This window comes from Eublepharis macularius, chromosome 4, assembly GCF_028583425.1.
Source record: "Eublepharis macularius isolate TG4126 chromosome 4, MPM_Emac_v1.0, whole genome shotgun sequence".
Taxonomy (NCBI): Eukaryota; Metazoa; Chordata; class Lepidosauria; order Squamata; family Eublepharidae; genus Eublepharis; species Eublepharis macularius.
This window is the reverse complement of record NC_072793.1, coordinates 181,020,889-181,147,460: the sequence shown is the minus strand read 5'-3', so window position 1 is coordinate 181,147,460 and position 126,572 is coordinate 181,020,889. Positions and strand designations below refer to the sequence as shown.

The following is a 126,572-nucleotide window of genomic DNA, read 5'->3' as shown; positions in this document are numbered from 1 at the left end:
GTAGTCTTACAGCCTTGCATCGTAAACAGTCCCCTTTGTTCTAATCTAAAACCTTCCATTGCGGGCTAATTTATTCCCATCCTCACTGCTTGAAACAAGTCAATTCCTTCATGTTATTCTATGTTCCAAATTTCAATTCCCAAAGCAATTTGTCACAAGCAAAAAATGAAAAGACCTCCCCTGCAATCTGCAAAAAGATTATTTCAACCGCAGCTTGACTGATGGTGTATCTCCTTCAGCACACAAAGTGTTCAAACGAGGGTTGCCAGGTGGCCAGTTCTGCATCAGTTTGGTATTTGTGCTGGCTGTTTGCAAATAAATTGAGCAAAGACTGACTATATAGAAGTTCAGTATTGTTCTCATTAATTGATAAAGAGAATGCCTCTATTTACGTGCACAAAAAACAATAATAAACTTGGGGTTATTTTCCTGAACTAAGGATCTCTGATTACCAAACCTGACCTCATATCCTGGATGGAGAAAGGTGAAGAGCCATTTGTTGTGTTGTGTAAAGAAGAGGAGGGACTGAAAGATATTTTTCAGCCATTTTACCACGGCTGTCAGGCAGCGATCTAAGATTTCTACTGCATCCCGTGGAGACCTGGATAGTGAGATATAGAGTTGGGTGCTGTCTGCATATCGATAACATCCAACTCCATAGCTGTGAATGAGTTCCTTTTATGTAGAGGTTGAATAACATGGGAGATAGGATTGCACCCTGCGGGAACCCCACAAGATAGTTCCCATTCTGGAGATAGCTGATCTCCGACAGCAACCCTTTGAGTCAGTTCCATGAGAAACGATTTAAACCAGGCCAGAGCACATCCTTTGATGCCCACTTCTGTTTCTAAACCCCTCAACAGGATGGCATGATCTACTGTGTCAAAGGCTGCAGATAGATCCAGGAGGAGCAATATTCAGACTGAGATCACCCACTAATGCTACTAGTGCTGTCTCTGTCCCATGCCCTGGTCTGAAACCTGACTGGAAAGGGTCCAGAGTGCTAGAATTATCCAAGAAGGTCTGGAGAGACGATGAAACCGCAAGCGACTAACAGACTAACAGTATCTGGACGATAGAGAGGGGAAAATCAGAGAAGGGAGAATGGCAGCGCAAGGGAAGGACACATTGCCAGCTGTGTTAGTTGATAGCACATAATCCAGTGCACAAAGCAGAAAGTGGGCTAAGTTTCCAGGGAGAACCTGCCAGCCTGTCCTCGTAGCTGGAAGGGCAACATTATAAGAAGCGACAGAAAAGGAAATCAAGACTCAATCAAAGAAGCGACATCCTCCAGTTTGCAAGATCTTAGTAAATTTGTTAACAATAGGCTGTTTGGAAGTCTTTCATTCATAGGGTTGCCACAGGTTGGAGACAACATGAGGGCACATCACACATACACAGAAGGACTGTAAAGAGGGACATCCAGCACTGAATTTATTTAAGCGCAAGGTAGTCTCTCACCTCCTATATGGAGCTGAAGTGTGGGGTTGGAAGGAAGATATTCTAACCAGTCTTGAGGTAATCCAAAACCAATTCTTGAGACGGATTTTGGCTTTACCCAAAGGCACTCCTGATACTCTGATGAGGGCCGAAACAGGACTCCCCTCCCTTAGGATGCAGGTACACCTTGCAGTTGTAAATACTGGGAAAGGATCAAATTTTTCCAGTTATGACTCCTTAAGCTAACGTCTAGGAGGGAAACTGCTCTGTGCTTTTAGATGATGCAAACAGCTCTTTAGGCAGGGCATTCTCATATCCCTATGGAACATTGCATCTGAATTTGTGGATTACCTACAGTGGAGAACCTTTCCCACTACCTACTTTATTGTCCATTATATTGTGTATATATTGTCCATTATATAGTGTACCCGGAGCTAAATTCTTGGCCAGAATCCTATCAGTCACAAACACATATTCTGAAATGGAGAAGATTGAGTTTTTGTTATCTGATATTGATAATCTTGTGTCTTATACTCAGTTTGCACTCGCAGCCAAAAAGATAAGATCTAAGGTGGTACTAAATTAGGCTGTTTTGTGATTCCTGGGATAGTTTGGCATACTGTACTGTTTTAATTCATTTTAATTAACCGCTACAAACGGTGATAATGGATTTAACTGTTTATTAGTTGATGTTTGGTAAATTGTGATGGCCTATGGCTATAGACAATAAACTCTTTGGAACTTTGGTAAAGAGGGACATTTCCAAGAAATTGAGCCTCATGCTGGACTTCATCACTTCAGGCCTGTGTGGTGGCACCTGGGAGTGGATTAAACTAAGCAGAATTGACTTCTAAATAAATTTGCTTCGGGTTGGGTAGTAAATAACAATTTTTTTTTGTTGTAGTGAAGAAATTCAGAACATTTTTTAAAGGGGGGTTTAGACAAAAAAATAGTGGAATATGGAAGCATTCTCATCCCTTTTATCTCTGTGCTAATAAAACACAAGACTGAATGCGATCTTTGCGAGCCTTTGAAAGGCTCTGTACAGGCTTCATTGTTCAGTCTTTAGAACAGGGGTAGGGAACCCTGGACACTTGTGCCTAAGAGCAGCACACCCGAGCGTTTGGCTTATGTTGGCTTGCTCTCTGGGCTTTTTTGCACACTCACATTTTTCCTGACTTTCTTAGCACGGGATCCCCAAACACTGGAAGATCACCATGCACCGGTCTTTCCCCCCTCCTGGGATGCAACATTAGTACCTTGTCCACAGATGTGCATGTGTTATTCTAAGAACACATTTTATCCACCCACAACAGCACCAAGGCTCATTTTGAGGGGGAACACACAGGAACGCAATTCCGGCAGTTCCCCCAAAGAGGTCTCATGACAGGTGGCCCCGCCCACCCGACTTTCAGCCATCTTGGGCCCGTTTTGGCCTGGATTGGGGCTGAAACAGCCCGGATCAGGTCTTTGACGGGTAGTGGATCACTCTCCAGCACAGCAGCAGCCCGACCCTGACCATTTTGGGCCCCTTTTCAGCCCCTTTTTGCCATTTTGGGCCCAATTTCGGCCCTGAATGGCCAGGATTGGGTTCCTAAACAGCCAGGATAGGTGATGTCGGGTGTGTGTGGCATATGCAAATCAGCCATGCTACTGACACACTTCCGGTGATGTCAAAGGGCATGGCATATGCTAATGAGTTATGCTAATGAGTTCCTCCAGCTCTTTTTCTATGAAATGACCCCCTGAACAGCACTAATTATAAAATGATCACATGATTATAAAGAAGTACCTTTTTCTATAGTTGTTCATTTTTCTGAACATTTCAGCTTCTAAATCTGTGACTTCCTTTTTAGTAAGCAATATTTTGCCCTGATTTGTTACTGCGTTTTGCTGATCGTGATAAAACAATACTGAATTATTGATGTTACATCAGCGCTATAGGACAGGCTAATTTTTCAACCGGTGCATGTTTTAGAGTTCTTCTCAGTAACCTAAAAATTAAAGACATTTTACTCAATGGGGCTTACTCCCAGGAAAGTGTTCTTAATATTGCATTCCACCAAGCTGGACAATAACATATTTGACTGTTGAAATCTGAATTAAGTACAAACAAGAACAATTTTTAATAGAGGAATACAAGAAAGAGGTCCAGGAGTCCTCACAGGAGAAGGGAGTTTCCTTCCTCTCTCCAGCCCTTGCCGTCTCTTCTGCTCCGGATCTCTTTGCCGGATCTCCCACATCAACCCCTTCTGATTTTCCGTACTTTCACCTTTTCCAGCCCTTTCCTGTCAGACACCTTTTTCAAACGCCCTGGATTGAACTACAGACTTTTGACAGGCAAAACAGGAGCTCTGCCACTGGCCAAGGGCCTCTCCTTGGCTCTTCTCTTATCCCCAGTCCTGCCTCTGCTCTCCTCCCATCCACATTAGTCACACAAGCCAAACACTGCGGGAGAGGCACTGCATATCAGAATAGAAAAGCTGAAGAATACGGGAGCAGCTGCAGAGTTCTTTTCTCTATAATTTTTCTGTTAATTCTTCTGCTTGTAAAAGGAGGGGGGTGACTTTCCTTGCTGGGGGCAAATATTTGGGGGGGATCTCTTGAGAACATCTAGACTGATCCGCTGAGTACCCTCCCAGCTTGGTCCTACCAACATTAGAAAGTAACAGGTCCAAAACCCTGGAAAATTCCTTATAGCAAATTCTGCAGTACTCAGGCAACCTGGCACATTGGACCAATAAGAAGAAAATGGAGCAAGGGGCATTAGAGTCGCTTATTAGATCTCATGTTTCACAGTATGCTTTGTCAGGGGATATAAGAGGATAAAATTAAAATGAATAAAATACATTAATTCAAATAACTCACAATGCATTCAAATTATTAAGGGGACATTGCTGTTTCAAAGATTATTTAAGGTCAGTTTACGGTCAGACATTCAAAACACTCTTCAAGCCCAATTCTGATCATGGCATAGAAGACCCCGCACAGGGCAATTGCCCACCCCTCCCTCCAGCAGCGCAAGGCGGCGACCCCAGTGGTTGAGATCTTAAGCTCTCTCAGCCACTTTAATTCGGGGCCGCAAGGGCACCTGGGAAATGTAGTTCCCAGGGGAGGACCAAGAGAAGGACAAGACCAGGAGAGTCGGACAGAAAAACCCTCCTTTCCCAAGCTGGTCTCTCCTGCATGGAGCCCTCCTAGGAGGCTTCTCGGCCCACCGAGGCAGGAGAGCCGGGAAACCTCCCCTTCCCTCCCCATTGGGCTTCTTTATGGCGTTTGGGCTCTGGGAGAAACTACAACGCCCAGAAGGCCCCGCGCGCACAGAGAGGCCCGCCCGCCTTTCCCAGGCCTCGATGGGGCTGCAGAGGAGCTTTGGCGGCAATGGCGGTTCAACGCGGCTGGCTTCTCTCTCGGCCTCTCCAGGCGGAGGGAGACTTCGGCTTCTTCGTGTCTGCAGGGGAGGTGGGTTCAGGGCGGCGTGCACGGATCTGGGGCGAGGGGCGGGGGGAAAGCACGTGTGAACGGGATGGAGGGGGAAGAGGAGGTTGGGCTGAACCCTGGCTGCAGTTGCCCCCCTCCTAAATGGCCTTTACCACGAGGGAAGGCTTAACCAGGTCAGTAAATGAGGCAGACTCGGGTCCGGGGAAGCAAGAATGAAATTGCCTTGGAAAGGAAACGTCCCAGGTATTACAGATTTCCAGGGCACAAATGAACGTCGGCCCAACAAGTGGGGGGGGGGAGGGGGGAGGCGGCGGGTGCTGCCCCTCTTGGCAATGCAGGAGCCTCTTGACTGACCCCCCCCCTCTGCCTTTGGCTCTCTGCAATTTTAAACTTTTAACAGAATGAACAAGTTAAAGAGGAAACGGCCCAGGTGGCATCTGTGTGAGGAGGGGTGTGTGTGTTTTTGCACACGTGGGTGTGTTCCATGCTTGCGACCTGGGTGGATTTTGTCCTTAACAGCTCCATGGGCCCCTGGTCTGATCCAAAGGGGGCCCTTGTCTGTTCTCCCCGCACATTTTAAGGGGCTCCCTTGGCCTGCACCGTGCACAAGCGAAACCAAAAGAGGTGTTTGGCCAGATTTGGCGGTAAGAATTTTCAGCACGTTCCGTGCCTTCCTCTGGAGTGTGATTCCCATGAGCCTTGCCGTAGGTCCGCAATATATTTAACTGGACTCAACCAACAGAAGCCCAGTTCTGGGCAACATTCTGAGTTTGTATTTCTTGGAGACTTTCACTATCTCAGTATATGCCAGAGGCTGAAAAAAAAAGAATAATTCCATTTTTCTTGCCATCTGTTTGATGTTTGGTATTCACTTGATCAAATAGCTGGCTGGTGGGATTCTGCTTTCTTTCTTGAATGCTCAGGAATGGGAATCGATGATCAAGGGGGCAACATTTTCCTCTTTCAGAGCTCCCAGATGTCCTTGGAGGAGGTGGCCGTGTTCTTCACGGAGGAGGAATGGGCTCTCCTGGATCCGGGCCAAAGAAAACTCTACTGGGAAGTGATGCAGCAAAACTACGAGACCCTGGTGTCTCTGGGTAAGGAGCCTCTCCCTTTTATCCCAACTACAGAAGGGGAAAGAGGGGAGGAGGGGCTGCATTTTTCTTTGACCCAACTTTCACTGGCCACTGAGAAAAGATTGGAACTCTTGCTCGTGGGGATATTACAGTCCCTGAAAAAGAAAACATTCAATACATTCAGGCTGCAGAGAAATCTGTTGATGAAGAGGGCTCTGATCAGGAGAAATGGATGATGTCAAATTAGGTTCATGCTAGTAAATCCCTGCAGTTCATATTTCAACGGCCAACCACAGCCCTCCTGCGTTGCTCTATGGGTCCTCTGCTTATAAAAAGCACTGGGCTCCCAGGCTGGCTTTCACTTTCGGTGGGCAGTGGAGTGGGGCAGAGCTGTTGCCTGCTACTTGCTAGCCTTTCGGGGAGAGACAGAGTATAACTCAGCTTGGATTTTTGGGATAGGGATCTATCTTCTCTGGGGTTTCCATGACAAGCGGCAGAGTGCAGCCTGCCGGGGAGGGGGGGACACACTTTGAAGGGAGGGAGGTTCCTTCTCTTCCCCTTTCCAGCCAGATGGAGGAGGGGGTGAGACTTCGAAGCAAAGGAGCTTCAAAGGAGAGACTTTGAAGCAAAGTAGGTTCCCAGTGTTGCTGGCAAGCTGCGCCAGGAACCTGCTTAGCTTCAAAGTCACCCTCTTTCCACACGGAGGGGGGGACACTTTGAAGTGAAGCAGGTTCCCGGCATGGTGGCCAGCCGTGGTGGGAACCTACTTCAAAGTCTACCCCTTCCGAAACAGCTGGAGTGGGGGGACTTTGAAGCGAAACAGGTTCCCGTGCCTTTGGGAACTTTGCAAGCCACTCTGGGAATGTGGTGGCTGGAATGGAAGGAGCTTCCCTTTTTGGCCTCCTCTGCTGCTACATGGCCCTGAAGAGCAGCAGAGAAGGCCGAAGCTGCCTCCTCTGGCCCTTCCTGCCCCTCAAATGGCTGCCATGATGGCCATTTGAGGGGTAGGAAGGGCTTTTTTGGCCGCCTCTGATGCTGAGCTGCCCATAGGGCAGCGGAAAATGCTGGAGCCACTGTTGCTGGGACACCACAAAAGCAGAACGAAGGTAAGTGGGGTGGGGGTTGTGAAGTGTTAAAGGGCCCTGCTACTTGCAAGTGGCAGAACAGGGTCCTTTAAACTATCAGCTGTCTGGCGGCAGGGGGAATCCAGGAGAAAACCCAGACCCCTGAATCATTTGGAATGCTCTGAATCTTTACAAAGCATTCCAAAGTGATTCAAATATCCGAATCCGAACTGGCTTGCCTCTTCGGGTTTTGGATATTTCCGAATGTTTTTCCCGTTTCGGGTAAACCTGAATATTTTCGGGATGCATACCCCTAGTTAAAACCTGTTATAGCCACAAACAGCCCAGCCTATTATTGAGAGAAACCAACTCTGGAAGGGAGGCAATACTGTGATTGCCTAGCAACAGCCAAAGAGGGCATTTATTTTAAAAAAAACTGCTAACAAAACCTGTTGTGGGGAAAAATACAACGGGATCTATGTCAGTCTATGAATGTCAAATTACTATGAATTCATCTCTCACCCCTTGCTGCAAGAAATCCAAGGTCTCTTGATTCAAAGGATTTTATTGAAAGATAATATTCCGAGTACAGGTGTCCATAGATGATCCAAAAGCTAGAGAAGCTGCTGGCTGAACAAGAAGCTTTGTTGAGAATGACGTGTTAGTTACATGTTGCAATATATCAAACCTGCATTTCCATCCTCCCCCCACAGGCCCAGCTAAAGCAGAGGGACTGGAATGTGAAAGTAGCTCCTCCAAGGTCTGTGGCCAGCCTTGCTTGCTAAGGCCGTCCTACAACACAGCTGCTTCTGTTCTGCAAACAGACAACACTGGAAAACTACAGTAGTGAGCAAACACTGAGAAAACAATATGGCAGTGCTATGGATAGCAGACCTGACAATCTAGAAAGGGGAGGACGGGCCAGGTAAAGAAGGGGGGCATTGCCATCTCTTCCGTGCCTGTTTCCAGCTGGGTGAAGGTGAGGGGGGGCATTGCTGCCTGCTCCGTGCCTGATTCCAGTGAGTTTATGGGGGTGGGGGGGGCTGACTACCACCTACACCAGGTGGAAATGTTCACTCCCCTTTCACCCAACTGTGATCAGGTTCAGAGCAGTCGGCAGTGCTGCTCCCTTCACCCTCCCGGGATCAGGAGTGGAGCAGATGGCAATGGCAGCTCTCCCGCACCAGGATCAAGTGTGCAGCAAGCGGCAATGCTGGCTTGCCCTTCACTCGGCCAGGGTCACTAACAGAGGGGTGGCCATGCCTGCCCCCTGCCTCCATCCAGCCAGGATCAGTGATGGAGGAAAAGGGCCTGTCTGCCCTCCCTTTTCTAGAACCCATTGTATTTTTTCCCGCGACGGACGTTGTTGATAGTGATTACATATTCCTGCAGTTATTTCAGGCCCTCGGGTCTCAATATAAAAAGTACTATACACATTTTACTTGATAATAGATATTTTTACCCTTTAGATTTCTTCCTTTTTCTTATTTCATTTCTGTCTCTCTTTTTCAGCTGCAGATATGAGGGAAATGGCAAGTGAGAAGGAACAAGAAGGGGCAATTGTGTGGGGAAATGAAGATCTGGAGGGAGAAGCCAAACCAGGGGATCAAGTCGAACCAAAGAAGCAGCAGAGAAGCAAAAAGGAAGCAAAACAGAAGCAGAGGAAGAAATTGCTTTCCTATCAGAGTGGAAAGATAACCGAGGTCCCAGGCCATGATGAAATGCAGAAGAGAAAGAAAAAGCATAAGGGTCCGAGGAAAGCCAGAGCATTGAGAAGTACACTCAGACTTAAAATATATCTGAACATTTCAACGTCCTGGAAAACATATAAACGCTCGGAATGTGGAAAGACCTTTTCTCAGAGTAAAAAGCTGACTAAGAATCAGAAGATGCCCACAGGGGAGAAGCCATATAAATGTTTGGAGTGTGGGAAGAGCTTCTCTTATAAATGTAACCTAACTAGCCATCAAAAGCTTCACACAGGGGAGAAGCCATATAAATGTTTGGAATGTGGGAAGAGCTTCTCTTATAAAGGTACCCTAACTAGACATCAAAAGCTTCACACAGGGGAGAAGCCATATAAATGCTTGGAGTGTGGGAAGAACTTCTCTCGAAATAGCAATCTAACTAGACATCAAAAGGTCCACACAGGAGAGAAGCCATATAAATGCTTGGAATGTGGGAAGAGCTTTTCGCAAAGGCGTGACTTCACTAAGCATCACAGGATTCACACAGGGGAGAAGCCATATAAATGCTTGGAGTGTGGGAAGAGCTTCTCTCGAAATAGCAATCTAACTAGACATCAAAAGGTCCACACAGGGGAGAAGCCATATAAGTGCCTGGAATGTGGGAAGAGCTTTTCGCAAAGGCGTGACCTCAATAACCATCACAGGATTCACACAGGAGAGCCATATAAATGCTTGGAGTGTGGGAAGATCTTCTCTCAGAACGGCTTCCTAACTATCCATCAAAAGGTTCACACTGGGGAGAAGCCATATAAATGCTTGGAATGTGGAAAGAACTTCTCTATGAATTACTCCCTAACTAGCCATCAAAAGCTTCACACAAGGGAGAAGCCGTATAAATGCTTGGAGTGTGGGAAGAACTTCTCTTGAAATAGCAATCTAACTAGACATCAAAAGGTCCACACAGGGGAGAAGCCATATAAGTGCTTGGAATGTGGGAAGAGCTTCTCTTGGAATGTCAACCTAACTAGACATCAAAAGGTTCACACAGGAGGGAGAAGCCATAGAAATGTTTGGAGTGTGGGAAGAGTTTCTTTTTGAATAGCCACCTAACTAGCCATTGAAAGGTTCACATGGGGAAGAAACCATTTAAATGCTTAGGAGTTTGGGAAGAGCTGTTCGCATAGTGGTGACCTCACTAAACATTACAGGATTCACACAGGAGAACCCATATAAATGCTCGGAGTGTGGGCAGCTCTTCTCTCAGAAAGGCTCCCTAACTTGCCATCAAAAGTTCACATGGGGGAGAAACCATATAAATGCTTGGAGTATGGGAAGAGCTGTTCTCAGTCTGACAGCCTAAATAGACATCAAAAAGTTCACACAGAGCAGGACCCATATAAATACTTAGGACATGGGAAGAGCTTCAATGATTGCAGCCACCTTACCATACAACTTGATAAGCACACTGGAGAATAGCCATTCCACCATCATTTAATTTTGCCTTCTATGTTCCATGAAGTGTGTGATGGAAGCTTTCTTTGACAAGGATCATCTCTCTGCTTACTTCCTTTTTCTCCATCTCTCCTCTATTCTTTTCACATCAAACAAACTTATATACAACCCCTGGTGAGCAAAACATGCATATTTTTCTCCTCTTTTTTTTAAAAAATTTTTATTGGTGAGTATACTTGTCAAATTTAATACATACATTCCCTCAATATCTAATTTACCCTATCCCCCACCCTTTTCCTCCCCCCTCCCTGTCGACTTCCAACAGCTTTCCAACCCTTAACCCCTCTTTTTACTTAATAAAGTCCCTTACTCTAAGCACATTCTAAATTTTTTTTCAGATATTCTATCATATATATCAAATATCCTATCAATATAGTATACTTCTATCAATTATACTATCAAATATTCTGTCAATATAATATACATCTATCGGTTATACTATCAATATAGTATACATCTTATACCCCTCAATATAGCAGACCAGTATAATATAATATAATATATAACAAAAATCTTAGTTTAAACATACTCTATTTCTTTTAGACATATATTCTATCAAATGTACTACTGTCAGTATAATATGTATTAAAACCCCTACTGTGTGCCCTGCCACCAATGTGGCACAGCACCCAACACCATATTACACAGTCATTATATAATATACAATCTGATCCACTAACATAATATATCATATATAGTATATATAGTATACCCCATTAGTACATTTATTTAACTATACCCTTGTTCATATACTCTGAAAAAAGAATTCCCCTAACCCTTATACTAGCTTAGATTATAGTTACATTTCCCCTATATGGTAAGATTCCCCCCCCTCTCTCTTATCCTTATTTTTCTTTAAAAATTCTCAAACTGCCACAATTCTCCTTTTACATCCCATTTTTTCTCCAAAAATTGTTTCAATTTCCCCCAATCAGTAATATATTGCCCTAGATCAAGATCTTTTAAGTTTCATTGTCATTTTGTCCATTTCTGCCATGTACAACAATTTATAAATCCAGTCTTCTACAGTTGGTATTTCTTGTGTCTTCCATTTCTGCGCATACAAAAGTCTTGCCGCAACAGTCATATAAAATAACAATGTTCTATACTGCACTGGAACAGTCTCCATCCCAAGGTTCAGTAGCAACAGTTCTGGATTCTTATTAATTTGGATTTGCAAAATCTCATTAATTGCTTCAATTATTTCTCCCCAGTACTGCTTGGCTACTTCACAGGTCCACCACATGTGATATAGTGAACCTTCATGCTTTCTGCATTTCCAGCATTTATCTGACACATTGGTATTTCCAAGCGCAATTTTCTTTGGTGTTAGATACCATCTGTAGATCATTTTATACACATTCTCTTTGACGTTCGTACACGTTGAAATCTTCAATGTATTTTTCCATAGATGCTCCCACGCCTCCATCGTTATCTCTTTATGAAAATTTATTGCCTACTTCACCATCTGGACTTTTACTGTTTCGTCCTCTGTATACCATTTGAGAAGTAATTTATAAATTTTGGATATTTCTTGCCTTCTTGTAGTAACACTTCCTCCAACTCCGATTTTTCCAATCTTATACCCCCTCTTAGGCAGTCCGCATTATAAAGATCTCTGATCTGTCTGTACTGAAACCATCCATAGCAAGGAGACAATTCTTCTTCTGTCTTTATTCTCAGCTTTTAATATTGTATTTGTGTAATCTCCTTGTACGTTAAACATTGCTGTTCATTATCAACAGTTCTCGGATCTATTACTTCATACGGAACCACCCATGAAGGAATTCCATCCTCCATGTACGCTTTGTATTTCTTCCAGACCGTGAAGAGGCTTCTTCGAATATAATGGTGCAAAAACATAGAGTCCGCTTTTACTTTGTCATACCACATGTATGCATGCCATCCAAATAATTTTTTATGTCCTTCCAAGGCCAGAAGCTTACGGTTTTTTAACATTATCCAGTCTTTCAGCCATACCAGACATATCGCTTCATGGTATAACCTTATGTTGGGCAGTTGCAAACCACCTCTTTCCTTCGCATCTTGTAGTACCTTCATTTTCACTCGAGGTTTCTTGCCTGCCCACACAAAGTCTGAGATTTTCCTTTGCCATTTATCAAATTGTTTGGAGTCTCGAATGATTGGAATAGTTTGCAACAAGAACATTACTCGTGGTAAAACATTCATTTTTACTGCTGCTATTCTTCCCAACCAGGATAGGTTCAGTTTGTTCCATTTTATTAAATCTCTCTCTATTTGTATCCATAGTTTCTCATAATTATTTTTAAACAGATCTATATTTTTCGCAGTCAGTTCAATGCCCAAATATTTTACTTTATTAGTTACCTCACAGTTTGTTATCTCCATTAGCTCTTGCTGCTTCTGCTTAATCATGTTCTTGCATAAAATCTTTGACTTTTTATTTACATAAAATCCAGCCAGGTCTCCAAACTGTTTTATTTTCTCTATTACCTTTGGCATATTTTCAATTGGGTCCTCTACTATTAACATTATATCATCCGCAAAGGCCCTGACCTTGTAGGAGAACTCTTTTATTTTCATGCCTCGAATTGTATCATCCTCTCTTATTTGAATCATCAGTATTTCCAAGATCAAGATGAATAACAATGGTGACAAAGGGCACCCCTGTCTTGTTCCTTTACTTATTTTCAATTTTTTAGTCAAGTCCTCATTCACTATAATTGCTGCACTTTGGTCTCTGTAGATTTCCTTAACCGCTTGCATGAACCTTTCTCCCATTTGCAGCTTTTCCATAGTGGCAAACATAAAGTCCCAGTTCAGATTGTCAAATGCTTTTTCCGCGTCCACGAAGAAAAAACCAACCTCTCTGTCACAGTGCTTGTCATAGTATTCAATAGCGTTTATCACTGTCCTCAAATTATCTTTAATTTGTCTGTTAGGTAAAAATCCCGCCTGTTCCTCAGCAATGAACTCCGACATCCATCCTTTCAATCTCTCTGCCAACACCTTTACAAATATTTTATAATCATTATTCAACAAGGAGATTGGTCTATAATTCTTAACATTCGTCAAATCTTGACCCTCCTTCGGAATCAGTGATATGTTGGCTTCATTCCATGAATCAGGAACTCTTTGGTCTTGCATTGCTCCGTTCATTGCCTCTTTCAGGAAGGGCACCAGTTCATTAACCATCACTTTGTAAAACTTTGCGGTTAGGCCATCTGCTCCTGGTGCCTTCCCTAATTTGGTTGATTGTATAGTGTCTCTTATTTCTTCTTCTGTCACTTCCTTATTTAGTTTCTCTTTCCATTTTTTGGGGCTTGTCGGAATTTTCATCTTCTCTAAATATTCCGCTATTGAACTCTTGCTCACTTCTCTTTTTTGGTACAGTTTTGCATAGAATTTAAAGAAGGCTCTACTAATGGCAGCTTGATCCATCAACACCTTATCGTCTTCCAGAATTTTACTTATAATTTTCTTCTCCTTCCTTTTTTTCAGTTGCCACGCCAAATATTTCCCGGGCTTGTTAGCACCTTCAAACGACCTCTGGTTCATCTTCTTAAGATTCCATTCTAGTTCTTTGTTGTCCATTGCTGTCAATTGCTCCTGCAAAATTTTAATGTCCTGATATATTTTCTTTTTCCCCGGTCTTTTCTTTAGCTGTATCTCTTTGGCTTTTATTTTATCCAAAATTTCAGATCTCTTTTCCTCCTTTTTCCTCCTGCTCCTTGCATTCAAGTCCATTAGTACGCCTCTTATCACTGCTTTATAAGTGTCCCATACCTTGTTAGTCGGCACTTCTTTATTCAAATTGTATTGTATAAAAAATTTGGTCTCTCTTCGTAGCAACGCAATGTTTTCTTCTATTAGTAACAAATCTTCGTTTATTCTCCATCCTTTCCTTTTGAGATTTTTCCCAAATCTCCACATAATTGGATTGTGATCTGAGCCTACCTTAGGCATTATCTCCACATCTCTTGTCCATAATACCAAGTCTTTGGAGGCCCAGATCATGTCAATTCTTGATAGTGTCAAATGTCTCACAGAGTAAAATGTGTATTGTCTATTTTTAGGATATTGTCTCCTCCATAGATCCTCTAGGTTTTCTTGTTCCTTAAGCTCAAAAAAAGTCTTTGGCAATAGTCCTCTTTTTTTGTTAGCTGCTTTAGACTGCTTATCATCTTCCAAGTTTGTAACTCCATTGAAGTCACTTGCCAAGATTATGTGATCATAGGACAGGTCATCTAATTGTTTCTCTAAGTCCTTTAAAAAATTCTCTTTTGCACCATTTGGTGCATAAATCCCAATCAACAATATCTTCTTAGAATTCCATATAATTTCCACTGCTACATATCTGGCTTCAACGTTGTTTAACACTAGTCTGGGCTGCAATTCGTCTTTTATATATAGTACAACACCTCTCTTTTTCTTTTTAGAAGCAGCAACAAATTCTTTTCCCAGTTTAGCAAATTTCAAATATTTTACATCTTGCTTTCTAATGTGTGTCTCCTGCAGACAGACTATGTTACTTTTTTGTTTTAACAGCCAGTGGAAAGTAGCTCTACGTTTACAAGGTGAATTTAGTCCATTAACATTCCAAGATATGATTTTACACTCCATGATCACTTTCTTGTGGTTTTGGGTAAGTCCTTTTCATTTTCCCTAATAAAAGTCTCCATCTCCTGACCAGATCTGATGCTCTTTCTTACTCCACCAAACTCAAATGTCAGTCCTTCTGGTATTTCCCATCTGTATCTGATTTTCAGCTCCTTTAACATCTGAACCAGTTCTCTGTATTTTTTCCGCTCCAACAACACCGATCTGGGCAACTCTTTCATGATTCTCACCTCTTTTCCATCGACTTCTAATGGATCCTGAAATTGTTTGCTCACAATTAATTCTCTTGTGTTTCTGGTCGTGAATTGCACAATCATGTCCCTTGGTAGTTTCCTCTGGGCTGCGAATCTGGAATTAATTCTGTACACCACGTCCAGAAGAGCTGCAATCTCTTCCTCCTCCTTCCCCAGGTAGCCTGCCAAAATCTCTGTAATCTGATCTCTGGGTGTTTTTCCCTCCACTTCTGGGATCGCACGAAACCTTAGTTGCTTTTCCATCTGTTTACATTCCGCAACGGCCATTCTTCCTCTCATTCCCCTCATCTCGGTCTTGTGCACGTCTGCCATCGTCTCTACCGTTTCCTCAACTGCATTAACCCTTTGCTGTGTAACTTGTAGGTCATTCTGTATTTTATCCATACCTTTCGTCAGTTCTGCCATTTCTAATTTAAGTGTCTCTTTAAAGTCTTTTAGTTCTTTTGCCATCTCTAACATCATGTCTTTAAGCTCTTTATTCTCCTCTGAAACTTTTTTGTCCAAGTTATCCATCGCGGTTTGCCACTCTTTCTTCGACATCGTGGGGCTTGCTCTGTTCCGCTCCCACGAGTCTGCCTGTTTCCTTAACTCCGTGGCGCTGATTTATTACTTTCTGGTATTTTTAAAAGTCCAAATCGAGTTTATTTTGGCTAGACGCTATTTCAAAGTGTTCAAAATGTCGGGCGTTTTTTCTCTATGGTTTTATGCTGAAGTATTCGCCCTTCTTCAAAGATGGCCTACTTCCGTTTTAATTGAAGTCTTCCCTTGCCCTATTCCAAAATGGCGCTGCCCTTCTTCCGGCGTTCAAACATGAACCCTTCTCACCAGTCTCTTTATGGTTTTGATGTACTTCCTGTTCCCCTACGTTACACAGCAGTTCTCGCGATTTTTTAAGCTTTCTCACAGTCCATTATCTCTTCCCGGCTGCAGGTATGTAAACAATAGTCCAATTTCCGCGCTAACTTCTTTTGCAAAATTACTTTTCCAAAATTTTCCTTGCCGGAATCTTCCCCCTTACGTTCCCAATCTGTAGCAGTTCTTAGATCCACTTTAACCACTTAATTCTTTTTAAAATCTGTCCCGTACTGAGAGATAGCAATCTTTACCTTCTTAGGCGTTTTTCTTGGGTTGTAATCACTGCTTCTTTTATTCAATTAAGTCCAAAGCCCCTTGCTGTTTCACTGAAGCTTGGGCATGAAGGTCTTATGCCAAAAAATTGACTCCGAAGCCACTGCAGAGATCTAGGCAACCTTTCTTCGGGTGGGACCTCAAGGGTGGGTGGGAGTTCGTTGCGTGGAACCCCCTCCTCACCCAAGATCAACGCGCCCTCAGGTGCACGAGCATACTCGCCTGTTCTCCGCCTGAGAACAGGTGGCTGCGGGCTATTGTTCGCCCCCCCAGCCTGCCAAACAGCAGCACGGACAGCTCAGCTCTTAGAGCTGCGTTAGACCTCCATGGATCCCAAACTGGAAGCGCTCTCCTCTCTTAAGGTGCCTTATATTAATGGCCTATTCACCCAGAAGGTGATATTGATTAATGCTTTATAATTCTTCTTCCAAAATTATGAGGGTTGAAATTGATTAATGAGATTTGTGACTTGTGCTATGTAATAAGAAATCTAAGATCTTTCATATCTGATAATATAAAAATATGATCTGTCTTGCATTTAGCTGATTCTTCAGTTTTTCGGTCATGACTTTCCACGAAGCAGAGAGTGATGCGATGTTGCAGTTGCAAGATAAGCTTCATCAATTTTTAGAATTTGAAAAAGGAGAAGTCAGCAGGTTATGAAGAGCTAGTTCTAGCCAATAAAGGATCATGTATCTACCCCTGTCCATTGCTTTCAATCAGTTGTCAAAAGATAAAAGGAACATCTGAGTTTTTATATAACCAGTTCTCAAACTACATTAAAGTTCATACACAGTTCACTGGAATACCCATATAGAATATAAGATACTCTATTATTATTGGGTATATTTGTCCTTAGGCTACATTACAGGAAGAGATGCTAACCACTTCTTGTAAATCTTGTGTGGTGCTGTGCAAATAAAGGACCAATGTTGAATTGTGTCAGCAGATTGGTGTGATTTCTGGTGAGGGGGGGGGATACAAAAAATGGAAAATTATTCTCTCCCCAGCCTCCCCAGTTCACTGTTGCTCCATGTGGCTCAGAAGACACCTGGTCCTGTTACACGCACATACACCTTTTTGTGAGAAAACCAATGTGTGTTCACTTTAAAAGAAACGGAGGGCCAGAATACGTGCAGTTTTTCAAGTAATGTGTAACATCATGTATGTAACATGAGAATTACTCTCACAACATCCCCATAAAGAAGTTAAACTGAGAGAAAGCAATCCCAATTACTTGTATTTCAAGACGGGGGAAAGTTCAGTCACCCCATAGTTTGTGTAGTTTTACAACTTTCTGCCATAAACAGTCCCCTTAGTTTCTTCTAATCTAAAACCCTCCATTGCGGACTAATTCTTTCCCATCTTCGCTCTTGAAACAATTCCTTCATGTTGTTCTAAGCCCAGGCAGTGTGCACAGGGACACACTGAACCTTCTCCCCCACTTCCAGCACAGGGCAATGTCCTGAGGGATTCTGAAGAGCCTGGCCCATAAATATTTGCCTGCAATATCACGTACCAATGTAGAACCCGGCATCTTGCAGGGGCAATCCTGGCTTTCCCGGTGTATTTTAACCCCTAACCAGCATTCACTTCTCAACAGGAGACTTCATGTTGTTTGGAGCACAAGATGAATGGAGAGCAAAGTAACTCCTCGGTCTAGGTTTTCTTTTTGAATTTGCACTCGCCTCTTATTTTCCTTCCATTCCTCCTTTTTTCCTATCTTTAATTCCTCAAAAAAAAAAGTTCCGGAGCTAAAGACTTTGTGAGACCCCTGCTCTTTTATTTTTCTGGAAGAAGGGAGGGAGGAGGAGGAGGAAGATTTTAAACCCAAATTCCAGTTATGTCCAAGGGGAACATTGTGGGTCCAACACATCAAGCAGATAAACCACACTGCCTTCAGCAGCACCACAATTCCATCCTCCCTGTCTCTGTGCCAATCATTGTCCCACTGCTGTTCTGCATGTAATTTGGCTACTTGGGGCTCGGTCTGCACCATCTAGCATGTCTGAGGATCAGAATCCTGTCACAGAACTTTGAAAGTGTGTCCCGACACCAACCCTTTGAATTCTTGCCTTCTTTAGTTCATTCCCTCAATTTAGGCTCTGGTTTGCGTGTGTTTGTGTGGTTGTTGTTCATGCCAGTTGCTCTTTCTTATAGGAGATAATGTGTGGGAGTCAGCAACTGAACATGGAAGTGACTCAAAGAGAGAACAACTGTACTCAGACATAGAAGAGAAGATTGAATATTGTGATGCATCGAGGATGGGACAAAACAGTTTAGCACAAGACACTGACATTTTCATCCCTTTTTATTGAATTCTGGCTTGAACGACTGCTTTGTTTGTAATTGTTGTCATCCACCTTGAGGTCAAAGTAAATTATCAATTTATTTTTACTTCTTGGATATAGATTAGAAGGTTCTCATTTTGTCCCCCTCAATGCAGGGAAGTCTGCCCAGCTGTTAGGGGGGCTGCACGTGTCCTCTACAGGGAGAGCGCAGGACGTATCCCACAGCCTTGCTCCAGTTCAGCTCTTTTAACCTTTCTTGTGGTTCAACAAGACCCCCTCATGGAACATCCTACTAGCACACAGCTTCCAGTCACAACCTAGTGCACCCCACATAAATGCCTGCAGAGAAGACAGCTGTGGAGGGAGGGCTAGAGAATAAGAAATTAAAATGAGTTCATCAGCTGATCCTATATGCCTGTCTCCAGCTCTTTCTGTTGCACAGACGTTCTCCGCTTCAGAGGCCTCAATGCTGGTAAAAGACTGACAAAAGGAAACTGATTGGAAAAGAGTAATTTTTCTCTCTCCCCACCACAGAGCTTCCCAGAGCTTCTTCATACAAAGGGCTTGGCCAAAGTTGGAACAAAAGTTTCACCATCGCACACCTCTGCTAGAATGTCACACCTGAAAAGGAAAATAGACTTTGACAGCCAAAAAGCTAGATCAGGAGTCTACAACAGGGTGCCTGTGGGTGCTACGGCACTGCCAACATTTTTCCTGGCACCCACCAAGTGTCTTTAGAAAGTGAGCATGGGTAGGTGGGGCTCTTGCCAAGCTGAATTTCTAACTGACCGCTAGACATCCAATTGGCGGAGCTTCATTGTTTTGACATTAGCTGCCACCATGTTGGTTTCACTGCCTCTCTCCTCTTTCCTATTGTCATTTTTCAAAAATCATATACTCCAATTGTCCCCTGTGTTTGGGCTTCCTGTGCGTGCGTGTCCCTTGCCCATGCTTGGCCTTTTGTGGTTGCACCCACCACCCAGTGTCAGAATTCCAAAAATGCCCACCACAGGTTCAAATGAGTTGGGGACCCCTGGGCAAGGGAGTCTTCCTCTTCAGGCATACAAATCAGGACAGATCCTAGAAGGGGATGGACTCTCAAAAGAGGGGAGATTATAAATTCTCTGGTCAGGAGAAAGATTGCTTAGTTCTTATTTCTTCACAAGTGACAAAGGATGAGGGACTCTTGACCCAAGTGGTAATGGAAATTTCGAGTCAGAACTCTGAAGAAGAAAGCTTAACTTTCAAAGGTTTATATCCTGAAAATCATTAAGGTGCCACTGAACTCAAATCTTGTAGCCTATTCTAGTTAAAGGTCATTCAGGCTAAGTATATAGAGGAGTGTGTGTGTTGTTGTTATGTGTTACAGATTTTCTTTTTAAAAAGGATCAAAATAGCAGGCAAAACAAATTGTACAAACCCTGAAATTGTGTCAATATTCCCCTTCAGAGGGTGGTCTGAGAGGGCGGGAGAGCCAACGGGGACTCCGCCTTTCGCTGCAGGAGAGAGGGGTTGGCCTTTGCATTATGCAGGGTCTTTTATGCCATGCTCAGAACAGGGCTTCACAAGTGATGCAGGACAGGCAAGAAGGGTGAAAAATGTCCCCTCCTTTCCAAAACAAAACTTCGGACCAGTTGCCAATTCAGAGGTCTTCTGGATGGTAACGCTCACTGGAATCATACTCCAAAGGAAGGCACAAAATGGACTGAAGATTCTTACCACCAAATCTGGCCAAACACCTCTTTTGGTTTAACTTGTGCACTGCGCAGGGAGAACAAGGGACTCCTCTTCATTTATAGGATTTTTTTTACACCTCTAATCCTTTCCTGTCTAATTGTCTCTATTCAAAACCTCCGATACCAAAATAAAAAGCGGTGACAATGGACATCCTTGATTTGTTCCTTTTTGAATCTCACATGGTTTAGCTAATTCTCCATTAACAATAATTTTAGCAATCTGTGTAGCGTATATTGATTTCACCCATTTTATAAAGTACTCTCCAAAATTCCTTCATCTTTCCTCCTGCTGGCCAGTTGAGAGGCAGTGTGGGGGGCAGAGGGTGGGGGAAAGGGCAGGGGATTCCCTGCCTCCACTGAGAGCCAAGCTACAAGTGACGCCTTACACAGGTTGGACACTTGTCAGCTTCCTTTAAGTTTTGATGGGAAATGTAGGCGTCCTGGCTTTACAGCTTGGCTCTCCATTACAGCCCGCAAGACCAGGATGCCTACATTTCCCATCAAAACTTGAGGGAAGCTGACAAGTGTCCAACCTGTGTCAGGCGTCACTTGTAGCTTAGCTCTGAGTGACTGGCAACCCTAGGGGGCTGTCAGGTCTGTTACCCACAGTCCCTCCATACTGTCACACATTCTAGATAGATGTTGCAATAGCCTCATGCACCTGTTCTGTAAAGAAAGGGTTTAAGGGAAAGATCCAACTGGGCAATAACATTTGACCTGTAAAATCTGAATTAAGTACAAACAAGAACAATTTTAATAGAGGAATATAAAAAAGAAGTCCGTAAGTAGACATGGGCACGAACCACATTATGAACGTAAAAAACCCATGAACTGCCCGATCGTCCGTTCGTGATCCGCCAGTTCGTGAGCGTCCACGGCCAACAAACCAGCGTTCATAAGAGGCCCAGTTCGGTGCATTCTTCCACGGTTAATGAATCCAGAGAGTCAGACACCATCAATCAATTCCCTTGGAAACAGAGCTGGGGGAATGCCTGAACTCTGTCTGCACTCTTTCTGTCGCCCTGGAAACTTGAATAAAATCCCAGCTTACCTTGATCGGCAGGTCTTCCTTCCAACCCTAGAGCTGCAAAGTGGTTGCAACCTGGGAGAAGACACCTGGGGGAGGGAAGGGGGAGGGTGGTGTTCTGTAGCCAGGGCACTCCAATCTCATCCCTGCAAACCCTGATAGGCAGCTCTGACAGCCAACCACAAACCTCCTGTGTTGGTCTATGGGGCCTGTGCTTATAAATAGCAGTGGGCTCCTAGGCTGGGTTTCATTTTCAGTGAGCAGTGGAGTGTGACAGAGCTGTTGCTTGCTACTTGCTAGCCTTTGGGGAGAGAGAGTATAATTGAGCTTGGATTTTAGGGACAGGGATCTATCTCCTCTGGTTCCAGGGCTGCTGCCAGGCTCTGGGGCCAAGCTCACTGGACACCTTGACTGAGGCCTCACTATTATTACTACTAGTGCCTGAACTGGTGGTCAGGCTTGTGGGTGTGCTGAGCTAGGGCTCTAGCCTCAGCTGTCAGACTATGGATGTCAGGTTCTAGATTCCAAATGCCCCTGGTTCCAGGGCTGCTGCCAGGCCCTGGGACCAAGCTCAGTGGGCACCTGGGCTGAGGGCTTACATTATTATCACTGCCTGAACTGATAGTCAGGCTTGTGGGTGTGCTGGGCTAGGGCTCTAGTCCCTCCCTCCCTCTGGTGCCAGGGCTGCTGCCTGGCTCTGGGGCCAAGCTCAGTGGGCTCTACTGCTGAGGGCTCATAGAGTCATCTCCTTTTCTGTCCTCCTTAATTCTAGTTTCGTGGCACAATGAGTCTTCCTGTTGTGTTGGCCGCTAAGGGTGGTCGTGGGGTGAAGTGCAATGGCAGTCCTCCTGGTTTACTTGTGGAAAGCAGTAGTGGGTGTGGCTCGGGGGCAGCAGAGAGTCCTCCTACTCCCTCCAATTCACCTGTGGGGGCTGTGGAGGAGGCCAAAAGAGGTCTTTCCAAAGGGGGGAGAGAATCTCTCTCAACATTTTGAGGAGGGAGTGGGTGATGGATCCCTGGAGGAATGGTTTGTGTTTTATGAAAGATCCCTCCTGTCCCTATCCCAAATTCTCAGTGGTGTCCCCACCTGCAGTCCACCCCTCACCCCGTTGTCCATGGCCAGCTCCACAGTGCAGCCTGTAACCGTTCATCCTCCTTCCCCTGGGACAGTTAGCTGTCCATGTTTCAACACCTCCGTATGGAGGCACTTTCAGGTCCTTCCTAATGACTCCCGTGTGGTGTGGTGCCGTGCCTGTGATGTCCTGGTGTGCAGGGGCAAAAACCCAAAGCACCTGCCTTCGACTGCCCTGATTCAGCACCTGAAGACCCACCACTTGAGCCTGTCTCCCTCCTCACCCAGTGAAACATCCATTGGAGGGGAGCGATCAGTTCTTCTGAATGGGGATCAGTGGGAGAGTCACTTTGCCCTGAGGGTGATGCTGGTGGGAGCAGAGCGCTCCAGCAAGCCATGCTCACGGAGGTTGTCCCCTCGGGGTCTGGGACAGCGCCACTTAGAACCTCGAAGTTGATGGCTCAGGAGGCGGGCCTTCATGTCTTGGCAGAGACAGTTGACCTACATGGCTTGCCCATATCCATCATGGAGTGCGTGGGGTTCCGCAGGCTACTAAAACATTTTGCCCCTTGGTTCTTCATGCCATCGCCGAGCACCCTTGCCCGTCGAGTTCTGTGGGTATCTCGAATGAGGGCTGGCATGTTTGGGTCAGGTTTAGCCAGGCCCACTCCCACTGCTAACAGGCTTCTGAGGCCTTGCTAGGCCTTCCTGGCCCAGCCAGATCATCATGACACCTCCTTTCTGCGAAGACAGAAAAGTGGGTGATGCTGGCAGCAGCCTCCTTTGGGCACTTGCGCAACAGGTCAGGAGCCGTTGCACATATAGTTAAGTTGCACAGTGCCCCTATCCATTGCAAACACTGTGCCCTCTGAGCAGGGGGGAATGGGTCCCTTGACTCATATCCTTCCCACAAAGGTAGGAAGGTGGCCGATGACAGCTGCTGCTGTCCCATTTCTGTCTCCCTCTCTGGAACCACTCTGACCCGTCCAAGCAATGTCTCCTGTCCTGCTCATCCCCTTCTTTCCACAAAGGCAGGACGGCAGGTCATGTCAGCTGCCGCTTCACGAGGGACTATCCTGTTACTACTCCCTCTTTGGTCACGATGGACAGCTCGGCTGCGATTGCGCAGCCGATTGTATTGTATAGGGATATAGTCGGTTGCACAGAGTGGCGATGGGACTGACTGGATCAGCTCTGTCAACGGGACTGACTGGATCCCTTTCAGCTGGGTGGGAATGTGTCCCGCAACTCCCGTCCTTTCCGCAAAGGCAGGAAGGTGGGTGATGCTGGCTGCAGCCAGAGAAATCCTCAGGAGGACCCTCGAGTGAGGCCCCATGGTTGCTGGGAGAGCTTGCCACTTCCCCTCCAAATGACATGCAAACGCTACAAATAGATTCAGAGTTGGGCACATGGGAGGCACTGCTGGCAAGTGGCCAGGCCCCCCACCCCCTGAGGGGAGGAGGCTTGTCACCACCTCTCCGTGCCCACCAGGCCCGGCAGCTTCTGTCATCACCCACCTTCCGACCTGTACCAGGAATAAACTCATGCTCCTCTGAAGCCTGGCAGGTGGGCACATGGGGGATGCTGCTGGCAAGCAGCCAGACCCCCTGTCCCCTGAGGGGAGGCAGCATGCCACCGCCTCCCCATGCCCACAAGGCACGGCAGCCACTGTCATCACCCACCTTCCAGCCTGCGCCAGGAATAAACCCAAGCTCCTCTGAGGCCTGGTGGGCAGGCACATGGGGGGGGGCTGCCAGGGGGTGGCCATACCCCCACCCCCTAGAGGGGAGGCAGCCCACCTTCGAGTACACCCCTTGTACACTGGGCCAATGTCAACTGGTGGCTCTAATTGTATCAAGTGGGAGTTTCCTGGGGGCCTCGGATTGGAGAGGGTATAACTTCAAGATCCCTATTGCAATCTTGACCAAACTTGGGTGCTGGCTGGAGGAGAGCCTGCTAAACACTCCCTGTGAATCTGGGCTCTCTAAGTCCAACGGGGGCCATTTTGATGCCCACAAACCACGAACCTCGAACCGTTTCGTCAGTGGGAAAAGTTCATTTTGGTTCATTAGTTTGAGTTCGGCAGCAGCACCAAACCACAAACCACCGGTTCGTTAAATGTTTTTGGTTCATGCCCATGTCTATCCGTAAGTCCTCACAGGCAAAGGGAGTTTCCTTCCTCCAGCCCCTGCTGTTTCCCGACTCCATCTCTCTTTTCCTGGCCTCCCTTCCACATCTGCTCCCCACCTCTTATTTTCCATACTTTCACCTTTATTTATTTATTTATGTCATTTATAGTCCGCCTTTCTCACTGAAACTCAAGGCAGATTATATAGTGTGAGATTAGTACAATCAGTATCAAGGGCAACAAAACCACAGGCTGTTATGCTTGGGAGGGGGGTGGGGAGTGACTTTCCTTTCTGGGGGCCCTCTAAGACCAATTTTTTCTGGGATCTCTTGAGAATATCTGGACTGATCAGCTGAGTGCCCTTCCAGCTCAGTCCTATCAAAATTAGAAAGTAACAGGGGCAAATCACTGGAAAATTCCTTATAGCAAATTCTGTAGTGCTCAGGCAGCCTGGCACATTGCACCAATAAGAAGAAAATGGAGCAAGGGGCATTAGAGAGTTGCTTATTTGATCTTCTCGTGTTTCATAGTATGCTTTGTCAGGGGATCTAACAGGATCCCCTGACAAGCCCTGTGGTGCAGAGTGGTGTGCTGCAGCCCTAGCTCTGCTCACAACCTGAGTTCGATCCTGGCAGAAGCTGGGTTCAAGTAGCCAACTCAAGGTTGACTCAGCCTTCCATCCTTCCGAGGTCAGTAAAATGAGTACCCAGTTTCCTGGGGGTAAAGTGTAGATGACTGGGGAAGGTAATGGAAAACAACCCCATAAAAATGGGGGGGGGAATAAAGAAATTTTACTCATATTTAATGCAATTGAAAAGGGAAGATGAGGTAATAAAAGACTGCAGGATAAAGTGGGCACAAAATCTGGGGTACAATATTAGAACAATGGTCACAGATATGGAAGATAAATATTAAAAGAACAGTCAGCCACATTTAAAGAAAATTTGTACAAAATGTACTATAGGTGGTATGTGACACTGGAAAAACTGGCCAAAATGTATCTGGATATGTCCAATATATGCTGGAAATGTAAAGACAAAATAGGCATGTTTTACCACATTTGGTGGTCATGTGAAAAGGTGACAAAATATTGGAAAATGATACATGAGCTACTACAAGTATTAGGCGTGACCATACCTTTCAAATCTGAACTGTTCTTATTAAATATTATGCCAGAGGGGATACAGAAGAAAAAGGGGTATTTGATACTGCATATAATCATGGCAGCAAGAATAATATATGCTAGATACTGGAAGAAGATAGATATACCAACAAAAGGAGAACTGATAGAAAAAGTCTTAGAAACAGCAGAGATGGACGTTTTAACAGAATTGATTTTTTAAAAAAGTAGGCATGATCTGCAGGAAAGATGGACACCTTTCTATAGATGGATCGAATCAAAAATATGGAATGAGAATATAAACATGAGAACAGGACCAGAGCAAATTAAAACAGAAGGAAAGAGAGGAAGAGGAAAGGCGGGAGGAGAGTGGAAGAAAGAGCAGGAAGGGAAAGAAACATAGAAGAGGGAAGGGGGGAAACGAAGGGAAAGAAAAAGGGGTGGAGAAAATAAATAAAAAAGAGAGAAAATGTTTGCCAGAACTAAGCAGAGTTGTCTTACAGGAGAATTAGGTTCAGAATAATGAAAAGAAGCTACAAAGAGGAATGAATTGTAGAGATGGAAAACGAATATAATACATAAGTATGCAATTTTGTTTTATAGTATCTCGCTTGATACTCTCCTGCTATCCTGTGGTATTATGTGTATATATCTTTATTTTAAAATTAACACAAAACATATATGAAGAAAATGAGTACCCAGTTTCCTGGGGGTAAAATGTAGATGACTGGGGAAAGCAATGTCCCCCCACCCCCATCATAAAAAGTCTGCCAAGAAAACGTTATGATACTACATCCCCCACGGGTCAGTAATGACTCTGCGATTACCTTTACATATCAGGAGAAAAATAAAAGGAATAAAAATACATTAATACAAATAACACCGAAGTATTCAAATCAATCAGGTGACATTGCTAGTTTAAAGATTATTTTAGGTCAGTTTCCAGACAGACATTCAGATCAGTTTCCAAGCCCAATTCTGATCATGGCACAGAAGACCCTCCGCAATACAAAAGCCAACCCCTCCCTCCTGCAGCCAAAGGCGGAGTCTCCAGTGGCTGACTTCTCCCCCCCCCCCAGCTACTTTAATTCGTGGGTTGCAAGGGCACCTGGGAATTGTAGTTCCCAGGGGCGGACCAAGGGAGATACATTTTCGGCCGAAAAACCCGCATTCCCTGCTGCCTGCCGTCTCACCTCTGCTGGTCTCTCCTGCAGCGGGCTGTCCTAGGAGGCTTTTCGACCCAGCGGGGCAGCAGAGCCGGGAAACCTGCCCTTCCCACCCCCTTGGGCTTCCTCATGGCGCTTAGGCTCTAGGTGTGCACGAACTACAACGCCCAGAAGGCCCCGCGCGCACAAAGAGGCCGCCCGCCTTTCCCAGGCATCGAAGGGGGCAGAGGAGGCGCTTTGGGGGGAATGGAGGTCGAGGACGGCGGGCTTCTCTCTCGGCCTCCCCGAGAGGAGGGAGACTTCGGCTTCTGCGCGTCTGCAGAGGAAGTGAGCTCAGGGCGACATGCACGGATCTGGGGCGAGGGGAGGGAAGGCACGTGTGGATGGGATGGAGGGGGAAGAGGGGCTGGGCGGGGGAGGATCCTTGACTGTGCAAGTCTTTCTTCCAAATCTCTTTTCCTCAGAGGGATGGTACAGATGCATGATACAGAGACTGGTCAAATACAGAAGAGCAGGAGAGAGAAGAGGCAATTAGGGGGAGGAAGGGGGAGGGAGCAATCAAAACATTCCTTTGCTAGTATATGTAAACATCTCCTTTTATCCAGAGGAGTTAGCCGTGTTAGTCTGTAGTAGCAAAATCAAAGAGTCCAGTAGCACCTTTAAGACTAACCAATTTTATTGTAGCATAAGCTTTTGAGAATCAAGTTTCTCGTATCTGCCCAGTTTTGATCAGGCATCTGATGAAGAGAACTTGATTCTCGAAAGCTTATGCTACAATAAAATTGGTTAGTCTTAAAGGTGCTACTGGACTCTTTTTTATTTTATTTGCATAGAGTCCGTTGTAATACATTACAGCACAAAAAAATTTGAAAAGCAAATGGATTTTCTATAAAGGTCTCTGGGCTCAGATAGACTCTCCTGGAACTGGAGGGACAGTCCCAGGGAGTAGCAGAAGGGCTCTGGTACTGGAATGGCAGACTGGCGGGTGCGATAATGATTCCTGGCAATAAACTCTATGCTCTGGGGCTGGAATGGGAACGAGAATCTCTAGGGAACTTGCTCAGGGGCCTGTCATTCCAGTCCCAGGGCGCTTCCGCCCCCTGAGAGGAACGACAGCCCCTGGGAGTAGCAGAGGCCCCCATTTCAGGGGGCTTTTGTTTCATTCAGCCCATCGGCTACTCTGAGGGGCAGTCATTGCACTCTGGCATTCCAGTCCCAGAACAGTCTGAATCCAGAGACCTTTGTGGAAGACGTTCCACATTTTCTTTGCAACTTTTTTGTATTTTAATGTATTTCAAAGGAGCCTATGCAAGTAAATTGGCATTCTTGGCCCCCGTTACAACCAAGTCTCTCCCCTTATTTCTGATGGGCAAGCCTGTCATTCCTGTTAGTACAGCCCTCCAGGGGTTTAGATTTCCATGTAACAAACGGGGGATCATGAGCCCAAGAACTAGCTAGTGAGGGGTGCTCTCCCTCTTGGCAATGCAGGAGCCCCTTGACTGCGCATCCTGTCCACTTTGGCTCTCTGCAAGGCTAAACCTTTTGCAACAATTAAAAATGTGAAAGAGAAAATGGCCTGGGTGGGATCTGTGTGAGGAGGGGATGTGTTTTGGCACCCTTGACTGTGTTCCATGCTGCTGGCCTGGGTGGATCTTATTCTTAAGTGCTGTGGGGGGGGGGGCTGGTCTGATCCAAGGGGGCGCCTTGTCTGTTCTCCCAGCCTCTGTGGCTCCCTGCGCTTGAAAAATATTAAGGGGCTCTCTGGCCCTGGACAGTGCACAAGCTAAGCCATAATAGGCCTTTGGCTAGATTTGACAGTCAGAATTTTCAGCACATTCTGTGCCTTCCTCTCGACTGTAATTCCACTGAGCATTACCGCCCAGAGGACCTCTGAATTGGCACCGGGGCTACAGGTTTGTTTTGGGAAGAAAGGAATTTTTTTCACCCTCGTTTTTCCTGTATTCACCTTCCTGGCTTTTAGGGGCTGCTGCAAAATAGCAGAGGGACATTTTGGAGAGAACCTGGGCTAGGATTGTCCCTTTCCCTTTGGTTTTGGCAGTGCAGCTCCCGCAGGGATCCTGATGTTGGTGGTCCACTTTAACTTGCCTAGTTCTCATTTTCATGTTATAGATTGGAACACCCCCCACCTACCACAGTTTAGTAATTTTTTTGCAGTATATTGATCTTTTCCCTTAACCCTTTCTTTCGTTTGAAAGCCAAAATCTGTCCAGATGATGCAATAGCTCCCCTGTTGTTCAAGGCTGTGCTGTAGGAGCAGCAGCCGTTCCACAATGTATCTGGAAAGCCCTCCAAAGCAGCAGGTTTATGCATGGTGCCCTGGATCTCTCACCTGGCAAGTCCTAAAGAGTCTGGGGTCAATAGGCCATGGGCTGTTGTGGGAGGCATTGAATGAAAGACATGATGACCTTATGTAGGCCACTTTATGTTTACAGAGCTGGATGCAAGCTTTAGACTAACACAGAAAACCTCTACAGACAAAAATATTTCAAGTGGAAACATTCTGTGCAAATACAGTTTCCATGTATTTCTGGGGCAAAATGTGCAAGGTAGCGCAGTAGATAGCTACACAATCAGTTAGGGCTTCTTTAAATATTTAATTGGCCTCAACCAACAGAAGCCCAGTTCTGTGCAACATTCTGAATTTGTATTTCTTGGAGACTTTCATTATCTTATACATGTCAGAGACTGAAGTACAGGAAAATGCCATTTGTTTGATGTTTGTTTGATGTTTGGCATTGATTTGATCAAAGGACTGGCTGGTGCGATTCTGCTTTCTTTCTTGAGTGCTCAGGAATGGAAATAGATGATCAAGGGGGCAACATTTTCCTCTTTCAGAGCTCCCAGATGTCCTTTGAGGAGGTAGCTGTGTTCTTCACAGAGGAAGAATGGGCTCTCCTGGATCCATGGCAAAGAAAACTCTACTGGGAAGTGATGCAGGAAAACTATGAGACGGTGGTGTCTCTGGGTAAGGAGCCTTTCCCTCTTATCCTAACCACAGAATAGAAAGGAGGGGGCTGCATCTTCCTTTGCTTTGCCCCTCTTTGATTTCAGGACTCACTTTCGTTTGCCATTGCCAAATGCTGGCAGCACCTGCCATACTCCTGAGGGCTGGGGGGCTGAGCCTGGATGCTATGATCACCTGTACAGTTATGCTGTGCTCTAAGCTGTTTCTTCACCCTCACAGGATATGAATTTGTTTGTTCCTGAACTTATCTCTCCTAAGTTGTGCTTGCTCTTAGCCTCTGAGACAGGAGCCTACATAACCTTGAAATCCTGTGCGTCATCCCTTGCTGAAATGTTTTCCAGCAGAATTATCCAGCCTCTAGGGAAGGGGGAAATGGTAACCTGTGAATGATATATGATCTTGACACTTCCTTGTACCTCATTCCTGACAAAGAATCCAGTAAGATCATGATTCTAGCAACTTTTCAAGTAAAGCTTTACTAACCACAGTGGAGTCTTTTGGAACGTCACTTCGCAGATCCTTACAGCTACAGAGGAAAGATTGGATCTCCTGCTAGTGGGGATATTACCTTCTCTGAAAAAGAAAGCGTTCAATAAATTCAGGCTATAGAGGAATCTGTTGCTGAACAGGGCTGTGATCAGGAGAGATGGATGATATGGAATTAGGTTCATGATAGCAAATCCCTGAAGCTCGTATTTCCTTCTCTGGTCTTTGTATTTTGACATGGATTGGCTCTACAGGAGTCCTCTTGTCCTGTGATTGAAACTGATGGGAGGAGGACGGAACTGGTCTTGCTGATTCGACAAGTGCAGAGGAGGGGCCCTTGCTCTGTGGCAGAGCTCCTGTTTGGCTTGTTGAAACCCATGTTCAACCCATGCCAGTTGGAAAGGGATTTAGAGAGGAGGGTCTTTGGCTGCAGGGCTGGGAAAGGCCCCTGGCTGGGGCCCTCTGCAGGCACCCCCGTTGGAGTGGAATCTGCTTGGCTTGATGGAAAGTTCCAGGCAAAGTTGTGGCATGGGGGGAAATGTTTGTAGCAAGGAAGGTGGGGTGCAAGGGAAGAGAAGCCAGGCAAGAGACACTGCTCAAGGATCCAAGTGATGAATGGGGGATTTTTGAGGCAGAACTGCTTCCCCTTGTAACGTTTCTCCTGTTCCTTGTCCAGCTGAGAGCAGTGGGTGCCAAGCCAACCTTGGGCCAGCCCCATATTTACATTCTCCTGGAGTGTCAAGTATTCTCAGGTCATTTAGTGATTCCAAGATGAATGGGGAGGGCAATCGGAGTCCCTTCTCTCTTCTGCAGTTCTGGGAATCTCTCTCAGGTGGTTTGAAAGAACAATTTGTCCTTTGGTCTTCTTCCCCCACCCCACCTGCCCTTGACAGGAACACTCCTACCTTTATTCTCCTGGAATCAGAAAGTGAGACTTCCACATAATCAGTTGAAATATCTGGAAAATTGACTCCCACTTCCTGCAATGTCTCCTTTTTTAAGAACGTAAGAGGAGCCCAGCAGGATCAATCCAGCTGTCTATCTAGTCCAGCATCCTGTGATTCACGGTGACCAATTAGATGGCCTGGAGGATTAACAACCTGGGAACAGCGGCCAAGGCCTTCCTGTGACGGTGCCTCTTGGCTTTGGAATTTAATGCCTTTGAATACGGAGCTCCGCTTCAGTCACCATAGAGAGGAACCACTTATGTATTTCCTCCAGATCTGACCTGCTTACTGCAGTCCACACCAACAAAGAAGAAAAGGGGTAGAAGCCCCCACAAACTCAATCCAAACAAGCAGGAGAATAAACGGAGGAGTCAAGTTACAACCTAAAATGTAAAATATATTCCAGGAAGATATTTATTATGGACTAGCAACAAAGCCTGTTGTGGGGAAGAATACAACGGGCTCTAGAAAGGGGAGGGCAGGCAGGCATTCCCTCCTCCTCTGTCACTGATCTCAGCTGGTGCAGGAGGGGGGCAGGCATTGCCACCTGCTTCCATTCTGATCCCAGCCTGGGCTTTCCACCAAGGCACCTTTTATGGAGGGACACTGTGCTTTACCCGGGCTTTCCTCCACGACAATGCCCTATGGTGGTGCACCAGGGTATGAAGTGAGTTGTCTGGAATACGCTTACTCAGTTTTATAGTAAGATAGTGAGTTTAACATGTCTTCTCCTCTGGTTAGGATGGTAAGGTTTATCTGAGTTTCCCGTAGATACTTTGCATGCCATCATGTATTTTTTTTCAAGCAAAGACGGCTCTTCTTTGTAGCATTCCTGTTTTGATGGCTAGCATAGATGTTTACAGATGGGCAACTACAAGGAATTGGGTGGGCATCTCATTTTGTTCTCCCTTCTTACTTCCTCTTTCCCTTCCCTGAAAGCCTCCATACCCTTCCTCCTTTTCCTGTTTACTTTCCTCCTTCTCCCCCATCAGCGAACCTACTTTTATCTGTCCTCACCTTCGTCTCCAGTTTTTGCTGCTTCCATCACCTTCTCACCCTCTCTGGAAGAACTCAGGTTGAATTTTAATGGCCTGGGTCCATTTGCACAGGGTTGAACCTGCAATGGTAGCCTGTGGGTGGGGGGCTCATTTTCCACTATATCCCCTTCTTCACCCCAGTTTTCTCTTTCCCTTCTGGCAACCTTTTTATTTCCAAATTTTCTTGCTTCCGTCTCACCTACCTGCTAAGCTACCTGTATCTGCCCACTTGTGGTCAACTTTCCCTCCTTATTTCCTCCAGGCACAGTTATGATGTACCACTGGTAGAAAGGCCAAAATAGAGCTGGAAAGATGATTTTGCCACCTCCCCCTGTTAGTAGCCAACTTTGGTCCCGATGTCCTTTTGTTATAAATGCATGCTGCCTGGCAAGCCAGGAATATGGTTGCCTACTCCCGGTCCGGAGTTAGAAAAGTACTGAACTGTTGGGACCTTGGGAAAGGCTAGCTGGTTGGTGTAGCAGTTAAGAGCAGCAGAAATCTAATCTGGAGAATGGATTTGATTCCCCAGTCCTCCACTTGGAAGCCAGCTGGATAACCTTGGGTCAGTCACAGCTCTCTCAGGGCTGTCTCACCCCACCCACCTCACAGGGTGATTGTTGTGAGCATAAAAGTAACAATTTGTAAACCACTCTGTGTGGGCATTAAGTTGTCTTGAAGGATGTTTTATAAATTGAATGTTATCATTATTATTATTAGAGCTACCAGCTGTGGACCCCTTGAGATGTGTCTTACCTCTGGCGATAGCCTTTATTGTGATGGGGGAAAGGTGCCATCCTTCAAAATGACTGTTTTCCAGCCTGGGCTGTGCATGCTCTTAGATCCGACACACACCCTCAGACTAGACGCCTACTTGGAGGCATTTGAAAGAATGGCAGAGGCCGTTTAGTGGGCCCCAAAACAATGGGTTTTCATCCTTGGGCCCTATGTGATGGGTGAAGCCCAGGCGGACCTCAAGGCCCTCCTGAAGGAAGACGGAGGCAATTACCAGTAGCTCAAAGCCGCCATTTTGGAATGCCGTGAGGTGACCCCAGGCTCCTACCGGGCGAAGTTCTGGGCAGTTCTGTATAGGAGGACCGACTAACCTCATGCCCTTATGACCAATCTGTGCGATACGGCTTTCCAATGGCTGAGACCAGTGACAACTGGTGAAAAGAAGATAGTGGACCAAGTAGTGCTGGAAAAACTCTCAAACATTCTCCCATCCCAAGCCTGCAGCAAGCCCGTGGACCTCCCAGAGGCAACCACCCTCCTGGAATATTTCATGGTGGCTGAGGCCTGTGACCCCTAGAGGGACCCACTGGTGGCAAGGTGAGAGTCCAGCAGTGGCAGTAGAGTGACAGTGGAACCAACCAAGAGCAGTCGAGCCCACCTGAATCCCAGAGGCTTCACTAACTCAGAACCACCACCCCGCACCGAGGGGCCAGATGTTGACCACACGGGGGTTCTACGGTCCCTAACTGCTCCCCTTGACACTGCGGGAAGCTCCAGCAGTGGCTGGGTGAGAAGGAGGGGAATGGGATCCTTGCTTTAAATGCGGGTAGTGGGGCCGTTACATTTGAGATTGCCCGATGATGGAGTGTGATGCAGAATGGGAAGAAGTCATTCACTCCTCTGCCTGGGCCCCCAAGCCCCCACTTGCTGATCATAGTGGAAGTGGTCAGTTAACAGATATCAGCACTCCTTGACTGCAACAGTTCTGTATCCCTGATTAGGACCAGACTGCTGCCCGATGGACTCCTGGTGATATGCAAGGCCACCATGGCCTGCTTCCACGGCCACGTCAAAGAGTACCTGGTGGTCCAAGTCCCTATGTGCTATCAAGGGCACCGGTGATAGGTCAAACTGGCCAGAATAGCAGGCCTTCCTTACCCGGTGCTACTGGGAGGGGACGTGCCAGGCTTCGTCCAGTTCCTGAGATCCTCCTCTGCCCCGGTGGAAGCCTTACCAATGGAAAAAACACCTGGAAGAACCAGCTCGGCCATCAGTTGCAGCCACCACAAGAGGGTTGGTCAGTTTGAGGGAATGGCCAGCTGATTCTGGCTTCCACCAAGCCAAGGAGATGGACAGATGGAATCCTTGAGGGATGTCCAGGATTGGCAGAGGGCCAGCTGGTACCCCAGGGTTTTACAGGAGGGGGCATATGTGGTATCAGGTCACTGAAACACTGGGGGTCAAAACACACTAGCTTCTAATGCCTTGGGAGTTTAGGGAGAAAGTCCCATCCCTGGCACATCAAGGCGCCAAGGGCACCATGGCTGGGTGTTGTCCTGATTTTTTTTTGGCCTTTGGTTGATCGAGATGTTAGAGATCTGCTGAGCCTGCCCCACGTGCCAAAACGCTACTGGCCATCCAACACCCTGGACACCCCTTGCCCCACTAATAGTCATCCATACACCCTTTGAGCAGGTGGCAATGGACATCATTGGGCCACTCCCAAGGATGGCACAGGGCTGCTGCTATCTGCTTGTACCAATGGACTAAGCCTCCTACTATTCTGAAGCCTTCTCCCTCTGCAGTATGCAGGCCTCAGGGGTAACCAGGGCTTTTTGCACAAGAATCAGGGGTAACTCATCCGCTTTTTTGCACAAGAGGAGCTACCCAAGGAGATCTTAATAGATTGTGGCATGTCCTTCACCACCAGTGTCACCTGCCAGCTCTGCCACACCTTGGGCATCTGCCAGGTCTGCACTGCACCATACCACCTCCAAATGGATGGTCTTATTGAGCAATTTAATCAAACCCTTAAGATGATACTGAGGGAGTTGGCACACAACAAGCTGGTGCAGTGGGATCTGTACATAGACCCCTTGCTATTCACCATATGTGAAACGCCTCAGGCCTCCATCAGATTTGTGCCGTTTGAGTTCATCTACGGCTGGAGACCTAGAGCCATACTGGACATCGTTGAAGGCTAGTGGGACCACCACCACCCCCATGCCCCCAGGGCTGCCAGCCCCTGATTCTGCACAGACTACCGGGGGATCAGTAAACTGCCCCACCATGCCCCGAGCAGAGGTCTTCATAGACCAACTGGGAGTCACCTGTTATCTCTCTGCGTTAGACCTCACAAAGGGGTACTGGCAGGTACCAATGGCTCCCGAAGACAAAGAAAAACCTGCTTTTGCCGCCACCCCCCCCCTTGGGGGCTGTTTCAGTTTCAAGTCATGCCATTCGGCCTAAATGCTGCCACTTTCCAGCATTTGGTTGACCAGACCCTGGCGCAGTGCCAGGGCTTTGCCACAGCCTATATCGATGACATCCTCATCTATAGTGCTGTCTGAGAATCACATCTCAACCATCTCAGAAAAGTTTTGCAGCCTCTATGAGCAAATGGACTGAGGGCCAACCCATGCAGAAGCCACGTATGATTCCAGGAGCTTAAATATCTGGGCTTTCTGGTCAGACATGGCATACTCCACCCACTGCCGGAAAAGATAGCCACTCTGGAAACTTGCCGTCTCTGCACAACCATGCAGCAGCCACGCAGCAGCTCTGGTGATTCCTGGTTCTGATCGGTTATTACAGAAAGTTTATTGAACGCTTTGCAAGCTGCACCAGTACCCTGATGCACAGCTTGCACAAGGACCAACCACATCAAATGGACCTTGGTCCACCACTAGGTTTTTCACAGTCTGCACACCGCCCTCTCCCAATCCTCAGTCTTGCGCAATCTGAATTTCACCAAGCCGTTCCTAGTACAGACAAATGCGTCTAACAGTGGCCTAGGGGCTGTGCTGCTGCAAGACTTTGAGCAGCCCATCTTCTTCCTCAGCCAGAAATTGCAACTGTCAGTCCTTGGCAGTTAGATCCCCAAGTTATCCACTGCTAACACTCAGGTATATGAGTTAAAGTAACTTTATTAGAGATCCATCAGAATCAAGGTGCTCAGACAGCAGTATTGGCAGAAGTGACATAAATGGGGATGGTAGGGTTAGTTATAGGAAAGATTCCCGCCCTCAGGACAGGGGCCGTTAGAGTTCTGGTGTGAAGAAGCCGGGTGGGGAAGGTGGGGTTAGCTAGATAGAGAAAAGTATGAAATCATCTTAGTTCCCAAGGATGATACATCTTGAGCCATCTGCAGCCAGTACTCAAGGACACACACATACTCCAGTCAGCTGTAAAAGCTAAAGTAAACACCTGCAAGGTAAGCTAAGCTATACACATATCCTCAGAAGGTCAGTACAAAACACAGAATACATTCATGGCAGATATGTTAGCATACATATCTGACAACAATTCGCTGAACAAAAATACACCACCACGGAGAAGGCGGCCTTGGTGATGAAGTGGGAAATCAGTGTTTTGCAACACTAACTCACAAAAAAAACTTACATGCTGGTCACTGATCACGCCTTCCCCTCCTCTAGATGTCCCCATGAATGACCATAATGCACGTATTTTATGTTGGTACGTTTCCCTTCTGCCTTTCAGTTTTTCAACACGCCACCGGCCAGGACACCACACCAACGCGGATTTTATGTCATGGTTATTCAAAGAGGACAGCCCAAACAATGCAGTGCCAAGGGGTGTGTGTGTCCTGAGTCAACCTCCTAGCTCAACACGGACTTGGCCAGACCCTCCCCAGAGCATGCTGGCACCCACCTGAAGACTGGGCCAGCCCAGGCAGCCGCAGGCAGAATGATGGCACTGGCAGGGACTCGTTCCCTCTCCAGAGACCAAGAAGCCAGCTGCTGCTGATAAGACCTCCGGAAAAACGGCAGCGGCTGGTAGTGCGGGCAGCAGCATCAGGTGGAAAAGGAAGGAGCCACGATGAACTCGGGGGGCCGCCACCACACCAGGGCTGCAGCCAAGAGGTTGTGCTCCACCCAGAAGGCCGCTATGGGCATGGACGGTGCATGTCCTGGGGCGGATGGCAAGCCACAGCAGTCAAGCAGCTGCTACCCCAGAACAGTGTCTCTGGAGGGCACAGGGGTGGGCCAGGCCCACTAAAACAATGGGAGGGCTGACCTAGGGGCTGGGCTGGGCAGTAGGGTCGACAAGCCACACCTGAGGAAAGGAGGGTGTACGCCCCAGGCTAGGCAAGGGGCTGAGTGGGGGAGGAGGATGTGGCCACCACTGGCCCAGGTGTTGGGGCTTTCTCTGGGAATGAGTGGTTGGGAGATGGGGTGGAGCCTGAAAACCATTCACTTGCAGACCAAACTAGCTGTGCTAAGGTACAGAAGCAGGCCAAATAATCTTTTCAGATCTGCTGGCAGTCTTACTGTAAAGGTGCTAACAAAAGAAACACTTTGAGGGAGTAGTGACAGAGCATCTGCTTTCTTGTGCAAAGTCTGCAACCTTGACAGAAGGGATCAGGTTTGTGCTATGGAGAATGACATGTATGCCCCTGAAGAAATGGAAAAACTGAAACAAGCTGAGCATTTTCTGCCGGCCGCTTGTAGGGCGGTGAGGAAGAAGACCCTTGTGGGTCCCACTCCTACGTGTTTTCTTCTCCAATTAAAGGCAATTGGGACATAAACTGCAAACGAGGGAGTAAGATTGCTTACCTTGTTACTGTTGAGGCTCCCTTTGAATGATTTGCGCATTGGGAAATGACTCTTGAAGAAAGACATCCGACAAATTGATTTCACAAGACTTTATTGGTGTACATGGCTGGACTCTATCTGTATATATGGACTATAGATATATGAATATGGTCTACTAATTATTGAATACACAGGTGATTGGTGACATTGAGAGTTAATGTATGTCATGAATGGGAATTCATCTTTTATGAGTGTATTTTGAAATTATATCACTTTGGAGAGTGTTTGTATACAATTGATTGGGTATTATATTTTGTCCTGGGGGTCTTGTGCTGCCACGCACTCTGATCTAAGGTCTTCAGGACAGTAGCCCTCAGGGTGCCTCTGAGCACACAGGGGGACGAGCCAAGGAGGCATCCTCAGTCATGAAATGAGCACCCACACTCAGGTGTGGCCAATGTGCCATGTGCTACAAGAGGAGGGACCCAGGGAATATCATGACACTCATTTTACTTGCTAACGATATTTTTACCTTTTTTATTTCTTCCTTTTTCTTATTTGAATTCTCTGTCTCTTTTACAGCTGCAGATGTGCGGGAGATGGCAAGCACAAAAGAACAAGGAAGGGCAATTATGGGGAAGAATGAAGATCTGGAGGAAGAAGGAAAACCAGAGGGCCAGGTGGTACCAAAGAAGCAGCAGAGAAGCAAAAGTGAAGCAAAACAGAAGCAGAGGAAAAAATTGCTTGCCCATCAGAGCAGGAAGATACCCGAGGACCAAGCCCAGGGTGAAATGCAGAAGAGAAAGAGAAGGCATAAGGGTTCCATGAACGACAAAGCCATGAGACGCAAACTCAGAGTTAAAATATATCAGAACATTTCTACGTGCTTTAAAAGATATAAAGTCACAGAAAGTGGAAATACCTTTTTTCAGAATTGCAAGCTTGCTAAAAAACAGAGTATGCACACAGAGAAGCTTTATAAATGCTTAGAGTGTGGGAAGAGCTTCTCTCTGAATAGCCACCTAACTAGACATCAGAAAGTTCATATAGGAGAGAAGCCATATAAATGCTTGGAGTGTGGGAAGGGTTTCTCTTGGAATAGCTACCTAACTAGACATCAAAAGGTTCACATGCTGGAGAAACCACATAAATGCTTAGAGTGTGGGAAGAGCTTCTCTCAGAATGACACCCTAACTAGACATCAAATGGTTCACACGGGGGAGAAGCCATATAAATGTTTGGAATGTGGGAAGGGTTTCTCTTGGAATTTCGCCTTAACTAGCCATCAAAAAGTTCACACAGGGGAGAAGCCATATAAATGCTTGGAGTGTGGGAAGAGCTTTTCTCGGAAAGACCACCTAACTAGCCATCAAAAAGTTCACACAGGAGAGAAGCCATATAAATGCTTGGAGTGTGGGAAGGGCTTCTCACAGAATTATGCCCTAACTAACCATCAAAAGATTCACACAGGGGAGAAGCCATATAAATGCTTTGAATGTGGGAAAAGGTTCTCTCGGAATGACAACCTCACATGCCATCAAAAGGTTCACACGGTGGAGAAGCCATATAAATGCTTGGAGTGTGGGAAGAGCTTCTCTCTGAATAGCTACCTAACTAAACATCAAAAGGTTCACACTGGGAAGCAGCCATATAAATGTTTGGAGCAAGAGAAGAGCTTCTCTTGGAATGGCCACCTAACTAGCAATCAAAACATTCATATGGAGGAGAAGCCATATAAATGTTTGGAGTGTGGGAAGAGCTTCTCTCAGAAAGGTACCCTAAATATCCATCAAAAGTTTCACACAGGTGCGAACCCATATAAATGCCAGCAGTGTGGGAAGAGCTTTTCTCTGAATACTGACCTAACTAGACATCAAAGGGTTCACACTGGGGAGAAGCCATATAAATGCTTGGAGTGTGGGAAGGGCTTTTCTCGGAGTGACCACCTAACTATCCATCAAAAGGTTCACACAGGGGAGAAGCCATATAAATGTTTGGAGTGTGGCAAGAGCTTCTCACAGAGTGGTGAACTCACTAACCACCACAGGATTCACACAGGGGAGAAGCCATATAAATGTTTAGAGTGTGGAAAGAGCTTCTCTCTGAATAGACTCCTAACTAGTCATCAAAAAGTACACACGGGGGAGAAGCCGTATAAATGCTTGGAGTGTGGGAGGAGCTTCTCTCGGAAATATGACCTCACTAGCCATCAAAAGATTCACATAGGGGAGAAGCCATATAAATGCTTGGAGTGTGGAAAGAGCTTCTTGCATAGCAGTGCCCTCACTAAGCATCATAGGATTCACACAGGGGAGAAGCCATATAATTGCTTGGAATGTGGAAAAAGCTTCTCTCGGAATGATGTCCTAACTAGCCATCAAAAAGTTCACACAGGGGAGAAGCCATATAAATGCCTGGAGTGTGGAAAGAGCTTCTCTCGGAATGGTGTCTTAACTAACCATCAAAAGATTCACAATGGAGAGAATCCATATAAATGCTTGGAATGTGGGAAGAGCTTCTCATGTAGTGGTGATCTCACTAGCCATCACAAGATTCATACACAGGAGAAGCCATATAAATGTTTGCAATGCGGGAAGAGCTTCTTTCATAGTGGTGACCTCACTAAGCATCACAGAATTCACACAGGGGAGAAGCCATATAAATGTTTGGAGTGTGGGAAGAGTTTCACTCAGACTAACCACCTAACTAGACATGAAAAAGTTCACACACGGAGAACCCATATTAATACGTAGAACATGGGAAGAGTAGCAGCCGTACCTTACAACGCAATATGCACGCTGGGGAATAACCATCCTATCTTTTTACTTTGCTGCCTTTGTTCTGTGAAGTGTTTTATGGTAGCTTACCTTGATGAAGATCATATGTCTGCCTAATTCCCTCCTTATTCTCCATCTCCATCCTTTCTATTAACATCAAACAAACATAGACTATCCCCAGCAAGGAAAAACATGCATATTTTTATAATATAATAATAATTATAATAATGTTTGATTTATATACCGCCCTTTAGGAAGACTTATCACCCACTCAGAATGGTTTATGAAGTATGTTACTATTATCCCACAAGAAGAAACACCCTGTGAGGTAGATGGGGCTGAGAGGGATCCTAGAAGCTGTGACTGAACCAAGGTCTCTCAGCTGGCTTCAAGTGGAAGGGTGGGGAATCAAACCCAGTTCTCCAGGTTAGAGTCCCATGCTCTTAACCACTACACCAAACTGGCTCTCTCTTCTCTCTTAAAGCTCCTCATTTTAATGGATCATTTGCCAAGGTAGTATGATTGATTAATGGTTCATATTTCCTCTTCCAAAATGATGAATACTGAAATTTTCCAGTAGCTAGAATATTATGGCTATCTACTAAGAAATCTCAGATCTTTCATATGTGACAACATCAAAATATGATTGGTCTTGGATTTAGCTGATTCTTCAGCTTTTCAATCATGTGACTTTCTGCAAAGCTAAGAGTAGTGCTACATTGCAGGTCCAAGATAAGCTTCATAAATCTGAGAAGATGTTAAGTGAGCAGTTTTTTATTAGGCAGTTCTAGCACATAAAGGATCATTTTATCTACCACTGTCCACTGCTTCCAATCAGTTGTCAAAAGATAAAAGGGACATCTGAGTTGTTACATAACCTGCTATCAAACTATATTAAATTCATACACAGTTCACTAGAATATATATAGTTATAGAATATAATTATCATTGAGTATATTGTTTCTTAGGTTACATTGCAGGAACACCGATGCTAACCACTTGTAAACCTTGTGTGGTGTTACGCAAATAAAGGACTGATGTTGAACTGTCTGAACAGATTGGTGTGATTTCTGAGGGGTGGGTAGGAAAGCTGGGAATACAGTCTCTCCCCAGTTCACTGTTGCTCCATCTGGCCCAGAAGATACCTAATTCTGCCACACAGGCATATGCCTCTTCATCAGAAAAACAACAGGCATTCACTTTACAAGTGAAAATGAGGACCAGAACACATGCAGTCAAGTAATGTGTAACGTCATGTATGTAACATGAGAATTACTCTCACAACATCCCCATAAAGAAGTTAAACTGAGAGAAAGCAATCCCAATTACTTGTATTTTAGGAAAGGGAGAGAAGTTCATTCTCCCAGCACTATGCCCAGTTTAAAAACCCTCTGCCTTATACAGTCCCCTTAGTATGTTCTAATCTGAAAACCCCCACTCTGGGTTGATTCTTTCCCATCTTCAGCGCTTGAAACAATTCAATTCCTTCATGTTGTTGTATGTTCCAAACTTCAATTCCCAAAGCAACTTGTCACAAGCAAAGAATAAAAAGATCTCTCTTGCAATCTGAAAATATATTGTTTCAGCTGCAGCTTGACTGAAGGAGCCTCATTCTCTCTCCTTCAGCATACAAAGTTTTCACACGAGGGTTGCCAGATGGCCGGTTCTGAATCAGACAGTCAGGTATTTGTGCTTGTCTGGGAATAAATTGAGCAAAGACTGGCCATATTAAAACTTTAGTATTTTTCTCATTAACAGATTTGTTCTATTTATGTGCGCAAAGAACAATAGCAAACTTATGGGGCTATTATCCTGATTTAAGGACCTCTGATTGCCAAACCTGACCTCATATCCTGGATGGAGGAAGGTGAAGAGCTGCTTGTCATGTTCTCTGCTGAAGGAGAAGGATTGGAAGGTAGATTCCCAGGTCTGTAGCTGGACCGTGTGTTGCTTGTGGTTCCTTCTATGGACTGCTAGATTTCTGTGGTCTTCTTAAACTTCAGAATTTCTTGTATGGATTATGAAGGCTAAAACGGTGCCTGTAGAACACAAAAATAGGCAACTTCCTTCTACTTACTCCAATCTATTTTTTTCTGAATAGAGCCAAGTTTCATCCAGGCAGCGGCTCTCTGGGAAGGTCCATTTATCCCTGAGATCTCTTGAATTGGAGGTGCCAGGGACTGAACCAGGAACTTCGCGCTTTGAAAATATGTGCCGTACCTCAGAGATATGACACAAAGCATGTCCATGAATACATTTTAACCTCGTCCCCCACTTCCAGCACAGGGCAATGTCGTAAGGGATTCTGAAGGGCCTCCGGCTCATAAATGTTTGCCTACAGTAGCACATACCAAAGTAAAATCCAGCATCCTACAGAAGCATTCCTGACTTTCCCAGTGTATTTTAATCCTTAAGCAGCATTAACTTCTTCTGATAAACAGGTGACTGTTGCTTGGAGCAGCCAGTCAAGAAGCTGATTGAGTCCTCCAAGCAAGGTGCAAAGTGATGTTAGTAGAGGAGGTCTGCACAGCAGTTACCTTAAGATAGGGGGTAGGGAACACACACACAGCATTTGCCAGTCCTGTTAGAGGAGCAGAAAAATAGGATAAGAATTTCCCATGGAAAACAGTGATTCACACCTATTCAGTATAGATACCATAATTTATAAGTGCAAAAGTGCTCAATTGTAAAATCTAATAAATACTCATTCATAAATAACAATAAATACTATACATCACAAAAAAATCTCTCAGCGAGCCAGTTTGGTGTATAAATATTTGCCTATAGTAGAGCATGCTAATGTAAAATCCAGCATCTTGCAGAGGCAATCCTGGCTTTCCCAATGTATTTTAACCCCTGACCAGCATTCACTTCTCAACAGGCGACTTCGTGTTGTTTGGAGCACAAGATGAATGGAGAGCAAAGTCATTCCCGAGTCTGGGTTCTCTTAGAATTTACAGTAGGCCCCTTATTTTTCCTTCCCATCCTCCTTTCTTCCTATCTTTAATTCCTCAAAAATAAATCTTTGTGGGATGCCTGTGTAACCCTTGCCCGCTAGAGGGAGATAGGCAGTTGGAGTATTCCTTATAAAGAAAAAAAGGCGCAATTTTCCCTGAGAGACTGTAGGGCCTGAAGCTGCAGGGAGAAGCACTCTTTCCTCAGAAACACTCCTGTCTATGAACTCTGTATTAATGTTATAGGACTCCTGTGAAGAACAGAAGGCATCTCAACGTAGAGCACAGCTACAAGTTGCTGCAATTCAAGGGACTGTCCACCATACAGAAATCAGAAAGACTTGAGACCTGGGTCTGCTTGAGTAAAACAGGCCTGTTTTGTTACATGATTGTCGTTATATATGCTTTATTATTGTATTGTTCCAAATAAGATGTTTTTTCCTCAAGTTTGTTCATTGTAATCTTTTATAAATGCAGGTGTCACAAGGTGGGATCACACTGTCATAGACATGAACTCTCCCAGTTCTCAAATTAGATAAATGTATTTATTTGATATTGCCCTTGAACAAAACGGGTTACTCCTGCTTTTTTATTGTTCTGAAACAAGGGAGAGAGGAGGCTGAAGATTTTAAACCCAAATTCCAGTTACGTCCAAGGGGAACATTGTGGGTCCAACACATCAAGCAGAAAACCCACACAGTCTTTAGCAGCACCACAATTCCATCCTCCAGCACTGACCTGGGAAGGGCAAAGTATCAACCAATCAGTGGACTGATGACTAACTTTGAGGCCTGTGGCTACATTCTTGGGGAGCTCCTCTGACTCCCAGTTCAGGCCAAGAAGGGTCTCTGTGCCAATCACTATCCCTCGGGAGTTTCATTATGCATTTAATTTGGCAACTTGGGGCTCTGTCTACACTATCAAGCATGTCTGAGGACCAGAATCCCGTCACAGAGCTTTGAAAGTGTGTCCCGACACCAACTCTAGGAATTCTTGCCTTCTTTAGTTCATTCCCTCAATTTAGGCTCTGGTTTGAGTGTGTGTGTGTATGTTTATTGTTCATGCCAGGTTACTCTTTCTTTCAGACGATAATATGTGGGAGTCAGCAACTGAACATGCAAGTGACACAGAAAGAACAACTGTATTCAGACATGGAAGATAACTTTGAATATCGTGATGCATTGATGATGGGGGAGGGAAAAAACAGCATATGGGAGGGGAAATCATGATGTTTTAAAAGATGAAAAATCTCAAGAAATTCCAACCCTTCAAAAAAATCACCAAAATAAGAATTGGAACGAGAGAACCTAACCCAGGAAAAATATTAAAATGCCTGGAATGTGGAAACATGTTCATCATCATCATCATCATTAGGAGCAGAGCAGGTGGCAGTGCCCACCCCTGCCTTAACCCAGCTGGTATTAGGAGCGGAGCAGGCGGCAATGCCCATCCAATGCCTTAACCCAGCTGGTATCAGCGGAACAGGTGGTACTGCCCACCGCTACCTTAACCCAGCTGATATTAGGAGTGGGACAGGTAGCAATACCCCCCCCCCTTCAGCCATCTGGGATCAGGAGCGGAGCAAGTGGCAATGCCCACCCACCCCCCATCTTCACCCAGCTGAAACATTTAGTCTGTTCCAAATTACTTCCAGTCTATTTTATGGAGTGGTCTGCAATTCTAGCATTATGAAAAAGGGAGCAGCCTTATTGGATTTTTGAAAGGATTACAAGATTGAGCACTGAAAACGATATGCAAATGCTAAATATTGTTATTTATTAAAGATCTACAAATGACAAGTTCAGTAAAAAAAAAAGTCCCCCTTGCCTGCTTTCCCAACCCTTCTGTGCTGCAGCTTTCCTTAATACTATTAATTACACCTGGCTTCTTTACATAGACTTGAAGTTGGAATACAGTCAGAGCTTCTTTAGCCACTTTTCCCAGGGATATCTGGCACTGGAAAAAGCATAGCCTTTCTTGGCAACTGCTTAGCCTATGTGTGGAGAACCAGTGTGGTGTAGTTAGTTAGCATGCTGAACGAGGGCCCAGGAGACCCAGGTTCGAATCCCTGCTCTGCCCTGAAGGCTTGCTGGGTGACCTTGGGCCAGTCCTAACCTATCTCACAGGGGTGTTGAGAGGATTAAATGGAACAGGGTGTTAATGGGGATATACTGGGGATTGACTTTGGGACATACCACTGTACTCAGGTCAGACCCTTCCATGATCACTAATTCAGAGTTAGGGGTGTGTGCCTGGGGCAAGAGTTTGCCATATGGGATCTCTATGTACTTTGGGCTGGGGGAGTGACCGGAAGGTAAAATATCAGATGGCCACAAAGCCTATTTCAGAGAGTGTGTGTCAGCAAACACTACGGTTGCCATCTGGCCTGGAGGGAAATGCCCTGTCTCTTAATGGGATCTTACATCCTTCCATGCAATGAAAGCCTTCCCCTCTCCATTTCTTCTATTAAAAGGGCAGGACATTTTCCTCCAGGCCTCTTGGCAACCATAGCAAATGCCCATCGGTAACTGAGTTAAATGTTTGACGGAGACCTGGAGATGATGCCAGCACTGATCAGAGAACTTGTATAATCATTAGCGTTTTATTTATTCATTTTAAGAAATGTTATGTCACCTCTTCAGGGAAGCTGCCCGAGAGAGTTTACGAAAGAGAACATAATAAAAGCATAAAACCATAGAAGTTGTTAATTAAACCCTCAATCAGAACACAAATACATACATGCCTAAGCAGCTTAAGATATGTATACTGTGCTTTTCTATCAAGCGACCTCAGGGGTAGCTTACAACAAATATTTCAGTCAAGCAAGCCTTTATTGGCATATATACAATATAAAATTTTAAATACAGAGACTCCATACAAAATGAGATTAAAATACAGATAGGAGCAGGGCAACAGTGCAGCAAAACCAGTGCAGAATATTACTTGTCAGGGCACTGTAGAGAAACTTAGCTACTATTTCAGTTATTTCTCCATCTGGGTTGTCAAGCAGGAACTGAACCTGAAAATCATCAGAAAACTCTGAAAGTTGGGCTAATATATGATGTAGAAGATCCCAGCGTGGCGCCAGATAAAAAGGGCACTGGAGAAGAACGTGGGAAACAGTTTCAACACATGGTTGTTGTGGGTTTTCCGGGCTGTATTGCCGTGGTCTTGGCATTGTAGTTCCTGATGTTTCGCCAGCAGCTGTGGCTGGCATCTTCAGAGGTGTAGCACCAAAGGACAGAGATGTCTCAGTGTCACAGCCCGGAAAACCCACAACAACCATCGTTCTCTGGCCGTGAAAGCCTTCGACAATACAGTTTCAACACAGTCCATCAAACAAGGACAACACCTGCTATAATAAGGAATCCCATGGAATCTGCCAGATAAAATGGCTGAAGGAAGAACATTAAATCTGGCCAGAGAAAAGGCTCTACATAAATTGGGAGCCAGGAGTTGGTAAAGGTATACTACTGGGAAACTTACATTAGGGAAAATCCCCAGTTTAGGGGAGAACAAGTTCTAGTAGCAGAACTATAGAGAGTTTGTAACTCTAATCCCAAAAGACTGGATTTTAATTGGACCTGCTGACCACAGTTGATACAGTAATTGAACTGGAGATCCTTTGGCTGTCTTTGGGTCCAACTTTAGATTACTTCAGTCTGGTCTCCCAGGAGGATGTTGACAGGATCCTGCAGCTGGTGAGGTCCATTACGTGCTCTTTGGACCACTGCCCTTCGTGGCTGGTTAAGGCCAGCGGGGATGGGCTGAGGCCCCCACTGGAAACAATTATCAACTTATCATTGAGCTTCAGGGTTTTTCCAGGGGTGTTAAAGGAAGTCATGGTGAAGCCTCTTTTGAAAAAAAAAAAAACCTTTGGACCCCACCGATTTGTCCAGTTACCAACTAGGCTCGAACCTCCCATTTCTAGGTAAGGTGATTGAACGGGCAGTGGTGGAGCAGCTGCAGGCTTTCCTGGAAGATGCATCAATCCTGTACCCGTTCCAGTCTGGCTTCCGTTCAGGTCATGGGACTGAGACAGTGTTGGTTGCCCTCACAGACGATCTCCTTAGACAGCTGGATTGGGTTGGCGCTGCTGGTGTTGTTAGATCTTTCAGCAGTGTTGGACATGGCCGACTATGAACTGTGGCAAAGCCCGCCAACCCCTTCACGGAATGGGATCAGGCATTAAGGAGTTGGCAATGCCCATCCCTGCCCCCAACCCGCTGGAATCAGAAGCAGAGCAGGTAGCAATGCCTGCCTCCTGCCTTCATCCAGCTGGGATCAGGCATGGAGAAGGTGGCAATGCCCACCATCCACCTTCACCCAGCTGGGATCAGGAACGGAGGAGGAGGCAATGCCTGCTCCCTGTCTTCACCTGGCCAGGACCAGGCACGGAACAAGGGCAATGCCTGCCCCTACCTTCATCCAGCTGGGATCAGGAGCAGAGCAGGTGGTAATGGCCGCCCCCATCTTCACCAAGACAGGATCAGGCACAGAGCAGGGGGCAATGCCTGCCCCTCTTCACCCAGCTGGGATCAGGAGCAGAGCAGGTGGCAATGCCTGCCTCCTGCCTTCATCCAGCTGGGATCAGGCATGGAGAAGGTGGCAACGCCCACCATCCACCTTCACCCAGCTGGGATCAGGAACGGAGGAGGAGGCAATGCCTGCTCCCTGTCTTCACCTGGCCAGGACCAGGCACGGAACAAGGGCAATGCCTGCCCCTACCTTCATCCAGCTGGGATCAGGAGCAGAGCAGGTGGTAATGGCCGCCCCCATCTTCACCAGGACAGGATCAGGCACAAAGCAGGGGGCAATGCCTGCACCTCTTCACCCAGCTGGGATCAGGAGCAGAGCAGGTGGCAATGCCTGCCTCCTGCCTTCATCCAGCTGGGATCAGGCATGGAGAAGGTGGCAATGCCCACCATCCACCTTCACCCAGCTGGGATCAGGAGCAGAGCAGATGGCAATGCCCCCCCTTTATCCAGCCTGGATCAGGAGCAGAAACAACAACAAGGGCACTTACAGGTAAAAGTCACACAAACCAACAGATGTCACTGTATTTCTAGCAATAATCAACTATCTATATAATGCTTTTATAGAGAAATTTTTCTTATATACACGATAAAGTGCTAGTGCCTGAAGAATAAGCGCAAATTGCTACGTATGTTACAAAGTCGGCCACAGCATTAATCAATATCAAATTCTTGCCGGGAGGTATTAAATTCAATAGCAAGCAATACAGTTATTCAACCATTAACATATGCTCATTCACTGTCAAAATTCAACAATATACAGAATAAATATCCGGTAGTCTACAATAAATATCAAGTCATGAATAAATAGACCAATCAATGTATTTACATAAAGTATCAAAATTTCGTGAATGAATAAGCCAGTGCTTATGGTTATACAGTATTTACAATCCTAATGAATAACAGTATGTAAGCTAGGCTGCTTTGTGTTGCAATTTGCTGTTCCTGGGAAAAGTGGCAGTGATGTCCCGTGGAGATAATCTTCCACAGTACTGTATTCTAGCTTATGTCTCTAAGACCTCCAGTGAGTTGGCAATGCTGCTTCTTAATCTTACACCTTTAGCCACCGCAGGTGTGTCAATCTTATTCTTTTTGCAGGTGAGTATCACCTCAAGCCGTCCTGCTCCACACCCCAGGAACAGCAGGTGGGGTGACCCAGTCTAATGGGGATGCTTCAATCAATCCCAACAGGACGCAAGGTAATTTCCTGTTTTGTTGCCACTTTCTCTGGAGATGACTGTCATATCTGGCTTGTGTCCAGCTATATTTTCTACTGAGTTCGTTCCCTCAATCAATGAGCTCATTTCTCTATAAAAAGCATTATATAGATGGTTGATTATTGCTAGAATTACAGGGACATCTGTTTGTTTGTGTGGATCAGGAGCAGAGCAGGAGGCAATGCCTGCCTCTGCCTTCACCTGGCCAGGATCAGGCAAAGAGCAGGAGGCAAAACCCACCCCTCCTTTACCCAGCCAGCATCTAGCACGGAGTAGGCGGCAATGCCTGCCCCCCTTCACCTGGCAGGAGTCAGGTGCAGAGCAATTTGCAACGTTGGCCCCATTTCACCCTTCCTGGATCAGGCATGGAGCACACGACAATGTCCGCCTCCCTTCACCCAGTCAGAATCAGGTGCAGAGTAGGAGGCAATGCCTGCTCCCCCTTTACCTGGCTGCCATCAGGAGTAGAGCAGTTGGCAATGGCCACTCACCCCTTATCCAGCCAGGATTAGATGCAGAGCACGATTTAATGCCCTCCCCCTCTTCATCCTACCGAGGTCAGTCATGGAGCAGGAGGCAATGCCTGCCTCTCTTCACCTAGCCGGGATCAGCCATGGAGGAGGAGGCAATGCCCACCTGCCCACCCTCCCCTTTCTAGAGCCTGTTGTGTTTTCCCCCACAATGGGCTTTGTTGCTAGTAAAAAATAACTGTAATCAAAAATAAGAACTGTCTTCCAAAGGACTCCTGTGAAAGATAGATGTCTCCCCCCCCCCCCGGCACTTTCCCTGTTATTCCTCTTCTCTATTTGACTTGGCCCCTCTGTTGATAGTAGCAACAGAGAATCCTCACGGGAGGGAAAGAACCAATAAGTACAATTGAATCACACTAAACGCGCATTGCTGTACCTCATTTCAATGTAATTTCTAAACACAGGGTATAACCAAGAAATAGCAAAGTCTTTTTATGCTGACACTCATGCGATATAAAGGTTCTGATGTACAGGGCAATGTAAATAAAGTCCGGAAAAATCCAAACGTAAAAGTCTCATGCGTCTTCTTTCACACGTTCGAAAAGAGAAAAAACCTTTTATGTTGTGCGTATGTGCTTCTTCCTTGAGATTTTATGTATATCATACATGGATGAAAGCATCCAGCAGCTACACGCTCAGCTGACAGCTCGCTGGGCGCCGAGGCAGGCAGCAGCGCCAAAGGGTGCTCCGGGGGGGGGGCTGCATGTGGCACCCCCTCAAACTTTTGTGCCTGAGGCAGCTGTCCCCTGACTCCCCCCATGTTATGCCTCTGGACAAGGGTCCCATTCATGCAGCCTCTATTGCCAGCCAGACACCCCTCACATAATGTGGCCTGCAGAGCTTCCCTGCTATGTTCCCTTCTGTACAACAAGATGTCTCCCCTCCACAGCCTCCCTTTGCTCACCTACCCATCCTCTCCCAAGGTCCCTCTGATAGTCTCGTGCTCAGGGCCTGATCTCATAAACATGGACTGCCCCCCACCCACCTGAGGGAAGCTACACCCAAAGCCATTTGGACCAGGCAAGAACGCCAGTCAGTCAATGGCCTCAGTCTGCAGAAGGGCAATTCGATGACCGTGGAGGGAAGCAAGACTGGGCCAGAGGAAAAGGGCCTGGGTCCGGGAGAAGTTCTCCTGCCCCAAACCCCTCTGGACCCCACAAGAGGCCCCTTCAGCCCTACCACAGCTGGGCATTGTGAGGACCTAGCAACTCTCTCTGGGGCCAAAGGAACCTTTTGATTCCACTCCTGAAGCCTGCTATACACCCAGTACAATGTGGGATGGAGGTTGGAGAGGGAATTTTCTGACAGCTCCTCACAGGTGGATGATTGAAAACGGGCAATTTTTGACACAAGAAAAGCCTCTTTGGTGGGTTTTCCCACAGTATACTGTGACAGAGGATGAAACTGGATAAAAATTCAAATAAATTCAAATACATTAATACAAGTAACACAGAATCCATTCAAATAAGTAAGGTGACTTTGGTCTTTCAAAATAGTGAAGAGCCCAGTAGCACCATTAAGACTAACCAACTTTATTGTAGCATAAGCTTTCGAGAATCACAGCTCTCTGAGAGATGAAGAGAGCTGTGATTCTCGAAAGCTTACGCTACAATAAAGTTAGTTAGTCTTAAAGGTGCTACTGGACTCTTTACTATTTTGCAACTACAGACTAACACGGCTAACTCCTCTGGATCTATTGCTCTTTCAAATATTATTTAAAATCAGTTTACAGACAGACATCCAAAACGCTCCTCAAGCCCAGTTCTGAGCATGGCACAGAAGACACCGCATAATGTTAAGCCAACCCCTCCCCATCCTGCAGCCAAAGGCGAAATCCCCAGAGGCGGAGCTCTCCCGCCCTCTCAGCCCCTGTAATTCGAGGGGGGGGTGTCGGAAGGGAACCTGGGAAGTGTAGTTCCCAGGGCCAAGCGAAGGACAAATCCTGCCGCCTGCCGTCTCTCCCCGGCTGTTTCGCCTTCAGCGGGCCCTCCTAGGAGGCTTCCCCACCCAGCGAGGCCGGAGAGCCGGGAAACCTCCCCTTCCCACCCCCTTGGGCTTCTTTACGGCGTTCGGGCTCTGGGTGCGCAGGAACTACAACGACCAGAAGGCCCCGCGCGCGCACAGAGAGGCCCGCCCGCCTTTCCCAGGCGTCGAGGGGGCGGTGGAGGCGCTTTGGGCGGAATGGAGGTCGAGGGTGGATCGCTTCTCTCTCGGCCTCCCCGGGAGGAGAAAGACTTCGGCTTCTGCACGTCTGCAGGGGAGGTGAGTTCAGGGCGGCATGCACGGATCTGGGGCGAGGGGAGAGAAAACACGTGTGAACGGGATGGAGGGGAAGGGGGGCCGGATCCTGGCTGCGCAGGTCCCTCTCCTAAATCCTTTTTCTAGGAGGGAAGAGGGGTGATCTAGGTCAGTAAATGCCGTTGAGGCAAGGAATTGCTTTGGAAAGGACATATTTCGGGTATTATCTATTTCAAGGGATCAAATTGATCAGCAGCCCAAGAACTGGCAGTGGGGGTGGGGGCGTCTCTCCCTGTTAGTAATGCAGGAGCCCCTTGACTGAGCGCCCGTCCGCCTTTGGCTCTTTGCAGTTCTAAGCCTTTTGCTAGGATTAACACGTGAAAGAGAAAACGGCTGGGTGGCGTTTGCGTGAGTTGGGGCTGTGGTTTTGCACCCTAGACTGCATTCCATGTTGCCCGCCTGGGTGAATCCTTTTCTTAGCCGCTGCAGGGGCCCCTGGTCTGATCCAAGGTGTGGGGGCCCTTGGCTGTTCTTCCCTGTGGCTCCCTCTGCTTGAAGAACTTTAAGGGTGGTTGTTGTGGGTTTTCCGGGCTGTATTGCCGTGGTCTTGGCATTGTAGTTCCTGACGTTTCGCCAGCAGCTGTGGCTGGCATCTTCAGAGGTGTAGCACCAAAAGACAGAGATCTCTCAGTGTCACAGTGTGGAAAAGATGTTGGCAGGCCATTTGTATCTACTCAGGAGGGGTGGGGTTGAGCTGAGTCATCCTGTAAGAGTTTCCCAGGGTGTGGAATGCTAATGGGGGGAGGCTTCACTGTATCCTGAGGAGGTTCTTTTGCATATGGATTGGTGCTTGATGTGCTAATCTTCTCTGCAGGGCTATTGTCAGGTGTGGAGTGTTTTGTTAGCCTGGTGTTTTTCAGAACTGGAAACCATGCTCTGTTCATTCTTAAGGTTTCTTCTTTCCTGTTGAAGTTTTGCTTATGCTTGTGAATTTCAATGGCTTCCCTGTGCAGTCTGACAAAGTAGTTGGAAGTGTTGTCCAGTATTTTGGTGTCCTGGAATAAGATACTGTGCCGTGTTTGAGTTAGGCTATGTTCAGCCACTGCTGATTTTTCAGGCTGTCCAAGTCTGCAGTGTCTCTCATGTTCTTTTATTCTTGTCTGGATGCTACGCTTTGTGGTCCCGATGTAAACTTGTCCACAGCTGCAGTGTACATGGTATACTCCTGCAGAGGTGAGGGGGTCTCTACTGTCTTTTGGTGATCGTAGCATCTGTTGTATTTTTCGGGTGGGTCTGAATACTGCTTGACGGTTATGCTTTTTCATAAGCTTTCCCATCTGATCAGTAATTCCTTTGATATATGGCAAAAACACTTTTCCTGTAGTAGACTGTTTTTCCTTGGTTGTTTGATTAAGGGTCTCTCTAGCACAGTGCACAAGCTAAACCAAAAGAGGCGTTTGGCCACATGTGATCTCTTCACGCAGGTAACCCTTGCCAGGCTAGCTATAGAAATTTCAATGCATTCAATGCATTGAGCAGGGAGCATGAGCCGAAGCTGGGGGAGGCGAGCATTCCGCAGCTACACTAGTTGGAGGACACAAGAGGATATACTATCCTATGAACTGCCTCTTGGATGGTTTCAACCACTGATCAATGCTGCTTGCAAAAATATCCTGTGATTGTAGCCCTAGACTGTTGTCTGAGTTGAGACCCAATATATAGCTCCAGAGTGTAATCCTGAGCATCTTACTTACTACTTACTTGCTTGGTAGAAAATGTCTGGCAAATATACTATTCAAGTGCAATTGGGAGCTGGTAGATATGGGAGCAGGACTTATGAAGGTCTCAGCATCTAGCAGGAATGCTCACTGCTTATCCAACCTCTCTAGGATTCCACCTGCTAACAATGGGGCCACGTCCACCCTCACTACGCTAATTCTATGCAATGCCAGGTCTGTTAGGAACAAGGTTGCATGCGTTGCTGGGATGCTGCAGGAAGAGAAAATTGACGTGGCTTGCCTATTAGAGACACAGTTGCAGGAAAATGATAAGGTGTGTCTGTCCCAACTAACTTCTCCTGGTTCTGTGGTCCTACACCAACCTCGCTATAGTAGCCAGGAAGGAGGGGTTGCTGTAATCCTCTGTGAGTCCTTCAACTTCCGTAGCTCTCCAGTACAAGCTGGTATTGACTGCATGATCCTGTCTTTGGGAAATTAAAGATAGATTGGATATCGTGCTTATGTATAAACCAACCAGCTGCCCCATAAGTACCCTTTCTGACTTGGCAGAGCTGCTAGCAGGCATGGTGTTAGAGACCCCTAGACTTACTGTTCTGGGAGACTTCAACAGCCATGCTGAGTGTTCAAAGTCAGGCCGGCTCAGGAATTTATAGCTTCCCTGGCAACCCTGGGCCTTTCTCAAATAGTGTCAGGCCCTACACATGAAAGAGGCCACACACTAGACTTAATATTTTGCACTGAGCCTTTAAGGGAGAATCTTGATTCAACATTAGAGATTCAGCCTGAACAATGGTCAAGCTATCATCTGCTGAAGGCAAAAGTGAATATAGCCCCAACACATCACAAAATGGGGGGGGGCGCATTAAAATGATTCACCCACAAAGGCTTATGGACCCTTCTAGATTCCAAAACATCTTGGAGGATTTTAGAATTCCAGACACTTGACCCATGGTAGCTGCTAAAGGAGCGTGGAACGTGAAGCTCCTTGAAGCTATTGACTCCATTGCTCCTTGTCAACCACTCCAGCCTTTGGGACGGAAGCCAGCCCTACGGTAGACCACAGAGCTGGCTGATTTAAAGAGGGCTGCAAGACGTCTAGAAAGATGCTAGCGAAAAACTCACACGGAAGCAGATAAGCATGCTACAGAACCCACAGGAGGACCTATGAATTGAAAATGAAAGTGGTAAAGAAGTGTTATTTTTCAGCGATCGTCCTAATTGTTTAAGATATCCAGACACCTCCTAACTCCTAAATCTGAATCTTTACAGTCCCAAGAACAGACAGTTAGCCGTGCTAAGTTTTTCGCTGTTAAAATAGCATGAATACACTCTGATCTAGATTCAAGCTGCAATGCAAATGAGATGGGAAAATTCTTAATACACCATCTAGCTTACATTTGGACTGCCTTGAACTAATTACAATGACAGATCTTAACAGGATCTTGATGTCTATGAAAGCCACTACTTGTGCATTCAATCCTTGCCCACCTTGGCTGTCAACATCAAGTAAGGACAACATAAGTGAACCACTGAGATCTATTGTAAATCAATCGCTAACTCAGGGCAGCTTTCCCCATGAGCTCAAACAGGCTGCTATCCGTCCACTATTTAAAAAACCATCTCTAGATAAAACTGATGTGGCCAATTATCACCCAGTCTCTAATCTGCCCTTTCTGGGTAAAGTGATTGAGAGAGCAGTAGCTGACCAACTCCAGACCTTCCTGGATAACTCTAGCACCATGGACCCCTTCCAGTCTGGATTCAGACCAGGGCATGGGACAGAGACAGCACTTGTAGCATTAGTAGATTAACTCCGTCTGGATATAGACAAAGGCCATGCCTCCTTATTGTTGCTCCTGGATCTATCTGCAGCCTTTGCCACAGTAGACCATGCCATTCTATTGAGGCATTTAGAAACAGAAGTGGGCATCAAAGGATGTGCCCTGGACTTGTTTAAACCGTTTCTCATGGAACAGACTCAAAGGGTTGCCGTTGGAGGTCAGCTATCTCCAGAATGGGAACTATCTTGTGGGGTTCCGCAGGGCGCAATCCTATCTCCCATGTTATTCAACCTTTATGTAAAACCTTTAGGATAATTCATTTGCATCTATGGAGTTGGATGTCACCAATATGCAGATGACACCCAACTCTATGTCTCGCTATCTGGGTCCCCACAGGATGCAGTGGAAATCTTAGATGCTTCCTGACAGCTGTGGTGAAATGGTTGCAAAACAGCAAATTGAAACTGAACCCAGACAAGATGGAAGTGATGCTTGTTGGGAAGGCAGAGATCTTGAAGGACATTGTATTCCCCACTTTCAGTGGAGTTCGTCTGACCCTTGCAGACTCAGTTAAGAGCCTTGGGGTTATACTGGATCCAGCACTACGACTAGAAAAACAAGTTAAGGCAGCTGCAAAAAAATTATTTCTACACTCTCGCTCTAGCCTAGAAGATGGAGTCTCATCTCGACACGGCCAGCCTGGCCACCTGAATCCATGCCATGGTAACATCAGGGCTTGACTATTGTAATGTATTATACATAGGCCTCCCATCTAGGATACTCCAGTTAGTGCAAAATGCTGCAGCTTGACTGTTAGCAGGAGCAAGAAGGAGCATGAACATCACTCCCATCCTACAGTCACTCCATTGGCTACCTATCAGTTACCGTGCTCAGTTTAAGGTATTAGTTATTACACACAAAGCTCTTCATGGCCTTATTCCAGCTTAACTATGGGACAGCCTCCCTCCCTATGTTCCTCCACGGCAGCTTCACTCATCTGAACAGGGTCTCCTCCAGGTGCCAGGCCGCATATGGGCGAAATCATCATCAGCCCATACACGGGCTTTCTCTGTGGTGGCCCCTACTCTGTGGAGCGGCCTGCCTGAGGAGGTCAGGAGAGCCCCCACTCTCTTGACTTCCCACAAACAATGCAAAACAGAATTATTCAACAGGCTTTTTACTCAAATGGGAGGGCTGTATTGTAGGGAGGGGGTTTCAGATGCTTTGCTAATGAGTTAGGGACCATAGACTTCACCTCTATGTTGCCTTACATATTATCTGTTGTTTTAAATATGCACTCCTATGTACTACCTGTGCTTATGTTTGCTTTATGTTTTCTAATGTGAATCCTAGAACTGATTATAGTTTCAGTATTTTCTTCTACATATCGGGTTCTTGCTAATGCTGTTTTTTAAACTTGTATCTATTTACCTAATGGCATTGTTTACGGAAATGTCTTTGATACTGTATGGAAATATACTTGATACTGATCGTACTAATCCCATACTGTGTAATCCGCCTTGAGTCTCACTGAGAAAGGCGGACTATAAATGTGGTGGACTATAAATGTAGCGATTAAGAGTGCGGGACTCTAATCTGGAGAACTGGGTTTGATTCCTCACTCCTCCACTTGAAGCCAGCTGGGTGACCTAGGGTCAGTCACAGCTTCTAGCTCTCTCAGCTCTACCCACCTCACAGGGTGTTTTGTTGTGGGGATAATAATGTACATTGTAAACCGCTCTGAGTGGGTGTTATCCTGAAGGGCGGTATATAAACCGAATGTTGTTGTTATATTAAATATCAATATAAATAATAATGTTATTAATATAAATATTATTATTATTAAATAAATAAATTCTGTGCCTTCCTTTGGAATTTAATTCCAATGGGTTTCATTGTCTAGGAGACCTGTGAATTGGGAACAGGTCCGAACTTCTGTTTTTGAAAGGAGGGGATGTTTCCCACCCTCCCTGCTTGTCCTGCCTCTGCCTTCCTGGCCTTTAGGGAAAAAAACATCCTTTCCATTTAAAAAAAAACAGAGGGACGTTCTGGAGAGAACCTGGGCTGGGATGATCCCCTCCCTTTGTGTTTCTGGCAGTGCAGCTCCCACAGGGATCCTGAACTTGGTGGCCAATTTTAACTTTCCTCGTCTTCATTTTCTTTTTTTTTTTAATGTATTTTTTATTTTATTAAACAAAAAGGAGTGCAGAAAAGAAAGTGAAAAAAGAGGACAAGGAAAACATATAAAACTGTGTGCGACAAGGATTATTCGAATACAGAGTTTAGAAATCATAACCTTTATAGCTATTAGACTAGTAATTGGAATAATAATTAAGCTTTAAGTAAATGATTTTTTAAATAGACAACACATGCAAAATCCTACCCTCTTTCTACTCTCTATTTTAGCAAAAGTAAAGGAAAAAAACATTATTAACAGTAACACTGCTCATTACTTGATGTACCTGATTGTCATAACCTTTAAGAATTCTAGTCTTCATTTTCTTGTAGATTGGAACAGCTTCCCCCTAAATTTGGTGATTTTCCTGCAATATATTGAACTTTCCCTTAAACCCTTTCTTTTGTTTGAAAGCCAAAATCTTTCAATATGACGCAGCCGCTTCCTTGTTGTTCAGGGCTGTGTTGTACATGCAGGATTCAATCCATAAGGCAGACATACCGGGACACATCTCCAAGGCTGCAGGTTTGCTCATGGCTCTCGATGCCTACGCATCTCCCCTGCCAACCCCCAAGGTTCACTGGCTGGGGTCAGTAGGACACAGATTTGTTGGCGGCGGGGATTGAATGAAAGCCACAACGACCTTCTGTAGACCAATTTATGTATACAGAGCTGGATGCAAGATTCAGAATAAAAAACCTCTACAGCCAACAATATTTAAAGCAGAAACTTTCTGTGCAAATACAGTTTCCATGTATTTCCATGGGGCACAAGGTGCAAGATAGCGCAGTAGGTGGCTACACAATCAGTTACGGTTTCTTTAAATATTTAATTGGACTCGGCCATCAGAAGCCCAGTTCTGTGCAATATTCTGAGTTTGTATTTCTTGGAGACTTTCAGTATCATACATGTCAGGCTGAAAAACAGGATAATGCCATTTTTCTTGCCATCTGTTTGATGTTTGGTATTGATTTGATCAACTGGCTGGCTGGTGGGATTCTGCTTTCTTTCTTGAATGCTCAGGAATGGGAATCGATGATCAAGTGGGCAACATTTTCCTCTTTCAGAGCTCCCAGATGTCCTTTGAGGAGGTGGCCGTGTTCTTCACGGAGGAGGAATGGGCTCTCCTGGATCCAGGCCAAAGAAAACTCTACTGGGAAGTGATGCAGGAAAACTACGAGACCGTGGTGTCTCTGGGTAAGGAGCCTTTCCCTTTTATCTGAACTACAGAAGGGAAAAGAGGGGAGTAGGGGCTGCATTTTTCTTTGGCCCCCTTTGATGTCAGGACTCATTTTCATTTACCACAAAGGAAAAAATGACCTCCCACACCTGGGGGTCTTACAGCCCCTGAAAATGAAAGCATGAGATGCATTTCATTAGCAAATCTATTGATGAAGAGGGCTTTGATCAGGAGAGATGGCTGATATCCGGTTAGGTTCATCATAGCAAATCCTTGCAGCTCTTGTTTCATTGTCTGTTCTTTCTAATTTTTTTTAAACATTTTTATTGGATAGGTTAAAAAACATAATCACTTCAATATCTCTTTCTCCTACAAAATACATATTTCATCCCAACCCACCCTTCCCCTCCCTTCTGACCTCCAACAGCACCTATACCCTTTAGTTCACATAATATTCCCTCTAGTTCTATTATTTCTCATGCTCTTCTAAGGTAAAGTTACAGTCAGTATAAAATTCCACAGATTACATAATGCTCGTCAAAAGTTGTCCATGAACCATAGTTGGTCCTTTACATCCCAATTCTTTTCCAAATAATCTTTAAATTTTTTCCAGTCCATCAAAAAATTATTTAAACTTTGTTCTCTTGTCTTTCTAATTAGTTTGACAATTCCACCATGTGCAGAAGTTTTTGTATCTATTCATCAACTTCTGGTATCTTATCTTGCTTCCAATATTGCACATACAACAGTCTTGCAGCTATAATCATGTACCATAATAGTGTTCTATCTTTCATATTTACAGTTTCCATACTGAGTCCTAACAAAACCATTTCAGGATTTTTCTGCAAATTACACTTCAAAACTTTTAATATTTCAACATAAATAGAAGACCAAAATTGTTTCGCCTTGTCACAAGTCCACCACATATGGTGAAAAGAACCTTCATGTTCCTGACATTTCCAACATTTATTTGACATAACATTATTCATATTTGCCAATTTTTTTCGGCGTTAGAATTCTTCGAAGAAGAAAAAATAGAATTCTTTCTATTTTGACATGGATTGGCTCTCCCACAGTCCTTTGGTTGTGTGACCGAGGTTGATGGGGGGAGGAAGGCCCTGTCACTGGAGATGAGACAAGCAGAGGCGGGGCCCTTGCTCCGTGGCAGAGCTCCTGCTTTGCTTGTGGAAAGTCACTGGTTCCATCCATGCTAATTGGAAAAGGGTTTAGAGAGGAGGGTCTTTGGCTGCAGGGCTGGGAAAGGCCCCTTGCTGAGGCCCTCCACAGGCACCACCCATTGGAGTGGAATCTGCTTGGCTTGATGGACAGTTTCAGTCAAAGTCGTGGTGGAGGGGAAAATGAGTCTCTCGTGTGATCCTTCTATTGCCTCACAAAGAGTTGGAGGAAGGAAGGGGGAGTGCGGGGGAAGAGAAGCCAGGGCAGGAGATGCTGCCGTCAGCTTCCAAATCATGAATGGAAATTTTTGAGTCAAAGCTGCTTCCCCTTGTAACATTTCTCCTGTTTCTTGTCCAGCTGACAGCAGCGGGCCCCAAGCCAAGCGTGGACCAGGCCCATATTCACTTTCTCACGGAGCGTCAAGTTTAGTGGTTCCAAAATGGATAGGGAGGGCAGTTGGACTCCCTTGTCTCCTCCCTTCTGCATTTCAGGAAATCTCTCAGAGGTGGTTTGGAAGAACAATGTGAATGTTGGCCTTCCTCTCCCCCCCTCCATCCCACCTACAGCAGATAGTTAGACACTGTGTTGTTTGGATTGCAAACAACACAGGCATGTTGTTGAGATAATCTGGGTCCAGATGTTCTGATTCCCTTCTTTTTTGGCATTTCTACGCCCACCATCATCCAACACGTAACGGTCAAATGCCTAGCCTTATTTCCTACATAGCTCCAGAAAGACAGACACAGCCTTTCCTCAATATTGACCAGACCCCAACTACTCAGCAGCCTTGGAGCTTGCTGCATTTACAGTATCATCTTTTAAGGGCTCTGGAGGCTACACTGCCACGTGGTGTTTGGCTGTAGTTTTCTCCTGTAATGCCTTTTATGTGTAACTAAAAACAAAGCCTGTTGTGGGGAAAAATACATTGGGCTCTAGAAAGGGGAGAGCAGGCAGGCATTCCCTCCTCCTCCGTCACTGATCCTGGCCAGTGAAGAAAGGGGGTGGACATTGCCACCTGCTCCACACTGGATCTCAGCAACGTGAACTGATGGTGGGCTTTGCTACCTCCTGCACGCCTGATACAGGTCGGGTAAAGTGGGGCAGGCATTGACACCTGTTCTGCTCCTGATCCCAGCCAGGTGTAGAGGAAATGGGCATTGTCATCTCATCTGTACCTGATTATCGCTGGATGTAGAGGGGCAGGCATTGCTGCCTGCTCCAAGCCTGATCCTAGCTGGGTGAAGGGGGTGCCAGCATTGCCATCTTCTCTGCTCCTTATTCCAGCAGGTTGAAGGGGGGCGGAGATTGCTACCTCCTTGGTGCTTGATTCCGACAGAGTGGAGATGGGGTAGGCATTGCTGCCTGCTCAGTGCCTTATTCCAGTAGGCTGAAGGGGGAAGGCATTGCCACCTGCTCCACTTCTTATCCTGGCTTGGTGAAGGGGAATTGTCTCCTGCTCTGTGTGTGATCCCACCCAGGTGAAGGCGCTGGGTGGGCAATGGCACCTGCTCCTCTCCTGATCCCTGATGGGAGAAGGGGGTTGGCATTGCCATCTGCTCTACTCCTGATCCCACCTGGATGAAGGGGGGTTGGCATGGCACCCTGCTCCACTCCTAATACCAGCTGAGTTAAGGCAAAGTCAGGCATTGCCACCTGCTCTGCTCTTGATCCCATCTGGCTTAAGGGGGTGGGCATTGCTACCTGCTCCGCTCCTAATACCAGCTGGGTAAAGGCAGGGGTTGGGGGGTGGACATTGCCACCAGCTCCACTTCTAATGCCAGTTGTGATAATGCAGGGGTGGGCATTGCCATATGCTTTGCTCCTAATACCAGCTGGGTTAAGGTGGGGGTGGGCATTGCCACCTACTCCACACCTAATTCCAGTTGGCTGAAGCGGGGGTGGGCATTGCCACCTGCTCAGCTCCTAAAACCAGCTGGGTTAATGTGGGGGAGGGCATTACCACCTGCTTCACTCCTAATACCAGCTGGGTTAAGGGGGGTGGGCATTGCCATCTGTTACGCTCTTAATATCCATTGTGTTAAGGTGGGGGGTGGGCATTGCCACCTGCTCCACTCCTAATACCAGCTAGGTTAAGGTGGGGGGCAGGCATGGCCACCTGCTCCACTCCTAATACCAGCTGGGTTGAGGCAGGGATGGGAATTGCCGCCTGCTTTGCTCCTAATACCAGCTGGCTTAAGGGGGGCAGGCATTGCCACCTGCTCCGCTCCTATTTCTGGCTGTGTTAAGATGGGAGGTGGGCATTGCAACTTCTTCCACTCCTAATACCGGCTGGGTTAAGGTGGAGAGCAGGCATAGCCACCTGCTCTGCACCTGATCCCAGCTGGGGGATGGGGGAAGGGCATTGCCATCTGTTCTGCTCCTAATACCAGCTGGGTTAAGGTGGAGGTGGGCATTGCCACCTATTAGGCTCCAAATATCCACTGTGTTAAGGTGGAGGATGGGCATGGCTACCTGCTCTGCTCCTAATACCAGCTGGGTTAAGGCGGGCAGGCATTGCCACCTGTTCTGCTCCTAATACCAGCTGGTATTAGGTGGGAGTGGGCATTGCCACCTCTTCCACTCCTATTACTGTCTATGTTAAGGTGGAGAATGGACATAACTACCTGCTCTGCTCCTGATCCCAGCTAGGTGAAGGAGGAGGACATTGCTTCTTGCTCTGCTTCTAATATCAACTGGGTTAAGGTGGGGGACTGACATTAGCACCTGCTCCACTCTTAATAACAGCTAGGTTAAGCCAGAGAGTGGGCATTACTACCTGCTCCGCTCCTGATCCCAGCTGGCTGAAGGGGGGTGGGTATTGCCACCTTCTCTGCTCCTAATATATGCTGGGTTAATGCAGGGGGCAGCCATTGCCACCTGTTCCGCTCCTGTTCCCAGCTTGGACTTCCCACCACAGTATGCAACCAAGTGTGGAGCTGGCGGCAATGCCCACCACCCCTTCAGCCAGCTGGGATCAGGAGCAGAGCAGGTGGCAATGCCCACTCACCACCTTAACCCAGCTGGTATTAGGAGTGGAGAAGGTGCCCACCACTCCTTCAGCCAGCTGGCATCAGAAGCAGGGCAGGTGGCAATGCCTGCCCCCAGCCTAAAGCTAGCTGGTATTAGGAGAGGAGCAAGTGGCAATGCCCACACCTGACTTATCCCAGCTTGTATTAGGAGCAGAGCAGGTGACAATGCCCACCATCCCTTCAGCTCCTGGGATCAGGAGCACAGCAGGTGACAATGCCCACACCCCCTTCACCCAGCTGTGAGCTGGAGTGGACATGTAGCAAAGCCCACCACCCTCCTTTGACAGTTGGAATCAGGCACAGAGCAGACTGCAATGCCTGCCCACCCCCCTTAACCCAGCTGGAATCAGGAGCAAGTGGCAATGCCCGCCCCCCCATCTTAACCCAGTTGGTATTAAGAGCAGAGCAGGTGGCAGTGCCTGCCTCCCCCTCACCCAGCTGAGATTAGTAGTGGAGCAGGTGGTAATGCCCACTCCCTTCACCCAGCTGGAATCAGAGCAGGTGGCAGTGCCTGCCCCCCTTCATCCAGCCATAATCAGGCGTGGAACAGGAGGCAATGCCCGTTTCCCCTTCATCTGGCTGGTATCAGAAGTGGAGCAGGTGGCAATGCCCCCCCCTTTACCTGGCCTGTAACAGGCATGGAACAGGTAGCAAAGCCCGCCACCCTTACACATGGCCGAGATCAGGCATAGAGCAAGTGGCAATGCCTGTCTGGGTTTGCCCCAGACACCGCTGTGCTGGGCGCCGGCGTGCCTGGCTCTGACTCCCGGGGGGTGTCAGGGATACTTCAGGACCCTGCTCTGTGGAAGGAGAGGCGGTATACATCACTCTGACTCACCCTCAGTCCACTCGCCGGCCTGCTCAACCTGATCCAGCCATTCCTCCTCCATCAACCCTTCTCCTTGCATCCTCACACTCTCTTGCTTCTCAACATACCTACTCCACTCCATCACTCCTACACAACCCACCACGAGCCCTCAACCGAGCCTGCTTTTGTAGTGTTTTCCCTAGCTTCATGGCCTGACGTATGCCAGCTGGGTATATCCTCTGGTGTTCCCACTCTGGCCTCTCCTGGCCCTTCTGCCTTTCCCTGCAGGGCGGGGCTGGGAGTCACCCAGCTGAGGAGTCTCCCAGGTGTTCCTCCCCTCGTTCCCAGTCCTCCCTGCCCTTCCACAGGGTGGGCTGGATGGGCCTTTCCAGGTGTTTCGTCTTGGCCATCTCTGCCTTTGCTCGTAAGGTGCCGCCCTGGTAGGGGCCTGTGCTGCTTGACTACTGGGACTGGGCGTGGCTGCACTTCCCTGGCTTGCCTCCCCCACTGGCTCTTCCTCTCCTGCACTTGCTGCTGGCTGTAGCTTTGTTGCCTTCCCGGGGTCCTCTGGGTGCCCTGAGTCTGCTATCGGGGTGCTGTCGCTCCTCAGGTAAGGGGGCTGGGGCAAGTCCGGAGTGTCAGGACTGCTCAACTCTGGACAATGCCCACTCCCTCCTTCACCAGTTATGATCAATGATAGAGGAGGAGGAGGGCATGCCTGCCTCTCCACCCTCCCCTTTCTGGAGCCCATTGTATTTTTTACCACAGTGGGCTTTGTTACTAGTTAGTTATTAAGTTAAACTTACACAGATAGTGAGTTTTACCATTGTTAAACTTTCCACTCTGCCCCACGGCGCAGAGTGGCAAGCTGCAGTACTGCAGCCCAAGCTCTGCTCACGACCTGAGTTCGATCCTGGCAGAAGCCAGGTTCAGGTAGCCGGCTCAAGGTTGACTCAGCCTTCCATGCTTTTGAGGTTGGTAAAATGAGTGCCCAGTTTCCTGGGGGTAAAGTGTAGATGACTGGGGAAGGCAATGGCAAACCACCCCGTAAAAAGTCTGCCAAGAAAATGTTGTGATGCGACATCCCCCCATGGGTCAGTAATGATGCAATACTTGCAAGGGGAACTACCTTACCTTTTTAACCTTTAGTCTCCTCTGGTTTCTCATAGACTTTATTTAGGATCATCACTTTTTTCAAAGTTGGTTCCTTCTTTATAGCATTTATGTGTTGATGGCTAACACAGTGTTTACAGATGGGCAACTACATGGAATTGGGTGGGCATCTCATTTTGTTCTCCCCACTAGTTCCTCTTTCCCTTCCCTGAAAGACTTCATACCCTTCCTCCTTTTCCTGATTACTTCCCTCCTTCCCACCCATCAGCCAATCTACCTTTATCTGTCCCCACCTCCATCTTCAGCTTTCCCTCCTTCCATCTCCCTCTCACCCATTCTAGAAAAACTGCAGTTCAGTTGCATGGCTGGTGGCCAGCACGTGGTCCATTTGCACAGGGTTGAATTTGCAATGATTTCTTGGGGGAGGGTACCATGTTTTCCACTATATCTCCTTCACCACTATTTCCTCTTTCCCTCCTTTGGAAACCCCCTAATTTCCAACTTTTCTTGCTTCCTTCTCACCTTCTCCCCCACCTGCTAAGCCACCTGTACCTCCTTACCTGTGGTCAGCTTTCCCTCCTTTCTTTCCCCAGAGAGAGTTATGATGTACCAGCTTGGCTCTTGGAAAGATCAAAATAGAGCTGGGAAGATGATTCTGCCACCTCCCTCTGCCTTTTATTGAGAGAACAACAATATGCAAAAAGAGAGAGTAACGGTATAGACCACAATATCACCAAAATCACCGTTACCAATTAACTAATCAATTGTAAAAAAACTTTTAGAACACGTTATGTGCAAAATTACAAAATTTACTCACACAATATGAGTATCAGCAAGTCATTCTAGCCACTTCTGTTAGGACAACTATAACAGTGTGTATATTGTCATTCCAATAAGCATCTTCAACAACTATAACAGTGTGTATATTGTCATTCCAATAAGCATCTTCAAAGGGGTGGTGTAACATTCAAACCCAGCCCCTGTTGTTTGCAGAAACATCCAAGCTTATCAAAGGGCTACAAAGCCTCTGTTATAACAGTGTGTATATTGTCATTCCAATAAGCATCCTCAAAGGGGTGGTGTAACATTCAAACCAAGCCCCTGTTGTTTGCAGAAACATCCAAGCTTATCAAAGGGCTACAATAGCCTCTGTACAATATCATACAGTTTCCTGCAGAACTCAATATGTACAAAGCACAAAATTGTTGCCCAAGTCGACTTTTAACACAAAATTAACTTAAATTCAAAATGACATTTTTCAGAATTGTAACTGAACGGGTCAGCCAGCAAGAGGTCCCGTTCCGGTATCTCCTTCTTCAGAGCAGTTACAAATACAGCACGTCAAACAGCATTTTTCTCCTAATTACAGCTCGCTCACCGGCGATTGAGAGAAACCAAGTCTGGAAGGCAGGTGATACTGTTGATAAGTTTATAAGGTCCTCAATCCAGTGAGTTACAGGAAATGAGTGTTTTATCTTTTCAATGCTGTAGTATAATTCCCTTAGCAACTGCAAGGACCCAGAGGGTTCATTTCTGTTGACCATCAGTTAGGTGCCATAATACAAGCAAGTAGTCTAAAAATACATAAACATCCTCAAAAATATTCTCCTACGAAGTTAATTTGAGTAATGACTCCCTCTTGGAAGGAACAAATAACTGGATGTGCCCAGAGCATATGATTAAGGGACGCGTTTTGTAAGCAGAGAGCCTCATGGTGCAAGGGAGTCCCGTGGCTCAGAGTGGAAAGCTGCAGTACTGCAGATAAAGCTCTGTTCACGACCTGAGTTTGATCCTGGCGAAAGCCAGGTTCAAATTCCCAGATTAAAGTTGATTCAGCCTTCCATCCTTTCGAGGTTGGTAAAATGAGTACCCAGTTTCCTGGAGGTAAAGTGAAGATGACTGGGGAAGGCAATGACAAACTACCCCACCAAAAGTCTGCCAAGAAAATGTCGTGATGCGATGTCCCCCCATGGGTTAATAATGACTTGGTGCTTGCCCAGGGGGTTACCTTTACCTTAACTTGTAAATTACATCACCAAAAATTGGATACAGTACTGAATTCTTTACTAAGAACATACAGTGGTGTTCAGTATACCCTCAGTCTAACTCTTTGCTGAATAAGTCACACCTTAAGACCAAAGATCTATGACCCACTGCTTTCGCAAAATTGGACAATCTAGCTCACGAGATTGTCATTTCTCCATGGCCAAGGACCAAGGGTGACGCTTGGGGACCGGGTGTCACTGCATTACTCTTTTGTATGTGAACTAAATTATTCCATTTACCTCTTTGACTCTGCATATCATATTTATCAGTCTGTTTAGTGATTCCATTATTTTTTTCCTTTTCTGGAAAAAAAATGTTTCAATAAAATTCAAGTTTAAGAAAAAAAACAGGTAGTACATTTCTCATTCTGTCATCACCTGTTTCCTAAATGAACAACAGAAAATACATTCACCTTTCCACAACAAAAGCAATGAATTCTCTTCCCTCCTTTTCTGTTGATCTTCCACCTGCCCAAGTCATCCTGGCTCGTGGTGAGATATTGCTGTGGTTAGTTCAAGCCCCCGACTCTCAGTGGAAATGTCCTATTCATACTGATTTTACTTGCTAACACTGTTTTTACCTTTTCTTAATTCCTCGTTTTTCTTATTTGATTTCTGTCTCTTGCAGCTGCAGATGTGAGGGAGATGGCAAATGAGAAGGAACCAGAAAGGGCAATTGTGGAAAGAGATGAAGATCTGGAGGAAGATTCAAAACTGGAGGGTCAAGTGGTACCAAAGAAGCAGCAGAGAAGTAAAAGGAAAGCAAAAGAGAAGTGGAGGAAGAAATTGATTGTCCATCAGAGCAGGAAGATAGCTGAGGTGCCAGGCCATGATGAAATGTGGAAGAGAAAGAGAAGGCATAAGGGTCCCATGAACATCAAAGTGTTGAGATACAAACTCAGAGTTAAAATATGTCAGAAAATTACAACTTGCTGGAAAACATATAAATGCCCGAAGTGTGGAAAGACCTTCTTTCAGAATTGCAAGCTGATTAAACATCAGAGGATGCACATGGGGAAGAAGCCGTATAAATACTTGGAGTTTGGGAAGAGCTTCCTTCACAGTGCTGACCTCACTAAACATCACAGGATTCAAACAGGAGAGAAGCCATATAAATGCTTGGAGTGTGGGAAGGGCTTCTCTCAGAATGGCCACCTAACTAGCCATCAAAAGGTTCACACTGGGGAAAGGCCTTATAAATGCTTGGAGTGTGGGAAGAGCTTCTCTATGTATCAGCACCTAACTAACCATCAAAATGTTCACACAGGGGAAAAGCCGTATAAATGCTTGGAGTGTGGGAAGAGCTTCTCTCAGAATGGCAACCTAACTAGTCATCAAAAGATTCACACGGGGGAGAAGCCATATAAATGCTTGGAATGTGGAATGAGCTTTTCTCAGAAGAGCAACCTCACTAAGCATCACAGGATTCACACAGGGGAGAAGCCATATAAATGCTTGGAGTGTGGAAAGAGCTTCTCTCAGAATGGCCACCTAACCAGCCATCAAAAGGTTCACGGAGGGGAGAAGCCGTATAAATGCTTGGAGTGTGGGAAGAACTTCTCTCTGAAGGGCAACCTAACTAGCCATCAAAAGGTTCACATAGAGGAGAAGCCATATAAATGCTTGGATTGTGGGAAGAGCTTCTCTTGGAATTGCACCCTAACTAGACATCAAACAGTTCACACAGAGGAAAAACCTTATAAATGCTTGGAATGTAGGAAGAGCTTCTCTATGAGATACCACCTAACTAGACATCAAAAGGTTCACACAGCAGAGAATCCATATAAATGCTTGGAGTGTGGAAAGAGTTTCTCTCACAAAAGCGTCCTTACTAAACATCACAGGATTCACACAGGGGAGAAGCCATATAAATGCTTGGAGTGTGGGAAGAGTTTCTCTTGGAATGATGCCCTAACTAGCCATCAAAAGGTTCACACAGGGGAGAAGCCATATACATGCTTGAAGTGTGGGAAGAGTTTCTCTCGGAAGGCCAACCTAATTCGCCATCAAAAGATTCACACAGGCTTTTAAAAAGCTTGGAGTGTGGGAAGACCTCTCTGAAGGGCCATCTATCTATCAAAAGATTCACATGGGAGAAGCTATATAAATGCTTGAAGTGTGGGAAGATCTTCTCTTGGAATTGCATCCTAATGAGACAGTCTGGGATTCATCAGATAGCAGATAACTGGTATGGTTTGATTCTGACCGGCCTGAAAATGCCTTTGTTAGTGGTAAAATATATTTGGGACATGCAATCTGGTACCAAGAGCATCTAAAAAAAACATGCTCCATGGTTTTGATTTCCCCTACGTCACTCTGACAAAATTTCTGCACCAGATGGATCTCTTTATACCGACCCTCTAGCACTGCGGAAGGGAGTGCTGAGCATCTCGTTAATGTATAAACTTTCTTGAATTTTTGATCATCAATCTGGGTTAGATAGGCAAGGGTAGCCAGTGGAATCTCAGGTCGGGTATCTAGCCAGGTCAGCCTGTCTGTCTATATCAATTGATCTTTGTTTCAGCACAAGCTTAACTTGATCCTGATTCATAACCAAAATAGCTTGGGGCGGGGGGACCCAGAAGATGTAATTTATTATGGACTGCTCTCTGCCATTTAGATTGGAAACTATGAGTCCATCTGTGAGAATTGAAAACAATGCTGAGCCGCTATCTGAGTGAAGTGAGGGTAATTCTGGTTTCAGTCATTATTGAGGCTGTTTCCAGGTGAATCAGGATGTTTGGGGACCCCTATTGGGACTTGGAGGGCAGCTCTTAGAAATTTAGACTGGACCCTCTCCATTTGTGGGGGGGGAGTAGAAAGGTGCCATAGAGCATTTGAGATACTACTTTCGCCTGGAATAGCTTCTGGGCTGCTGGAACGAAATTAGCCCCTTTGTATGTAGGAATTTGAGTATAGTGTTTGCAGGTCTTTCTCCTTGTACCACCACAGATTTACTGTGGGTGCTCCTTGCCCCAGAGGTTTGTAGGACCATACCCAAATACCTAAAGCTGGTTACCTGCTCAAGGGCATGTCCATTCATGATCCAAGATCTCTTTTTGGTATTTCCCAAAACGACCTAGGTCTTGAGATAAGTTTATTTCTAGGTGGTTCTTATTACAAAATTCTGCAAACTTTGAGAAAGCTCTCCTGAGGCCTATCAGGGTTCTGGCTAACAGGAAAGCATCTTCCACATAAATGAGGATAGAGATGTGCCGTTGCTGGATTTTAGGGGGTGTAAGTCAGATGAACCAAGATGGGCCACTACATCATTTACGTAAAAGTTAAATAGCATTGGTGCTAGCAAATATCCTTGTCTGACTCCTTTGTGGGTGCTGATTGGTTCAGAGAGACAGCCTCTCACGTTGTACCTGACTCTTAAAAGGGTCTTGTCATGAAGGGCCCTGATTTAGTAAGAGCAGTCTTCTATTAATTGTTGAAAATTCTAATGTGGCCCCACAACTGAGATCTTGAAATAGAATCGAAGGCCACCTTCAGGTCCACAAAGGTAACAAAGAGTGAAACAGCCATTGGTAGTATATTTTTCTATAAGATGTTGTATTGTGATACAGTGGTCCAAGGCTGATCTCTGTTCTCTAAATCCGGCCTGTTCTAATGCAATCACATTCTCTTGTGTTAGCCAAAGGGTAAACTTCTCTAAGAGATGCCAAGTGTACAGCATGTTACATATATTTAATAGGCTAATGCTGAGTTGTCTTCCTTTTTAAAAATTGGCACCACGATGGCTGTCCCCCATTCAGAAGGGATACATCCCCTGGAATCCATAAGAGTAAATAGCTGCTAAAAAGGGTGCCTACCAATCAATGTTTTCTTTAAAAAAAATCCAGGTGGGATCCCACCAGATCCAGGTGCCATGCCCTTTTTTAATTGGCAATATACGATTTGATTTCCTCAGGAGAAACTGGAGGCCACTGGGGTAGGCCCTCAAAGTCATCTGGGACAACCAGTGTGGTGGGTGAGTAGTATCTTTGTATAGATGAAAAAAAGGACTTCCAATTACTAGGAGAAATTGGGAGTGTCTGAGTAGTGCATGATAGATTGTTTGCTATCAGAAATTAATTGCCAAAACAATGTTGAATTTCTTTGCTTGGCGACTGAAATCAGATCTGCCTACAATTGTTTGATATAGAGATGGCCAACTAACTGGCTAAAGTGATAGGACATTGTATCATGCCTGTGATATATTTTATTTATTTTATGCCATTTATAGTCCGCCTTTCTCACTGAGACTCAAGGCGGATTACAGAGTGTGAGATTAGTACAACCAGTATCAAGAACATTTCCATACACAGTATCAAGGACATTTCGATAAACAATTCCATAGGATAAATAAATACAAGTTTAGAAAGACATAGCATTAGAAAGGATCTAATACAGAGTTGAAGAATTTCTGAAACAGAATATAAATTCTAGGACTGACAGACAAAACGAAACACAGGTAGTATAAAGGCATACATATTTAAAGCAACAGGTAATATGTAAGGCAACATAGTCGTGAAATCTTGATCTCTCATTAGCAAAGCATCTGAAGAGGGGGGGGTCAGTTGCATGTCAGCCTCCATATTAACAGGCACACTGGCTTCCTAACGAGGAGACCTTCACTTAGCCAACAGGAGAGGTTTTAGGATCAGATTCTCAAACGTTACGAGTAATATATTCTCCTTAGTGGGAGGGGTTCAACCTGCATAAGGTCAATACTACCCAGTCCAATCTTGTTGTTAGGCCGAGAGATTGTTAAGTAGCAGCCCAACTCTCCGATTTAGCAAAGTTAACTGGGATTTTAGCTATTTTCAAAACTACCTTTCTCATATTGTCGAAGGCTTTCACAGCCGGAGAATGATGGAGAAATCGGAGAGTTGTGGATTTTCCGGGCTGCATAGCCATGGTCTTGGCATTGTAGTTCCTGACGTTTCGCCAGCAGCTGTGGCTGGCATCTTCAGAGGTGTACAGGATGACTCAGCTCAACCCCACCCCTCCTGAGTAGATATAAATGACCTGCCAACATCTTTTCCACACTGTGACACTGAGAGATCTCTGTCTTTTGTTGCTACACCTCGGAAGATGCCAGCCACAGCTGCTGGCGAAACGTCAGGAGTTACAATGCCAAGACCACGGCTGTACAGCCTGGAAAATCCACAACAACCATACCTTACTCATCATTGGCACTCTCCTGCATCCCACTTGGCTTATTGTATAATTATCATCAGGTTGGACGCACTCCGGCTAGCAAGTGACAGGTGCCCTTCAGAAGCGTGTTGCTATGTTGACTCATGTGTTGCTTTAGCAAGTTCTTCCACAGTCTGGAGTTGAGTAAGTATTTTATTTAAATACTCCTGGATCTTTATTACCATTTATGCTGTTAATAAACATCGATCCCCTATTATCTTGAGTAGTTCAGCCTTAGAGAGCCCTTTGTAGAGCTCGTCAGCATTGGCGGTACTCAGCAGGGAGTTATCAGCAGCTAAACATACATTGCTCTGGTCTGGCGACGTTGTTGCAGCCTGCAACGGCACAGGTGAGTCTAATTGAAAACATGATCTGCGTCTCTCCCTGCTGTTCAAGCTGAGCTGGGAATGAGATGATCAAGTGCACGAACTATGTTGTTTGCAAATAAGTAATTTTCAGTTGCTTCAGGTTTTTAGGGGAAGGAGAATTGGAGGGGTCATAATTCGAACTGCCCCTGCAGTGTTTCCTGTTTCTTTGTGTCATACCTCCCTGCCGAAATCCAACACTCCAAAATCGCATAGTTAGCAAGAGATTAGACAATTATTTTCACGCTCTGTAGTTTTCCCAGGCAGAGTTAAACTTGGTCCAATTATGGAGTGTTAAAATGGAAAAGGCATCTTGGCAAGCTTGGTGTCTCGTATCTGCTTTCTCTCCCAAGTGTCTGATCCACTCTGACAGGCCAAGCAATAAATTACTGTAACTGTCCAGCTTGCAAAAACCAATTAAGACCATGGAAGTATGTGCAAAAGGTTTGGATTTCTATTTGGCAGTCCTTGTACTTAGATTATCAAAAGACCAGACTTTTCTGGACTCCTTCATTCAGCAGGAGGTAATTAGCTTTTCTCCGGCTGCTTCTTCTGGAAGAAAAAGGAAAATAAAAGTGCCTGGCCAGCTTTTCAAGTTAACAATTACTTTAGCAAGATAACAGGTTCCAAGATAGCAGTTCACAAGCCAGAAAAGCTGTTTAAAAGTTGGTTGTTGTGGGTTTTCCGGGCTGTATTGCCGTGGTCTTGGCACAATGCCAAGACCACGGCAATACAGCCCGGAAAACCCACAACAACCAGCGTTCTCCAGCCGTGAAAGCCTTCGACAATACATGTTTAAAAGTTGTTAAAAACTTCTAAAACTCTACTATAGTCGAAGCTCCTGAGCAGCCTCCTGCCCCTTCCGGAAGCCACTTGTCAAAAAGGGAACATAGATGTTGTTACATAACCTGCTATCAAGCAACATTAAAGTTCATACACAGTTCACCAGAATACAGACACAGAATATAATATGCTGTAGTTGTCATTATTGAGGATTTTGGTTCTTAGGATATGTGTTAGGAAGGGTGATGCTAACCACTTCTTGTTAACCTTGTGTGGTGGTGTACAAATAAAGAGCTGATGTTACATTGTCTGAGCATGTTGGTGTGATTTCTAGGGGGGAGCAGGAAAAATGGAAAACCATTCTCTCTCCAGCCTACTAAAGTCCCTGTTGCACAAAGTGGTCCAGGAGGTATTTAGTCCTTTGTGAGAAAACCATCGTGCATTCACCTTACAAATAAAACTGAGGACCAGACCACATGTTTTTTTTAATTTTCTTTATGAATGTTTCTGAAGGGTTACATCTTACCCTACTGAAGTGAATATTACATCTAATTCACAACGAAGAATATACAAGTATCTCAACTATATGACGGATATTTTAGATAAGATAAATTCAAATGACACAGCCGTATACAAATGCTAGAAAATGTAGTTATTCAAATCTATAAGTTAACATGAGATGATATATGTAGACAGTATAAGCATTTTTAACAATATTAATGCGATTATATTAACCTAACTAGAATATGAGGTTTCATAATTTTATTAAATCCCTTCATCTTCTTTTCCCCACCCATTCCCACTAAAGAGGTTATATTTACTAACAAATATAATTCAGATAAACGTTATTTTTAACTCTTCCCCCTTTAACCCACACCCTCCCCCCTCAACACATAAATATTAACTAGTAGTATTCGCACACCCTTCCTCTATGTTAAACACAAAAATATCAACTCTTAGTATACCCATAAGAAAAAGAGAGTCTGGATAAACAGCCACCTGGACCTTGTGAGATTGTATCTCACATCACTGGAACAAGTTCCAATACAGAAAAGTTGTTAAAAATCTGGGAGGCAAGAGAAAATGAACCCTCCTCCCGTTTCTCCCCGCACCTCAAACAACTAGATACTTTAAAACATTGGAAGTCTAAGCCATAACTTCTTCAGTGGAAATTCTAAGAAATCCTGACATATGTAATAGTAGATTTTCATTTTATTGTGTAAATGAACAGCAGCTCCGTCAGGCATGTCGAACTGGTATTTTGGTGGAGTCAAGGTCTGTGTTGTCTTTCTTTTCTGTGACAATTTGCTAGGGTTTGTTAGTCAAGGAATGTGAATGTCTCGCAACCAAGTTAGACCTGATTCTTGATCTTCTACATAATAGATTTTATCAGGGCTCATTTTGACGGGGAACGCACAGGAGCGCAGTTCCGGTAGTTCCCCAAAGAGGTCACCTGTCAGGTGGCCCTGCCTACCTGACTCTCAGCCATTTTGGGCCCGTTTCAGCCTGGATTGAGGCTGAAATGGTCTGGATCGGGCCTCTGACAGCTCAGCAGTGGCCCGATTCTGACCATTTTGGGCCCCTTTTTGGCCATTTTCAGCCCTTTTGCCATTTTGGGCCCAATTTGCCATTTTGGGCCCTGAATGGCCAGGATAAGGTCCAAAACCACCAGGATAGGTGATGTCAGGGGGTGTGGTGTATGCAAATCAGTTGTGCTAATGACACATTTCTGGTGATATCAAGGGGCGTGGCATATGCTAATGAATTATGCTAATGAGTTCCCCTAGCTTTTTTTCTACAAAATAACCCCTGGATTTTATCATATTTTACTTGTAAGCTTGTTAAACTTGTCCATTTCTAAGTCACATTTGCTTGCCTTAGTACTTCTGTGATTATTTGAAGATCTTGGTGTTTCTTCAGTGCTTCTGATGGCAAATCAGGGAAAATAAAGACTGGTTCACCCTGAAAGGAAAACGAGCCTTGAGATCTGGCTGTTTTAAATATTATCTTTCTGGTTCTCAAGCCAGAGAAAACTGTCAGAATGTCTCTGAGGCCCCTTTGTTTTGGATGCTTGAGTGACCCTAGACGATATGCTTTAGAAATCAAAAGGGCCACTCAGAGCGGAACTACAAGTGACAAAAGGCACAGGTTGGACACTTGTCAGCTTCCCTCAAGTTTTGATGGGAAATGTAGGCATCCTGGTCTTGCAGCTTGGCTCTCCGACTGCCGTCCAACGGACTTTTCAACTGTCACTTGTCCAACATTCCGCCAAGCTGCCTACATTTCCCATCAAAACTTGAGGGAAGCTGACAAGTGTCCAACCTGTGCCTTTTGTCACTGGTAGTTCCGCTCTCAGTCTTCCAATTGTAGTTCCTGAGCAAACCAGTTAGAAAGGAACATTGTTAATTCAGTGTTATTAGTTGCTCACTCATTGAAACTTTAAAATTTTATGTGTTGTTGAGCTGAAACTTCTAGGTTCAGAACTCTCTTGTGGAGGCAGGCATTTTCTTTTTCAAGAAAGCAGAGCTCTTCTTGTAAAGCCATTCCAAGCTTCAATGCACTCTCTGCCTTTTGGTCAGCTGTTATGAGTTTTTAAGTTCAGCAAATTGCTCAAATAAGGGATTAATAAGAGCTTTCATATTTTCTATTAATCTCTGTTCCATATTTGTAAGAAAATAAGTTAGCATAGAGTCAGTGGGAGGGGTAGTCTGCAATCCTACCCTACTTCCCTTGGTTACCATTTTGTCTGTGTTGTTGATTTGGATCAGTGTTGCTGTAGATGGTGAAAAAAGTTCTGTAGTTGTTTTGAAGCTTTTGGTTTAAGATTTATTTCTGTCAGGACCTTGCTTGCCCCTAATTTACTGCTTTTAAAAGAAGTTTTGGCTAGAAACAACAGGTCCGGGAATAAACCGTTAACCAGCAGATAAATTGTATAATATTCTTTTTTAAGTAAGTGCAAGGTGCAAAAGTGCAAAAAGTGTCTCCCTGCTTTTTTTGTCCTTTAAAAGAAGTTTTGGCATTAGATAAAGAGGCAAGGGGATCAAGGGAGGTCAGAGCTCATTCCTCAGGTGTCCTCCTTCCCCGCCGTTGATGTCACCCCCCCACCCCACCACATGCAGTTTTAAGGGAATGTGTAGCATCCTGTATGTTATCTCAGAATTACTCTCACAACACCAACCCTGTAAAGAAATTAAACAGAGAGAGACTAATCCCAAACACTTGTATTTTGGGAAAAGGAGAACAGTTCAATTTCCCCATACGATGTGTAGTTTTATAACCCTCTTCCATACACAGTACCCTTAGTTTGTTTTAGTCTAAAAAGCCCACCCTCAGCTCCTGAAACTAACGGTGTAAGAAGGACCTATGATTCCCAAATCTTACCCCATACCTTGGCTGGTGGAAGACAAGCAGCTGTTCGTCATGTTACTCCGATGAAGAGGCAGGATTGGCACGTATCTTCCCAGGTTTGTAGCTGGACCGAATTGAGTGGACTTTAATCTCTGGCAAGGTTGTTTCCCAGCCCTGTTATTCCTGATATCCCTTGAATTAGAGGGGCCAGGGACTGAACCAAGAACCTGGTGCTTTGAAAACATGTGCTGTACCGCAGAGATGTGACCGAAAGCAAGTCCGGGCAGTGTGCACATGAATACATTTAACCTCCTCCGCTTCCAGCACAGGGCAATGTTGTAAATGATTCTGGCCTGACCCATAGATATTTCTTTACAGTAGAACATACCAATGTAAAATCCAACATCTTGCAGAGGCAAATTCTGGCTTTCCCAGTGTATTTTAACCCCTAAACAGCCTTCACCTCTTCTGATTAACAGGCGGCTGTTTGTTGTTTGGAGCAGCCAAAAGTTATAATAGGGAGAGAACCCCAAGAAGACCACAGACAATTCAATCATATAATAATATTTTTTTATCAAAGTGCAAGTGCTCAAGTGTTAGAATCCAATAGTGCAATTTTACATACAATATTAATTAATCTCAATAAGTCAATGTCCAATGCAAAGTGAGTCCATATATCCGGTAAATGCTGAGTTCCATTTAATATTGGTGTGTTATTTCCTGTGTTTTTTTTTAATGTAGTAATCCAAATGACACCGCAGAGAACTTTCACCCAAACCCGTGTGTCTCCAGCAGGACAGATGAGACCCAAGCAGTTGGCAACGGGTCTACCAGCTATGAAAATTTACCCATTTCGAAAATCTTTGTCACCAGCCAAAATCTATAAAATATTACATTCATCATACTGTCTGCTGTACATTCACAAATCTATATACTTTTAAAAATCAATATATATAGTAAAGATTTTAAAAAATTATTTATTGTAGTACTCATTCACATAAGACAATATATTGCAACAAATTCAATCCCTAATGCGTCTGTTCCCATACATGGGTTACAATAGGGAGAGGACCCTATTTTAGTTAGGAAGGCATCCAACAGGTATAGTCAATAAATAAGGTGCACTACGAGTATATAAGGAAGACATCCACTAGGCATGCCTTCCTAATTTGGACATTGTATGATTAATATGTTCACTGTTAGTTGATATGTTTTGACTGGAGCTTTTCACCTCTTTATATTGACTATAGCTTGACTATTTTTCCTACTGGTAGTTTATTGGCTACTCTCCCGCTTGTGTGTTATTTGCCTTCTAAGCTTGTTTCTAGTGAGCAGGTACCTCTCAGTATTGTCTAAAGGAGAAAATAGACTGGGACATCAAAACAGCTATATCAGGAGTTTACAACATGGTGCCCGAGGGTGCCATGGCACCGCCAACATCTTTCCTGGCACTCACCAAGTTTCTTTGGAAAGTGGGCATGGCTAGGTGGGTGCCCAGCAGAGCTTCTGAATGACCCCTGGAGAGCCAATTGGCTGAGATTCATTGGTTTGGCAGCAGCTGCCACCAGTGTGTTGGTTTTGTAGGAAGTGGATTTAATGCCTCTCTCCTCTTTCCTATTGTATTTTTTTTAAAAAAAATACTCCCAATTGTCTCCTGAATTTGAGCTTCCTCAAATGTGTGCGTGTCCCTTGCCATCCTGGCCCTTCTGTGCTTGTGCCTTCTGCCCAGTGTCAGAATTCCAAAGGTGCCCACAGCCGCAAATGGGTTGAGGACCTCTGGGCAGGAGAGTATTTTCTTCCTCTTCTGGCATGCAAATCAGGACAGACCCCAGAGAGGGGTGGACTCTCAAAGGAGGGGAGATTATAAATATTCCAGACAGGAGGAAGAAGCTTCCTTAGTTCTTATTTCTTGGGCCACAAAGGATGAGGGACTCTCTCTTGCCCCAAGTGGTAATGGAAATTTCGAGTGTCAAAGCTCTGTAGAAGGGAGCTTAACTCTCAAAAGTTTACATCCTGAAAATCTTTTAAGGTGCCACTGAACTCAAATCTTGCTAGCCTATTCTGGTTAAACATCATTCGGGCTAAGTATAGAGTTCAGAGGAGTTTGTCTTATTATTATTAGTGTTACAGAATTAAGACAAACGGGGCAAAGCAAATTGTACAATCCCTGACATTACCTTAATATTTCCCTTTAGAGGAGGAGATGAGTTTGTTTCTCCTTTTAACTCTCATATTGAAAGCAGTGATCTATCTATCTTCATCTTCCTGGCTTCTGTGTAACCCCCTCATTGGGCCTGAGGGGACACAGGCCAGTCGCCGAAAAGATGCCCCAAATTACTGAAGAGCAGAAAAGACTCTTCTTTTTCTGCACAGACCACATTTCCAGTCAAGAAGTGTCCCAGGCAGGGATCCCATTCACGCAGCCCTGGCCTCACCCCAGCAGGGACCCCACTGTCAACCAGGACCCCCATATTGTGGCCTGCATAGCTCCCCTGCTCCGTCCCCTTCTGTAGAGCAAGACTTCTCCCTTCCACAGCCCTCCTTTGCTCCCCTACCCATCTTCTCCCAAGGGAAGGAGGCTGTCTAAAGGAGTCCCACTGATACTTTTGTTCTCAGGGCCCAATAAACATGGACTCCTGCCACCGCCTGAGGGAAGCGGCACACAAAGCCATCTGGACCAGGCAAGAAAGTCAGTCAGTCAATGACCTCCATCTGCAGAAGAAAAGTGCGAAGGAAAGTGAGGGAGGGCAACTGGAAGACCTTGGAGGGAAGCAAGACTGGGCCAGAGGAAAAGGGCCTGGGTCCGGGCGAAGTTCTGCCCCAAACCCCACTGAAGCTGATGGGGCAGCACAAGAGGCCCCTCCAGCCGTGCCACAGCTGGGCTTTGTGAGGGCCCAGCAACTGTCTCTGGGGTCCAAAGGCACCTTTCCATTTTGGGATGACTGAAATGCCACTCCTGAAGTCTCCTGTACCCCCAGACCTATGTCTTGGGGGGCTGGGGGAGGGGATTTCCTGACAGCTCCCTTCAGGTGGATGATCCAAACAGGCAATATCAGATACAAGAAAAGCTTCTTCCTTTTTTTAAAAAAAGGTGTTTCACAGTATGCTCCGTCAGGGGATCTAACAATATAATTAAAATGAATAATAATACATTAGTACAAACAATACACAATGCATTCAAATCAATAAAGTGCCATTGTTGTTTCAAAGATTATTTGAGGTCAGTTTACAGACAGACGTTCAGATCATTTTCCAAGCCCAGTTCTGAACATGGCATAGAAGAGCATGTGTTATACAAAGGCCAACTTCTCCCCCTGCAGCCAAAGCTGGAGCCCACAGTGGCGGAGCCCTCCCACCCTCTCAGTCCCTTTAAATGGGGGGGACCCAGGGCACCTGGGAAGTGTAGTTCCCAGCGGGAGGACCAAGGGAAGGACAAATCCTGAAGACTCAGGCAGAAAACGCTCCTTCCCCGCGCCTGCCGAGTCTCTTCGGCTGGTCTCTCCGGCAGCCGGCTGTCCTAGGAGGCTTCTCCACCCAGCGAGGCAGGAGAGCCAGGAAACCTTGGCCTCTGGGTGCGCAGGAACTACAACGCCCAGAAGGCCCCGCGCGCACAGAGAGGCCAGCCCGCCTTTCTCCGGCATAGAGGGGGCAGAGGAGGAGGACATTTGTGCGGAATGGAGGTCGAGGGAGGCTCGCTTATCTCCCGGCCTCTCCGGGAGGCGGGAGACTTCGGCTTCTGCGCGTCTGCAGGGGAGGCGAGTTCGGGGCGGCATGCACGGATCTGGGGCCGAGGGGGACAGAAAGCACATGTGAACGGGATGGAGCGGGGCGAGGGGCTGGAGGGGGGGCTAAACCCTGCCCTAAATCCAGGCCAGGAGGAAAGTGGGCAGTGATCCAGGTCAGTAAATGAGGGAACCTCGGGACCGGGAAGCAGTGATGGAATTGCTTTGGAAAGGAATTCCAGGTATTATAGATTTCCAGGTAACAAACGGATCATCAGCTCAGCAGCTGGCTGGGGTAGGGGGTGCTCTCCCTCTTGGCAATGCAGGAGCCACTTGACTGAGGGCCAAGCTACAAGTGACGAATGACACTTGAACGCAAGTGTATTTCTCCCTGTTCACTTTCGCTCAACTCAATCCACTTGCCGTTCAAGTGTCATCACTTATAGCTTGGCCCTGAGCAACTGTCTGCCTTTGGCTCTCTGCAATTCTAAACCTTTTGCTAGAATTAAAATGTTAGAGGTAACGGCCTGTTTGACATCTGTGTGGGGAAGGGGGGTGTTTTAGCACCCCTGTCTGTTTTCCATGCTTCCGGCCTGGGTGGATCCTATTCTTAGCAGCTGTAGAGCCCCTGGTGTGATCCAAGAGGGGTCCTTGTCTGTTCTCCCCACACTTGAAAAATATTAAGGGGCTGCCGGGCTCTCCACGGTGCACAAGCTAAACTAAAAAAGATGTTTGGCCAGATTTTGTGCCTTCCTCTGAGGTATGCTTCTAATGAGATCATTGTCCAGAAGACATCTGAACTGGCAACTGGTCCAAAGGTTTGTTTTGGAAAGGAGGGGACATTTCCACCCTCCCTGCCTGTCCTGTCTCTGCCTTCCTGGCTTTTAAGGAGTAAACCCTCCCACTGGGAAAGAGCAGAGGGACCTCAAACCCCCCCCCCATTTAGTGAATTTTCTGCCATCTGATGGTTGTTGTGGGTTTTCCGGGCTGTATTGCCGTGGTCTTGGCATTGTAGTTCCTGACATTTCGCCAGCAGCTGTGGCTGGCATCTTCAGAGTTGTAGCACCAAAAGACAGAGATCTCTCAGTGTCACAATGTGGAAAAGATGTTGGCAGGTCATTTATATCTACTCAGGAGGGGTGGGGTTGAGCTGAGTCATTCTGTAAGAGTTTCCCCAGGTGTGGAATGCTAATGGCGGGAGGCTTCACTGTATCCTGAGGAGGTTCTTTTGCATATGGATTGGTGCTTGATGTGCTAATCTTCTCTGCAGGGCTATTGTCGGGTGTAGAGTGTTTTGTTAGCCTGGTGTTTTTCAGAACTGGAAACCATGCTCTGTTCATTCTTAAGGTTTCTTCTTTCCTGTTGAAGTTTTGCTTATGCTTGTGAATTTCAATGGTTTCCCTGTGCAGTCTGACAAAGTAGTTGGAAGTGTTGTCCAGTATTTTGGTGTCCTGGAATAAGATACTGTGCCCTGTTTGAGTTAGGCTATGTTCAGCCACTGCTGATTTTTCAGGTTGTCCAAGTCTGCAGTGTCTTTCATGTTCTTTCTCAATGAGGAAATTAATCATCTAAACCACGCACTTCAGGCAAATGGCTACTCCAGAAATGAAATCCGAAGAGCATTCAAACCCAGGATGAATCAAACAACCAAGGAAAAACAGTCTCCTACAGGAAAAGTGTTTTTGCCATATATCAAAGGAATTACTGATCAGATGGGAAAGCTTATGAAAAAGCATAACCTTCAAGCAGTATTCAGACCCATCCGAAAAATACAACAGATGCTACGATCAGCAAAAGACAGTAGAGACCCCCTCACCTCTGCAGGAGTATACCGTATACCCTGCAGCTGTGGACAAGTGTACATCGGGACCACAAAGCGTAGCATCCAGACAAGAATAAAAGAACATGAAAGACACTGCAGACTTGGACAACCTGAAAAATCAGCAGTGGCTGAACATAGCCTAACTCAAACAGGGCACAGTATCTTATTCCAGGACACCAACATACTTCCAACTACTTTGTCAGACTGCACAGGGAAGCCATTGAAATTCACAAGCATAAGCAAAACTTCAACAGGAAAGAAGAAACCTTAAGAATGAACAGAGCATGGTTTCCAGTTCTGAAAAACACCAGGCTAACAAAACACTCTACACCTGACAATAGCCCTGCAGAGAAGATTAGCACATCAAGCACCAATCCATATGCAAAAGAACCTCCTCAGGATACAGTGAAGCCTCCCGCCATTAGCACTCCACACCCTGGGAAACTCTTACAGGATGACTCAGCTCAATCCCACCCCTCCTGAATAGATATAAATGACCTGCCACATCTTTTCCACACTGTGACACTGAGAGATCTCTATCTTTTGGTGCTACACCTCTGAAGATGCCAGCCACAGCTGCTGGCGAAACGTCAGGAACTACAATGCCAAGACCACGGCAATACAGCCCGGAAAACCCACAACAACCATCTTTCTCCGGCCATGAAAGCCTTCGACAGTTTCTGCCATCTGTTGATCTTTCCCTTAAACCCTTTCTTCCATTTGAGAGCCAAAATCTGTCCAGATGATGCAGTAGCTTCCTTGTTGTTCAGGGCTGTGTTGTACAAGTGGCAATCATTCCATAATGCACAAATATCAGGAAAGGTCTCAGATCTGTGCAGCAGGTTTGTGCATGGCAGTTGGTGCCCTGGATCTCACACCTGCCAAAGATCACGGCCTGGGGTCAGTAGGTCCAGGGTTTGTTTGGGGGAGGGGGTGGAATTAAATGCAAGACGTGATGACCTTATGTAGGCCAGTTTATGTTTACAGAGCTGGATGCAAGCTTTAGAGTAACACAGAAAACCTCTACAGACAAAAATATTTCAAGCGGAAACATTCTGTGCAAATAAAGTTTCCATGTATTTCTGGGGCACAACGTGCAAGATAGTACAGTAGATAGCTACACAATGGCCATTTCCACACATGTTGAATAATGCACTTTCAATGCACTTTCGCAATCCTTTTGAAGTGGATTTTTTGTTCCACACATGGAAAATCAGTTTCAAATGTTCACTAAAGAGTATTGAAAGTGGATTATCCAATGTGTGTGGAAGCAGCCAATCAGTTAGGTTTTTTAAATATTTAATTAGACTCAACCAACAGAAGCCCAGTTCCATACAACATTTGGAGTTTGTATTTCTCTGAGACTTTCAGTATATTATACATGTCAGAGACTGAAGGACAGGAAAATGCCATTTTTATTGCCATCTGTTTGATGTTTAGTACTCATTCCATCAACTGGCTGACTGGTGGGATTCTGCTTTCTTGCTTGACGGCTCAAGAATGGGAATCAATGATCAAGTGGGAAACATTTTCCTCTTTCAGAGCTCCCAGATGTCCTTTGAGGAGGTTGCCGTGTTCTTCATGGAGGAGGAATGGGCTCTCCTGGATCTGGACCAAAGAAAGCTCTACTGGGAAGTGATGGAGGAAAACTACGAGACCTTGGTGTCTCTGGGTAAGGAGCCTTTCCCTTTTATCTTAACTACAGAAGAAAAGGGAGGGAAGGGGGCTGCATCTTCCATTGCCCCTCTTGGATTTCAGGACTCAACTTTCATTGGCCACAGAGAAAAGATTGGAACTCCTGTTGCACCAATATAGATAAAAGCACATGACAATAATCAATACTGAGCAATACTAGGCCAAGCACTTGTATTCTAGATGAACTTTCAGACTTTGCATGAACCGTCTGTGTGTTTTTTCTAAGTCTTAGGTAATTCTAACAGGTGTGCTTTAATCTTTTGACAGTTAATTAAAATAGCGGACTCTATCGAGATTCCTCTATCAGAGATTCAACCAATAGTGATCTCTCAACTTAACTTCCTGACACTTCTCAGAGATTTATAGTTTTGTTTTGCAAGTTTGAATATAACGTAATTTTTTTTAATTGGAAGGTTATACAATAGAAACTATGAATATTCAATGAAGCATCAGACCAATTATCGTTTGTTTGTGCTATCATGTGAATAGACCTTAAATATTTGCATATGATGACTTATAAAATTGCAAACTCAGAATGTCAGAGTTCTGATGGAAGAAATCTCTTGAGAGAATTTAGGTAAGAACGTATCTTTACCTATGCATTTCATAGAAACTTTGATTATGTTAAACTTGAAATTTATTAGGAAATGTTAGCAAACTTATTTCTTATTGCCTTCCTGTGTCCTGTTTTTATAGGATTTATATTAATAACCATTTATATTTTGATTACTTGCTTCATTAAAAAACAAGGGTGTATTTTCAGTAAAGTGAAATAAACTCTAGACAGGTGTCTGTGTGTTTGACAGAGAGTTGCAAAGCAATATTGAAGCCTATATAAATAAATGTATTGATAAACAGCTGGTTCAAAGAACTTATCTATTTGACAGGTCTGAGAACTAATTGCTGAAAGCTTTCCAGGAGAAAGATACATCTTTCTTTTGGCTAGTAGAAGCTTAATTTCAGACATGGGCAAAAGCTCGTTACACTCCCACCTTAGGGATATTACAGTCCCTGAAAAAGAAAGCATTCAATACATTCAGGCTGCAGAAAAATCTGTTGATGAAGAGGGCTCTGAGCAGGAGAGGTGGATGATGTCAAATTAGGTTCATGCTAGCAAATCCCTGCAGTTCATATTTCATTCTCCAGTCTTTGTATTTTGATATGGATTGGCTCTCCCACAGTCATTTGGTTGTGTGACTGAAGCTGATCGGAGAAAGGAGCTGGTCTTGCTGATAGCGCAGATGAGAGGCCTTCCTCGGTGGCAGGGCTCCTGCTTTGCCTCTTGGTTCAATCCATGCCAATTAGAAAGCAGTTTAAAGAAGAGGGTCTTTTGTTGCAGGGCTGGGGAAAGGGCCCTGGCTGAGGCCCTCCGCAGGCACCACCCGTTAGAGTGGAATCTGCTGGGCTGGATGGAAAGTTCCAGTCAAAGTCGTGATGGCGGGGAAAATGGGAGTCTCCTGTAATTCTTCTGTTGCCTCAATGGCTTCCCTGTGCAGTCTGACAAAGTAGTTGGAAGTGTTGTCCAGTATTTTGGTGTCCTGGAATAAGATACTGCGTCCTGTTTGAGAGCAGAACCACAAGTGACAAAAGGCACAGATTGGACACTTGTCTGCTTCCCTCAAGTTTTGATGGGAAATGTAGGCATCCTGGGCCGTTTCCAAATGGCTTACCTGCCTCCGGAACGTTGCGCCATCTTGCGGGGAAAACGCGAAATATTGAGTTTTCTCGCGCGAGTTTTGCGCGACATCACATGACGTCGCACAAAACTCGCACAAGAAAACGCGATATTTCGTGTTTTCCCCGCAAGATGGCGCAACGTTCTGGAGGCAGGTAAGCCATCTGGAAACGGCCCTGGTCTCGCAGCTTCGCTCTCTGACTGCTGTCCAACGGACTTTTCAACTGTCAGTTCTCCAACATTCCGCCAAGCTGCCTACATTTCCCATCAAAACATGAGGGAAGCTGACAAGTGTCCAATCTGTGCCTTTCGTCACTTGTGGTTCTGCTCTGAGAGTTAGGCTATGTTCAGCCACTGCTGATTTTTCAGGTTGTCCACGTCTGTCCATGTCTTTCATGTTCTTTTATTCTTGTCTGGATGCTACGCCACAAAGCGGGACCACAAAACGTTGCTGTTTTCTAGGGCTTTCTGTAGCCTTTGGTTTTCTGTATCCAAACCTTGGTAACTGATTTCTAAACGTTCGGTCTTCTAAAAAGATATTTTTCATAAGCTCCAGGCTCTTCTGAAGCTGTTCTTTCTCACTTTCCAATTCTTTGTTTTCTAATTGTAACTGAGCCACCACCTTGATGTTATGTTCTATTTGACAGTCCCACATGAGCTGTTGAAATATATTGTCCCTTCTGGCCGGAAAAAATACCATCGCTTCCTCTCCCGCTTCAGAAGTTCTTTGCCTGGCATTCCTGTCATACCAGAGTTTCTGTTTTGCCTGTGCACTAACCATATTACTCGGTACCTGCCTCATCATGTCTTCCATTGTTCTTTTTGATATCCTCCCTTCCCATTCCTCCTTTATTAGACTAAGGGGTCCCCATGGAGAACGCCCATACACCAACTCAAATGGAGAGAATCCTGTAGATTCCCGAGGTACCTCCATATATGCAAAGAGAAAATAGGGAAGCTTGTCACCCCCTTCATTTGGGTGATCCTACACGTATGCCTTAATCATGCTCTTTAAACTGCCACCAAACTTTTCCACAAAACCACTGGAGGATGAAACACCGTGGTTTTCAAACGCTTGATGCCACAGCATTCCCTTATGGCTTGCACAATTTCAGACAGAAACACTGTGCCTTGATCAGATAGTATTTCTGCAGGGAATCCTCGTCTCAGAAAAATCTTTCAAAGTGCATCTGCAACAGATTTTACATTCACAGAAGATAGTCCAGTAGCACCTTTAAGACTAACCAATTTTATTGTAGCATAAGCTTTCAAGAATCACAGTTCGCTTCGTCAGATGCATCACATTAGGGAATGAGGAGGAATGTGAACCTGAGATGGTTTGGCTGCTGTTGTTGGGTCCACTGATGGTTTTGCTGGGATCTCTATGAGAGCAAAGTTGGCAGATGCTACCCACAGCGGTGAACAAGTTAGTGTTATTATAACCCCAGCTGGAGAGCTGGGGTTGACAGCAGGGGCTTACCCAAGGCTACCAACTGAGCTCATGCGCTTTTTTTAAAAAAAAGTTACAGGCAGTGCTTCTAAAATAATCCCCTAATGATTTTATTAGATTTCTCTTAAAATTTTAGAAATTATTTATTTGTGCAAAGCAAAAAAAACCAACAAAAAAAAAGAAAAAATCAACCGCCCTCCTCCAAATGTTGTAAAATCTATATATAAGCTTCTGTAAAATGTCTCCAAACTTCTTAAAATAAAATCCATATGCAGTTGTCTATACATGATATGTTCAAATGTTGATATGTTTATACGAACCTCAGTCCAATGGGTTACGGGAAGTGGGCTTTTGTCTTTTCAGTGCTGCAGTATAAGTCTTTTAATGACTGTAAGGGTACAGAGGGTCCATTTCTGTTAATCATCAGTTAGGTGCCATGATACAAGAAAAGAGTGTAAAAGTACATAAACATCCTCAAAAATAAGAGAAATATTCTGCTACAAAATTAATATGAGAAATGGCTTCCTCCAAGAACTGAATAAATTGACATGTCCAGATCATATGATTAAGATACACATCGTGTAAGTTACAGCACCAACAATTGGACACTGTACTTAATCCTTTACTAAGAAGGCACACTAAGTGGTGTCCAATATACCCTCTACTACCTAATTTAGCTGCTGTTTAAGTCGCAATTATGCTGTTTAATATCTGTATGTGCCCCTCACCGAGATAGTGGTGATTACTGTTTGATCAGGAGTCTTAGATCTGCTCTATTATATATTTGTATTGTTTTTATTATATGTTATTTTTTATTCTGTTGTTTTACATTTTAATGCTGTTGTAACTCGCCCTGAGCCTGCTTGCGGGGGTTGGGCTAAAAAGTAGAATAAAATAAAGTGTTCCTTTTTTATCTTGTACAGTGTATTTCATATTTATTAATCCTTTTTTTTAATTTCCAATTTTCCCACACACCTGGGGTGTTTTTTAGGATTATCTGTCCATGGCTCCAATCTCTGGGTTTAAGTGATTCCATTATTTTTTTCCTATTTTGAAAACAAAAACTATTTCAACAAAATTCAAGATTTTTTTTAATAAAAGCATTTCATTTCCCATTCTGTCACCACATGCATCCTAAATAAACAACAGAAAACACAAAAACCTTTCCTCAACAAAAACAAGTGATTTCACTTGCTAATTATGAAATCCCTGGATTTCACTTGCGAACAGATATTTTTACCTTTTCTTAATTCCTTGTTTTTCTTACTTGATTTTTGTCTCTTAAAGCTGCAGATGTGAGGGAGATGGCAAGCAAGAAGGAACCAAGAAGGGCAATTATGGAGAGAGATGACGATCGGGAGGGAGAAGCAAAACCTGGAGATCAAGCGGTATCAAGGAAGCAGCAGAGAAGCAAAACTAAAGCAAAACCGAAACAGAGGAAGATTTCGCTTGTCCATCAGAGCCAAAAGGTACCAGCCCAAGATGAAATACAGAAGAGAAAGAAAAGGCATAAGGCTCCAAGGATTGTGAAAAGGTTGAGCTGCAAACTGAGAGTTAAAAAATATCAGAACATTACAACATGCTGCAAAACATATAAATGCTTGGAGTGTGGAAAAACCTTCATTCGGAAGAGCAAGTTGGCTAAACATCAGAGGATGCACACGGGGGAGAAGCCATATAAATGCTTGGAGTGTGGGAAGAGCTTCTCTCAGAATGGCCACCTAACTATCCATCAAAAGGTGCACACGGGGGAGAAGCCATATAAATGCTTGGAGTGTAGTAAGAGCTTCTCTCAGAATGGCAACCTAACTAGACATCAAAAGGTTCACACAGGGGAGAAGCCATATAAATGCCAGGAGTGTGGTAAGAAGTTCTCTCAGAATACCGACCTAACTAGACATCAAAAGATTCACACAAGGGAGAAGCCATATAAATGCTTGGAGTGTGGGAAGAGATTTTCTCAGAATTTCAGCCTAACTAGCCATCAGAAGCTTCACACAGGGGAGAAGTCATATAAATGCTCGGAGTGTGGGAAGAGCTTCTCTCAGAATGGCAGCCTAGCTAGCCATCAGAAGCTTCACACAGGGGAGAAGCCATATAAATGCTTCAAGTGTGGGAAGAGCTTCTCTCAGAATTCAAACCTAACTAGACATCAGAAACAACACACGGGGAAGAAGCCATATAAATGCTTCGAGTGTGGGAAGAGCTTCTCTCAGAATGGCAGCCTAACTAGCCATCAGAAGCTTCACACAGGGGAGAAGCCATATAAATGCTTGGAGTGTGGGAAGAGCTTCTCTCAGAATGGCAACCTAACTAGACATCAAAAGGTTCACACAGGGGAGAAGCCATATAAATGCTTGGAGTGTGGGAAGAGCTTTCCTCACAGTGGTAACCTCACTAAACATCACAAGATTCACACAGGGGAGAAGCCATATAAATGCTTGGAGTGTGGAAAGAGCTTTTTACAGAAGAGCCACCTAACTAGACATCAAAAGGTTCATTTAGAGGAGAAGCCATAAAAATATTCAGGACATGAGAAGAGCTTCGGTGAGATCAGCACTTGAGATGCACTTATATACCACCCCCAGTGAGCAAAATATGCATATTTTTCTCTCTTCTCTCTTAAAGCTTCTCATGGGAGATTGAGTAATGGTTCATACTTCTTCATCCAAAATGACGAGTGCTGTAATTTTCCTGTGGGAAGAATGGCATGTGCTATCTACTGAGAAATCTAAAATTTTTCATCTGTGACAATATAAAAATATGATTGGCCTTAGATTTAGGTAATTCTTCACTTTTTCAATCGTGACATTTTATGAAGCCAAGAGTGATACTATGTTGCAGATCCAAGATAAGCTTCATAAATCTTTAAAAGTTTAGAAAAATTAAATGAGCAAGTTATTATTAGTTCTAGCAAGTAAAGAATCATTTATCTACCACTGTCCACTACTTTTTTTTTAATTCTTTATTTTTGACAATTTTCATATTTTTAAATACATCTAACACAACGAAACTAAACAAGCAAACACACTAACAAGTAACCTCAAAGGTAAGTATAACAGTCCACAATAGGCATATTGTATGTTCCATGTAGAAGTTTGCTATAACTGGGCTGAGAGGGCTCCCCATGGTCACCCCATCCATCTGTTCATAGAATTCGTTATCCCATTGGAAGTAACTGGTTGTCAGATAATGGTGGAATAAGGCTGATACATCCTGTGGAAAAATCTGATTAATAAGTGCAGTTGGGTCTTTTACCAGAACCTTGGTAAATGAGCCTATTATCCCACAGAGCTTCCAACACTTAGGGGAGATAGATCTGGTGCTATAGCTAAGTTTTTGTGGGGTGATGTACCATCTGGTCAGGAGCTTAATGAACTGAGTCCTAATGTTAATTGATCTGGTTTTAATAGTTGAGGAGTTCCAAATTTTAGTCCATTGGGTGTCAGAAAATTTTATGCCACAGTCTTTTTCCCACGCTAATTGGTATGGAAAGGGCTTTGTTTTGGAAGTTGAAAGCATTTTATATATTTTTGAAAGCAGGGCTTTTTTTCTGGGGAAAGAGGTGGTGGAACTCAGTGGGTTGCCTTCAGATAAAATGGTCACATGGTTGGTGGCCCCACCCCCTGGTCTCCAGACAGAGGGGAGTTTAGATCTAAATTCCCCTCTGTTTGGAGATCAGGGGGCGGGGCCACCAGCCATGTGACCATTTTCATGAGGTTCCGGAACTCCGTTCCACTGCGTTCCAGCTGAAAAAAAGCCCTGTTTGAAAGACAGCCTTTGCTGCTTTGTTTTTCTTTCAAGAGAAAGTTTTCAGAATCTGTTGTTTTTCGATTTAAAGTCCCTTTTAAAGAAAATTGAGTAAACAGATGACTTATTTGAAAATACTGGAACCATGGGATTTTGTCACATAATTTGGTTTCAATTTTTTGTTTTGAGAAAAGAATTCCGTGTTTTGAAATGTCAATCAGTCTAATCATACCTCCCTTTTTCCAGCCGGTAAATGATTCATGATGAATTGCTGGTGTAAACCAGGTTTGGCCTATGAAGCAAGAGAGGGGGGATATGGGAGGTGCTAGTTTAAGTCTATGCCTGTCCCATGTATCCGAAGCAGAATAAAAGAAGATGTTATTTTTGATGTTGGAGGGACGTTTCGATGATTTATTCCAAACAACTTCCTGTAAAGTTTTAGGAAAGGTATAATAGCTTTCTATTATTTTCCAATCTGCATTGTAATTTTGGTTAAGCATAAGGGATAAATATGTAAGGTGCGTTGCATCATAGTATGATTTGACATCAGGTACACCCAGTCCCCCTAGGGTTGTATGGCTGCGCATAACAAAATGGCCAATGCTGGGTCTTTTTCCTTCCCAAATGAACTGATTCAGTAACTTTTGCCAGGCTTCCAAAGTTTTATGCTTAATTGGTATGGGCAAAGCTCTAAAATAAAACAAAATCTTTGGGAGGATTATAGATTTCATAAGATTGATTTTCTCTAGCCAAGTTAGGTTGACCTTTTTCCAACTGGTCAGCATAGAAGAGATGTTAGAATATAACTCTTCATAGTTGAATTTCCATATATCCTTTAATTTAAGTGGAACTTTTATCCCTAAATAACTCCAATATTTTTCAACCCATTTAAATTTATGAGTATTTTTGATATGCAGTATGTCTTCCCGATATAAATTTAGAGGGTAAAGTTCTGATTTGGAGTGGTTAACAGATAGGCCGGAAACATAGCTAAATTCCTCTAGGGTTGCTTCGATAGCTGGAAGAGATTCCTTAGGATTAGTTATATACAGTACTAGGTCATCAGCAAAAAGGCTGATTTTGTATTCTTGATTATGTAATGTAATTCCCCTTATTTCAGGGTTTGCCCTCAGAGCCAAAGCCAAGGGTTCCATGGCAATGGCGAACAAAAGCGGGGAGAGGGGACAACCTTGCCGGGTTCCTCTAGATATATAAATATTAGGTGAATGTGCATTGTTAGCTCTAACTGTGGCCAATGGGGAGTGATAGAGGGCGTCGATGGCATTAAGAAAGCAGGTTCCAAATCCCATCTCATTGAGCAAGGTCCGAAAGTACACTACTTTTACCTTGTCAAATGCTTTTTCTATATCAAGCGATAAAAGCACTGCAGGAATTTTGTTTTGTGTAGAGAAGTTAATTAAGTCCAAAGTTTTGCGTATGTTATCAAATAAGGATCTAGTTGGCATAAAACCTGTTTGGTCGGAGTGAATGTATCTGGTGATAAAACTGGCTAGTCTATTGGCAAGTATAGCTGTAAAAAAATTTTGGTCTTGATTCAGTAAAGAAATGGGGCGATATGATTTTGTATCAGAAGGGTCTTTATTCTTTTTTGGTATAACTGTGATTTCAGCTTCTTTCCAGGAAGGGGGCATAGTACCTAATGTCAAAACCAAATTACAGGCCTCCGTTAGGGGGGCTGAAATTAAATCTAGGTATTTTTTATCGAATTCAGCCAGAAAGCCATCTTTCCCTGGGGTTTTATTGTTCTTTAAAGATTTAATGACAGTTTTTACCTCTTGTAATGTAATTGGTTGCTCCATAATTAGCTTATGCTCGTCTGAAATCTTCAGTGAGATATTTTTTCCGGTTAGGTAACGCAGGATATTTTCAGGGCTAGGGTTGTCGGAGGTGTAAAGAGCCTGATAAAAGTCAGCAAAGATTTTAGTAATCATTTCTGAATTGGTGTAGGATCTACCAGTTGGGTCTCTAATGGAATTTATATTGTGAAAGAGAATTTTTTCTTTCACTTTCTGGGCCAATAATTTTGCAGATCTAGGAGACCTTACCCAATACTTCTGTTTGGTAAATAAAAGTTGCTTTTGGATTCTGTCCACTACTTTTAATTGGTTGTCAAATAATAAAAGGAACCTATGTTTTTTGGTATAGTGGTTAAGAGCAGCAGGACTCTAATCTGGAGGACCAGGTTTGATTCCCCACTCCTCCACTTGAAGCCTGCTGAGTGACCTTGGGTCAGTCACAGCTCTCTCAGAGCTCTCTCAGCCCCAACCACCCCACAGGGTAATTGTGGGGATAATAATGACATACTTTGTAAACTGCTCTGAGTGGATGTTAAATTGTCCTGAAGGGTGGTAGATAAATCAAATGTTATTATAATACAACCTGCTATCAAGCTACATTAAAGTTCTTACTGAGTTCACTAGAATAAACATACAGTTATAGAGTATAGTATACTCTAGTTATCCTTATTGAGTATATTGGTTCTTAGACTATGTGGCCAGAAGAGTGATGCTAACCACTTCTTGTGAACCTTGTGTTGTGGTATGCAAATAAAGGGCTGATGTCGAACTGAGCAGGTTGGTGTGATTTCTGGGGGGCGGGCAGGAAAAATGGAAAATAATTCTCTGCCTACCCTGTTCATTTTTTCTCCAAGTGGCCCCCCTAGTCCTGCCTCACATGTGTACACTTCTTAGTGAGAAAAGCAACGTACATTCACTTTACAAGTGAAACTGAGGACCAGAACACGTGCAGTCTTACAAGGAATGTGTAAACATCATGTATACCACCTGAGAATTAATCTCACAACACCAACTCTGTAAAGAAGTTAAACAGAGAGGGAGCAATCCCAAGTGCTCATATTTTGAGAAAGGGAGAAAAGTTCAGTCTCCCCATTCTATGCATAGTTTTACAACCCTCTGCCATACATGGTCCCCTTTGTTTGTTCTAATCTAAAAAAATAACATTACGGGCTGATTTCTTCCTGCCCTCAGCTCCTGAAGCAATTCAACTCCTCCATGTTGTTCTATGTTCCAAACCTCAGTTCTCATAGCAACTTGTCACAAGCAAAGAATAAAAAGACTGATGGTTGTTGTGGGTTTTCCGGGCTGTATTGCCGTGGCAATACAGCCCGGAAAACCCACAACAACCATTGTTCTCCGGCCGTGAAAGCCTTCGACAATACAATAAAAAGACTGTTTTGCAATCTGCAAAAAGAGATTATTTCAAGCGCAGCTTGACTGAAGGAGCCTCATTCTCTCTCCTTCAGCCCACAAAGTGTTCACAAGAGGGTTGCCAGATGGCGGTTCTGCTATTTGTGCTTGCTGTCTGGGAATAAATTGAACAAAGACTGACCATATTAAAAGTTCACTATTTTTCTCATTCATTGAGAAACAGAATTTCTCTACGCGTACAGGAAAAAAATGATGAACTTGTGGGCATTATTTTCCTGATCTACAGACCTCTGATTCCCAAACCTCACCTGATAGCTTGGCTGGAGGAAGACAAGCAGATGTTCGTCGTGTTCTCTGATGAAGAGGAAAGATTGGCAGGTAGCTTCCCAGGTTTGTAATTGGACCATGTGCTGCTTGTGATTCCTTCCAAGGCCTTCTGTGGTCTTCTTAATCCTCAGAGTTTCAATGAGGGTTATGCTGGCTAAAATGGTGCCAGAAGATCATAAAATGAGGCAACTTCCTTCTTGTACCCACTCCCATCCATTTTTCTGAATGGAGCCAAGTTTCATCCAGACAGTGGCTCCCTAGGAAGGTTGTTCCCCAGCCCTATTATCTCTGAGATCCCTTGAATTGGAGGTTAAACCAGGGACTGAACTAGGAACCTTCTGCTTCAAAGGCATGTGGGGTACCTCAGAGACATGACCTAAAGCAACTCCAGGCAGTTTACAGATGAACACATTTAACCTCGTCCCCCACTTCCAGCTCGGGGCAATGTCGTCAGGGATTCTAAAGGGCCTGGCCCATAAATATTTGCCTACTGTAGAACCTACCAAAGTAAAATCCAGCATCTTTCAGAGGCAATCCTGGCTTTCCCAGTGTATTTTAACCCATAACTAGCATTCACCTCTTCTTATTAACAGGAGACTGTTTGTTGTTTGGAGCAGCCAGTCAAGATGCTGAGAGAGTCCCCCAAGCAAGGTGCAAAGTGGTGTCAGCTGGGGAGGTCTGCGCAGCAGATACCTTCACATAGGGGGTGGTGCAACATACAAAAGAGCGTTTGAAAGTCAATTTGGAGGGGCAGCCAGGTTGGGTGAAGTTGGAGGGGTGGCCTAGAGCTGAGTTGGATGTGGCAGAGAGACGTTGACCAGCTGCCCTGTTCCTGATGGAGGTGGAACTGAAAGTGAATGAAGTGTGAAGTTGTTCCCCAGACTCGGTTTTCTTTTTGAACGTATGCTCAGCCCCTTATTTTTCTTCCATTTCTCCTTTTTTCCTATTTTTAATTCCTCAAAAAATAAGTCCTGGAGTTAAAGACTTTGTGAGAGCCCTGCTTTTTTATCATTCTGGAAGAGGAGAGAAAGAAGATTTTAAACCCCAATTCCAGTTATGTCCAAGGGGAACATTGTGGATCCAACACCTTTGGCAGAAATCCACACTGTATTTAGCAGCACACAGTTCCATCATCCATCAGCCAGTTGGTGGGCTAATGACTAACTTTGAGGCCTGTGACTACATTCTTGGGGAGCTCCTCTGACTCGCAATTCAGACCAAGAAGGATATCTGTGCCAATCACTATCCCACCAGAGTACTTTTCTCCATTTAATTTTGACTACATGGGGCTCTATCTATCCATACCATCTAGCATGTCATTGGACCAGAATCCCATGGCTGACTTCTGAAAGTGTGTCCAGACTCCAGCCCTTTGAATTCTTGCATTCTTTAATTTAGTTAATTCCCTAAATTTAGGCTCTGATTTCTCTGTGTGTGTTCATGTCAGGTTACTCTTTCAGTAGATAGTGTGTGGAAGTCAGCAACCAAGCATCCTGTGACACAGAGAGAAAAACTGTATTCAGACATGGAAAAGAACATTGAATAGTATGATGCGTTGTGGCCAGGAGAGGTAAAAAACCCAATATAGGAGGGGAAATCATGATGTTTTACAAGATGAAAAATCCCAAGAAATTCCAGCCTTTCAAAAAATGTACAAAAAAAGAGAATAGGAATGAGTACCCTAGAAGGGAGAAAAGATTTTCTGAAAAATCATATGTTAATACACATTTGAACACCCTTAACACAGGGAACATATTAAAATGCCTGAAATGCGGAATCATCTTTGCGAGAGAAGACAGTCTAACTTCCCGCCAAAGAATGCACAGAGGTGAGAAGCCATATAAATGCCTGGAGTGTGGAAAAAGCTTCAATCTTAATTCCGATCAAAGTCACAGAGAGGAGAAATGATATAAGTGCCTGGAGTGTGGAAAAAGCTTCAGTGAAAGTGTGTGTGGGGGGGTGCCTGTTGGGTCTTCTCCCACCCGCAGAAGTAGAAAATATCTGGAGACAGAAAATGTTGGGTGGGGGTGGAAAGAAATGATGAATTTAAAGCAGTGGCATTAGAAGTATGGCTGCAAGTGCCACCCCAGTCTCCAGAACCTTTTCATTTGGCTCCCCCATAACCCCCGAGCCCTTCCAAGGGGTTTCCCTTAGCCTAAGTCACAGCATGCAAGCAGCCTCCACTTCTCCCACATCGATGCTGACTCCAGCAGGCCCCTTTGGAGGACAGGACAGGGTGAGCAACTGGTGTCCCTCAAGGCTGGTGGACCCTGCCCGCTTGGGGGCAGCTGCGGAGGGAATGTGGGGCAGATGAGGCCCTATCTTGGTTGGAACAGCCCCATCGTTTCTCAATAGGACTCCCAGGACATCAATCACAACGTATGGCAGAGGATGCCCACAATAAAGTTGGTTAGTCTTAAAGATACTACTGGAGGTCTTTACTATTTTGCTACTACAGACTAACATGGCTAACTTCTCTGGATCTATGTCAAGTTTCAGGGTCCTGCCACAACTACTAAGGAAAATGCACCATATCCTAGTCTTCCCAGCGCAGCTTCTTGGAGTTCATGCCGTCCAAAATGTACCAGTAGTCTCGCTTTGAGAATTTTGACAGAAAAAGGATTAATAACAGCACACTATTTCCATCCTTTCATTTCTAAAATATTGTTCTCCAGTGCCTGTAATGCTTCACAATGTTTTTTGTGGTACACGTTCCCATTCTGGCCTGTTCTGGCTTTTACCCCCTCCCATTTAGAAATACATCTGTTAGATTTAAAACATCATATTTTTCAACATATATGTAATAAATATGTATAAATAAAATAAAATGACTAATATACAGGTATAATAGTACAACTCATTGTACGAACCAATAAATAGTACAACTCATATGTACAGAGCCAATAAAACCAGATGCCAGAGAGCCATTTTGGTGTAGTGGTTAAGAGCGCAGGAATGTTAATCTTGGAGAGCCGGGTTTGATTCCCCACTCCTCCACTTGAAGCCAGCTGGGTGACCTTGGGCTAGTCACAGCTCTCTGGAGCTCTCTCAGCCTCACCCACTTCACAGGGTGTTTTGTTGTGGGGATAATAATGACATAATTTGTAAACTGCTCTGAGTGGGCATTAAATTGTCCTGCAGTATATAAATCGAATGTTGTTGTTGTTGTTGTTGTTGTAGTAATGCATTTCATCCCTAAGGCCTTCCTCAGTGCTACAAAAATATTCCAGACAACACCCCATCAATAAAATCCATAAATGGAGCATACCTGACCTAGCACACAATGAATCTGGAATGGGGAAATACTACAAGGCTATTTTATTCCCTAGGGCTTTAATGGAGTGTTTATAATTTGTTATTATTTATTTATAGTCTGCCGTTCTCACTTAGACCCAAGGCGGATTGCAACAGTGAGAATGAAAATACAATATAATCAATAGCTAGGACATTCACTGAGTAAAGTACAATAATGAACAATGCTGAGGACATGCAATGAAAGAGATACAATACGGAATGGGAGCAGAAAATCTGAAAAACTAGCATAAAGCCAAACACAGACATGAAATCTTTCTGGAACCAAAAAGCAGGAAAAGCAACCAGGATCACAGTGTATAAACCCAAAGACAACCAGCCGCTGGGATTCATGGCTAGTATATTTGTACTTAATAAAACTGCATGTAATCCTTACATCTTACATAGATAATAAAAAAAGTATCACAACTAAATAATGTGATCCTGTATCACAATTTTAGAAAAGTCCCATCCTTGTAATATTTTGTCGAAGGCTTTCACGGCCAGAGAACGATGGTTGTTGTGGGTTTTCTGGGCTGTATTGCTGTGGTTTTGGCATTGTAGTTCCTGACGTTTCTCCAGCAGCTGTGACTGGCATCTTCAGAGGTGTAGCACCGAAAGACAGGGATCTCTCAGTGTTTTGGGGTTTTTTTGACGCTGAGAGACCTGTCTTTCGGTGCTACACCTCTGAAGATGCCAGTCACAGCTGCTGGCGAAACGTCAGGAACTACAATGCCAAGACCACGGCAATACAGCCCGGAAAACCCACAACAACCATCCTTTTATATTGTTAAACAGCTTTGACAAGCATCTAGGTGTAAGCCGGTTTAGAATGGTCTTCCTCAGAAGTTATTCTTAAAGGATTTTCCTCAGAAGTTATCTCCCTCTTACCTACAGCACAACACATACATTGGAAGTAATCCAATCCGATAATCAGGTACGAAACCTACGGCTCTAATATTAGCCACCAAACGGCGGCTGAAACAAAACATAAACTGATTTACACAGCATGTGTAGCAACATGGAAAACTCGCTAGTGGGCACATGTCTACATTAGCAGACAGTACCCAAAGGAGTAGCATATAGTGCCTGTCCCCACCCAATCTCCCTCTCTGAACTTCATCTTACGACACAGCTCTATAATCTGGGTAGAAAGCCCTCCTGAATGTTGGGCATAGTTTGTGGAAAGCCAGGAGAGAGGGAGCTTTCCTGACCTCCTCAGGCAGGCCATTCCTTAAAATGGAGGCCACCCTAGAGAAAGCATGTATGGGCAGCTGTGGATTTTGCCCAACTGTTGGGCAGTATCTGCAGAAGGCCCTGTTGAGATAAGTGAAGCTGCCATGGCAGAACATAGAGGGAAGAATTCAAGCAGCAACCGAGGAAACTCAGAGCTACTTCCAGCAGGGAAAGGGGGGGGATGATGACAGTAAATGGCTTTTCTAGTTCTCCTCCCCCAATTTGCCTCTCTAAGACTGTGAACTCCCCTGCTTTAATGCCTTGGAGAGTATCTCCCCAGCCATAGAATCATAGAGTGGGAATGGACCTCCAGGGTCATCTAGCCCAACCCCCTGCACAATGCAGGAAATTCACAATTATCCCCCCCCCCACTGCCCCAGTGACCCCTGCTCTGTTGCATTAATGTAGATTAAAGCATATCATACTAATCAATACTAACCAATATACAGTGATGTAGTTGTATTCTGAGTGAACTCTTAAACGTTGTATAAACGGTGTGTTTTCTTCAGAGCATTAGGTAACAAAAAGAAGGAGCCCTGTGGTGCAGAGTGGTAAGCTGCAGTACTGGAGCCCAAGCTCTGCTCATGACCTGAGTTTGATCCTGGAGGAAGCCGGGTTCAGGTAGCCGGCTCAAGGTTGACTCAGCCTTCCATCCTTCTGAGGTCAGTAAAATGAGTACCCAGTTTCCTGAGGGTAAAGTGTAGATGACTGGGGAAGGCAATGGCAAACCACCCTGTAAAAAGCCTGCCAAGAAAACGTCATGATGCAACGTCCCCCCATGGGTCAGTAATGACTCGGTGCTTGCACAGGGGGACTACCTTTACCTTTACCTAGGTAACCAAAATAGGTGGGCTTTCATCAGAATAGTTCACTCAGAATAAACTACATCACTGTATATTGGTTAGTATAGATTAGTATGATGTGCTTTAATCTATATTAGTGCAACAGCTCCATGACCAGAAGATGGCACAACACTTCCAGGATCCTTAGCCAAACTGGCCTGTGGAAAATTGCTACCTGACCCCAAGGTGGTGAGTGGCATTACCCTGGGCACATAAGAAGGGCCATGAGAACCAAGCACTGATGCAACCCCTTTTGCCCTCCCTCTCACAATCTGCCCAGGTTCACAGAATCAGCATTGCTGTCAGATGGCCATCTAGCCCCTGCTTAAAAACCTCCAAAGAAGGAGAGCCCACCACCTCCCGACGGACCCTGTTCCACTTCCACAGGAAGTTCTTCCCCATGTTTAGCTGAAAGCTCTTTTTATTTAATATTGAGCTGTTGGTTCTGGTCCAAGCTTCTGGGGCAGCGAAAAACAATTCCATGCCATCCTCTGTATGGCAGCCCTTCAAGTTCTTGAAGATGGTTATCATATCACCTCTCAGTCCTCTCCAGGCTAAACATTTTGAGCTCCTTCCACCTTTCCTTATAGGACTTGGTCTCCAGACCCCTCACCATCTTCGTTGCCCTCCTTTGGACACATTCCAGCTTGCCTATATCCTTCTTAAACTGTGGTGCCCAAAATTGTACACAATACTGTTGGTGAGGTCTAACCAGAGCAGAGCAGGGCAAAAGGCAATTTTAAAAAGTTGACCAGAATGACTACATATGAAAATTACATCCCTCTTCTACTCTCTGTTCCATCCCCCCCTCCCAACTTCCAAACAAGTTTGATCTGTGAGAACAGTATGCATGTTTGGGTTATCACGTTTCACAGAGAATAGACATATCACAAGCAAAGGGGAAGAAAGCTTGAAACTGATAAAGACCCGGCCACCTGGAAACAGATGAGAACTTATTGGAATGTTAGCAACAAGGATATCTCCAGGCATACAAAATGGAGTTACCCCTGACAGCATAAAGCATACACATGACAGCAAAATTATTGGCATGACAAAATGGGTACAGTCAGTCAGTCATGACATTACCCAGCTGGTATTAGAATCAGAGCAGGTGGCCAATCCCACCCTCGGCCATTCCCAACCCCTGCCTTAACCCCACTAATATTAGAAGCAGAGGAGGTGGCAATGCCCAGCCCCACCTTAACTCAGCTGGTATTAGGAGGAGACCAGATCATAATGCCCCCCTTAACCCAGCTGGTATTAGGAGCAGGACGGGGGACAATGCTTGCCCCACTACAATTCCCACACCCCACATTAACCCAGCTAATATTAGGAGTATAGCAGGTGGAAATGCCCATCCAATGCCTTAACCCAGCTGGTATTCGGAGCAGAGCAGGTGGCAATGCCCGCCCCCCCATCTTCACCCAGCTGGTATTAGGAGCAGGTGGCAATAACCATCCCCTACCTTAACCCAGCTAATATTATGAGTGGAGCAGGTGGCAATGCCCACCCCCACCTTAACCCAGATGGTATTAGGAGCGGAGCAGGTGGCAATACCCGTCCAATGTCTCAACCCCGCTGATATTAGGATCAGGGTAACAGCGTAAGAGAGTGTCACAAATAGATACAAACCCAAGAGAAATTCATGAAACCTAACTAACAATGACAATAATAAATAACAATTGTATTATGCATTCACATGTGATATAATTATTCAGATGTCAAATGCTGTGGTTTAGCAAATGTTGTATACTGTATGATTCAAACCGCACATCACCTATACAGCAGCGTCAATTGTAATACAGGACATTAACTTGTTGGAGGAGGTCACAGTTAAAGTGCTTTGGCCTATACCTCGCTCATACAAATTCCTAAATCCTTATGAGTCCATATAAATATAGTCTTAAGGTACTAAGTGCTAAGACAGAATATTGTTCGTTCAAGCACCTTGTGCCTCACAAATTGTTTATCCAGTCACAAACTGTGAAGATGCTGCCAAGGGAATTAAAGAAGGAAGGAGCAGTCCAACCACAAACAAGCCATCAACGGATGGACCGGTTCCTGAAAGAGCCGTTTTGGATCTTCTTCAAAGATGGCGGGATGGTGCCACAAAGGGTGTTGATACTTTGCACTTAACTTTCGTGAAGGAGAGGGGTTGATGCATGTGTGGAGCTAAGAATTAATTAAGAAAAAACCCGGTCAGCCAACAGAGACAGGTGGAACTCAGCAATTTGCCAGGCACCCACAGTAAATAAACAAAAATTCAGGTATTTCAGTGCAGAAAGCTGTCTCAACACATTTAAAATTTCACATAATATGCTGCGGTCAGCCTATTGAAATTGCACAATTGCACAAAAGCAGTCCATTTTTTAAAAAAATAGTTTGGACTGCTCGCCAGCAGGAAAAGGAAAAGAGGGGCGGGCTTCCACAGTGGCAGAACATTTCAAATACTTTAGAATCATCTTTGGATGTCTCCAACAACTGCATATAAAGTGGAATGAAGCGAAATAAGCGCAAGCGGGATACTACAGGTACTGTCAGGTATTGTCGGGTTTGAGCAGTAGAATAGTGACAGTATGCGTTATACTCATTTCGAGGGGGAACGCACAGGAACGCAGTTCCGGCAGTTTCCCAAAGAGGTCACATGTCAGGTGACTGCGCCCACCTGACTCTCTGCCATTTTGGGCCTGTTTCGGCCTGGATTGGGGCTGAAACAGCCCAGATCGGGCCTCTGACAGGTGGTGGATCACTCTCCCGCTCAGCAGCGGCCTGATCCTGACCATTTTGGGCCCCTTTTCAGCCATATTGGGCCCAATTTCAGCCCTGAATGGCCAGGATTGGGTCCAAAACAGCCAGGATAGGTGATGTCAGAGGGTGTGGCATATGCAATTCAATTATACGAATGACACACTTCTGCTGATGGCAAGAGGCGTGGCATATGCTAATGAGTTATGCTAACGAGTTCCTCCAGCTCTTTTTCTCCGAAATGACCCCTGGCTATACTTAACCCCATGTGGAAACGGCCAGAATCAAGCAGTGGCCCAGCAGCAAGTTAAATTCTCTTTCCTTGCTCCCCTGGCCCAAAAACTTGAAAAAAATCCAGGCCTTGGTGTTGGTGTGTGAGCCACTAGGCCTGAAGGCCAAGGCCCCCTGTGAAAGGAAAGCCACAGTCGAACAGTTCAAACAGAGTCAAGCAGTGGCCCAGGTTCAAGTTAAATTCTCTTTCTTTGCTCCCCTGGCTCAAAAACTGGAAAATATCTAGGCCTTGGCATTGGTGTGTAAGCCAGTAAGGCCTGAAGGCCAAGGCCCACTGTGAAGAGAAAGCCACAGTCAAACAGTTCAAACCAGGGACAGCCACGTTTGCTTAATGTAAGAGCCACATAGAATAAACCTGAGATGTTTGAAAGCTACAAGACATGATGCATTGAAGTGACTTCAGAGTAAGAGGAGTGTTTGGGGGAGTGCCCTGAAAGTGACAACACAAAAAGGGGTGGGGTTTTAGCACAGTATGCTGGAAGTGACATCATCAGAAGGAGTGGAGCTTGGGAAGGACTACCACCTGACCTTTGACCTGGAAGTAACATCACAAAAAGTGCTGTCATCCTTTCAAAGTACCACCTCCAAAGTATTCTGGCTCCACCCCCCAGAGACCCCAGGTATTTTTTGAGTTGGACTTGGCAACCCCAATGTTTTATTGAAAATAGGAAATACATGGAAAGAAAGAAGGATGGAAAAAAGGAAAGGGAGGGTGGGAAAGACATGGAAAGACAAAGGAAGAAAAAGAAAGACATGGAAAGAAGGAAGGAAAAGACAAAAAAGAAAGAAAATATGGAAAGAAGGAAGGATGAAAAAGGAGGAAAGAAATAAAGACAAGGAAGGAAGGAAGGTATGGAAAGATGTGGGCCAAATCCACACGTCTCAAGTTTTCCGCTTTTTCCCTGCCCATTATTCGCTTCTCAGAGGGCTGTTCACATACTCCTACCTCAATCCCGCCATTCTCTCACGTCTTTCACGTTGCGCCTCAGACGAATTTGTCATGCGTTCAAACGCTTCTCTTGCGCGGTTCTCACTGTGGATGTGGACAAATAGAAGCGTTTCACAAGGAGACCGCGCCCTTCAAACCACCCCACTTCCGTGTTTGCGGCCTTTCCGGAACACCATCCCTCTTTGCCTTGCAATTATCAAGCTTTTCCACTCTCTCCACAGCATGCCTGCCTGCCCACCCTTTCCCTTTTTTTTTAAAGGGGACTTTCCCAGCATTGTTGCACAATCCTGGCCATAAATCTTAATTGGGGTGCTCCAAAATCCCCACGGAGACATCAAGGGGTGGTGTCATTTTTAGGATGCTGAGCAGTCAGAAATATCGGTGGCTGTTAAAATTAATTTTTTTAAAACTCTTGAAATTACTGTTATAGCGGAAATCCGTCATTCTAACATTACATTCAAGCGTCAAATAATTAGTCTGCCCATTTGGAGAATTTGGATCACCTCCACCTTAAATATCAGTTCAAATTAGCCCGCCAGAATAATGGTCCAATAGATTTCAAAGAAGAAGGCATAGAATAACATTAACCAATCACAGGGTTCATAGGGGTGTGGCCTCGCCATAGCAATTTAGCAAAAAAACGCTATAGTGGAAATCTGATGAAAAAATGAAAAAAAAAATGAATGTGATGTCATCATCAGCCACGTCGGATCTAAACCCGCCCCGTATCATGCGATTCTACCAGGGATGTGGACCAAGTATAGCGCAAGGCAGTGGCAGTAAGAGAAGGGATGTGAACACAGACTGGGACATTGTGGGATAGAATCCAGCGTGATTAATGCACATGAAAAGTGGAAGGTAGGGAAGTGTGGATTCAGCCATGGAAAGAAGAAAAGAGGAAGGAAGGCTTGAAAAGATATGGAAAAAAGTAAAAAGAAAGGAAGGAAGGCATGGAAGGAAGGAAGAAATGGAAAGAAAGGAAAAAAGAAAGACATGGAAAGAAGGAAGGAAGACAGGAAGGAAGGATCACAACAGCGGAGCCACACACTCTTAAAGCAAGCACATGTCCTCTGAAGCAGCACTCCCTGACGCTCTATCCCAGCTGTCCTGCACACACTTATGGATGAGCCAGTACTCCGTGCAATGAATGGGGCTTCCACCCATGCAAAAGCACCCCAGCACAGGGTGCGCTACATGCCATGAGTGGCTCTCGCCAGCTGCGCACTTGCCTACTCAAGAATTAGCTGGCAAGCAGGAAGTCCTGGGCCACCTCTGCCTTAGCGCTTCCTTGCCGCTTCTTCGCTCCTCTCTTTCCCCTTCCCCCCAAGTGTCCTTCTTGGGTGCTCGCTGCAAGCACGGGGCTGGCAAAGCTCGGTGACTTCAGAGGAGCGCCCGGCAGATGAGAAAGGGTGGGCTGTCCTCGGCCCAGGGTCGCCTCTTCCTTGGACCAGCATTGGGAAAGAAAGGGGAAACACGCTGAGTGCACAGATCGGGATGGGTGAGTGGCTAGTCCGCTCTGCCCCTTAAAGGAGCCTGGGGGAGGAGTGAATTTGCAAGCCTCCTGGAGCCACCAAATAAGGCTTGAATAGCCACAAGCAGCTTGCAAGCCGCCATTTGGCCACCCCTGGTTCAAACAGAGTCAAGCAGTGGCCCAGCTTCAAGGTAAATTCTCTTTCCTTTATCCTCTGGTCTAAAAACTGGAAAATATCCAGACTTTGATGTTGGTGTACAATACTCACTCCCTTCAACCTACCGGAATACGGTACTGAGCAGGTGGTCATGCCCACAGCTGCCTTAAACCAGCTGGTATTAGGAGTGGAGCAGGTGACAATGCTCACCCCCACACACACCTTAACACAGTTGGTATTAAGAGCAGAGCAGGTGGCAATGTCCTCCCCCCACCTTAACACAGCTGGTATTAGGAGTGGAGCAGGTGGCAATGCCCACCCCCCTGCCATAATCCAGTTGGGATTAGGTGTGGAGCATATGGTAATGCCCGCCTTGCACCTTCACCTGGCTGGGATCAGGCACAGACCAGGAGGTAATGCCCTTCTTCCTTTCACCCAGCTGGGATAAGGAGTGGAGCAGGTGGCAATACTCACTCCCTTCAACCTACCGGAATAGGGCACTGAGCAGGCAGCCATACCCACCCCCTTCACCCATCTTTAAACAGGCATGGAGAAGGAGGCAATGCCTGTTTCCCCTTCACCTGTCTGCCCGGCCTGTATCAAGTGTGGAGCAGGTAGCAAAGCCTCCCACCCATTCATGTGACCAAGATCAGGCGTGGAGCAGGAAGCAATGCCTGTTCCTCCTTCACCCAGCTGGGATCAGGAGCGGAGCAGGTTGCAATGCCCACCCCCCCTTTACCCAGCCTGTATCAAGCATGGAGCAAGTAATAAAGCCCACCCCCCTTCATGTGGCCAAGGCCACGCATGGAGCAGGTGGCAATGCCCACTCCCTCCTTCACCAGCCAGGATCAGTGATGGAGGAGGAGGGAATGCCTGTCTATCCACCCTCCCCTTTCTAGCACCTGTTGTATTTTTCCCCACAATGGGAGCAGAACCCTTCAGAGCTCCTGAGCTTCACAATGGGCCGATTTAGGACCCAAATGGCCAATGTGGCTGAAACTGAGAGGGAAAGAGACCTTGTGGTTCTAGAGGAAATATGGTTGCTAAGCTCCAGATGAGGCCTGGAGATCTCCTGGCACTGCAACTGTTCTCCAGTTGGAGGACAGAGAACAGGTCCCCTGGACAAAATGACTGCTGTAGAGGGAGGAGTCAATGGCATTATACACCATGGAGATCCTTCCCTCTCCAATGTGTGTGTGTGTGTGTGTGTGTGTTATGAGCCGTCAAGTCACCTCTGACCTATGGCGACCTTATGAATGAAATACTTCCAAAACATCCTATCATTAACAGACTTGCTCAGATCCTGCAAGCTGGAGGCCGTGGCTTCTTTGATTGAGTCCAGCCATCTCATTTTAGCCTCCCTCTTTTCCTACTGCCTTCTACTTTCCCTAAAATTATTGACTTTTCCAGAGAGTCTTGTCTTCTCATAATGTGACCAAATTGCTTGGCTTGGGCCAGAGAAATGAGCAATTTTCTCCATCGTGCTTTGTGAACCCTTTCTCCCTGAGCTCTAAATTCTAACCCCTTAATAGAAATAAAATGTTAAAGAGAAACTGGAATGGGTTACACACATGTACGGGCACCTGTTGAAGGCCCTGTTCAGATGAGTCAAGCTGTCGTGTCAGAGCAATGGGAGAGAGGCACACCATGTATGTATGTATGTATGTATGCAGGGCTTTTTTTCAGCAGGAATGCGGTGGAACGGAGTTCCGGCACCTCTTAAAAATGGTCACATGGCTGGTGACCCCGCCACCTAATCTCCAGATAGAGGGCAATCTGGAGATCAGGGGGTGGGGCCACCGGCCATGTGACCATTTTCGCCAAGGGCAATTTAAACTTTACAAAATCCCCCCCTTGTTCCAGCTGACCCAAAGTGACGTCATTCTGCGGTCCTGAGTTCGACCACCTCTTTTCCCAGAAAAAAAGCACTGTATGTATGTCATTTCTAGTCTGCCTTTTTCACTGAGACTCAAGGCAGATTACATGGTGCAAGATTAACCCAGTCAGTATCAAGGACATTTTGATAAGCAATGCCACTAGGTAAATAAATTAAGTTTTCAAAGACAAAAGATTAGCAAAAATCCAATATAAAGTTGAAGAAATGCTGAAACAGAGCACAAACAGTTCTAGGACTGACATTATACAACACAGAACTACCCAGCAAGGTCCTTCTTAAAGCAACAGGTAGTACATAGGAGCCCATACTGAAGGCGACATAGTGGGGAAGTCTGTGGCCCCCACCTCGTTGTTGAAGCATCTGACTGAGAACCTCTCCCTACAGTACAACCTTCCTAAAGGGCTTTGTAGGTGAGAGCCGAGAATTGACTGTCGGGAAGCCCTTGGGCATGACTGCAGACTAGGAGGAACAGCTCCTGAGAATCAGCTACGGCCTTGTGGCTCCTGCTCATTGGCCCATGTAGTAGAGCGCCTGACAGCAGCCCAGTCTTGATGCCACCAGGGCAGGGCTGCAGGGGGCCAGACTGGCCGTGTCAAGGCCGGGGGGGCCACGATCCGGGTGGTCTGAGTTGGGAGGAGGCGCCTTTTGCAGCGGCATCCATTTGTTTTCCTAGCAGCAGGGCTGGATCTCGTGTAACCTCCCCGGCTCTTCTCCGAGGGGGGCTGGGTTTCGGGTGGAAAGAACTGGAGATGGGACTGTTCTTGCAGTTCATAATAGGAATAAGCTCAAGGTGGTTGCATGAAACTCATTCAAGGACACGCAAAGAAGAAGCGAACTGGGAGCCTCCTTCTCCAGCCGGGTCCCTCCCTTTTCCTTCGCCTTCATGGGCTGTTCCCTGGGGGGAGCTCTAAACTCGCCTTTCCCGAGAGCCAAACTCGCCCTCCGCCCACTACAAAGGAGGGCCCGTCTTCAGTCCGTTCGGATCCCCCGAAAAAGGAGCCAGAAAAGGGATCTCTGTCAACGGGAGATCAGTTGCAATTCCGGGAGATCTCCAGTCACCCCCTGGAGGCTGGCAATCGAATCATTGGGTCCGCAAGGTCCTCTGGGAAGTGTAGTTCTTATAGAGAACAAAGAGCCGAGGCTCGACTCTCCTGGCCTCTCTAGGAAGAAGACTCCGCCTCTCACACTCGGCTCAGTCTAGATAATCTTCTACGGGGATGGCGAGGGCGTCTGGGAAGTGTAGTTTGTCCAAGATTGAAGCGGGACCTGTCAGAAGCCGTGAAGCTCCGGGCCGGAAAGGCTTCCTCTCCTGCCCCTCCTCAGAGGCGCTTCAGTGTCGGCAGCTGCCCCGCCCGGACCGAAGAGCTGTCACAGGGACGCTCCGGGTTTGTCCCCCCGCCTGGGCTCTGGTAGTTGCAGGGGAGTGAGTGCAATTCCCGGGCGCGGCCAGGCCTTTCTTCGTTCCCGGGGAGAAAAGGAAGCCAGGCGGGGAGTGGGGGGGACGGGACCATGGAGGCCTGCGGGGCTGTTCCTCTTTTTCGTCTGCCTCGACTGGAGGGGGACTTTGGCCTCCGCCCCTCTGCGGGAAAGGTGAGTGGAGGGCCTCATGGACAGGGGCTGGGTCAGAAGAGGGGAGGGGGCAGAAAACACGTGTGAACGGGGTGGGGAGATCCCCACCCCGGCGTGCAGGGAGATCCCCGTGTCACCCGCAGAGCCCCGGACTCCTGCAGAGTTTTTTCCCCACTGGGAATGTGTGAGAGTGTTGGGGGGGGGGGGTTGATTTCAGCTAAGAAATTGCGGCTGCCAACCTCCAGGTGATTGCTGGAAATCTCCCGGAATGACAAGTGATCTCCAGGCCACAGAGATGATTTCCCCTGGAGAAAGTGACTGCTTTAGAGGGTGAGGTCTCTTCCCTCCCCAAACTCCAACCTCTCCCAGCTACATCCCCCAGATCTCCAGGAATTTCACGGCCTGGAGGTGGCAGCCCTACAAGAAATGGCAGCACCCGATGACTTGGGAGGAAGGGAGCTCTCAAGAGCGCATCTCCTGGAAATCTTGTGGGTCTCTGAGGTGCTGCTGAACTGAACTCCTGCTGTTAATTATGCCACTTCGTGTTGACAGAGCTGGAGGCAAGTTTTAAAGTAACACAGAGCACCTCTGCAGGCAGAAATACTGAAAGAGGAAGCCTTCTTGGAAAGAGGAAACCTCTTGTGTGCAAACAAAAATTCTGTGTATATCCAGGGTGCAGGATCAGGCGAGGTAACTCAAGAGCGAAGAGTCAGCTAGGGTAGTTAACATTTAATTGGACTTGACTAAAGAGCCCCATGGAGTGGTAAGCGGCAGTACTTCAGCCCAAGCTCTGCTCACAACTTGAGTTCGATCCCAGCGGAAGCTGGGTTCAGGTAGCTGGCTCAAGGTTGACTCAGCCTTCCATCCTTCTGAGGTCGGTCAAATGAAGACCCAGTTTCCTGGGGGTAAAGTGTAGATGACTGAGGAAGGCAATGGCAAACCACCCCATAAAAAAGAGTCTGCCAAGAAAACGTTGTGGTGCAACGTCTCCCCATGGGTCAGTAATGACTTGGTGCTTGCACAGGGGACTCCCTTTACCTTTCACCGAAGCCCAGTTCTCTGCAATGTTCTGGCTTTCTTGCAGAATTTCAGTATATTTTGCTTGTTGGGAGCTGGAGGAGGGAACGCAATTTTTCTTGCCATCAGTTTGCTGTATTGCGTTCATTTAATCAGATGACTAGCCAAAGGGATTCTTCCTTCATTTCTTGAATGCTCAGGAACAAGAATATATGTTTGACTGGGCACTATTTTCCTCTTCCAGGCATTCCCAAAGTCCTTTCTGGAAGTAGCTGTGTTCTTCACGGAGGAGGAATGGGCTCTCCTGGATCCAGGCCAAAGAAAACTCTACTGGGAAGTGATGGAGGAGAATTACGAGACCGTGGCCTCCCTTGGTAAGATCTTTTATCATGAACACAGAAAAGAAGGGAGTGGACAGCAACTTTCTTTGGCTCTCTTTGATTTCAGGACTCATTTTCATTTGCCACATAGGAAAGATAAGCTAGATTACAGACAAAACCAGGGCTGTAAGGTGAAAACTCAATAAATGCACATTAAGAACACTCAATTTATCAAAAATACAGTTATAATGTGTATATACAAAGTAATCCAAGTGCTAAAGTAATCAAGGTGTGAATATTACAACAACCATCCCAGTAAATACATCACAAAAGTGCTCATTGGCACAAAACAGTAAAGGAGGGGTGTACGCAGGCACCTCCTAAGAATTATATAACCTAAAGGCAGCAACACTCAATTACACCAATATAAGGGTGCACACTGGCACTTCCACTCAATTAGGGAGCCATGAAGCGGTTTACAAGGAATACCGTCCACAGCAAAAACATTTAAAGGGCGAAAATGTCCAGTAACATCACACTGCAGTCGAAGAGAAGAGGCTGTGAAGAGCTGAAGGGGTCCAATGCCAAGTCAGCAATATCAGCCCCTTCGTCAGCCACGGGACAGGATTTGCCAGCATACGTAGTATTAGCCCGTTTCGTGAATAGATCACTTCTTCAGCAGGCACATGTAGTCTTATTGCAAATAAATGATTTTACAATTACTACATAAACATAATAAATGACATTATTGCCATAAGCCCAAAGAGCCTTCCTCATTAAATCCCTGTGGAGCAGTTTCGCATACTCTCTCAGTGAAGCCGCCATTAGTCACAGACGCTGTAAGTTCCCTGTCAGCCAAACAGAATATTTATGTGTAGTACTTAAAGGGGCCGTGACCCCCTCATTGTTGAAACTACTGAAGGCGTATGTTATTCCAAGAGTTAATGGGAAAAGAAAGGCGGGGGAAAGATAGGAAACACCTGGGGGGGGCCCTAAGGCCCCTGAAAATGAAAGGATTAGATAAATTCAAGTTGCAAAGAGAAATCTGTTGATGAAGAGGATGATATCCCATTAGATTCACGCTAGCAAAGCCCTGCAGCTCCTGTTTCAGTCTCTGGTCTTCTTATTTTGATACAGAGTGGCTCTCCCACAGGCCTTCGGTTGTGTGACTGAGTATGTTGGGGGGTGGGCGGGGAAAAGAGACCTGGCATTGGCGATGGGACGAGCAGAAAAGGGACCCATCCGCCATGGCAGAGCTCCTGTTTTGCTTGTGGAAAGTCACTGGTTCAATCCACGCACATTGGAAAGGGGATTAGACGTCACACAAAACTCGTGAGAGGAAATGCGATATTTCTCATTTTCACCGCAACGAGGCGCGACGTTCCGGGTGAAGGTAAGCCATCTGGAAACAGCCCTAGTCTTCCCTGTGATCAGAGGGGGAAAGGGGTCCCCCAGGACAGCCCTGAATTTGCAGTTTGCAGATGCACGTGCTCCCTGGTAAGGCTGGTGTTGCTGCTGGGCTGTTGTGTGGTGGCTGCTGCTGGCCTCTGCCTTCAGACCTTCAGCTGCTGCTGTTCTGTGCCTGCCTTGGCCTGCGTGGATCATGGTGGACTCTACTGAATTTCCTTCAATATATTTAGTGGAACGTGGGTTCAGTGCGGTCACAAATCTGTAAACTAAAAGAAGCAGCTGACTGCAAATAGCTAATCACGGTGATTTAAGATGGCTGCTGACAGAAATTGAGCCAAACAGTAATAAATTGATAGCGGCGCATCAGGTTCATCCTTCTTATTAAGATTATTTTAATGTTGGTTGTTGGGGGTTTTCCGGGCTGTATTGCCGTGGTCTTGGCATTGTAGTTCCTGACGTTTCGCCAGCAGCTGTGGCTGGCATCTTCAGAGGTGTAGCACCAAAAGACAGAGATCTCTCAGTGTCACAGTGTGGAAAAGATGTAGGTCATTTGTATCTACTCAGGAGGGGTGGGGTTGAGCTGAGTCATTCTGTAAGAGTTTCCCAGGGTGTGGAATGCTAATGGCGGGAGGCTTCATTGTATCCTGAGGAGGTTCTTTTGCATATGGATTGGTGCTTGATGTGCTAATCTTCTCTGCAGGGCTATTGTCGGGTGTGGAGTGTTTTGTTGGCCTGGTGTTTTTCAGAACTGGAGCCCATGCTCTGTTCATTCTTAAGGTTTCTTCTTTCCTGTTGAAGTTTTGCTTATGCTTGTGAATTTCAATGGCTTCCCTGTGCAGTCTGACAAAGTAGTTGGAAGTGTTGTCCAGTATTTTGGTGTCCTGGAATAAGATACTGTGCCCTGTTTGAGTTAGGCTATGTTCAGCCACTGCTGATTTTTCAGGCTGTCCAAGTCTGCAGTGTCTTTCATGTTCTTTTATTCTTGTCTGGATGCTACGCTTTGTGGTCCCGATGTAAACTTGTCCACAGCTGCAGGGTATACGGTATACTCCTGCAGAGGTGAGGGGGTCTCTGCTGTCTTTTGCTGATCGTAGCATCTGTTGTATTTTTCGGGTGGGTCTGAATACTGCTTGAAGGTTATGCTTTTTCATAAGCTTTCCCATCTGATCAGTAATTCCTTTGATATATGGCAAAAACACTTTTCCTGTAGGTGACTGTTTTTCCTTGGTTGTTTGATTCATCCTGGGTTTGATTGCTCTTCGGATTTCATTTCTGGAGTAGCCATTTGCCTGAAGTGCGTGGTTTAGATGATTAATTTCCTCATTGAGAAAGCGCGGCTCACATATCCGTCTTGCACGATCCACTAATGTTTTCATTATGCCTCTTTTCTGTCGGGGGTGGTGATTGGAGTTTTTGTGTAAGTACCGATCAGTGTGAGTTGGTTTCCTGTAGACCTTGTGACCTAACTGAAAGTTTGCTTTGCGGATGACCAAGGTATCCAGGAATGAGAGTTTTCCCTCACTTTCTTTCTCCATTGTGAATTGTATGTTCAGGTGGATGTTGTTGAGATGATTCAAAAACTCCATCAATTCTTCCTCCCCATGGCTCCAAATGATGAATGTATCATCCACAAACCGGAACCATACACTGGGTTTGTGGGGTGCTGATTCTAGAGCTGTTTTTTCAAAATGTTCCATGTAGAAGTTTGCTATAACTGGGCTGAGTGGGCTCCCCATGGCCACCCCATCCATCTGTTCATAGAATTCGTTGTCCCATTGGAAGTAACTGGTTGTCAGACAATGATGGAATAAGGCTGTTACATCCTCTGGGAAAATCTGATTAATCAGTGCAATAGTGTCTTTTACTGGAACCTTGGTAAACAGGGATACAACATCAAAACTGACAAGTATGTCTTGTGGATTGAGTTTCAGAGAACTGATTTTGTTGATGAAATCTGCTGAATCTTTGATGTAAGACGAGGTTTTCCCGATGTGGTCCTGCAGGAGATCTGCCAGATGTCTAGCTAATTCATATGTCGGTGAACCAATGGCACTCACAATGGGTCGGAGTGGGACTGAGTCTTTATGTATTTTGGGGAGTCCATATAGTCTAGGTGGCTGTGCTTCAGTCTTGCATAGTTTGCTGTGCGTGTCGGGATGTAGTGAGGAATTCTTGATCAGCGCATTTGTTAGCCTGGTGATTTTGCAAGTGGGATCTCGTTTTAGTTTTTTGTAGGTGGAGGGGTCCAGGAGTTCCTTAATCTTCTTTTTGTATTCCTCCGTTTTCAAGATCACTGTAGTCTGACAACCAGTTACTTCCAATGGGACAACGAATTCTATGAACAGATGGATGGGGTGGCCATGGGGAGCCCACTCAGCCCAGTTATAGCAAACTTCTACATGGAACATTTTGAAAAAACAGCTCTAGAATCAGCACCCCACAAACCCAGTGTATGGTTCCGGTTTGTGGATGATACATTCATCATTTGGAGCCATGGGGAGGAAGAATTGATGGAGTTTTTGAATCATCTCAACAACATCCACCTGAACATACAATTCACAATGGAGAAAGAAAGTGAGGGAAAACTCTCATTCCTGGATACCTTGGTCATCCGCAAAGCAAACTTTCAGTTAGGTCACAAGGTCTACAGGAAACCAACTCACACTGATCGGTACTTACACAAAAACTCCAATCACCACCCCCGACAGAAAAGAGGCATAATGAAAACATTAGTGGATCGTGCAAGACGGATATGTGAGCCGCGCTTTCTCAATGAGGAAATTAATCATCTAAACCACGCACTTCAGGCAAATGGCTACTCCAGAAATGAAATCCGAAGAGCAATCAAACCCAGGATGAATCAAACAACCAAGGAAAAACAGTCACCTACAGGAAAAGTGTTTTTGCCATATATCAAAGGAATTACTGATCAGATGGGAAAGCTTATGAAAAAGCATAACCTTCAAGCAGTATTCAGACCCACCCGAAAAATACAACAGATGCTACGATCAGCAAAAGACAGCAGAGACCCCCTCACCTCTGCAGGAGTATACCGTATACCCTGCAGCTGTGGACAAGTTTACATCGGGACCACAAAGCGTAGCATCCAGACAAGAATAAAAGAACATGAAAGACACTGCAGACTTGGACAGCCTGAAAAATCAGCAGTGGCTGAACATAGCCTAACTCAAACAGGGCACAGTATCTTATTCCAGGACACCAAAATACTGGACAACACTTCCAACTACTTTGTCAGACTGCACAGGGAAGCCATTGAAATTCACAAGCATAAGCAAAACTTCAACAGGAAAGAAGAAACCTTAAGAATGAACAGAGCATGGGCTCCAGTTCTGAAAAACACCAGGCCAACAAAACACTCCACACCCGACAATAGTCCTGCAGAGAAGATTAGCACATCAAGCACCAATCCATATGCAAAAGAACCTCCTCAGGATACAATGAAGCCTCCTGCCATTAGCATTCCACACCCTGGGAAACTCTTACAGAATGACTCAGCTCAACCCCACCCCTCCTGAGTAGATACAAATGACCTACATCTTTTCCACACTGTGACACTGAGAGATCTCTGTCTTTTGGTGCTACACCTCTGAAGATGCCAGCCACAGCTGCTGGCGAAACGTCAGGAACTACAATGCCAAGACCATGGCAATACAGCCCGGAAAACCCCCAACAACCATCGTTCTCCGGCCGTGAAAGCCTTCGACAATACATATTTTAATGTTATTTGTGATTTTTATTTTTATAGTATCCGTCGTCACCTTGATTTTGTGTGTGTATGCAAATGTTACTATATGGTGGATGTTATCACATACTTTATGATTATTTTACTTGGGGTGTGCCCACTTGAGACATTTAACAGTATTTGTATCCAGAGCAGCTCTGCCTAAGGTTGCCATCCTCCAGGTGGGGGCTTGAGATTTCCCTAAATTACCAGACTCTCTCTACCCATTAAACCAGTCTGGCTCCAGTAGCTGAGGGAAATTCTTAAACCCCCTCTGTTTAGTAAAGGAGGGACTATTTTTCCACACTCTTTCTCTGTGCTGCCACCAGGGTGTGTGTGTCAATTTTGAGATCCTTGCTTCTTTTTTTTGATGAGTTATGCCTGCCACAATCAAGTGTAGCTCTCTGTGCAAATTGTGGGGGCGTTTTTTTTTTGCAGATTGCATGGGCCACAGTGGCCCAGTGACCTTCATTTGGGGCACAGCAACTCCCATCGTCATTCTGAAGCAAGAGGCCAACTTTGAGGGGCCTATTTTATTTAAGTTTTCCCTTTGGTAACGTGTTTATGCGTCAGGCTCCTTCGTGGTTCTATTTGGCCCTGAGGATAGGCATGGGAGATAACAATGACTGCTACTCTGGGATATAACAAAACAAAATAAAAGTTTATTTTTTAAGAAGCGTATTGGTTACTTAAAAGTAGTTCTTAGTTCTTCTAGTTGCTTCAACCAAACTCATTCACACAGATCTCTTGTAAGGCTTCACACACAGTTAGCCTCTTTCTCTAGGCTCTATATTTCTCTCACAGAGAACTCCTCAGACAGCACACAGCTAGCCTGTTTTCTTTTCACTCTCAGTTCTTTCTCTCTCAGGCGCACACACAGTTTGCCTGCTTCAAATAGAATGAATATATAGTCTCACAGACACACTCAGTTCAGGCTTCCACTCAGGCTGCCTTTCCCTCACAAATACATGAACACCCTCAGGCTGCACACAGCTCGCCTCTCTTGCCCTGACTGAATCTTTTTCTCTCCCTCAGTAACTGAAAACTGCCTTCACTCCGCCCACTCTCTGTCATCAACCAATCATATCGCTCACTCATTCCTCTCTTTCACCCCCACTCTTCACCTAGCTCAAACCAAGCATTTAAAGACACATGCACACATTTACTTGGAATCATTACATCTAGTGTTAGTGTTTACAGATGGGCAACTATAAGAATTGGGTGGGCATCTAATTTTGTTTGTTCTCCCCTCTTACTTCCTCTTCCCCTTCCCTGAAAGCCTTCACACCCTTCCTCCTTTTCCTGATTACTTCCCTCCTTCCCACCCATCAGCCTACCTACCTTTATCTGTCCTCACCTTCCTCTTCATCTTTCCCTGCTTCCATCTCCTTCTCATCCTTTCTGGAAAAACTGTGAATGAGTTGCACAGGGCCAGCGGCCAGGCCTGGGTCCATTTGCACAGGGTTCATCCTGCAATGATGGCTTGTGAGGGGGGCCTCATTTCCCACTATATCCCCTTCTTCACCACCATTTCCTCTTTCCCTCCTCCTGGCAGCCCCCCAATTTCTATCTTTTCTTGCTTCCTTCTCATCTTCTCACCCACTTCATAAGCTACATTACTACATTCTGTCTTGTGATTTTTCGTAACCTTGCACTTAATTAATGAATAATTATATTTTATTCCTGTGTGGGTTCTTTTGTCTCTAAAGCCTCAAAGCTATAAATCACTTCATTGAATTCACTCTGTGAAAGCTCATGAACCAGTTACCATAATAATACTTTATAAAAATTTGGATAGGAAACAGGTGAAGAACGGGAAAAAGGGGGGGGGAAACCCTCCCCTAGAATTTTTTTGAATTTGCAGAGGAACTGGCCCTTGTGGATTTATGGAGAATTCGAAACCCAAATTCAACCAATTATACCTTCTACTCTGATAGACACAAATCACAAATAGATATGTGCTGGGTAGGGGTGTGCAATTTGGGTATATGATACCCGAAAAAAACCTGAAACAACCTGTTTCAGGTTGTTTCGGGTTCTCCCGAAACGTTTCAGAAAAACCGAAACGTTTCGGGTAATCCGAAACAGCGATTTCCGAAACGTTTTGACATTTCAGCTTGTTTTAGTAATGCATTTCAATGGGAAAAAGTCTCCCCCAGGCTTCCCGGAAGCCTGGGGGCGGCATTTTCCCACCATATCAAGCCAAACTTGGTGGAGACCTTCCTCTAACTCCCCTCTAACAACCCCCCAAGTTTCAGAAAGATTAGACTTTGGGGGGCCAAGTTATGGCCTCCCAAAACAGGTCCCCCTATCCTCGCCTAAAAGGGAAAGGTTTTTGCTTGCTGATGATGATCGCTTACGTTGTGGATGCTGCTGCTGATCTCCATGTTTCCTATTGGGGGGAAAATGAAGAGGCAGGCTTGTCTTGCTAGGGGTGGCATTTTGCATGCAAAATGCCCCCAACCCTCAGGGGCCCTTCTCCTACCTTTCCTCCCACCCCCCACCAAGGCTCAGCCCCAAGGCTCAGCCTGCTCCCATTTGGGGGGGGGGCATTTCATGGCCTCCCAAAGTAGGTGCTCTCAGCCCCCAAAGTCCACCCCCTACAGCCCCACACATACCCAATTCTCCCCCAGCTGCCACACACATCCAAATCCCCACAGTAGCTCTTCACAGGCCCAAATCCAGCCCCAGCAGCCCCACACAATCCCAGGAACAGGCTGGCCAGCCTTCTCCCTTTGTTTCCTATGCTGTGAACTATAACACTCTGTTTTCCAGAGCAAATGTGCACAGCCCAGGGATGCCACAATGGTGGACACACTTCTGAGTGCCAGCTGGTCCCTGTGAAAGAGCACCTGAACCACAGACACCCTCCCTCAAATTACCCCACCACCTACAGAGATGGCTGGCCAGCCAGCCCCATTGTTCTCTATGATGGGAACCAACTGGACAACAAAGAATAAAACACGAACAACACAAAGTTTTTAAAAAATTTCTCACTTTCAAAGTACAAGTAGGCAAAGCATTATGACACATTACACCGGCAGTCCCCCACACAGAAAAATAACATGACTCACTTAAGATCAGAGAATCACAAAAACACAATTCCTGTCAAAAACACTTTATTTCTTGAACAGCTTTAGGTTACACAGCAGGGGGGCACACCAAAGGGCATGGCAGCAGTATCTTACACAAAAATAACACAACTCACTTCACATTAAAGAATCACCCCAAAAAAATGCTGTCAAAAGCACTTTATTTCTTTAACTGCTTTAGGTTACACAGTAGGAAGGCACCACAGGGCGTAAAAGCAGTCTACTACACAAAAATAACACAACTCACTTCACATCAGAGAATCACTCAAACACAATTGCTGTCAAAAAAGGTGAAGTGGGCTGTATTATTTTGTGTAGTACGCTGCTTTCATGCCCTGTTGTGCCCTCCTACTCTGTAACCTAAAACAGTTAAAGAAATAAAGTGTTTTTGAAAGCAATTGTGTTTTGGGGTGATTTTTTAATGTGAAGTGAGTTGTGTTATTTTTGTGTAAGATACTTCTGGCATACCCTTTGGTGTGCCCCCCTGCTGTGTAACCTAAAGCTGTTCAAGAAATAAAGTGTTTTTGACAGGAATTGTGTTTTTGTGATTCTCTGATGTTCAGTGGGTCGTGTTATTTTTCTGTGTGGCGGACTGCTGGTGTAATGTGTCATAATGCTTTGCCTACTTGTACTTTGAAAGTGAGAAAATAATTTTTTTAAAAATTTATTTTGTGTTGTTCGTGTTTTATTCTTTGATGTGCAGTTGGTTCCCATCATAGGAAACAGTACGGCAGGCTGGCCAGGCTTCTCTGTAGGTGGTGGGGGTGTCAGGGGGTGGTTGTCTGTGTGTCAGGTCAGGTGCTCTGTCCCAGGGACAAGTTGGCACTCAGAAGTTTGCCCACCACATTTGAAGTAGCTAAGCAGTACTGGGGAGAAATAATCGGAAGTAATTAATGAGATTTTACAAATACAAATAAATAAGAACCCAGAACTGTTTCTACTGAACTTGGGAATGGAGACTGTTCCAACGCAGCATAGAACATTGTTATTTTACATGACTGCAGCGGCAAGACTTTTGTATGCGCAGAAATGGAAGACACAAGAAATACCAACAGTAGAAGACTGGATTTATAAATTGCTGTACATGGCGGAAATGGACAAAATGACAAGGAAACTCAAAGATCTTGACCTAGGGCAATACATTGTTGATTGGGGGAAACTGAAACAATTTTTGGAAAAAAAATGGGATGTAAAAGGAGAACTGTGGCAGTTTGAGAATTTTTAAAGAATAATGTTGGAAAGGGGGGAGAGAAGGGATCTTACCGTTTAGGGGGAATGTAATTACAATCTAAGCTAGCACAATATTTAGGGGAACTTTACATAGAATATATGGGATAATGAGAATGGTTAAATAGATATATTATTACTATATATGTATATTATTATTACTATATATCATAGGTATGTTATATACAATATAAAACGATGGGTTAGTGGATCAGATTTAATACAATATCAGGTTGCTGTGTTATACTATGTTGGGTGCTGTGTTACACTGGTGGCATAGCATACAATATATGTTTTATAATATATACTATATTGATAGTATATTTGACGGAGTATATGTTTAAAAGAAATAGAACATGTTTAAAGTAAGAGACACTGTGATCCCTGCTATATACTATACTATATGGTTATGATTTATTGACACGATATATATCATATGGATAGTATGCTTGATAGAGTCTATGTAAAAGAATCAGAATGTGCTTAGAGTAAGAGATATTATGATTTATAGAGGGTAGGAAAATGTAAATGAAATAGATTTAAGCAATAAGAAGGGTTAAGTGCTGGAAAGCTGTTGGAAGTCAATAGGGAGGGGGGAGGGAAAGGGTGGGGGATAGAGGGGGGAAATGGGATTATATGTGTTAAATTTGAAAATTCTTTTCTTTTTTCCACTCACCAATAAAATTTTATTTAAAAAAAAAAAAAGAACTTTGCCCACCATTGTGGCACCCCTGGGCTGTGCGGAATTGTCCTGGGAAAGAGAGTTTAGAAGTTCCCAGCATAGGGAACAAAGGGGGAGGGCTGGCCTTTGCCAGCCTGTTCCTGGGGTTATGGGTGTGGGGTTGCTGGGGGTGGATTTGGGTCTGTGAGGGGCTAATGTGGGGAATCGGGATTTGAGTCTGTGTGTGGCTGCTGGGGGGGAGTTGGGTTTGTGTGGGGCTGTGGGGGGTGGACTTTGGGGGCTGAGAGCACCTACTTGGGGAGGCCATGAAATGCCCCCCCCAAGTGGCAGCAGGCTGAGCCTTGGTGGGGAGTGGGAGTAGAGGTGGGAGAAGGGCCCCAGAGGGTTGGGGGGTATTTTGCATGCAAAATGCCACCCCTGGCAAGACAAGCCTCCCCCAGGTGGAATTGGTAGAGAAAAGAGCACCTACTTGGGGAGGCCATGAAATGCCCCCCCCAAGTGGGAGCAGGCTGAGCCTTGGTGGGTGGTGGGAGGAAAGGTGGGAGAAGGGCCCCTGAGGGTTGGGGGGCATTTTGCATGCATTTTGCATGCAAAATGCCACCCCTGGCAAGACAAGCCTGCCTCTTCATTTTTTCCCCATAGGAAATAATGAAGAAGATAAGCAGCAGCAAGCTAAAAATATGTTCACGTTTATCTTTTTTAGGCGAGGATAGGGGGACCTGGTTTGGGGGGCCATAACATGGCCAATCGGTCTGAAACTTGGTGGGTTGTTAGAGAGGAGTTAGAGGAAGGTCCTCACCAAGATTCGGTGGGAAAATGCCTCCCCCAGGCGTCCGGGAAGACGGAGGCATTTTCTCATCGAAAAGAAACCCGAAACAACCCAAAACGATACCCGAACCGCTAAACCCGAAACGGCTTGCCATTTCGGATTTAGCTGTTGCCGAAACAGATTCTCGTTTCAGGTATACCTGAAACGAGAATCCCGAAACAGTGTGCCTTTGCACACCCCTAGTGCTGGACCTCAACATTGGCAGTGGCGGACATAGAAGAAATAGATATTTTACCGCAAGTGATTGGAGATCACAACCCTCTGATAATTAGGATAAAAGAAGAAAGAAGACCATTTAGGTGGCGACTGAATATAGGCCTATTAAAGGACAAAAAATGTAAAGAAATGATTTCCAAAGCAATGGAATGGTTTTTTAAACAAAATCTAAACAATGAGACAACTGTGGATATAGTGTGGGATGCAAGTAAAGACCTTTTTAGAAGACTGGCCATTAGATATGCAGCTCAGAAAAAGAAAGAGAGAAATAAAGATTACCAGAAATTGGAAAGGAATTAAAAAGAAGAGAAAGACAACCTAAAAGACACCCCTGGAAAAGATACAGTAAAACTGAAGATAAAGATACTGCAACATAAACTTAACCTGATATTAACAGAGGAGATGGAGAAAAAAATTAAATTTGCAAAATTAAATTACTTTGAAAATGCAAGTAAACCCACGAGGTGACTAGCTTACAAATTAAGAAGAGAAAACTGTAAAAGACAAATAATATCATTGAGGGATGAAAAAGGAGAAGAGAAAATACTTCAGGAGGAAATAAAGAAGGTGGTAGAACTCTTTTATAAGAAGCTTTATGGGAAAATGACTGTCCATCCAGAGCAACAAGAAGCCTGTTTAAAGAACATGCAACTGAAGAAATTTAAGGAAGAACAGAGAAAAATTTTAAATGATCCAATTACTATGAACGAAATAGCACAGGCAATTAAAAGACAAAATAAGGGAAAATCTCCAGGACCAGATGGCATTCCAGCTGAATTCTACCCATGTTTTGAAGAGACCCTAATAGCCCCATTCAAGTGCTTGATGGAAAAATATGGGATAGAGAATCCTTATCAGAGACTTGGAAAGAAGCCACGATTTCTCTAATACCAAAGGAAGGAACGGACTTGAAAGAAATTAAAAACTACAGATCAGTCTCACTGTTGAATGTAGATTATAAAATCTTTGCAACTATACTCTCATGGCGAATGAAGAAAATACTGGACCAGATGATCCATCAAGACCAAGTAGGTTTTCTAACAGGAAGGAAGACAGACAAGGAACTTAACCAGGCTGTGCAGTCTTTTATTTGGCAGAATAAAAGACTACGAATCAAGCTGAAAGCGTTACAAGACAAAAAGGAAAAAGCAGGTTTTGCCCTACCGGATTGGGGGGTTATACTATAAGGCCTATGCGTTGAATTAGTTGAGAGAATGGATTACCCTGGAAAACGAAAGACTTTTACACCTGGAAGGACATGACTTACTGATGGGCTGGCATGTATTTCTCTGGTATAAAAAATGGGAATACCATAAATACTTTAAAAACCATTGGATAAGGAAGGCATTAGTGATGGTTTGGGAAAGAACAAGACTCATCTTTTATGAGAAAATCCCTTTGTGGGTCTCTCCAATCGAGGCATTTACACAACCTAACTTGAAAAAAGAGGCGAAAGCCCCTGCCTACAAGGTACTGTTGAAACCAGTTGGTCTATTAAAAAACCCCAAAGAAATGAGAGTTAGACATTGAGTTGGGATGGTGGTGCCAGACACAATTGGAATCTAGATATAAAAAAGACAAGGTAATGGGCTTCTACGAAAAGGATGAGAATATTGACATGATAATGTGTGGTGCTGATGTTAAAATAATAAAGAAATTATATAGTATGCTTTTAAACGCAAAATTACAGGGGGAGGAAGTTAAACATACCATGATAAAATGGGCAGAGAATGTGGGACACACAATTGACTTAGAGCAATGGTCGCAAATGTGGAAGGGCAATTTCGGGATGAAAAAAGCAAGTTCTTTGAAAGAAAATATTTACAAAATGTTCTATAGAGGGCATCGAACTCCTATTAGGATAGCTAACATGTCTTTAAATATGTCAAATAAATGTGGACATGTGAGAGTAACCAGGGTTCATATTATCATATGTGGTGGACATGTAAAAAAGCAGCAGAGTTCTGGAAGATGGTCCACAAAATGACTCAACAGATACTTAAGATTTCATTGCCTTTGAAACCAGAACTCTTTTTATTAAACCACATGTTGGTTCTAGTTAATAAAAACCAAAAACATTTGATTTTGAATATAATCATAACAGCCAGAATACTATATGTGAAACTTTGGAAAACGACAGTCATCCCAACTCAAGAATACCTGATTGAAAGGATTCTTGAGACAACTGAAATGGATAAATTGTCGAGTTTATTGAAAGACATGGACATTACAATATATAATGACATTTGGGACCCATTTTATAGCTGAATACAGAGGAAATCTGAAGAAACCTAGCTTTTAGTTAGGATGAAGACTTTTATGGACATTATTTAAAAATGGAAAAATTTGCAAATAAATGGCTGATCTGCAGAACACATTGAAGAAATAGATTGTACAGTGCAATGTATTAGCAATATATAATATGCATTTCTTTTTCCCATCCTCTTTATTCTGTATCCTTTATCTTCTAGTAAAAAAATAAAAATTTATAAAAAAACCCAGTTCTCTGAGTTGGTTCCAAAGCTGGTTGATCTTACCAAAGCCCATTCATGCCAGGTCACTCTAAGCAACTTGGAGTGGGCATGGAGCTGGAAGACCTCTTCTCACATAGCTGATAGTTGGCAATAGCTACAAGATAGCAAGGCTGGTCAAGAGTGGAACGGTGTGGAATGGTAAACCATCTAGAAACAGATTGGCTTCTTAACTCTCAGGGAACCAATCAGGGCTTGTTTCTTAATTGGACACTACATCCCTGTGAAAGATTAGAGAGTATGGGAAGAGCTGAGATTATTACCAGGCACTAGGCTTCTCAAGGCCACTTTCCCAGAAAATGAAAGCAAGGCAGGGACAGGTAATTAACAGTGGCTGTGCCTTTCTCAGCAAACAGGCCTAGTTAGATTTCTTACAGGAATGAAGCCTGAACCAAAGTTTTTTACTCTATATTCATTGGAACAAGGCCTGCTCCTTACAGTACAATTCATACTCATTTTACTTGTGAACAGATATTTCTATCTTTTTTAAAAAATAAGTATTTTTTTTACTAAGAAGTAAGGGGTACAGAATAGAGGGGTTGGGGAAAAGAAATTCATATTTATAACTCTAATACATTGCACCATTCAATCTAATATATTTCTTGTTACATCAATGCATTCTGCAGATCAGCTATTTATTTGCATATTTTCCCCTTTATTTTAGATAATGACCATAAAAGTCTTCATCTTAGCTAAAAGCTAGGTTTCTTCAGACTTCTTTTGTATCCAGCTGTAAAAAGGCTCCCAAACATCATTATATATTGTAACATGTAGGAATGACATGACACAGGGTTGAAGATTCTGAGCATCAGTCTGCGAAGGCTAGTCTTTCTCTAGCCAGGCAGTGGCTCTTTTATTTAGGCACAGCATGCATACACAAGATCTGATGACCAAGGAAATAATGTTTATCTGTGCTGGCATCCAGTTAACCAATTACTGACAGGGACGGCTGAAACTGCATGTTGCATTGTTAAGCATTTAGGAGAAGAGGGGAGCAGAGTGCCCTTTCGATCAGGGTAGGCTTTCCTATCCGCTGACCTAAGGACCCACACTCCACTCTTTTCCTATTTATTTATTAGGAGCAGGAATCAATTTACAATAAGCAGTCCTGTTCAGTATCTGACTGTAGATTGGATCCAACATCAGATGCATGGCCTGAGGGGCCATTAATGGATACACGTGAAGTTGTTTAGCAATCACCCTCAACCCCATAGATACAAGAGCAGGGAGACACTGTAACAGGCAACAAATTAGAATTAAACATGCTAAAAACCCAATTCCATATTGGACAAGGAGACCAAACCACCCAGTAGGCAGCCAGGACCATACTGAGGCCCACCAAGAAGGTAACAGATCTTGCTTAATATCAGAAGCTAGGTTATGTAAATTGTTCAACTGAACAGATATTTTTTTGTGAATTATCAGAGATATTAAAACAACACATATTCTTAACAGATTCACAACTTTGATGGTACAACAACAACAATTAATCAATGGCAGAGCGATTGTCCAAAGCAGCATGTCTTTGCTCTATGAGTTCAGCATTCAGGGCAGCAATTACAATAGAAGTTGCATTCATTGTCTTAGTCAGGCTACAAGCTATTTTTGCTAAGAGTTCAATGGTTCACAATGGTGAGCGCTGGAATGCTGACTAGAGAGGCTGCAAGGGCCACGGCCTCTGCATCGCTTAGGAGATTCAGTGTAGAGTCACAGCTGGAATCTAGCATAGCACCTTTTCAACAGAGGAGCAATTAATCAGCAGACTCCTCAAGTCAAAAGGTGAGACATTGACTTGCCGGGTTAGCTGCTCCCACAGGTTATACTCTAAGCGGTCATGCAGGGAGTTTGCGGTCATGCAGGGAGAACTTTATGGACTTGCTGAGTAATGTTTGCTAAACTGGGGGTTCCACATTTCCCCTGTTTTAATTGTTTTTGCAACAGGGTTTTGAAGGAACGATTAGCCCATTCAACAACAGCTTGGCCAGTGGAGTTAGAAGAAAGATACAACCATTCTACAAGAAAGACTTGCCCAAGATGTAGCATTCCCAGAACTCCAGTGGGAGTGTGGGGAGTGGGAAGGATGAAAAGGCAAAGGCCATCAAGCCTCGCAGGGACTCTGTTTACACACTGCTGAGCTAAAATCTCATTCACCTGTTGTAAAGCTGCCTGGGCTGGCAGGGGAACAGTAATAAGATCGCTGGGATGTTTCACAGTAGTATTCAAGGAAAACAATGGACTCAACAGACTGGGAGATAAGTCAAAATAAGGTTGCACCCAATTAAGGGTGCCTAGGAGTTGCTGCAAAGCAACGAGAGTAAGAGGAGACAGGAACTTTAAACAAGGAACCACCGGAGCAGCAAAGGAGTGAAGCATCCGATGCCCTAGATAGGTATAAGGCTCCACAACTTGCACCTGGGGTGCAGCCACTAGGATATCATCTCTCTCAACCAGAAAAGGGCGAGACTCTTGAGAAATTGCTAAAACTCCTGTAGGAGTCTGAGGGGTAGGAAGAATGCACAAGGAAAATCCTGAATTCATGGAAGGAATCTGATTGACACACTGCTGAGCCAGAATGCCATTAACTGATTGTAAGACTTGAATAACATCACTTGGATGTTTTTTTGCAGTGGTCAGTGAAGAGAACAGGAGGCTTAGGAGACTGGTAGGAAGAGCAAAAGAGGGATGGACCCAATTTAGAGTACCCAGAAGCTGTTGTAAAGCTACAAGTATGGGGTGGTGG

General features: G+C 45.1%; 4 protein-coding genes across 4 annotated transcripts in view; all 4 read left to right on the top strand.

Annotated features, from left to right (window-relative positions):
• Positions 1-6,696: 6,696 nt before the first annotated feature.
• LOC129327976 (zinc finger protein 239-like) lies at positions 6,697-10,185 on the top strand. The gene is made up of 3 exons (XM_054976724.1): positions 6,697-6,712; positions 8,534-9,391; positions 10,001-10,185. Exons 1-3 carry the CDS (start codon positions 6,697-6,699, stop codon positions 10,183-10,185), a joined length of 1,059 nt encoding a protein of 352 aa, XP_054832699.1.
• A 16,807-nt stretch (positions 10,186-26,992) lies between these two features.
• On the top strand, positions 26,993-41,535 carry LOC129327245 (zinc finger protein 420-like). The gene is made up of 3 exons (XM_054975730.1): positions 26,993-27,072; positions 29,602-29,731; positions 38,291-41,535. The coding sequence occupies exons 2-3, from the start codon at positions 29,611-29,613 to the stop codon at positions 40,459-40,461; spliced, it is 2,292 nt and encodes a 763-aa protein (XP_054831705.1). The 5' UTR covers positions 26,993-27,072; positions 29,602-29,610; the 3' UTR covers positions 40,462-41,535.
• A 10,367-nt stretch (positions 41,536-51,902) lies between these two features.
• LOC129327975 (zinc finger protein 726-like) lies at positions 51,903-96,226 on the top strand. Its single transcript, XM_054976722.1, is given in 7 exon segments — positions 51,903-51,983; positions 58,723-58,852; positions 67,635-69,029; positions 69,959-69,987; positions 83,776-83,905; positions 88,341-89,600; positions 96,066-96,226. Coding segments are annotated over 7 exon segments (3,186 nt in total).
• Positions 96,227-108,464: 12,238 nt separating this feature from the next.
• LOC129327256 (zinc finger protein 883-like) overlaps positions 108,465-126,572 on the top strand; it is a 23,344-nt gene continuing 5,236 nt past the window's right edge. The window contains exons 1-2 of the mRNA XM_054975743.1: positions 108,465-108,787; positions 110,028-110,157. Coding sequence (XP_054831718.1) covers positions 108,707-108,787; positions 110,028-110,157 — 211 coding nt within the window. The 5' untranslated portion in view covers positions 108,465-108,706. The remainder of the gene's footprint in view (positions 108,788-110,027; positions 110,158-126,572) is intronic.

Coding starts and splice junctions, on each gene's coding strand:
- LOC129327976 (XM_054976724.1), top strand. Junction 9,392..10,000: donor GAAGAGCTTTTCGCAAAGGC/GTGACCTCAATA, acceptor TGCCATCAAAAG/TTCACATGGGGGAGAAACCA.
- LOC129327245 (XM_054975730.1), top strand. CDS start 29,611: ATGTCCTTTGAGGAGGTAGCTGTGTTCTTCACAGAGGAAGAATGGGCT. Junction 29,732..38,290: donor TGAGACGGTGGTGTCTCTGG/GTAAGGAGCCTT, acceptor TCTCTTTTACAG/CTGCAGATGTGCGGGAGATG.